The sequence below is a fragment of the Paroedura picta genome, chromosome 9 (genome assembly GCF_049243985.1).
Source record: "Paroedura picta isolate Pp20150507F chromosome 9, Ppicta_v3.0, whole genome shotgun sequence".
NCBI lineage: Eukaryota > Metazoa > Chordata > Lepidosauria > Squamata > Gekkonidae > Paroedura > Paroedura picta.
Window position 1 is genome coordinate 81,627,764 of NC_135377.1, and position 143,147 is coordinate 81,770,910.

The window sequence follows — 143,147 nt, forward strand, 5'->3', positions numbered from 1 at the left end:
ACTGTGGCATTAAGTGGCATGATGGGAAAAAGTTTCAAGCAGGCACCATTTTGCAAAAAAAAAAATGAAAAGGGGAAGGGGGCAAAGCATGATGGGAGACTGCCTCCGTAGGATTCAGTGTGGAAAGTATAGTATGAATTTCAGCCTGGGAAATAAGGGGAGGAAATCCCAAATATAGAAAGGCTAGTGTCGACTCACAGCAGCATCCAAAGGAAATCCAAAGTGAGGCAAAATCAAAGTATGCCTCCTAGTGCAGAAACAGCCAGAGCTAACGATCTGCAGTCTTCTGTCAATTGCTGTTCTAGAAGCAAGCAGGGGGAAGGGAGCTCAAAAAACAGGAAGTCTCCTGTTGAGCCAAACAAGACACTGAAGGGGATAATTTGAAAAGCATCAGCAAATTCCTATCCCATTTATGCTGAATATACATCTCCTTCAATGCCCCCTGCAGGACACCCTTGATATTCTGCTCAATCGTGCCCACTGCAGACCTTGCGTATTCCAGCAGAGGCCAGTTCCCCTGAAGAAAATTGCAGCTATTTGAGGGTGGGCTGCATGTTAGCCCATGCCTGCTGAGCTCCTCCCGCCCCTCCCTACGTCCTGCCCTTCCCAGTCACTGCCAAGAAGTATCCAGGAATGTCCATGGCTGGAGTTAGAAGTTCTGCTAATAAAGAACTTTGGGTTTCTTGCTCATGTTAATCTATATGTCTAATATGAATACTTTCTTCTAGATTTTCCATATCCCCGATTTACTTTTCTGCCTTTTAATTTTTAAAGAGTGAAACACATTAATCATTTTGTTACGGAATGCTTTTGTTTATTCAGACGTAGAAATACAGATAAATGATGCAAGGAAATGCCTTTGTGTGCTTCCAAGAAATGTCACAATGTTCTCTCACAAACAATACTTGTTTATCGGTTTTCTTGAAAGATGGGGATAACATCCTAAAATTTTGAATTCTTGATTAAAATGAATTCAAAACTATGGCTGAAATGTGTTTGTGCTACTTTATTTATAACACACACGAATGAAACTCGTGGCTATTAATCAAAATCGAACACATTTATTTATGAAATATCAATTTTATTGGATTACCCCCAAACACAAATATTCCAGGTATTGTAGTGTAGTGAGGCAGTTACTAAAAAGTCACTAACGTTCTCTCAAAGAAGCTGGGATAAGTGAATTATTGTTAAAAGTTGCCCCTTTAATTACCATTAGGATTTGCCAGGCAACCAGTGAGAAAATGGGAGAAGCACATGGAGGGTGGCCATTGGCAATGACATGATGTCACTCCCAGGAAAACCCAGGCAATACTGGAAACTCTGTGGTAAAACCATAGAGTCTTTGGGAGTTCCTAGAAAGCTATGATGTCACTACTGAATTTTTCTAGGAAGTTACATCACACTGTAATCAATGGATTTTTTCAAAGTACATTTCTCCCACCAGCCACTTGAGTTCTGGCAGGTAATGCCTTCTGGAGATGGGACATCTCCTGCCTTCAGTAGGCAAATATGGTAACTCTGTTTATCAGCCACAATCTTATATTGTCATGCAGCTCATTCCTAAGCATGTCCTGTCAGAAGTATGTTTCATTTTCCATAGGGCTTATGCTCAAGTGTGTGTGAAGAAGATGGTATATAGCAGGGGTAGTCAAACTGCAGCCCTCCAGATGTCCATGGACCACAGTTCCCATGAGGCTCATGGGAATTGTAGTCTATGGACATCTGGAGGGCCGCAGTTTGACTACCTCTGGTATATAGGATTGGGTGTTTGACATACTTTACCGTTCTTAGTCTTTCTGGATGACTGTGAAAAGCAGGGCCTGTTTCTTTCCGGAGGGAAGATGGAATGATATGACCCAGTCTTATTGGATCTTGGAAGCTAAGAAGAGTAGATATTGAATGGGAGACCATCAAGGAAGACGTGGCAGAGGATGGCAATGGCCAACCACCTCTGTTTCTTACTTGCCTTGAAAGCCCTTTGTTGGGATCATAAGTGGGCTGCAATTTGACAACCTGTATGTGATGTATGCTTGCTTTTTTTCCCCAGAGCCAGCTGGTTTTTATTAGGCTATATAGAAAATTGTGTTTCAGCAAAGGATGAAGAAATAGCCACTGTAATAAGTCATGTCTCAGCCATTAACTGGAGCAGGTATTTGTGACAGGTGGAAAACAGGGATGAAACAAAGGACTCTGGGACCAGCATGGACCAGGCAGCTAATGATGTTTTCTGAGGCCCAGCTCCCTTCCTTCTGGCCAATGGCCAGCCACCAGGCTCCTAGAATTACAGACTATCTCCAGACTACAGCAATCAGTTCTCCTGGAGAAAGTGGATGGTGGGTGTACCCCACTGAGATCCCTAACCTCCTCCAGCTCCATCCCCAAATCTCCTATAGGTTCACAACAAGGATTTAGCAACCCTACCTCCCCATGCCCTGCTGGGGACCAGGGGGAACCTGGTAGCCATAAGCCAACCTTTCTTGACAGCACTGGAAGGGTTTCCCAAATGGGTGGGAGTTAATTATTTTTAATATATTTTAAAAATTTGTTAAATGTTTATTGTGTGATATGACATATATAGCCATGTTGATCCACCCACGCCTTGCAAAATGATTTGGAGGGGTTGGGAAAGGGAGGGGCCCCAGATGAACATGTACACAACTATGCTTCCCAACCATACTCTGCATGATCATGCCACTTCTGGGGTTCCCCAAGGCCTGAAGAATGCTTCAGAGGTTTCTCAACGGTAAAGAAGTTGAGAAAGCCTGCCTTAAACAGACCTGAAGGCTTTGTGGTTCTGATTTGTTCTACATCGCACATTTAAAAGAAGAGGTTGCAGCTAGGTAGGTATTCTTTGGGTAATCAGTTGCTGTTGTTGCTGCCATTCAATCATGCCCAACTCCATGGGACAGCTGGCCACCATGATCCATGATCCCACACCCCCTTCCTCAACCATGCAATGATCTGGCCAGTGTCCACTTTGATCACATCCAACAACCATGCCCTTTTCAGGCCTGCTTTTTTTCCCCCACTGACCAGTCCTAGCTTAATTGCTTTCTCCATTGAGTTGGATTGCGTGATATGGCCAAAGTATGTGAGCCGGAGTTTCGTGATTTTGCCTACCAGTGATAGATAACTGCATGCACTGTAGTATTTCCTTGTTTGTGACTTTTGCGGTCCATGGAACCCGCAGAAGCCTTCTCCAACACAAGAGTTCAAATGAATCGATTCTTCTCTTGCCTGATTTTTTCATTGTCTGATTTTCACAGCCAGAAGTGGCTACTGGAAATATGGCAGATCCAACAAATCTATATTTGGCAGTCAGGCTTATGTTCTTGCTTTTCACTGTTTCGTTAAAGCTCATCAATGCTGAGCAACTCAGAGTAATTCGACATTTTATTTCCGTACTGCAATCACTGCTCCTTAGGGTAACCCGAGGAGCTTATAATTGATAGGATTCTGGTTTATTTTTGCCTACTCCAGTGTGTCTGTGTCATCCATCTCTCCCTTATGTTTGGGCTGTTCCCCACTCCAGGCATGAATATAGCTTCTCCTGCATTTTATGTAAATCAGTGGCAAAGTTCAAAGCTTAAAGCTGTCCCTTAAGGAAGCAATGGCTGTTATTCTTCATCATAATTTCTTGTTCACCAAAGGAATGACATTAACCATCTTCAAGTGCTAGACCTCTGTAACTATTACAAGGAAAAGGGGGAGGGAAGTAATTTTGCAAACATATTTTTTCCTGTCCTGTCTTCGTGATTCCTGGATGGTTAATCGAAGCTGCACTTCATTTCGGGCTTAATAAACCTGCCCAGGAGCAGGATTTTGCCGGTGCAATTGTGCAACACTAAGAAGAGGAAAGGGTGATCAGCCACAAACTGCACACACTCTCGGGGACTCTGTTGACTATCTTTCTGGCACTGCGGTTCTTCACCACCCTCCTCGTCAATTTCCAGAGAAGTACTGTGGACGATATCATTCAGGGCCACATCTTCTGTCAATGTGATTCCGGTTAAGTCAGCCATCTTGGGATCCAACACTTGAGTCACAGCGAGAGCTTCCAAAAATTTGGCGGTTCGGATGCCCTTCTCCATCTTGATCTTGGGAATGGCCACTTCAACCTCTTCCAGTTTAAGCTGCTTTTGACAGGTCCACTCAGCAACCTTCTCATAGGTAAGTTTTGCCTCTAGCTAGGGGGCCAAGGAAGGAAGAATTAAAATTGTGGCAAGTTAGTAAAAATAATGTTATTCTTTCGCCAGCTATTTGGGAAAGAAAACTCATTCTGGTTTCAGTAATACCATTGCTGCCCAGAGCTCTTTCATTTTTATGGCAGTACCATTCTTCGTGTATATTACTGGATTTTATTTATTTATTTGTATGTATATATTACCTGCCCACCTTCTGGCGACTCAGGGTGGGTTACAATAAGACAAAATAAATAAACAGGATAAAATACATTATAAAATTGAACTAAATTAGTTAATTAAAAACATTAAACTATTATAAACTGTTGCCCAATTTTCACTCTCCTGCAAGAGTGAGCAGGGGGAAGGTCATAAGTCCTTTTTGTTTTATTTGGTGGACTTCTGGCACAGAGGCCAGCACTGCCAGGCAGGATTTTGGACCCAGCAAAACAGCTACATTTTATAAGCCTTCCCAAACTGATATGAATGCCCAATTACACAGTGAAAGCATGACAATTATACAGTAGATCAGGGGTAGTCAAACTGCGGCCCTCCAGATGTCCATGGACTACAATTCCCATGAAGCCCCTGCCAGCAGATGCTGGCAGGGGCTTCATGGGAATTGTAGTCTATGGACATCTGGAGGGCCGCAGTTTGACTACCCCTGCAGTAGATGATGGGAACGTAGCTTGAAATTAAATATCTTATTTTATATATTGAAAAATGAAAGCAACATTTTATGTCCAGTTCCCATTAGGGTTTTTCAGACATCACAACACATTTGTATTGGAGAGCTTACCAGCCATACATACCAGGAGTGAACATACTACTCATGATCCACACAACTATTACAAAGTTTGTGATAGTGTGAGTTCCCATTGCACACAATATGTGTGCTCCCAGGACATGTCTATACAACAGGATCTATACAACAGTCCAGTCTGTATAGCACAGACCTCTTTGCACAAAACAGGTTGTAATTCTCAGGAAATACAAGCAGAATTTGGAACACAGGTGGCCATCCTGAAAGCCAGCTTGGTATGGTGATTAGGAGTGTGGACTTCTAATCTGGCAAGCTGGGTTTGATTCCATACTCCCCCACATGCAGCCAGCTGGGTGACCTTGGGTTCCCCACGGCACTAATAAAACTGTTCTGACCGAGCAGTGATATCAGGGCTCTCTCAGGCTCACCCACCTCACAGGGTGTCTGTTGTGAGGAGAGGAAAGGGAAGGTGAATGTAAGCCGCTTTGAGACGCCTTTGGGTAGAGAAAAGCAGCAAATAAGAACCAACTCTTCCTCTTCAGTAATATCAGGGCTCTCTCAGCCTCACCTACCTCACAGGGTGTCTGTTGTGGGGAGAGGAAAGGGAAGGTGGATGTAAGCCGCTTTGAGACGCCTTTGGGTAGAGAAAAGTGGCATATGAGAACCAACTCTTCTTCTTCTTCAGGAAGCGGGTACGAGGGCAGGACATTGGAGGCGCAGGGAGCACTTCTTCGCCTTCATACATTTCTTTTGCTAGTGGCCTGCTGGTTGCTCTCCTATAGCTCACACTTTTTAGGTTGGGGAATCTACTTTCTGTGATTCCCCAACTGACACTTTAAAATCGAGGATGTAGTGAGCAGTTTGCTGCCTGGACACTAGATTTTGGCAACGTCATGCGGAGTGGCCAGAATATAACCACTACCTATGGTAAGCATTACACTACATTTAACAGGCATGGAATTGCCCCAACTTCTCCTCATCCTCCTCCTCTTCGTCTTCTTTGTCTTCTTCTTCTTTTCAGCACAAGCTTTCTGGGGATCTTTAAAACTAACAAAACAAATTTTCCTGCATAAGCTTTTGCGTATTACAGTTCACTTTCAGTATTGGAAAAAAATGAGCTTTAGTCTCCAAAATTGTATCCTGGAAAAAAATATTTTGTTAAAGTGCCACTGGCCTTCTTTCTGTCTCTCACTAGACGTAACCAAAGTTTAGAGTGGTTCATAAATCCAATAGATACACACAAAAAATATTCACATTGCAATGCATGATTCATTGACCAGATTTACTGTAATAAGATGTGGAGTTGGTCCGTAGTTGGCTTTGAGGAGGGTTGAGACAATTTAAAGGAAGACCATTACTTTTTGTTTTTGGCCATTAAGTCACAGATTATTTATGGCAACCTCATGGCAAGAGACAGAGATGGTTTGCCATGGCCTGCCTCCACATCATGACCCTGGTTGTGCCTTCGTAATCTCCCATCAATTTACTAGACAAAGCTGACCTTGCTTAGCATATATGAGGTCTGACAAGGTTGAACTGGCCTGGGCTACTCTGATCAGGTCATTGGCCATGATATCTAAATAAAAATGCTGTGTTCAGAAGCCATGTTCAACTAAATAGACTAGGCTTTCTCAACCAGGGTGTCATGAAACCCTGGGGCTTCTTGACAGCCCTGGAAGAATTTCCTGAATGGGTGGAAGTTAATTTTTTATATATTTTAAAAATTTGTTAAACATTTATCAGGTAACATGACCATATATGGTCATGTTGACCGGTGTGCTCCTCTCCAAATGGCCTGGAGGGGGTGGGAAGGGGAGGGGCCCCAAGTGGGCGGGTACACAGCTAATGCTTCCCAACCATATTCTGCATGATCTCAAAGCCTGAAGAATATTTCAGGGGTTTCTCAACAGTAAAAAAGTCAAAAAAGGCTGAAATAGACTCTAAAGCAGGGATTGGCAGTCAGGGCTCTCTATGGCCCTGGGTCTCCATGAGAGCTCCCCAGGGGTGCCCTGGCCTTTCTCCTATCCTGTGTTAAAAGGCTTTATCACAAGCGCTTCCCACCATTGCCACAAACACAGGGAACCAACCACTTCCCTTGACCTATTGTTGTGTGGGTACCATGCCAAGGAAAAGGGACCCCTATGACTGCCTCAATGCGCCTCTTTTCTCTCCACTGGTCAGTCCTTGGGCATGGCAGGGAGGCATGGCCAGCTGACACCACTTCTGGCCTGATTCCACAGTCAAAAGGTTGCAAAAAGGTGCACTAAAGACTTGGAAGAAACTGAGAGGAACTGTTGATGTACTGCTTGTGGCATCTGGCTGGCTAGTGTTGAAACAGTATAGTGCAGGGGTGGGCAAACTGTGGCCCTCCAGATGTCCATGGACTACATTTCCCATGAGCCCCTGCCAGCAAATGCTGGCAGGGGCTCATGGGAATTGCAGTCAATGGACATCTGAAGGGCCACAGTTTGCCTACCCCGGGTATAGTGAGTTACATGAACCTTTGGGCTCTTTTTGTGTTCTTAGGAATGTGTGGGAATATGTCCAGAATCATATCACTGAGGAGCAAGGATCACACAGCACCTTTTTACCTGTTGAAGGCATTCTGAACTGCAGTCGTCCGGTAAGAATATGAACATGGTCAGTTCATTGTCTTTGTAGGGGATTTCAAGCACCTGAACGTGCATGTCACACAATTCAATGGTGCCTGTCTTATACTGGCCTTTGCGGTACATCAAATCCACAAGATTATAGGTCATCTGTAACAAACAGCAAGTCAGAGTTCAAGGACTGGCCGAGATTCTATTGTTTAGCAGCCAGAGGAAGTAATAACAAAGAAGGAATCTGATGTGAAAGAAATTGAAATGCAAATGACTATTGACCTCCTGCATTCATGCATGACTTCCATGTTATTTCAACAACTGCTGACAGCCCTGTTCAGAGCTACTTGAAATGGAGAAGCAACCAGAGGAAAACTTATGATCTCCATGTAAGTATGTGATACATTCACCAACAGATCATACTTTTGAGGGTCTAAATATGGGAATGCTATGGCTGGGCATGTGGCTCATGTGCCCACCCTATGGGTGCCAGCCTCCAGGTGGGGCCTGGTGATGCCCTGAAATCATAGATCATCTTCAGACTACAGAGATTAGTTCTCCTGGGCTGAACCTGCACAGAGCTTTTTTTTTTCTGCTTTTGATCCTGCTGAATTCAGATCGATTTGAACCCAAGTCTTTGTGCTCCCTCCCCAACTTGAAACAGAAACCCATCTGCACAAGGCTGCCTGCGAGGGGGAGAGGGCAAGACAAGTGGAGCCGAGGACGCAGAATTAAGAGAACTGCCCCTGATCTCTCAGCCTCTCCTACCTCAGAGCAACTGAATCTGCAAGTTGGGGTGGGGGAGCCGAGATGAGCAGAGATAGCAGCAGCCTCTCACAGAATGAGGCAAATCTCTGCTGCGAGAAGTGTGGATTGTGGAGCACAGTTTAAAAAAAAAACCTTGCAACCAGGAAGCAGGAATTCTTTGAACTGGCACCTAGCCAATTAGGGACAGACTTCCTTGTTACATCATTGGAGCCATGAGGCAGCAACAAGTTATTTCAGGGAAAGCAGACAGCTGCACCTTTACTAATGCCGATTTTTCAAATATCAAGGGTTAAAACCACTCCATGATATTGCGGGGGAAAGGTGGGGTCACTCCGGATCAATCATGCTTGTTGCAGATGAAAAATTTAAATCGCCCGAAATCAAAAGAGAAATTGCATTCTGTGTAGATGGCAGGGACTGAAATGACCTGGGATTGCAATAAAAGCTCTGTGAAGATTCAGCCCTGGATTTAAATGGGTGTTTAGAAGGAGGGACTCTATGGCATTGTACCCCACTGAGGTCCCTGTCCTCTCCAGGCCCCATCCCAAAATTTCCAGGAGTTTCCTAGTATGGATCTGGCAACTCTGCCCCTCTCATCCTTCACTGGTGGCTGGAGGGGGGCTGTCAACTCATGGGGCAAATTAGCAGCACTCTGGCCACCTAATTGCTCTTCTCAGTCTGAAGGGCCCCAACTGGAAGGAAAGACAGGATAAAAATGTTTTAAATAAATAAACAGGTATGTGTTGTCAAAGACTGGTGAATCCAGCTTATACTTACACCAGTTTTAGTGCACCGAGGTAGAGTATATTTAGAATAAACTTAACATTAGCAGCATGCCGATGAGTGGGAATTAAATATTACAAACTGGCCTAGCCCTAATCTCCTTCTCTAGGCATTGGGTTATGGCTATCCAAGACCAGCTAACCAAGAATATGAAGACCAGCAGGGGATGAGGGTCAGCAGACAATCCCATGATCCTTTCCCTCTTGGGTTAATGATTAATGATTCTTCTGTTACTCTGCTGCACAAGGTTAATAACAGTAACAGCTGTATGAGGAAGCCCATGATTCTAAGAAGTAGTTCAGAATATCCTGAGAAGATGCAAGCTAGTTTTTTAAAAAAAATAATTTATATAGAATTCAATTTATACACTGCCCCTCCCCAGAAACGGACGCAGGGCCGTTTACAACAATAAAATATAAAACACCATTAAAACTGTTTAAAACACAGTATGGTTTAGCTAGATCTCCCCACTGCCTTTCTGTTGTATATCATGGGGGACAAGGAGATGAAGGAGGTCCATATGATTTCTGGCCACCATAGGCCTGGTGGAAGAGTGCTGCCTTGCAGGCCCTATGGAACTTTGACAGCTGTGTTTTGATTGGTAACTCATGCCAACAGGTTGAAGCCAGGGCTTTTTCAGCCTTTTGGGGACCTTGGTCAAAGTCAGGTGGATAACTTTGGGGTCAGGGACCACTGGCAAGTTGACATTTGCAAAACTCAATGCTTTGTGGGGAACATATTGGGGAAGGCAGTCCCTCAGTTGTCTACTAGAGTCGAAAAGGTCACTCTGATTAGTGACTTGGCTTCCTATCTAGGGAGGATCTGCTTCATCACATTATTAAGTCTAATGACTCCTTGTGGTCAACTAATGCTTCCACTGCATTTGGCAGTGCTCATCAAGAGGCGACATGGTTTGAAATTGACTTATTTATTTATACCCACCTTTCTCACTAACACTGAGGGCACTAACACTGAGAGTAAAAATCAGTCCAATTGTACTGTATAAGACAGGCTTTTTCAAATAGGGTTTCATGAAACCCTGAGGTTTCTTGAGGGCCCTGGGTGGAAGTTAATTAATTTTAATATATTTTTAAACTTGTTAAACATTCATTGGGTGATATAACCATATACGATCATGTCAACTTCCCCCCCCCTTCGCAAAATGGCCAGTGATGGGACTGGAAGGGGTAGGAAGGCGGGGGGCCAGGGTGGGCATGTATACATATACTTCCCAACCATATTCTGCACGATGGCACCACTTCTGGGGTTTCTCAAAGCCTGAAGAATGTTTCAGGGGTTTTTCGAAGGTAAAAAAGTTGAGAAAGGCTGGTATAAGACATCCAATGGATAATGCTGTCTGAGGACCTGGCATTTCCCAGACTCCATCACACACTCCGAAGAGCCACACCACCACAATGGAAGGAACCCAAGATGGGCACAGCTGATGGGAAGGAGCATAGCCTACTTGCTAGCTGCCACATAGTCTCAAAGAGAAGCAGGTAGCAGTCTAATGCTGTGTTTTGGCCACAGAAGAAGGTAGCTCCTGCAGCACGACAGCAAGAAGGCTGGTTGGCACAAAGTCCAGGGTCAGCTGGCTGCTGACCTGGTATGAGGACAGGGCCATAGTTCAGAGGGAAAAAAGGAGTGGGTGTGGTCTGATGGAGGACTTGCTCAGCCCCATCCCAGGTGATGGGGGAAGTGCTTGGAATGCTGGAAGTCAGGAGCTGAACGGTGGCTGGGTGGCAGCAGGATTTAGTCACTTGACAACACACAGGGTGATGTTTTAAGCCTGGAGGCCCCTCATCATACCTGATTGGCTGGTTGTCAGTAGATAGGGGAGGTGACTGGGCATGGGAGAATCAGAGGGGTCAAGCCCAGCCCTTTTAAGGGGACGTTCTCCTATCAGCCAGGGATAAAGTGGATAGAAGTGATTTCCTGTGTGGGGAGGAGCATTCTGGTTTAAGTGACATAGGACAAGGGAAACTGAACTCCCTCCTTGACCCATTCTGAGGCCTTGGGGTGGCCTCGCCTAACAAGGTGATGTGATAACAGGAGTCCAGCCGAAGGGACTTGTGCCAAATGACCCTCTCAGATGCTGTAGAATTGGGAAACCTGCTCACAGTGTGAAGGGCCCCTTTCACATAGCAGATGGAAATGTAATATGCAAATATATTAATTGAACCTACCTCATTCACATGAAAGAGACTTTTTCTGGTGAGCCCCTTGTCAAACTGCACATCCCACTGGCCTTTGAAGTACAGGGCATTCACGTGGAGCAGCTGAGTTAGGGAAGTGATGCTTTTCTTGCGTAAGAGATTCTGAATTTTGCCTTTAAAAAAATGTATGTTCATTCTGTTTTGCTTTAATCTCCAGCCAACTTAGGTGAAATGATCAGAGGAGAAGAAGAAGAAGAAGCTGGACTCTTATACTCTGCTTTTCACTATCCCAAGAAGTCCCGGAGTGGCTTACAAACACCTTTCCCTTCCTCTCCCCATTACAAATACCCTGTGAGGTAGGGGGGACTGAGAGAGCTCTAAGAGAACTGTGACTAGCCCAAAGTCACCCAGCAGGCTGCATGTGGAGGAGCGGGGCATCGAACCTGGTTCTCCAAATTTGAGTCCACCATGCGTAACCATTACATCATGCGAGCTCTCGAAAACATCAGGCTTTGCATCTCGAGGAGACATTTGATGAGTTTGTGTATCTCATTGTACATGATGTAAAAAGAGAAAGCACAGCTTACTGGAGTGTCCTCTGTCACCATTTGTGTGTGTTATACAAACCTGAAGGGTGAACTGGCAAGCTGTTTAGGAAGTTTATTGTGTGTCCCAGCTTTTTGATCATGGAGGAGCCCCTGAAATAATTTTTCAGACTTTAAGGAGCCCCGGAAGAGGTCAGCTGACCACGTCCCTGGAAGTCACAACACTTCCCTCATCCTTAGCCCACCTTTTACTCCCTCCCCCCCCCCCCCACCTTTACTACTACTATGATGTAGGCTGGAACAAAGAGTAGAGGCTAAATAGATAGCCCAAACCCTAAATACCACACCACTTTAGAGATCCTACAGACCCCCTACAGAACTCCCATGGGCTCCTGGTTAGGAATCCCTCGTGTATCCATTAAAAAATACAGAACAGATTTGGTCATAGCAAAGATTTCTCAAAATCACTGTGTGTGTTTTTTTTTAAACACTCAGGGATAAGCAGCATTTGTTCATACCATGTGTTTGGACTTCAACCCATGTGTTTATGATCTTCCTGAATTCTTCTGGAGCATTTTGGAAGTCAACACTGCTAACTTGGGTCAGGTACAACTTCAGGGCACAGAAGACAAATTGCTGCGTGGGCAAGGATAAGATGACATTGAGATGATATATTGATGAATCAAAGCATTTCTCTTGGCATACAATGCAGGTGTGTTCTCCTCTATTCAAGAACACCTGAAACTTTTAGCTGTATGGCTAAGGTTAGTTCTAAATCATCAAAATCAAGTCATCCTATCACCGGGTCCGTTATGCAACGTCAAGTGAGGCCACATTAAGACACGCTGAAGCCCTACAGTGTCAAGATTATATCCCAATATAAAGCTCCAAAAATTGCTTGGGTTATGGATACTTATACTGTCCAGGCTCCTGTAGGATAAGGGGGTTGCTATGCTGTTTCATCTGAAAATCAGATTCTTTCACTAACTTACTTGCAACATATTTGGAAAGGATCATTATCGAAATGCCACCTACCTGGTTGAAAGCGATTGAGTCATCTCCATAGAGACTGTTGGCAAAGCTTAGCTCGTAGTTTGTGGTGGCCTTGTTGAGATTGGCCAGGATTTTATGGAATTTAGTATGGTTACCTTCAGGCTTCTCACATTGATACTCTGGAACATTCTAATGATAAAACAATAAATTCAGTTCTGGAAACCATGATTTTGTTTGTTTGCTTGCTTAGTTGAAACAAAATTATATGAATTGTGTTGCGGTTCTTGGCCAACCACCTGTGATGGGAGGATTCTGTGCTGAAGCTACTAAAATGCCCTAGCAGCCAAAAGTCAGTTGAATATCTAAATCTTCAAAGCTTTGAACCCTCAGAAAAGTCATCATTTGTTACTTGAGTTTTATAATCTAAATAAGATAATTACATTTGCCCTTCTCCACAATAGACTTGTAGAAAGGAAGTGCTACTATATAGTCATTTATGAGTAAACTCTTTCCATTGGAAGACTGCTACTACTTCTAACATCACTTACACTAGTACCGCTATTCTATTACTTTATCCGTGTCAATGTTTGATGTGTACATTCCTCTTCCTAACACATTCCTCCTTAGCCACAGAGCTGTCCTTTCCTGGTGATACTGTGCGGTTAGCATTGTCTGAAACACAGATTCTAAACCATACATGTTGAACACCTCCTTACTTATCATCTGCAGTTTGTATTTAGGGTGCCCTGTGGGATGAAGTGATGGACATTGGCTTGGAAGTGTATTATAAAGGAATTAGACAAATCCATGGGGGAAAGCTTCATCAACGGTTATAAGCTACAATGCCTACTCAGAATACCAATTGCCAGCAACAAGGGAAGGCTTTTGCCTGTCTCATACTGTGATCATTTCAGGGATCTGCTGAACCACTGCTGGAAACAGGACGCTGGACTAGACAGGCTACCAATCTGACATGGGGGGCGGGGGGGGGATCCTATGTTCATACCTGCTGAGGGCATGGTGAAGATGAAGGTTCAGAACATGGTGCCAGCTGGGTATCAGGATGTGGAGATAAGCTATGGTTTTCTTTTCTGCTTCCTTTCTGTGTCTCCCAGTAAAGAATCTAAGCATGGAATTTTGGAGAGTTTTCATTAACAAATAATATAGCCCTATTATGGAAGATGGTTGCATATCAATCTGTAATAGTGCTTGTCATGAAGCCACTATCATGAAGCCATATTTCCCTTGATTAAAGTCCTATCAACCCTTCTGACCTATAGTTGTCCTGACTTCCCCCTCTCCCCTTTTTTCAGGTGCGGAAGCCATCTGGCCCCCAATTTCACATGGTGGAATGTTGAGTCTAATTCTCCTGGCCCTGAGGGGTCAAGCTGTCAAATGTACTGCCTTTGATGATAAGGAATGTTTTGTGTGATCCTGTACTATATATACAAATGCCGCCCAAACAAGGGTGTCATGCCCGCACTGGCGCCACAACCAGAAGACCTGCCCACACCTGTGCAGCTGCCACCGGAGAAGGGTAGGGTGGCGAGGATCCGGGGCACAATCAGTAGGATTTAGGCCAAGATCAGGAAGAGCAGCCAGGCTGACACCCTGCATTTCATGCCAGCATCACACCTGACAGCTCCTGACCCCCAATTCAGCTGGAGAGTTCACTGAAACGCAGAAAGCAGGGTCAATTTGGGAGAGTACCAGAGAAGTGCATGGATTATGGCAACCCGTCAAGGTAGATGGGGGGCCAGGTGAAGGCACTTCCTGGGAGGCAGCCCAGGTCACAGCTGGTGGGTGGTTAGGCACCAGTTAGAGCTCACACTTAAGGAAGGGCAGAGCAATGGCCTCCCGATGGGTGCAAACATTACGCTGAAGCAGCCTGTTGCTTCGGACGTCTGTTCCTGCTTGGTGCTCTGCTGCCCTGTCCCGACTCCTGCCCCTATTTCTCAACTTCAGCTTGGCTTACTGGACTTCAGACTCAGCTTCCTGGACTCCTGACCTGGCTCTGGTGCCTTGACTTCGGCTTCAGTAACTTGGACTGGATCCCTGGCAACCTTTGTTTTTAATTTGTTAAACATTTATCAGGTGCTATGACCATATACGTTCATGTCGACCCCCCCCCCAAGAAAATGGCCAGTGAGGGGCCTGGAGGGCGTGGAAATGGGAGGGGCTTCTTAACCATATTCGGCATGAACATTCCACTTCTGGGGTTTCTTGAAGCCTGAAGAATGTTTCAGGGATCTCTCAATGGTAAAAAATTTCAGAAAGACTGCTCTAGTCAAATGAAAGACTAGGTGCAGTGGAGGATCTTCCACACTACATTTTAACTTGCCCTCTGTATCAAGGAACAAGGGGCATATTTCTGGCTCATTTTCTAAATGTAAAATTAACTCTTGTTGTCAGGTACTAATTCATTTGTTACCAACAGAGTGTCATTGTTTGCCCATGCGGCCAAGAAAATAAGGACGAAAGAGGTTCTAAAGAAAGCAAATACCTAGAATAACTGCAAGTTGGACATATACTCTCTGGAAATGTTTTAACTTGATTGGTTGATTTATTGTTTATTTTTTTTTAATTCGAAATGTTTTAAAATGTTCATCTATTTTGTAATGGCCTATGGCTACATGCAAATAAACTGACTGGGACCATGACCAGATGTGTGTCATAATGCAGAACTATTGTGCTCACTGGAAATAGGGTTGGGCTACAGTAAATATGGAGCTCAAACATAACTTCAAAAGCAGGATAGTAATTGAATCTATTCCAATTTGCACCCATCTGGTGGGGGCCTTCCTCTGTAGGAGCCTTTCTCAACTTTTATTACTGTTGAGAAACCACTAAAACATTCTTCAAACTTCAAGAAGTAAATTCTATGTAAATGTTCCAAAATGTTGTGTGTAAGCCGCCCAGAGCTGAAGGGAAGGGCGGTATAAAAATCTAAATAAATAAGTAAAATAAATAAATAAGAAACCCCAGAAGTGGCACGATTGTGCAGAATATGGTTGGGAAGCTGAGCAGTGGACATGCCCACCCAGGGCCCCTCCCCACCCCCTCCAGCCCCATCATTGGCTATTTTGGGAGGGGGAGCGGGTCAACATGACTGTATATGGTCATATCACCCAATAAATGTTTAACAATTTTTTTAAAATATATTAAAAATTAACTCCCACCCATTCAGGATACCCTTTAGGGACATCAGGAAACCCCAGGGGTTTATGAAACCCTGGTTGAGAAAGCCTGCTCTATAGCTTCATTGTTTTCTATTAGAATCTATGTAGATTGTATTAGATTGTATGTAGGGCTCTCCCTATATACAAATATCACATGTTTAAAGCATTTAGAGCCATGAAAAGGGATTTATGCTGCCCCAATTTAAATGTAATAAGGATTTCCTTTTACTTGTTTTTTTTCCCAGCTTGGTAATATCATCTCCAATTCAGCCACTGGAGATTTACACTGTCATCCTAAACAGAGTTACACCCTGTTAAGCCTGTTGACTACGATGAATTTAGAAGGCACTGAAGTTAATAATTTTTATTTTATATCTAAAAGGGAGGAAAAAACTTCAGCGTGTGTTTCTTATCTGGGCTTAAATTAAGATGGGTAGCCATGTTGGTCTGCAGCAGTAGAAACAACCAAGAATCTAGTGCCCTTAAAGACTAACAACATTGATTGCAGTATAGGAGCATTTATGAGTCACTGGTCACTTAAGCAATGACTCACAAAAGCTACTGCTCTGCCACAATTGTTGTTAGTCTTTAACATGCTCCTGGACTCTTGCTTGTTTCTACTGCCACAAACAGACTAACAAGGCCACCCATCTTGATCTGTCTCCATGGGAGGCACCACATTTAGCCATACAGAATGAAAATCCACCAGCCTTGTGAAGAAATTTGCACAGGAACAACAAGGCATCATCTTTCTCAAAGACGTGACATAATATCCAAGCTTAACAATGCTTACCTTTTCGATTTCATGTGCTGTGCTGCCCCTAGCTCCATAAAGGAGAAGACTCAAGGCAGCCTCAAGACTGAGTGGAGAAAACAAGAGGTTTTCATAGGGTTTGGCCCTGCTCAGCTTCCGGTAAAAGCGAAAGGCGAATTTCGCACTTGACTCAGTGATGGACGAGGCCATTTGGAAATCCAAAAATATCTAAAATAAGAACACAATGTAAATATTCAATATTAATGCCCTGTATTTATGATAACCCCCTTATAACAAAGGTCATGGGACACCCAGATTAATGGTACCAGAAGGAGGAGGAGCTGGGGGTTTTATACCCTACTTTTCAATACTCAAAGGAGTCCCAAAGCAGCTTGCAAAGACCTTTCTCTTTCTCTCCCCACAACAAACACCCTTTGAGGCAGGTGGGGCTGAGGGTTTCCTAGGAGAACTGTTATATAAGAACAGCTCTTCTAAGAACTGTGACTAGCTCAAGGTCACCCAGCTGGCTGCATGTTTATTATTTTTGTAACCTGCCACGAGCCTCTTGGGAGTAGTGAGCAACAAACTGAAGACGAAGAAGAAGAAGAAGAAGTTCATTAAAGGAGGAAGAGTAGGAAATCAAACCTGGTTCTCCAGATTAGATTCTACCACTCTCAACCACTGCACCAAGCTAAGTCTCTAGATTGGAGTAGTCAACCTGTGGTTCTCCAGATGTCCATGGACTACAAGTCCCATGAGCCCCTGCCAGCAAACACTGGCAGGGACTCATGGAAATTGTAGTCCATGAACATCTGGAGGACCACAGGTTGACTATCTCTGCTCTGGATAGCATATGACTCACTTCAAAGTGAAAATCTTTTGTGTGTCCACCCTTACTACATAGGCCTTGGGCCAAATTACAGTGAGTCATCTCAATTCATACTCAGAATAGTCCCCTGAAGTATATTGGGCAGACCAGGGACAAGTGACTGCTTGGGTTGCCAGGCAAGGACATTAACCCTCTGTTCTGGCTCAGCAAGCGATGGGGCAGGAGGCAATGACAGTCAAGGCTGCCCTCTGGGACTTATGCTGACAGTAAACAGGTCCAAAGTGATCCCCTGGGGCAGTAATATGACCCTTCAGAATACTCTAAGGATACCCTAAGAGTCAATAGTTAGAGAAGCACCCAGGGCCCAACCCTCAGAGGCTGGCTGTTCCCCAGTTGTGGTGGAAAAAAAATACCTTAAGGGGCTGAGTATGGAATTATGGAATTGCCCAAGTTTCCAAAATGATGCCCACCAATGGATTTCCTGACTCCCATTGTTTTGACAAAGCATCTCTTCCTCAGTGTACACCAGCCCTGGTCCTCTTCCTCCTCACTGCAGTAGGAGACATTTCAGAAGAACCCAAGCAGCATCTCCTTGTTTCTGCAGGGTCCTTCCATGGACACACTGCTTCCTCCATCTCAGAAGGATGCTCGCTTTGCACCCTCCTGGCATGTGATTGGCCCAGGCACTCTGTGGTAGCCATTTTGAAATTCCCTCCCATTGCAGCCCAAAGACTCAAAAAGATAGGGGCAACTGACTAGCTCGGAGGATTGGAAACTAGGTCCACTGAGATGCTCAACACTCCGCTGCTCCATGCCACGCTGAGGTTCGGAGGAACATTCCAAATAAATTAGCATCGTACGTGTCACTAAAAGGCATAGATAAAACCATTTCCTTTCTCAATTAAACAGTGAAATGTTAAGTTCTGTCTTTCTTCATGGTTGCCCCTTGCGATATTTGTTGAGCTACATTTCTGTTGGATATGAGATTAGCATTTGCTGGCAGGGGCTCATGGGAATTGTAGTCCATGAACATCTGGAGGGCCACAGTTTGCCCACCCCTGACTTAAGATGCAGCCATGGATGGGTCCAAGCAATAGGATCACCTTGTTCTGCTGTTGCAACCACTCTCTCATCTGGGTCTCAGCCACCATATCACAGCAAGGAAATATCCCTCTGCCAGCACAATGGGGCCATCCGACCATAAAGGGGTTTTTGAGACTACATACTAAAAAGTCTATGACCTCATATGAGAAAAGAGGTCCAGTCCCCATTAAGAATACCACCACAATAGCAATATTTGACAGATTGTCCAGTGTGATCAGTACAAATGAATCTAACACTAAAAAATGTACATCCCTTAGAAATTTGGCAGATCAGGTAATGAGATGAAAGGGAAAAACAACTGGATACAAGCCTATCAACAGAAGCAACGCTAATTTACCAGTTCCACTCTAAAAAAGAATTCCTTTACCTTGTTTTCCAATGTGCAGTTTAGACCGGCAGGATGAGGCTTGTGTGTTCCTCACTGAAGGATATATATGTGTGTGTTTGTGTGTGCATTTTCCACTCCTACCTTGTTTCCTTTTGCATCTGTTACGTACTGATGACTAAACCCAATTTACCTAATGTAGTCTTAGTACTGCTGATAAAATGGGCCTTTTTTTGGGGGGGGGAATCACAGTGAAGGGACATTTAGCATATCCCACAGGCAGCAGAACTGTGATTTATACACTGATCCAGAAGTGACGGTATTGGACTCTTTGCAGCAGAGGGAGGGCGAGGGAGGGAGGGAGGGCCTCAGACACCTTGCTGCAAGAAAATTAGGCGACAGCTTTTTCTCAATGCTCCTGCAATTGCATTTGGAAAAACCTGTGGTCTAATTTTCCTCCTACAAGAAGTGTGTGGTCTATCCTTTCTGAGGCCCCACTAAGCACGATAAAGTTGAAGAAGAAGAAAAAGGAGAGTTGGTTTTTATACCCATTTTTCACTACCCAAAGGAGTCTCAAAGCAGCTTACAATCACCTTCCCTTCCTCTCCGCACAACAGAAGCCCTGTGAGAGAGGTGAGGCTGGGAGAGCTCTGAGAGAACTGTGACTATCCCACGGTCACCCAGCTGGTTGCATGTGGAGGAGGCCACCACTCTTGATCACTACACTATGCTGGCTCTCCGGAACAAGACTTACTTCCAAGTGAGTATTCTTAGGAATACTTACAGTACAATCCCAAACAGTTGCCCCCTTCTAAGTCCATTGGAATCAGGACTTAGAAGGGTGAAACTCAGTTTAGGATTGCTGTATAAATGTGCCCTACTCTCAGAGAGTTATTATACTGAAGTCCCCAAAAGCATTTTTACCTTTGAGAAACTCCTGAAATACTCTTCAGGCTTCGAGAAACCCCAGAAGTAGCGATATTGTGCAGAACATGGCTGGGAAGCATAGCTGGATACACACCCACCCGGGGCCCCTCCCCTCCCACCACCTCCAGGCCCATCATGGGCTATTGGGGGGGGGGCTGGTGGGTCAACATGACTGTATACGGTCATATCTTTACACCGCTCCACAGGAGCAGTATAAATAAAAGGCTAAGGGGTGTGGGGGTGAGCTCAGTCTGGGATGGGGAACAGAGCCCATTGGCCTTTGGCCCCAAACTGACAAGCGGAGGGACCAATTGGGAGGCATGAAGTGCCTCCCGATTGGTCCCTCCGATTGTCAGTCCAGGGCCAAGGAGCTAATTGGGAGGCGTGCAATTGACCACTTGCCCCCGGAGTCAGGAGGCATGCAGCACCTCCTGACCCAACCACACCCCGCCGGACGCACGGGTAAGCCCGGCGAACGGCAGGGGACTAAGCTACAGTGGGGGAGCCAGCCATTCCTGGATGCTTGGAAAACGCCGATGCAACCTCGAAGAAGTGGCATCTGCACTTGCCAGGCTCACGGGAAAGGATTCAGCTGTGGGGCGGGGGGGGGAGAGCCAGCCCTTCCCGAGGGCCTGGCAAATGCAGACGCTGCCTTGAGGAGGCGGGGTCTGCGCTTGCCAGGCTCCTGGGAAGGGATTCAACTGTGGGGTGGGGGGGAACGCCAGACCTTCTCGGGGGCCTGGCAAACGCAGACGCCACCTCCAAGAGCTGGCATCTGTGCTTGCCAGCCTCCCGAGAATGGCTCCAGCTGCGGGGGGAGGGGGGGGAAATTACAAAGCCCATTTATTATAAACTAGAGCCAAAGCCCGTAGTATCCAGGAATACAGCAGGCAGAGCTTGACAGTGGGAAGAGGAAGGGGAGGAGTTGTCCAGTCTGTAAGGGCATGGGGTTGAATGTGTGTGTTGTGTGGGAGGTTGTGGTGGCGTGGTGGCAAATGAGGCCATGGGTGTGGAGATATGGGTGTCAAGAACCTGTGGTCTGGAACGTTAGATGAGTGTGGGAGAGGACTGACCTGTGGGAATTTTGGCATAGTGGTGACAGATGAGTTTTCCAGAGCCATGTCCTCAGATATGTGAAGCGAAAATCAGACTGGAGACTCTTCTTAGGGGAAGATTACATGACAACCAATTCCTCCCAGTTCTGCATTCAACATCATTTCCCTTCTTGTCCCCCTGCCCTAATACACATGGGGTAGTCACAGTACACATGTGTCTACCCTGCTTCTTCTATCTCCATTTTTTTACTGTTGATAAAATGTTATCTGGCCAAATGCTTCTTTCATGGTTGCTCCGTAGAAGAAGAAGAGCTGGATTTTTGTACCCTGCTGTTTACTACCCAAACGAGTCTCAAAGTGGTTTACAAACACCTTTTCCCTTCGTCTCCTCACAATAGACAACTTGTGAGGGATGTGGGACTGTGAGAGGTCTGAGAGAACTGGGAATGGGCCGCAGTGACCCAGCAGGCTTCAGGTGTCTCAAAGCAGTTTCCAATCGCCTTCCCTTCCTCTCCCCATAGCAGACTCTCCATGGAAGCTGGCAACCCTAAGAGAGGTCCCTCTGTGCACAGCAGTTTTGACCTTTGTCAGGTTTATGCACACCTAGGGAGTGTGGAACTCCAGAAGATGAATATAAACCAATCTGGTAACCTTACCTCCTCTCTGCAATGTTTTCTTGACCTAAATTAGGTCAGGGGAGTGCTAGGTAGCTTTGGGGGATTACACATTTTGAGGCCCCACTTTCAGACTTCAAGGAATATGCTCAGACCAGGGACAGCCAACCTCCAGGTGGGGCATGGAATTGCTGCTCATCTCCAGATTATAAAGATCAGCTATCCATGCAAAAATGACTGCTTTGGAGGGGTGACTGTAGCATCCTATCCCACTGAGGTTTAGGGATGCCAGCCTCTAGGTGGGGTCTGAGAATCCCCTGGAAGTACAGCTCATCTCTAGACAGTTAGGCTGAAGGGAAATCCCTCACTTGTATCCCTTTAAAAGGAATGCACATGGCCGCAGAATCCACTTGGTTGCTTGGCTGGTGATTTTGTCCTTTTGAAGCCTGAGGCCTACTGCTGGCAACTGCAGTCCTGTCGTTGTCTGCAAGACCAAGTCGTTGCCTAATAAAAGTGGATCACCTAGTTCCCCCCAAAGTCTCACTGTCTACTTTCCTGTAAAGCTAAATACACTTGAAATTCTGGGCCACCTATGTCTTTGAGTTCATAGGAGTTTTTATTTTATTTTATTTATTCAGGCCAAGCTTGAAAACAGTCACTTTAGAGAAGGGGCTTTTCTGTGGCCCCCCTGTCAGCCAGCTGTTTGGCAGGAGGGGAAAGTCCCCCCCCCCTCAAAAGGAAGGCCCTCAGTCTCCCCTGCGTTGCTCTTGGAAACGCCTCCCTCCCCTCAGGGGCTGTCAGAGGCTCCTTCGCAGCAGGCCTGAAAAGGGGGGGGGGTGGAACCTCCTGCCAGCTCTGTCAGGGTTCTGAGGCAAAGTGACAGTTGGACATGACAGTTGGGACAGCCTTGGGGCAAAAAGGGCTGGCACAGCCTGTCCAAGCCTCTGTTCTCACCCCCCTTGGCAGCTCTTCTGACCTCCTCTCCCTGTGGTGGTCAGGAGCAGACTGGCAGCCATGTCTACAGATTGCCCCTGGCTGGGCTGGGTGGGTGGGTCAGGAGGCTGAAGGGACGGGTGGTTTTGGCTGAGGTAAACTGCTGTGAGCTGAAGCGATGGAGGAGAGGGACTGGGCTTAGGAAGAACTGCATATCTTGGCTTGCTCATGTTTGTGGGCATCCAAAAGAAATCCCAAGCAAGGCTAAAACAAGTCATGTCTCCTAAAACAAGTCATGTCTGTGTGTTCCCATGTGGGGATATGCCTTACATCTCTGTGAAAGGAGAACCTAGAGACCTCCGTACATCCTAAACCTATTTTTACAATGCTCCAGGGATATAGCAAGATTTTGGTTCCTAAAGGCCATGGCTTTGTTTTTAGGATGGAGGAGAGGAGATGGAATGACTTGACGGGGACAGTTCAGTCATCAAATGGTGGGAACAGGAGGGACAAAAACAAGAGGCAGAAGCATTACCCAGGAGAAAAAAGCCAACTCAGAATTGGCATCCAGGAAAACCTCAGGGTGAAAATGGTCTCAAATGAACCAGGGGGGAACAGGGTGGTGGTGGTGGAAATATGAAGTGAATTTGAAGTGCTCAAAATGTGATCAGAAATCAGTTGATAAGCTGAAGCATTATAAAGCCAGAATTGATGGGGCAGGGGCCATGTGGAAAAGCCCCCAGACAAACTGGAACACTGGAACAAATTTAGAGTCCAGGGGCACCTTTAACAAAGTTTTATTGAAGGTATGAGCTTTTGTGTGCATACACCCTTCCTCAGATACCTTGAATAAAATTGTTCTGCTGCTTAAGGCCAACATGGTACCCCACTTGAATCTTCTAAATGAATATTCTTTGGCTTCTTTTGGAGTGAAGAGTCAATTTCTCTCCTCACAAGGGTGTCTCCAGCAGCACATTTCCCCAAGAGGAAGTCATTTACATGGGAAAAGTTTTTAAAAACTATTGCACTTACAGTCACCCTATTAGAAGGGGAAACTTCCAGGAAATAAGAACCAAGTCTTCTCCTCTCTGCATAGCCCCACCCCTTCATCTTCATTGCCTCATCCTAGGCTCTACAGTGTGGGGAAATACTATGTTTCAATATGTATCCAAGTCCATCCTTAGTTAATGCAAGAAGGTAATAGATGCATTTTTAAATGAATAAATATTTATGGCTCATTCCCAGAAGCAGGTGGATGTTTAACCTGTTGGAATAGGCATAATTTGTGGTATGCATGATTCAGAAACATATGACAATTGTCCTGCAGGGGGCATCAGTGGAGATAGATATTTAACACAGTTAGCTTAGAAACATCCTGACTGCACAGGTTGACTGCACAGGACTGCACATCCTGACTAAAGAGGGTGGAGCTATTGCTGTTTCTATGCCTAATGTTTACGCTTGCACATAGATATACCGATAAATGTAAGCTATACATAAATGTACTGCCTTGTAGGTGGAACACATATACACAGAAAGTTTGCATGTGCATCACATCCTGGAACAGCATCCCTTGCACTTCTTCCTTCTCCCTCTGACTTCCTGTTTCTCAACCCCTGCTGTGGTCATTCTAGATTATCCCAAGCAGGCTCCAGTTTTCAAGTGTCAGAGCTGATTTCAGCCAAGTCAGCCAAGCACAGGAAAGCAACGGCGCAAAAGGTTACCTTGACAAACATGATACCTTGCTAATTTGAAGGCATGAGGATCACTTAAAAGTACAGCTGGTTTAAAAGGGCATCCTCTAAAGCAGTGGTCCCCAACTTTTTATCACCGGGGACCACTCAACGCTGGGGACCACTCACCGGGGACCACTCAAAGCCTTTTACTGAGGGGGGGGTAGTTTACTCCTCTACTCTCAACCACTGCCCTAACGCTCTCTGGTCGCTACGGTAATGTTTAAACATCCCTTCAAAATAAGATACAGACACGCCACAACAATGAACATAGGGAACATTTTATTTTCATGGAAATTTTAACTCATGACAATAACAAATCAATGCGAACCCTGAGCTTGTTTCTCTGCAACGAGATAGTCCCATCTGGGAGTGATGGGAGACAATGACACCCAAAGTGTGTTGTAAAGGGTCGGGAGGGGTGAAGTAAAGGGCCGGGGGGGGGGGAGAAGGCATCCTTCGGGGCCCACCTCCAATTAGTCGAAGGACCACATGTGGTCCACGGCCCACAGGTTGGGGATTGCTACTCTAAAGCAGATTTTCTCAACCAGGATTTTGTGAAACCCTGGAGTTTCTTGATGGCCCTTGAAGGTTTCCTGAATGCTTGGGAGTTAATTTTAATTTTGAAAAAAAATTGTTAAACATTTATCAGGTGGTAGAGTCACATATGGTTGTCAGCCTGCCCACCCCCTCCCAAAATGACCAACGAAATGCCTGGAGAGGTGGAAAGGAAAAGGGCCCTGGGTGTACACAGCTATGCTTCCCAACCATAATGTAGATAAAAATCTGTCCTGGTTACTATTTATTTATCGAGCAGCTTGTGTGGCGTGTAGCCAGAAGATCCTAGGATGATCTGGAAAGAGACATTCAGAGGTGGTTTGCCAGTGCCTGCCTATGCATCATGACCCCTAGCATTCCTTGGAGGTCTCCCATCCAAATACTAGCCATGGTTGATGCTCCTTAGCTTCTGATATCTGATGAAAGCCAGCCTGCATGTATCTGGAATGGTACTCTAGTAGTATACCTGCCTATTCTGGTCCAAGGAATTACAGTGCAGATAAAATACTGAGCCAATATTTGTAGTAGTTGTATATCAAGATACAGTAATACAGGGCCTTTGCATTTGGATTTCTTTAGGCCATTTCCGCACAGAGGACAAAATAGTGAGATGTCTCCTGCATGCAATTCTGGGATAGTATATAGCACCTCTTCGCCCTTCCACACTGTTAAGCCTTCTCGCTTTTTTCAGCCACCATGTCACGTGTTTTTTTCCTCACTAGTGTGTGGAAAAGCTAGAAGAGAGAGTAAAGCGCTTTTTGCTTGCTGCTCCTCAACCTGTCAATCTTTTGAGGCAACCAATCCCCTGTCAGCGGTGGTTTGGGTTTTTTTTTAAGTGCCCTTGATCTCCAATTTATTTTAATGGGAATTTACATGTTGCAATGCATAAACACGGCAACATAGAGACATTGCTTTCTGTATAAAAATTGTATTTTTCCTTTTTCGGCTCGCTGTTTTGTCAAGCTCACATCCACGCCCATGACACACCCACATGATACCTGCATAAGCCCACCAAGCATCACACCTTACAGCTATTTCCTTTGTTTGCTTCTGGAGAGTGGCCATTTAAGGAGCACGTTAGCAATGGAGAATCTCCTGATTGCAGTGCTGACTCATATGACATGGTTCGTGCAAAGATTTTTTGCCACCATTCTTCAGATCAGAGTACACAGCTTTGTTCTATGAGAGGATGCTCATGATTAGGTGAAAGTGGAACCATTGGAGACCCATCCCCAGCTGTGCCCTGCAAAGCTAGTCCTTGAAGGTTTCACAAAGGTCTCAGAGAGCAGCAAGTATCCCTTGCCCTGCCCTCCATCACAACCACTATTCTCTCCACAAAGTCCTCCATCCTGCCACTCCTCACTGACTGCTCACCCAGAGGCTGCTCAAGTTCCCTCTCAGCCGCCTCGCCTGCCTCCTCCTCTCCAGAGACCGCACCTGGGAAACAAAGAGAAAAAAATCTTGTGGGTTGAAGGGGGGGTTGCCATTGGAACTCTCCCCAACAACGGTCTGTGTGGCAGAAGCAGCCCCTCCTCATCAGTTGGATTCTTTCCGCTGGAGAGGGTATCCCCTCTATGGGAGGGAAGCCTCAGAGCCTGTGGTCGCCACAAGGGTGACTCTGGGCAGAGTCCTGTGGAAGGAATACTGCTGCTTAGCATTGTGATGAGTTTGGAATGCTTCCCTCCAGGCATATCTTGGCATTCTGGGGCAATCTGCCTCCTTGGCCCATCTCCAGACTGCACCCTCGCAGGTGCTGGTGCAATGTAGTCTGTTGAGAAAAGGTAGGTCAGACCTAGGAGGCAGTTCTTAGCATGAAGTGAGCAGCACAGTGAAGGGTGTTTGGAGACTACATATGGAGAGGAAGACTTCTTTTCACACGGAAGCCTTCTCTTCAAATGCAGGCCTTCTCCTGGACAGAGAAACCTCCCTGAGGAGCTTACAGGAGAACAAACAGCTCCCTTCCCCCCCAAGAATGATATCCTGCTGACAAGAGCACCTACCGATCTCTGTTGCAGAGCAGTCACTGCTCTGGGATTCCTCTCCCTGGGTCTCTGGCAGGGCTGGCTCAGGAACTGGATGCCCAGTGAAAACAAAAAGCCTATCTTGTTGCCAGCTGCCCAGTTAAGTTCCCTGGGCTGCCATTGAGACACACAGAGTATAGGAGGGCTAGGCAACAGTTGCAGGAAAGGAACCAGCAACAAAACAGGAGACAGGAGATGGAAGGGCAACTGAGGGACAGACACTTTTCACTCAGATTGCAGCCTACACAGAGCAATGTGTCAGTGTAGGGATGCCTGGCACACATCAAAGGGTCCAGCAACTGAAATCCCAACCCTTATCTGTGGAGAGGGGAGTCGAGCATTGGCGGCCAACTAGTTCCCCTGGCTGAATGGGGACGAGGTCCAGGGTCACATACTCAGTCCCAGGATCCCTCTCCAGGCTGGCTTTCCTCCGAGGCTGCTCCCGGGAACTGGATGGTCCCTCACCCAGATCCTCCAGCTGCTGCAGGCTTCTGTGTCTTTAGCTTTAGGTTTTGAGCCTCCTGTTTGGGATGTCTGATAGGTCTCCCAAATAAAGTGACCATTTGTGACCAACCATGAACTCACAACGTGGAATAAAATGATAAATTTGTTAATGTGGTTGTCGCCACCTGCCACCAACATATGAAAGTTGCGACAAACTATTCATTTATTTATACGTAAACTTATATACCGCTACTCTCGGCCCAGGCAGCTCGTGGGGGCTCACTTTAAAAGATAAAAACATATAAAACGCATTCCTATCAATATAAACAAGGAAACAAAGGCAGCATAATTATCAACCTAGCACACATGCAGGCCCTCAGCTCTACTGCTCACAGTCCTTGTCACTGCTCCGAATAGATGAATCTGGCGATGTTGGCCAGAGGGAGGCCAGATTGCCAAAGAGTGGAGGGACCCGATCTCAGTCTCTGACCTGGTCTCAGCTTAATGCCTGGTAGAAGAGCTCTGAAAGGTCAGAACAAGACCTTGAACTTAATCTGGAAGCCAATCAGTAACCTATGCAACTGCAGCAGCACTGGCTAAATATGGGCCTTCCACAATGACCTACTGATGACCCTTGCAGCCACATTTTGTACCAGCTGCAATTTCCAGGTCAAGAACAAGGGTAGGCCCGTGAAGAGCGAGATAACCAAAGTCTAGTCTAGAAGTGACCATTGCATGGATCACTGTGGCCAAGTGTTCCGGGCTACTTTCGTAATCTGGTGGCTGGTATAGGTATAAATTGTACCCCGTCCAGGCAGGTAGACGTGCTTCCTGATCCTGCCCCTTTCTATCCAATCACAGGACCTCCATCTTGGAGAGGTTGAGTTTCAGGCGACTCTGCCTGAGCCATCCAGCCACTGCTTTCAAACAACTTGCAAATGTTTCCGGGGGGAGTCCGGCCAGTCATCAACCAGGAGGTAGAGCTGGGTGTCATCCACATACTGGTGACATCCCAGCCCAAAGCCCTGGATCAGCTGGGCTAGAGGGGACATATAGATGTTAAAAATCATACCAGGAAGATCCCAGAAAAGCGACAAGACTTTATCTGCGAAAAAGCTCACTAATGCCTCACAGCATAATGCCAATTTACTACAATTTTGGTGCCCTTCCTCGATAGCGATAATTACCCTAAATAATTGTGCTGAGAGTTCACAGATGCGATTTCTGCAGCAAAGAAATCATGCTTTGCCACTTTCACCAACATCTCATACGCCATCTCATCTTATGTTCCATAAATAAATTTATTTTGTTAACAATGAACAGCACAGACACTCTCTTTGTTGTGGAATGATTTTCCATTTTTGAAGACTCGCCCACACGCCAATGCACATACATGTTGCTGCACGTGCCACACCATTTTTAAAAAACAAAAATTTTCCATGCCTGAGACAGAGAGGCGGGCTCAAGGGCAGGACTTGGCAGACCATCATGCGTTTCCCCCTCCATACGGTCTTTTCCCTGGTTGCTCACTGGTTGCTTACCAGTGGCTTGCACGTTTTAGGGTGGTAAATCCACTTTTCTCAATTCTAGAAATCACGAGTTAAATACAGGGAAATTGTGAAGCGGCTACAGGACAGCTTCCAGATGTTGGCAACATCATGTGGAGGGGGTTCTATATGTCACCAACATCTGGAGGCTATCCAGCTACATTTTTCTCATATGGAAATGGTCTTAATCTTCTGGTCCTTAATTTAATACTTGGGTTAATTTTTTTCTCTCCCCTACCTTTGTCTTCTGTAGAGGAGGAAAAACTCTTCCGCTTCCCTGAAATTCAAGGCAGAAGCTCTCATGAGTAAGGGAAATCTCTGGGAATTTCATGGGTGGAAAATGAGTTTCTCCTTGAAATCATTGGGAATTACTCCTGAATTGATTAACTAATCTGAATAGTGCCACTGTAATATTACAAAATCTGAACAGATGAACAAAAGTAATGGGATTTGAACCCTTCCCCCCCTCATAACATTATTTTTATTCCAAGGAATCTTTCCAAGAAAGAACACAATGAAAGTTCAGAGAGCGATTGGCCTGTTCCTGTATGAGATGCACACTTCGGGTGTCCCTGAGTCATCTTGCAAGTCAGCGTATGCTAATTATTCCGTGTGCCACAATTTATCATTAAGATCAGTACAGCAACAGTCTTGTCTATGAGTTGTTGGCACAACAGTATCTAGAAATGGAAGCCAGAAGTGCTATTCATAGCAATAGGTTGCCCTGAGGGAGGAAATCCAGCCCATGCTATCTTCATTCTCATCTGCTGCACTACCTAGTCGTTGATTTATGGGCAGGCTGAGTGAAGGGCCATCAAAGAGACAGATCTGATAGTTTGATCTGATTGCGGTTCTAGAACGATGACAACAGAATTCCTAGAGGGCTTTTTAAAAACCCTTCCTCACTTACCCGATGTCTGAAAACTCTTGACAAAACTTGTTCACTCAATATTTTGTAAATCCAGAGCAAATTTTGAGTCCAGTGGCACCTTTAAGACCAACAAAGTTTTATTCTAGGTGTGACCTTTCATGTGTATGCTCACTTCCCCAGACAATGAACTAGGAACACAGTGCAGAAATAAGGACAGATCAAATAGCAAGCAGAACAAAATTTGAGTCCAACGGCATTTTTAAGACCAGGGGTGGACAAACTGTGGCCCTCCAGATGTCCATGGACCACAATTCCCATGAGCCCCTGCCAGCAAATGCACTCAAGCTGCAGCTCCATTAAAATAGCCATCAGATGAAGGCCATTCTACTAATTATGGTTAGCTGGGATTTGTCAAACCAGGATATTTATTGTATTTTATTTGGCAAGGTTTTTACCCCCACCAGTTTGCCCTTGTAGGCTCACCAAGGCAGGTAAAGAATTAAAAGATACAACTGAAAATCTCACCTTAAAAGCTATTAAAATCAACCCATCATGAAAAGGATTTTAAACCAGAGCTCAAAATGAATGCAAAATATGAAACTAACAATTAAAGCATTAGGAAGGATGGAGGGGACCACTGCAGTAACACAAAACAAAACCAAAGTCAGGCCAATCTTCCTGGGGAGAGAGTTCCAGAGTGTTAGTGCTACTGCTCAGAAGTCCACCCCAGGTTGCCACCTACCAAATATCAGAAGATGGGGCCCCCAAAGAGGAGCCTCCAAAGATACAGGTATTTAAGGGGAGATTTTAATTCATATAGTTGGGTAGGTTCATAAGAGTGTAGGTAGTCCTTCAGGAATATTGGTCCCAAACCATATAGGACTTGGAAGGTCAAGAGCAGCCCCTTGAATTGTGCTCAGAAATACATTGTATCCCAGTGTAGATGGGCCAACACTGGAGTGAAATGGTCCCTATGATCCACTCCAGGTAAAATCCTGGCTGCCTAGGGATGCCAGCCTCCAGGTGGGCCCTGGGGATCCCCTGGATTTACAGCTCATTACCCGAATAAAGAGATCAGTGCCCATGGAGAACATGGATGTTTAGGAGGGCAAAACTAGGGATGGCAGTCTCCAGGTGGGATCTGGGGATCCCCTGGAATGATAGCTCATCTCTATGATGGCCCTGCAGCCTGATCAGGGTCCTTTTACCCAGTGCTTCCCAAGTATCACACTGAATATGAAAACCTTTTTTGATTTTTCTACTGCAGCAAGAAAAATAGACACAAGGAATTTCTCTAGATCTGTGTATCTCACCAGAGTTACACAGAATTTTATATGGCCACATCATGCCTACCTCATAAGACTGGCCCAGAGACTTAAGCCAGTTCCATAATGCAACATTTAGAGAGTAATTTCCAGGATCCCCTCCCCAAGAACTGCTGATACATTGTTTACAGCAGGGGTGGGCAAACTGCGGCCCTCCAGATGTCCATGGACTACAATTCCCAAGAGCCCCTGCCAGTATTCGCAGTTTGCCCACCCCTGGTTTACAGAATAGAATGTACATTACTTTATCTTGGACCTTGATGCACAGGTTGGTTGACCCGATCTTTTATATAAACCTGCATTATCTCTAAACTCGCTGAGTAATTTTGAAGGGAAGCAGCGGGCAGAGACAGGCCCTCCCTCTTTTGAGGATCCAAAATGCAATTTCATAGATACTTTTCGAATAGGTGTTCCATCAATAAGAAGGCTGTAATTTCTTTAAATGCCATTCCATCATCAAGGCAACTGGAGAAAATAGCTGCTTTGGAGATTGGACCCCATAGCATTAGACTCCACTGAGCTCCCTCCCCACAGCCAACCCCCACTGCCTCTTGACCCCATCCCTAAAGTCCCCAGGTATTGCCCAACCCACACCTGGAAGTCCTGTATCTGTACCTGTTTACATTTCTGAACACTTTTCAAGGGCAGCCCCACATGGAGTTTATTGTGGTAATCTAATTGATATGCATGTACGCCAGTGCTCAGATCTTTCCCAACCAGAGGAAGCCAGATCACATTTTCCATCTGTTTATCCAGCAGTAGGCCTGGATCCAAGAGCACTCCCAGACGTGGAGTCACCCATATCCAGAACGGGTGACACCTTAAATCCCGGGACAGTCCTTTTGCTTACCAGTAGCACTTCTGCCTCATCAGGATTGAGCTTCAGTGTATTAGTCCACAGTGTATTAGTCTCCTCTGTACCCTTTCAATTTTATCTATGTCCTTCTTGAAGTGAGGCCTCCAGAACTGCACACAGTACTCCAGGTGTGGTCTGACCAGTGCCGTATACAATGGGACTATGACATCTTGTGATTTTGATGTGATGCCCCTGTTGATACAGCCCAAAATGGCATTTGCCTTTTTTACCGCTGCATCACACTGCCTGCTCATGTTTAGTTTACAATCCACAAGTACCCCAAGGTCTCGTTCACACACAGTGTTACCTAGAAGCGTATCCCCCATCCAGTAGGCATGCTTTTCATTTTTCTGACCCAGATGCAAAACTTTACACTTATCTTTATTAAATTGCATCTTGTTCTCATTTGCCCATTTTTCCATTGTGTTCAGATCTTGTTGAACTCTGTCTCTACCTTCCGGGGAATTTGCCAGTCCTCCCAATTTGGTGTCATCTGCAAACCTGATGAGTAGTCCCTCCACCCCTTCATCTAGATCATTAATAAATATGTTAAAAAGTACCGGGCCGAGCACCGAGCCCTGAGGTACCCCGCTACTCATCTCTCTCCAGTCTGATGAAACACCATTGACAACAACTCTTTGAGTGCGGTTCTCTAACCAATTCCCTATCCACTTAACTATCTGAAAATCCAGATTGCAGTCCTTCAACTTATCCATCAGAACATCATGGGGAACCTTGTCAAAAGCTTTACTAAAATCCAAATAAACGACATCAACCGAATTTCCCCGATCCAACAAACCTGTTACTTGGTCAAAAAAGGAAACCAAGTCGGTCTGGCAGGACCTGTTGGAGACAAATCCATGCTGACTTCCTTGGATCACCAAATTGTCCTCCAGGTGTTTGCAGATCGCTCCCTTTAATATCTGCTCCATTATCTTCCCCACAACAGAGGTCAGACTCACTGGTCTGTAGTTTCCCGGGTCATCCTTCCTCCCTTTGTTGAAGATCAGAATAACGTTTGCTCTCTTCCAGTCCTCCGGGACATCTCCAGGTCTTAAAGAGGTCCTGAAGATGATGGACAAGGGCTGTGCAAGTTCTCTGGAAAGTTCTTTGAGCACTCTCGGGTGCATTTCATCCCGCCCAGGGGATTTGAACTCATCCAGTGCAGATAAATGCCTCTCGACAACCTCTCTATCCATGTTAACCTGCCATCCAGACACTATCCATTGGCTACTGCCATCTCTAGATGTGCCTAAACCCTTTGACCTGTGGGGAAAAACAGATGTAAAATAGGCACTAAGCCTTTCTGCTTTCTAAAAAGTGACCTGACAGTTAAAACTCACCTATCAGATACTCATAATATCAGAGAACAATCATAAATCACGGACCTCTTATTGGGCATTCCCTGGGGCTGGCCCGGAAATTCCAATATCAAGCCTTGTGCACACTCCAAGTGTGTGTGTGGGTGTGTGTTGTCCCTCCACACCCGGCACCCTGTCCATCCTAAGATGTTGTCAACCCTGTGTCTTGGCTGCTTGGATCCAAGAAAAGTGCAGTATCTTGAACTTGTCCCACTGTAGGATTTAGCGGAACTTGTCCCCCTGTAGAACTTAGTGTATGTATGTTTTTGCTTATGTGTTTGTTTTGAGTGTACTCCAATATTTTCCCCAAATAAATCCCCTGAGTGTAAGCTTAATTGTCTTCTTCATTTAAGAAGGGTTTCTTTCAGGAAAAGGACCCCGTAAAAATGTATAGCAATCCAGCAATCTGGGTAACACGGGAGGTGGTGGGTTCTCCATCTTTGGAAATTTTTCAACAGAGGCTGGATAGCCATCTGACAGAGAGGCTGATTCTGTGAAGGTTCAAGGGAATGGCAGGTGACAGTAGATGAGCGATAGGGTTTTGAGTGTCCTGCATAGTGCAGGGGGTTGGACTAGATGACCCATGAGGTCCCTTCCAATTCTATGATTCTATGATTCTGCCCTGCAGGCGCCCCCCTCCCAGCCACACTGCTTACCCTGCAGCAACCTCTGTGAAAGGGTCGTTAGCCCCCCCCCAATTGGTCCCGACCCCCAGGTTGAGAACCATTGCTGTAAGGAGCTCCATGGGGCTCTTCCTAGTGGCTGACATGGGTGTGACATATTGGTGTACCCGGGACTGCATGAACTTCTGCTGCCAATCTCGCTGTGACAGCTGAAATAATGTATTCATTGTGGTGCAGGCCATCTGTTCCACTTGTCCACACCTCATTCCTACATGTTACTTAGAGTTCATAGGAGTATTTGCTGATATGGAGAATGGATTTTCTACCCTCTTCTAGATTTGTGTTGCTCTCCTCAACAACAAGGAGCAATAATTTGGTAATTGATATTCAGAGATTAATGGCCATATGGTCTTTACAACAGCAGTAACACCTTAGGCCAGACTGCATATGAGACAGGTGCAGCTATGGTACACTGCTTGGACCTTTCAGCCAGTGGCGATTGGTCCAAGTTTGAAACTAGACATTAAAATTCTAGAAGGAAGGCTCTTCTTTCCTGTTCAGACATTCTAAAAGGAAAATGTGTGAACATTATTTCAGACAACGTAACTGCAGGATATCACGCAAGGGAACATGGAGGCACAAGGTCCACCATATGGTGTTGGGAAGCTACCAGAATTGGGAAGTAGGCTATTACTAATGGGGCTCAATTATCCGAAATTAACATTGCAGGAAAACCAAACACCAATCCATATTGCATACTAATAATGCCCTTTTGGACCCCAAAAACTTGGTTCCCATCCTTTTTCGCCTTGCTCGAGGAAGGTCCAGCAAGAGGACCTCCTCCATTGGGAGGGTCACCTGTCCCCCAACCCCATCTCCTCCACCTCACAGCCTGGCAAATAGGCCACTAGATGCAGATAGGGTCGGTCAGATTTTGGAGGCTGCAAGGCATCCTGCTAAAAGACCCTCGTATGAAGCAAACTGGCAAATGTAGGCGGAGTGGTCAGGAACATCTGGCGTCACTCTGGAATCCTGCTCACTTCATTAGATATTCACTTGACTGCCTTAACTCCTCTCTGACTCCTGACTCCTCTCTTAAAGTACACCTGGCAGCAATATCAGCCTCACACGAGCCTGTAGAGGGTAAACTAGTTTTCTCACATAGTTTGACTGTTATGTTTCTCAAGGGATGAGAGTGTAAGCTGCACGGAGCTTTTATTGCACTTCCAGGTCGATTCAGTCCCTGCCTTCTACACGGAATGTGATTTCCGTTTTGAATTGGGGCGATTTAAATATTCCCTCTGCAACAGAAATGATTGATCCGGAGTGACCCTACCTTTTCTTCACGATTTTCTGGAGTGCTTTTAACCCTGGATAAATTAAAAATCGCATTCCTAAAACGTGCCGCTGTTTGCGTTTCCCCGAACTAAAAGCTGCCGAGCCTCCAATTGGTAAGGGAGTCCGTTCAAATACTTTTACGAAACTTTCCTCCCAAGATGTATTGTTTCTCTTTGTTTCCCTCTGGAATTTGTTTCCCTCTTCTCTGAGAAGCTGCTGGCTAGCTGGCTTTCGTTTTTCTTTTTTAATGAACGTTATTGCAAACTCGGGGAGGGAATGGGAGGAGAAGGGAGGGGGTGGCGTTTACCTTCCAGTATCTGCAATTTAGACAAGCCTCCTATTTCAAAAGGATGGCTGCAAGCTTTCCCTGTGAGATGGATCAAATACCCTGTAAGTCCCAGAGTGAGAGGCTGGTATTAGCATGAGAAAGAAAGCACAAGGAGCCGGCTCCCCCCCCCCCCCCTGCGGAGCCTCCGCTGATTCTCCACCGGCAGGCAAACAGAGGAGAAATCCTCCGCCCACCCCAAATCAAGTGCAGAGCACTTTCTGTTTTAAATCGGGGGGAAATAATCAGGAAGACCCGAGCTCAAATCGATCTGAATTCAACAGGACTAAATAAAGTAAGTGCAGATTCAGCCCAGGACATTTATTTCTGCCTGTTTCACCTGGGATTCCCCAGTGGAGCCTCTCACTTGTACTGCCTTCCTTTCAAACAGCTATCTTGTGTGGATTTGCCTTTCTTGTCATATAAAACAGCTTTTCCAATAGGAATAACATCAGTGCGTAGGGTGGGTAAACTGGCTGCCCTTCCTCAGGACCTCCCTCCCTCCAGATCTCCAGAGAAAAATTCATTCTATGTCCCAGCATACAGTTCCTGCCTAAGACGGTTTCAAAGTTTCATTTGGGACAGGGTCTGGCCTTCCCTGTGATTTTTCCCAATCCAGAATCATATTTCGAAAAACAGATCCACACATTAGACCATCATAGAATGGGTTTTTTTATATAGGGCTTCAGAAAAAACAAGGCATTCTTTGACTGTTCCAGAGGTGCAAAGAAGGGCAAGGCTGCATCATCACAATCCACTTCAAGATGGTTTCCACAGTTTACTAATTTAACAGGATTAACTTTTGCCTTATTTTCCCACTGTCGTGATGGTAGTTCATAGTCTGAGGAAGAGTGCTTGGTCTCGAAAGCTCACGCCTTGAATAAATCTTTGTTGGTCTTAAAGGTGCTCCTGGAGTCTGACTATGTTGTGCATTTCCAGATGGGTGATTCAAGCCATTCCACGTGCCTGCAAAGGTCCACACTTGACGGTCCCTTATGTGTGATGGTGCACTGTGCTAGGTTTAACATGCAGCAGGACTTCCAAAGTCTGACATCTGTAGAACAGCTCCTTGCCTAATCCTGGCACCTTCATCTGTCATTATTCACTTCCCGTAGGCTCTGTAAAAGAGAGGGCAGTGGGGAAAGTGGTTTTATAATCCTCCAGAGGTCACATCAGTCCTGAGCCCTATGACAGGAATGCACACATTTGGGTTGATGGCAAAAGACCACTTCCGGCTTAGGACATGAAAGAAGAAGTGCTGAAAACCCATCCCTAGGAGAAAAAGGAGGCTGCTTGGGCCCACCAGCACCATCTGCCGTGGCAAAGGGCTCTTTAAGATGCCACACGTGGGACAGAAACCGGACTGGGCTAAGGACGGGTGACTTGGCCACTGCCCCACCCCCAGCTCTTCCCATGTTGCCCACTCCGGTCCCGACCACCCACCCTCCCAGCTGAAAGTACTTACCTCCGCCCGCCTAGCACCTTCTTTGCCTCCCCGGAAGCGGAGCTCCCTGACGCGGCTGGAGGGGGCCGCTCTTCCCCCGCAGATCCTGGTGTCATTACACCAGGCAGATGTTCTTTCCTGGGGGAAGAGCGGAGGTCTTGCCTTCCCTTCTTGGTCTTCCTGGGTGCCTCTGGAAATTAAAAACAAGAACAGGGTCACTGGGGGGAAAGGAGCCTCCCAAGCTCTCCCAGGGGCTCTTCTTTTGGGCACAGTCAGAATCCCCGAGCGGCCTCAACCCTCTGCCTTTCGGGTGCGGAAATGTCAGCAGTCCCTATGGGGCCTTGTCAGAGTCCTCCTCCCGCCTATTGCTAAGCTCCCGTGGAGCAGCAGGAGGACCTCAGGCTGAATTAAGGCCTTGGAGTGAACTTGTGGCTCTGGCCAGCTGAAAGTACTTACCTCCTCCCGCCTACCTCCTCTCTTTCCTCCCCGGAAGCGGAGCTCCCTGCCGCGGATGGAGGGTGCCGCTCTTCCCCCTCAGGCCCTGGTGTCATCACATTAGGGGGATGTTCTTTCCTGGGGGAAGAGCTGAGGTCTTGCCTTCCCTTCTTGGTGTTCCTGGGTGCCTCTGGAAATGAAAAACAAGAACAGGGTCACTGGGGGGAAAGGAGCCTCCCAAGCTCTCCCAGGGGCTCTTCTCTTGGGCACAGTCGGAATCCCCGAGCGGCCTCAACCCTCTGCCTTTCGGATGCTGAAATCTCAGCAGTCCCTATGGGGCCTTGTCACAGTCCGTTCCTATTGCGAAGCCCCCGTGGAGCAGCAGGAGGACCTCAGGCTGGATTAAGGCCTTGGAGGGAACTGGTGGCTCTGGGCAGGTCTGAGCCCCAGATGTGTTACAATCCTTCAGAGGTCATGTCAATCCTGAGCCGTATTTCAGGGGTGCACAAGGTCGGGTTGATGGCAAAAGACCAAATCTGGCTTAGGACATGAAAGAAGAAGTTCTGAAAACCCATCCCTAGGAGAGAAGGGAGGCTGCTTGGTTCCACTGGGGCCATCTGCCATGGAAAAGGGCTCTTTAAGATGCCACACGTGGGACAGAACCCGGACTGGGCAAAGCAAATTCCTTGATGGAGTAGTTCCAACAAAATGTAGTACCTCCCCAGGAGGGCCCCCACCCGCTCCCGTTGAAGCCTGACTGTCCTAATGTCTTCTAGGTGCTAAGGCAAAAACTCTGGGTTTCCTTTCTATCCTTTGTTCTTGGTCTGGCCTTCTGGACCTGCTGCCCCCTGAATGGAAGGACTGCCCCACCCCCAGCTCTTCCCATGTTGCCCACACCTCTCCCCACCACCCACTCTCCCAGCTGAAAGTACTTACCTCCTCCCGCCTACCTCCTCTCTTTCCTCCCCGGAAGCGGAGCTCCCTGCCGCGGATGGAGGGTGCCGCTCTTCCCCCTCAGGCCCTGGTGTCGAGCCACCAGGGCGGTGTTGTCCAGTGGGGGGAAGAGCGGAGGTCTTCCTTGGGGTGTGGCTGCTGCTCGAGGGGGGGCGGGGGGCCCTGGCTCGCGGTCGAGTTGTGGAAAACAGACCCACTTTGAGCCAGGGCCCGCCTTCCCGGCCCCCGCCAGCTTCGTGCAGCCCACACCCCAATCCTCCATCCGCGGGGTGTTGTTCTTCCTGGCTGCCACTGGAAATAAAAACAAGAACAGCAAAATGAGCGGGGTCACTGGAGAAAATGAGCCTCCCAAGCTCTTCCAAGGGCTCTTCCCTTGGGCACAGTCAAGAAACCCAGAGTGGCCCCAACCCTCTGCCTTTTGCAATGCAGAAATCTCAGCAGTCCATACAGGTCCTTGTTACATCCCGTTCTTGTTGCTAAGCCCCTGTGGGGCAGCAGGACCTCAGGCTAAGTTAGGGCCTCAGAGGGAGCTTGTGGCTCTGGCCAGCTCCATACCCCAGATGTCCTTTCTTCTGGGGCACACCCCCTCCTTGGTGTCCTCCTCACGTGGTGGGTGGAAAGAGAACCCTTTGCGGTCTCCTGGGGACACTCTGTGCTCTCCCCCTCCCCCTCCCCTCCAGGGGAATGCTGGCTCCTTTTCCAGAGCCGAACACCATGAAGAGAGAAGGCAGAGGGGAAAGTGGTGTTAGGATCCTTCAGAGGTCATGTCAATCCTCAGCCGTATTTCAGGAATGCACAAAGTCGGGTTGATGGCAAAAGACCAAATCTGGCGTAGGACATGAAAGAAGAAGTTCTGAAAACCCATCCCTAGGAGAGAAGGGAGGCTGCTTGGTTCCACTGGGGCCATCTGCCATGGAAAAGGGCTCTTTAAGACGCCACGCATGGGACAGAAACCGGACTGGGCAAAGCAAGCTCCTTGCTGGAGTAGTTCCAACAAAATGTAGCACCTCCCCACCCCCTCCCAAGGAAGCCCAAAAGTCCTTATGTCTTCCAGATGCTAAGGCAAAACCTCTGGGTTCCCTTTCCGTCCGTTGTTCTTGGTCCGGCCTTCTGGGACTGCTGAACCCCTGAATGGAAGAATGGGTGACTTGTCCACTGCCCCACCCCCAGCTCTTCCCATGTTGCCCACTCCCGTCCCCACCATCCACTCTCCCAGCTGAAAGTACTTATCTCTGCCCGCCTATCACCTTCTCCTCCCCGGAAGCGGAGCTCCCTGACGCGGCTGGAGGGGGCCGCTCTTCCCCCGCAGGCCCAGGTGTCAAGACACCAGGGCGGTGTTGTCCAATGGGGGGAAGAGGGCAGGTCTTCTCTGGGGTGTGGCTGCTGCTGGGGGGGATGCGGGGGGCCCCGGCTCACAGATGGAATGTGGATAGGAGACTCGCTTTGACCCAGGGCCTGCCTTCCCCGCCCCCACCAGCTTCATGCAGCTCACACCCTGAACCTCCAGCCGTGCAGGACTGCTCTTACTGGCCATCTCTGGAAAATAAAAACAAGAACAGCAAAATGAGCGGGGTCACTGGAGAAAATGTGCCCCCCAAGCTCTTCCAAGGGCTCTTCCCTTGGGCACAGTCAAGAAACCCAGAGTGGCCCCAACCCTCTGCCTTTTGCAACGCAGAAATCTCAGCAGCCCCTGCAGGTCCTTGTTACATCCTCTTCTTGTTGCTAAGCCCCTGTGGGCAGCGGGAGGACCTCAGGCTGAGTTAGGGCCTCAGAGGGAGCTTGTGGCTCTGGCCAGCTCCCTACCTCAGATGTCCTTTCTTCTGGGGCACACCCCCTCCCTGGTATCCTGCTCATGTGGGGGGTGGAAAGAGAACCCTTTGGGGTTTCCTGGGGGCACTCTGTGCTCTCCCTCTCCCCCTCCCCTCCAGGGGATGTGCTGGCCCCTTTCCTGGGTGGGCTCTTGAGAGGTCATCTCTACAGGGAGACCATGTGGGTCTTTGGCTGCAGGTGTCTATTGGCTCTAAGCATGTCAAGCTAAGCCAGTCTGCTCTTTCAGTCCTCAGCTGACCCCCCTCCCCCTTTCTTAGGGATCCATCCTCAGTCACAATCCATCCTGGGCCCATTTGGGGGGGTTCTTGTGCTGGGGCAGGTGCTCTGAAAACTTCACTCTCCAGGGCATGGGGTTCCTGGTGTGTCTATGGCAGCTGGAAACTCTTACCGTTGTTGTTAAAGATGGGGGCCAGGCGGCCAGTTGATGCTTCCGGGGAAGTAGAGATGCCATTTATCAGTATCTTATGTCCTCTCAACAGCAATTGGACATTTTCTGGAAAAAGAGTGGAATTGGAGGTTGCTAATGATGCAAGATCCCACACCGGCTAGGGGGAGACCTCCCTCTCGGAGTCCACCTTCTTCCTCAGCTAGAGAGTTCCCTTGTTCCTTCCAGTCCCTCAACCTCCCCTGCAACTGACGGCCAAGGAGCTTGCTTATTTTCCCAGGAGGCTTATCAGGGGAGTCTCCCAACTGAGACCTGGAAGTTGGCTGTGAGGTCAGGAGGAGGATGACGAGGAGGAGGAAGAGGATAATGCACCCTCTCCTCTCAGCACGGGTTTCGCAAGAATAAGTCATGTTAGACCAACCTTATTTCTGTTTTTGAGAAAGTAACTACCTGGCTGGATCAGGGGAATGCTGTAGACATCGTTTATCTGGATTTGGTTCCTTTGGTTCCAGTGGAACCTTTTGATAAGGTTCCACCTGATATACTTATTGATTAGCTGGTAAAATGTGGTACGGATCCTAATTCTGTCAGGTGGATCAGTAACTGGTTAACAGATTGGACCCAAAGGGACCATGTTCAGCATCCTCTTGGAGAAGAGTGACAAGTGGAGTGTCTCAGGGATCAGTCCTCGGGCCTGTGTTGTTCAACGTATTTATAAATTATTTGGATGAGGGCTTAGAGAGGATACTTATTAAGTTTACAGATGATACTAAACTGGGAGGGGTAACAAATATAACAGAAGATAGACTCAGAATGCAGGATGATCTTGATAGGCTTGAGAAGTAGGCTAAGCTGAATAAAATGAAGTTCTATAGGGGCAAATGTAAAGTTCTGCATTGAGGTAGGAAAAACCATCTACACCAGGGGTAGTCAAACTGGCAGGGGCTCATGGCAATTGTAGTCCATGGACATCTGGAGGGCCGCAGTTTGACTACCCTGATCTACACCAATATATGATGGGGGAGGTGATGGTACTGCTTTATTCTGCTCTGGTTCAGCCACCCTTGGTGGCAACAAAGATGGTGAGAGGTTTGGAGACCAAGACATATGAGGAAAGGTTGGGGGAGCTTGGCCTGTTTAGCCTCGAGGAGACGAATGAGAGGGGATCTGATAACCATCTTCAAGTATTTAAAAGGGTGCCATATAGAGGATGGAACAGAGTTGTTCTCTCTTGCCCCAGGGCAACGTACCAGAACCAAAGGGATGACATTAATTCAAAAGAAATTCCGTATAAACATCCGGAAGAAGTTCCTGAAAGAGCAGTTTTTCAGTGGAATAGGCTTCCTCGGGAGGTGGTGGGTTCTCCATCTTTGGAAATTTTTAAACAGAGGCTGGATAGCCATCTGATAGAGAGGCTGATTCTGTGAAGGTTTGAGGGGGTGGCAGGTGACAGTGGATGAGCAAAAGGGTTGTGAGTGTCCTGCATAGTGCAGGGGGTTGGACTAGATGTCCAAGGAGGTCCCTTCTAACTCTCTGATTCTATAATTCTATGATTCTTTGATTCAGAAATCTTCCAAATTGGACTCACCGTTTGCTTTTAGGATGCGCATTGTTGATGCTCCAGGCTACTGGTGCAAGTGCCCCCACCAGTGTTGGGAGGAAGGATGTCCCACTAGGCGGATTGTGATGCAGGGCTGGTTCGGGCCATCCCCATGGCAACCTGCAGCCAATCAAGCAGAGGCAGGAAGGAGCCTTGGAGAGGCCTATGCTGAGGACAGGAGAAGTCCTCAGGGCAGGCAGAAGGCCTGAGATAGAAGAGGGGTGGGGGGAGAAGAAGTTAGAGGGTGAGTTAGTGGAATTCAGCAGGGATTTGTTCCCTCTGCCTGGGAGACACTTCTTGGTTGCCAGCCTCCGTGGGCAGCCTGGAGAACTCCTAGCATTCCAACTCCTCTCATTCTTCAGAGACCAGTGCACCTGGAGAACCAAGCCGTTTTGAAGGGCAGGCCCTGTGGCATCGTCCCGAGCATCAGGGTTCCAGCATGCCAGCCCCCTCTCCCTGGTCGGGCCTGCCAGTTCCCCAGGTCCTGATCCTGCATCCCCTCGAGAGCTCTCTCCTGCAGTCCAGGAGGCTCTGGCTTCATGGCATGACGGAGGGGATAGCGGCATAGCCAGGGTTCTTCTCCCATTCCCTCTTCACACCCTGCAATGAGTCCAGAGAGAATAGTTATCTGCAACTCATCCTTCCTGCGGTGCCTGACACTCCATGGGGGACGGGAATGGTGGCCTAGGATCACTGTTGGAGCAGTCCACAAACACCTAGTTTCTTTAAATGAAACAAAGTCCAAGGGTACTAAAAGAATTTGCAGATGTAATCTCTGAACCTCTGTCCATTAGTTTTGACACTTCTTGGAGAACAGGTGAGGTGCCAGACGATTGGAGGGGGGCAAATGTTGTCCTCATCTTCAAGAAGCGGAAAAAGGAGGATCCGGGTAATTATCGACCCATCAGCTTGACATGTGTAGCTGTCAAAATTTTGGACCAAATAATCAAATATTCAGTCCTTGAGCAGGTGGAACTGAGAGCTGTGATTTCTAAGATTCAGCATGGGTTTCGCAATAACAAGTCATGTCAGACCAACCTTGGTGTAAACTGCACAGAGCTTTTATTCCAACCCCAGGTCGATTCAGTCCCTGCCCTGTACACAAAATGCGATTTCCGTTTGGATTTGGGGCGATTTAAATTTTCCTTCTGCAGCAAGAAGGATTGATCCGGAGTGACCCTACCTTTATTGTGCGATATCGTAGAGTGCTTTTAATGCTCAATATTTTTCAAATCCAGATTGCGGCCGATTTGCTTGCGGCTTGGGAAGTTTCTTACTGCGGGTGGGGGCGGGGAGAGGGAGCCGCAGCCCAGTGGTTGGGGACCACCGATATAGAGGATGGAGCAGAATTGATTTCTCTTTCCCCGGAAAGATGGAACATAACTGATGAGGAAGAAGTTCCTGACAGAGCGGTTTCTCAGTGGAACAGGCTTCCTCAGGTGTTACCTTATGTGTGACGGTGCACTGTGCTAGGTTCAACATGCAGCAGGACTTCCAAAGTCTGACATCTGTAGAACAGCTCCTTGCCTAATCCTGGCACCTTCATCTGTCATTATTCACTTCCCGTAGGCTCTGTAAAAGAGAGGGCAGTGGGGAAAGTGGTTTTATAATCCTCCAGAGGTCACATCAGTCCTGAGCCCTATGACAGGAATGCACACATTTGGGTTGATGGCAAAAGACCACTTCCGGCTTAGGACATGAAAGAAGAAGTGCTGAAAACCCATCCCTAGGAGAAAAAGGAGGCTGCTTGGGCCCACCAGCACCATCTGCCGTGGCAAAGGGCTCTTTAAGATGCCACACGTGGGACAGAAACCGGACTGGGCTAAGGACGGGTGACTTGGCCACTGCCCCACCCCCAGCTCTTCCCATGTTGCCCACTCCGGTCCCGACCACCCACCCTCCCAGCTGAAAGTACTTACCTCCGCCCGCCTAGCACCTTCTTTGCCTCCCCGGAAGCGGAGCTCCCTGACGCGGCTGGAGGGGGCCGCTCTTCCCCCGCAGATCCTGGTGTCATCACACCAGGGGGATGTTCTTTCCTGGGGGAAGAGCGGAGGTCTTGCCTTCCCTTCTTGGTCTTCCTGGGTGCCTCTGGAAATTAAAAACAAGAACAGGGTCACTGGGGGGAAAGGAGCCTCCCAAGCTCTCCCAGGGGCTCTTCTTTTGGGCACAGTCAGAATCCCCGAGCGGCCTCAACCCTCTGCCTTTCGGGTGCGGAAATGTCAGCAGTCCCTATGGGGCCTTGTCAGAGTCCGTTCCTATTGCGAAGCCCCTGTGGAGCAGCAGGAGGACCTCAGGCTGGATTAAGGCCTTGGAGGGAACTGGTGGCTCTGGCCAGGTCTGAACCCCAGATGTCCTCTCAGATGGACCGCACCATCTCCCTGGTGTCCTCCTCACGTGGTGGGTGGAAAGTGAACACTTTGGGGTGTCCTGGGGACACTATGTGCTCTCACCCACCCCCTCCCCTCCAGGGGAATGCTGGCTCCTTTTCTAGAGCCAAACCCTAGGAAGAGAGAAGGCAGAGGGGAAAGTGGTGTTAGGATCCTTCAGAGGTCATGTCAATCCTGAGCCGTATTACAGGGATGCACAAAGTCGGGTTGATGGCAAAAGACCACTTCCGGCTTAGGACATGAAAGAAGAAGTGGTGAAAACCCATCCCTAGGAGAGAAGGGAGGCTGCTTGGTTCCACTGGTGCCATCTCCCGTGGCAAAGGGCTCTTTAAGATGCCACGCGTGGGACAGAACCCGGACTGGGCAAAGCAAATTCCTTGATGGAGTAGTTCCAACAAAATGTAGTACCTCCCCAGGAGGGCCCCCACCCGCTCCCGTTGAAGCCTGACTGTCCTAATGTCTTCTAGGTGCTAAGGCAAAAACTCTGGGTTTCCTTTCTATCCTTTGTTCTTGGTCCGGCCTTCTGGACCTGCTGCCCCCTGAATGGAAGGACTGCCCCACCCCCAGCTCTTCCCATGTTGCCCACACCTCTCCCCACCACCCACTCTCCCAGCTGAAAGAACTTACCTCCTCCCGCCTACCACCTCTTTTTCCTCCCCGGAAGCGGAGCGCCCTGACGCGAATGGAGGGAGCCGCTCTTCCCCCTCAGGCCCTGGTGTCGAGCCACCAGGGCGGTGTTGTCCAGTGGGGGGAAGAGCGGAGGTCTTCCTTGGGGTGTGGCTGCTGCTGGAGGGGGGGCAGGGGGCCCTGACTCGCGGTCGAGTTGTGGAAAACAGACCCACTTTGAGCCAGGGCCCGCCTTCCCGGCCCCCGCCAGCTTCGTGCAGTCCACACCCCGATCCTCCATCCGCGGGGTGTTGTTCTTCCTGGCCGCCACTGGAAATTAAAAACAAGAACAGCCAAATGAGCGGGGTCACTGGAGAAAATGAGCCTTCCAAGTTCTTCCAAGGGCTCTTCCATTGGGCATAGTCAAGAAACCCAGAGTGGCTCCAACCCTCTGCCTTTTGGAATGCAGAAATCTCAGCAGCCCCTACAGGTCCTTGTTACATCCCGTTCTTGTTGCTAAGCCCCTGTGGGGCAGCAGGAGGACCTCAGGCTGAGTTAGGGCCTCAGAGGGAGCTTGTGGCTCTGGCCAGCTCCAGACCCCAGATGTCCTTTCATTTGGGGCACACCCCCTCCCTGGTCTCCTGCTCATGTGGGGGGTGGAAAGAGAACCCTTTGGGGTTTCCTGGGGGCACTCTGAGCTCTCCTTCTCCCCCTCCCCTCCAGGGGAAGTGCTGCCTCGTTTCCTAGGGCCTGGCCGGGTGGGCTCTTGAGAGGTCATCTCTACAGGGAGACCATGTGGGTCTTTGACTGCTGGTGTCTATTGGCTCTAAGCATGTCAAGCTAAGCCTGTCTGCTCTTTCAGTCCTCAGCTGAACTCCCCCTTCCTGACCCCCCCCTTCAGTCACAATCCATCCTGGGCCCATTCGGGGGGGGGGGTTCTTGTGCTGGGGCAGGTGCTCTGAAAACTTCACTCCCCAGGGCATGGGGTTCCCGGTGTGTCTATGGCAGCTGGAAACGCTTACCGTTGTTCTTCAAAATTGGGGGCAGGCGGCCAGGTGCTCCGTCCAGGGGGGTATTCACTCCATAAATGTAAACTCTTTTTCCTTCAACGAGGAATTGGACATTTTCTGGAAAAAGAGTGGAATCGGAGGTTGTTAATGATGCAAGATCACACAGGGCTAGGGTGAGACCTCCCTCTCGGAGTTCACCTTCTTCCTCAGCTAGAGAGTTCCCTTGTTCCTTCCAGTCCCTCAACCTCCCCTGCATCTGCCGGCCAAGGAGCTTGCTTATCTCTCGGGCACCTTTAGGCTCCCATGTGGAGTCCCTCAGGGCTCAGGGCTCTCCCCCACACTATTCAACATCCTTATGTGCCCTCTGGCCCAGCTGGGACCGAGTTTGGGGCTGGGTTGCCATCCCTACGCTGATGATACCCAGCTCTATCTCCTCATGGACGGCCGCCCGGTCTCCCCACGCCCCCAGATCCATTTGCCAGATGTTTGAAAGCCGTGGCAGAATGGCTTGAGCAGAGTCTCCTGAAACTCAACCCCTCCAAGACGGAGGTCCTGTGGTTCAGCCGTAGGGGGCCAGGAGAGGAAGCGTGCTTACCCTCCCTGGCAGGGATGCAACTTAAAACTGCATCCCAAGCCAGGAATTTGGGGGTGACTCTTGATGCCTCCTTAACAGTGGAGGCTCAGGTCAAGCAGGTAGCCAGCCAGGCATTTCTCCATCTGTGGCAAGCTCGGCTACTACCGCCCTACCTGTCCACTGAACACCTGGCCACAGTGATCCATGTGACGGTCCCTCCAGAATAGATTTCTGTAACTCGCTCTAGTCTGGCCTGCCTATGGGCCTGATCCGGAACTTCCACTGGTACAGAATGCAGCTGCTAGGGTCCTCATGGGCACATCTTGGGGGTCCCATATCCAGCCAGTGCTGAGGCAGCTGCACTGGTTGCCAGTTAGTTTCCGGATCTGGTTCAAGGCTTTGGTTCTGACCTTTAAGGCCTTACGCTGTCTGGGCCCAGTGTCCCTGAGGGACTGCCTGTCACCCTTTGCCCCCCGCAGGGCTTGACCCTCTGCGGACTCAAACTTAATGGTCATTCCCGGCCCCAGAGAAGTGTGCCAAGCCTCGAGCAGGGCCAGGGCCTTTTAGGTCCTGGCCCCCACCTGGTGGAATGAGCTCCCGGAGGAGCTACGGGCTTTGCGGGAGCTGTCAGCGTTCAGCAGGGCCTGTAAAACGGAGCTCTTCCGCCAGGTCGTTGGATGAGGCTGGGCCGCAAGGAAGATCGCCCCCCCCCCAAAAAACAGCGTGGCAGCAGAAACATAATGTAATCAGCACCCTCTGTTTCCCATCACCCACCACCCCTCTAGAATGGGGAAACTTACATAGATATTATTGTTTTTGCTGCATCTGTCTTATTATTTTACTCTGTGTATTACTGTGCATTGCGGTTTTACAGATTTTATTGTATGGTTTTATTCGGGGTTAGGGTTCCCTTTGACCCAGGCAACCCTCTCATCTTCAGAGGACCACTCCAACTCATGCTAATTGGAGGAAACTCCTAACAGCATCCAGGAGGAAGTTGTGGGGGGTGACAGGAATTCTAACCCAAAAAGACCTGCAGGAAACTCTGACCTGAAAAATCAACACTTAGACCTCCGTAGCCCAGAGGTTAGTGGAGACCTGGGGGAGAAATGGGCGGGGCTAACTGCCCAAACTCCCTCCATCTCTTGGTTCTGCAGAAGAAAGCCAGGCTAATCTCAGGAAGCCCTTCGGATGGGTGGCCTTGAGCTACTGCTGGAAACCCTCCCTTGTCAGCCTCCCTCCCCGGTTGAGCTGCTCCTTCCTCCAGGCCTCAGTCAGAGGAGAAACCTGCCCCTCAACGTCTGGCCTCCCCAGGAATGGAGCTTGTCCATGGCAGAGTACACAACACAAGGCTGTCCGTTCCTGAGCAGCTTACTCAGAAGGAGAGACATCTTCCCAGACCTGACCTCCACAGACCCCTTCGCAGAACGACTCAGATTCTGAAAGACTGCAGTGGAACAGGCTTCCTCGGGAGGTGGTGGGTTCTCCATCTCTGGAAATTTTTAAACAGAGGCTGGACAGCCATCTGACGGAGAGGCTGATTCTGTGAAAGTTTGAGGGGTGGCAGGTGACAGTGGATGAGCGAGAGGGTTGTGAGTGTCCTGCATAGTGCAGGAGGTTGGACTAGATGACCCAGGAGGTCCCTTCCAACACTCTGATTCTACAATTCTACAATTATGTGATTCGGAAATCTTCCAAGCTGGACTCACCATTCGTCTGAAATCTCCACATCGCTGCAGAATACTGGTGCAAATGCCCACACCAGTTTTGGGAGGCAGGATGTCCCTCCTGATGGATTGTGATGCGAGGCTGGTTCGGGCCATCCCCATGGCAACCCTACAGCCAATAAGGCAGAGGCAGGAAGGAGCCTTGGAGAGGCCTGTGCTGAGGACAAGGAGAGGTCCTCAGGGCAGGCAGAAGGAGTGACCAACCAAGAAGGGGAAAGAGGAGGATCCGGGTAATTATCGACCTGTCAGCTTGACATCTGTTGTTACCCAAATTGCGTGGACACATGTCCTAAAACACGTATCTTTGAGCTTGTGGGGAAGATCAGCCCAAATGCTGCAAGAGGGGGGTAACAGCGTTTATGGATCGAAATGCCTACATATACGAGGGCTGATTACACCCGTAGGAACTCAAGGCAAACACAGATGTAAATGGTAAAACAGTAATATAAGCTTTATTGTAAAGAAAATAACAACAAAAAAGACACACAAATAGCTAACATAGAGAAGGGGGAGGAAGAGTGGAAGGCTTGATAGTTACTTGTTTGAGGAATGTTACGTGACAGAGGAAAAAGCATGAACCAGCGTGGGAGGTCTCCAAAGGTCCCGGGTTGGAAGACAGAGTGGCTGTGTGAAGCCCCAGTTTTTATGGGGTTTTGGGAAGGGGGCTATGTGACAAGGCTCAGGTGAGCATGTGCTGGAAGTTTCCAGGGTCTCCGGAGGGTAGGACAATGCCTGGCCAAGTGGGAGGGGGGGCGGGGATGGCCGTTAATGGATTTGGATAAAGGTTTTAATGGCTCTGAGGAAGAGAGCCATCAGTTCTAGCTGGCAGGATGTGGGGAGGAGATTTCCCCTGGCAGAGGGGCCAAGTGTGAAAAATGTTGCAAGACAAAGGATTCTCTGGGCAAAGACAAAGGATTCTCTGGACAAAGGATTCCCTGGGCAAACAAGAGGAAGCCAGTCCACTCGCTTAGAAATACTATGGGGGGGGGGGGTTACGATGTCAGCTTTTGCGAGCTTGAGTCCGGAGTCACCTCTGGGTCAGGCAAAGGCTGTCATTCCAAACCTAAGGCAGAGATGGAGTCTGGCCTGGCTTGGCCGACCCTAGCAGTGTCGTCTTGGCTTTAGCTTAAGCCTAGACTATTGTGGGGTGCCACTGGTTATAGAAGACAGTGTGCCTGTCAGTGAGGCAGGGGGCCTGCCACGCCTTAACAATCCCCCCCTCTGGAGAAAATTTTATTTTCATTCATTCACTCCAGACCAATGTATACTGCATTAGTGGCGGCAAAGATTGAAATTCAGACTAGAAATTCAGAGAGAAAAGAGGGGTCATCTTCTGCCACTACAAAAACTACAAAAACAAGCCAAATCAAAAGCAAAACACATTTAGGAGGGGTTTGGGTGACTTAAGGAAAGTTATGAATTTGCCATTCCTCTTTACCGCAACCACTCAAAACTAAATGTAACATACATGAACAATGAACTAGCTAAGCCTGAGGTCTCCACCATATGAATAAAGCAATGAACCAATGCAAACTAATACGTTGAGCAAGGCAATCTATCAAACCAAATTCTATGCAGGCAGGAAACTGTGGGCAATACCTGAGCAATATTTTAGAATGCGAGCAATCCTAAAAATGCTGGCAATGAATATCAAGCAATTACTATGAAGCAGGCAGAAAGTGGCAGAAACTAAAAAAGTTAGACAATCAACTAAGCAATGACTTCTAATAAGCAATGCAATAAGAACAAGGTAAAGCTAAGCAGTTTAGCAAAACTTATATACATAAACTAGCAAACTATTTACTATATTTAACTATCAAGGGCTAACTAAAATTATGGGGAAAACTGATACAGGCACAATGCAATAGACAGTGAGTTGAAATACATGACACAATACTATACAGACAATACAGTTTGAAAAACTTCCTCCCCCCCTTGTCCCATTGGTAAAGGTGGGAGTGAAGCTGGAGATTCCTTGAATAGTTGAACATGAGGATTGATGAAGATGAGCAACTGGTCCAGCAGCTGAAGATGTTGATATATATATAAGATGTCTTATATATATGGTGATGTTTGCAAACACACAGAAAGGTAAAGGAGGTTCCTCCATGGGGGTGAAAAAAGAAGAAGAAGAAGCTTGGTAGAAGGATCCTTTTTGAGAGAGAGAGAGAGAGAGAGAGAGAGAGAGAGAGAGAGAGAGAGAGAGAGAGAGAGAGAGAGAGAGAGAGAGAGCCATTAGCAAGTGGTTGTGGAAACAAGTCAATAGCTGGAGATGTGTGCAGGTCCAGGTTCAGCATACAAGTGACTGAAATGGCAGGGGAAGAGGCAGTGAAGGCACTAATCCAGGGTGTCAGAGCGTACGCAGGGTCAGAGATAGCATACAGAAGAAGAAGCAGGCCGGCTGGGCAGTGAGGCTTCATAGAGCAGGAGCTGGGGTAAACAGCAAGCATCAGAAGTTCACCAGCAGGTGGGCTGGGGCAGAAAGTGCAGAACAGCAGGTCACAGGACACATCCAGAGCAAATGCAGGATCGCTGTCATCTTGACCAGGTCAGGTCTGGAGATTGGCGCGCAGGATACAGGTGAAGAGTGCACAGGCAGGACTATCAGGAGCTGGCCTGGCGATTTGAGGTTTGTGATGCACATGCCTGGAGCCTCACGAGGGCAGGCTTGGCAGACGTGGATTGCAAGAATGTTTGAGTGGCCCGGGGCATCAACAGCACAGTGGAGCTGAAGAGCTCAAGGGGGAGACACCCAATTGAGAGAGAAGGCAAGAAGGATGAAGCTCAGTGGAGAAGTGTGTGCAGCTTCAAAGAGTGATGCTGCAAAGTCTGTTGAGGCTGGCCTCAAGTGAGCACGCAGCCTGATGGCCATACAGACAGGGAACTCAAATGAAAGATTGGGGCAGAAGGGTGTTCCCCATACGTGACTATCAAGATCTACTGTGGTGGCTGCCCACCATGACCTTACAGAGACTGAAAAATAGGATTTCTTGCAAGTTAATCTTGCAAGTGGATCTATATAGCATGTAAGAGGAGCTAGATGCCATCTCCAGGGTGGGAGATGGGATTACAGTGCAGGATAAGGGAAGAAGGATGCCAAACCCCTGGTGAGAAATGTTCTTTTCCAGAGAGCAAAAGTGAGAAAATCTTTCTCCAAGATATGTTCCAAGGTGAACATTACAGAACTGATAACATGATCCATTTGAGGAAGAGTAGACAAAGATCACTGAATAGGTTTCCCTAGCTAAAATGTGTGGTGCGGAAAAAAAGCCAATAGACAAAAGACAAGCATGAGGATGCACAGGGTGCTCAGAAAAGGTCTACATTCACTGAGTCCTTACCCATACAGCAAACAAAGTGACAAGACAGCGCTCAAACTAGCGTTGGAAACAGGATAGAGCAGATACTCATTTGGAAGGAGACCTGGAGGCTTAGAGCTTGCATAGGGCTCAAGAACCAATTCAAAGAAAGGGGGACTCCAAGAGTGGCCGTCCCAATTTCCTGTTGAGGGGGAGGGGCTGGAGCAGGAGCTCCAAGAGAGAGGAAACAAGGAGAGCTAGAAGGAAAGTCATACTTACCTTGGTCTAGTCCCCGTGCTTTTCCAGTGGCAAAACCAAACAATCAACCTGTGATGGAGTGGGGGCTGGCTGGTAAGGGTCAGGCTGAGAGGCCTGAGTCAAAAACAAAATGGCAAACTAGGTTGTCCTTCAAACAGACAAACAAAAAAACTGACAAAAAGAAAATATTTTTAAAAAGACTGAAGATGCAACAGAGAAGGAAAAACTGTGGACACATTTCCCAAAGAGGATCTGTGCCTTGTTTTTACCAAAAAAGGTAGCAAAACACACACAAAAAACCAAAAAAAAAAACCCAAAAGAGTTTGTCTCAAAACAAAACAAACATAAAAGAAAAATGCTTACTACCAGAGCAGGCAGGCATGTCTCTCCACCTAGGCATTTTCCTGACATGTAAATGTTACGCAGATAGACAGCTCTGACTGAGCAAGCTCTATTGAGGCATAGCAGCTTTTCAGTGGGCACACTCCCAAACTGCGAACCAGAAGGTTTTGAGACAGAATCTGCCCCCTCATTTCCCTGAGGTGGGGGTCAGTAAACAAAAGCAAAGGTTCTCCCTGGGCTGGAAACAAAGGATCATTCCTATGCTGTGGAAATCCTTTTAGTTATTGTAGATTAGCGGGTGATTGGGGAGAGAGCAAGACATGACTCACTGGGCTGTTCAAATTTCCAACTGAGTTCCTAGCATAGGAACTGGAAAGAGAGAGTTTGATTCCAAATTGCTAAACAGCACTCCTGCTGCTGCAGCTGGAAGCTCCATCAATTGCAGCCAAATTTAAAATTTGAAAATTTAAATGCAAAAACTGGATGTACCATGTTGGGGAATCATTCTGTTAGCTCCCTGGCACTGGAGCAATTTTTGAAAACTGAGGTGCAAAGCATTTTCCCAGAAATGACACCAAACATTCTGGCCACGTCTTTAGCAGAAAAGGGATGTGTAGGGCCTGCTGCCAGCAGCTGTTTGGCCTGGAGTCATCACTAATGGGGCTTTCATTTGGGGCCTGCACCAGACCGAGTTGTTGTGCTTTGGCCCCGCTCTTCTCTATCCCACTCTGGGTTTGCCTGCTCTTAGGCAGACATCTTAGGGGTCACCTAAGACCCCCCTCCCTTTTCTTTTTTAACCAGGGGAAGGGTTTCCTGGTAACCATTTTTGCCTGGAGTGGGGGATTCCCCCCCCCCCATTTCAGTTTCTACTATTCTGGAGCTTGCCTTCCATGATGGGGGCTCAAGGCAAGAAGGCATGTGGATAAGTCAGCTCACACCAGGGGACTGTAGTAGCATTTTAGGTTGGGTTGTCCTGGGCACAGATTATGGGCCTGGGCATTGGTGATCATGCCATACCAGTGTTTAACCTTTGGCTTGTTCTAGGTCTGGTGTTACCCATGCTACTGGTGCTGATTGACAGACATAGTTCTGTGTCTTTGGCAAGCTGCTACATCACCATGCTAGTTGGGAGATCAGCGTTTTCGCACGGACTGCATCACCAAAATGTGGTATGGGGCTGGAAGGATGGTCAGCGCTCCTGGACACATGTCACCAGTGAGGCTTTTGGGGCCAGAGCTCTGGATGGAATCATCATGCCCCTGATGAGGAGTTAACCACCCATGGCCAGAGGGCAGCACCTGACAAAGCTGATCTGAAAGGAGTTGGAACTATGGTGCTAAAGCTTCCTCATTCACAGTTCTTCCAGGCCAGGCTGGTTTAATGGCGGGCCTGGCAGAGTGCAAGGTGCTGGAAAAAAGCTAAAGTGACTGTGAGGAAGAACAACGGGCAATGCCTTGGCCAATTGAAGGCTACAGCGGACTGTTGACCGAGCATTCTGCTATTGTTCGGGATTTTGGGGCACCGGGGCCCATCTCCCAAATGGTGGGCAGGGCTTCTGGAGAAAATAGGCCACCTGGAGTGAAAGGCATGGGCGATAGGAGTGTTGGCGGGAACGAGGCCAGGTGGGCCTTGTTCTGGTGGCGGTTTCAGCATGGGATGGAGCCTGTTTTGGGGGGAGTTTGGTCGGGGGTATCGAACTCCCCATGATTAGGGGCCCCCATAAGGGGCGGCTGGCTGCAAGAAGGGCCAACCCAGCGGGGGAAGGTAAATAGGCTTGCAGGGCCAGGTGGCCTGGGGTGGGTCCACTGGAGGTTTGCACCTCTCTTTGGCACCCCAGGTGGGTACACCTCCCTCAGATGGGACCCAGTGGCAAGGGACCCGTGTTCCCAGGGGTGGAACCGGGTGGCTCCCAGGGCGCCAATGTGGTCAGTGTTCTCATGGTCAGTCGGTCACATATGCAGTCGGTCACATACTCTATCTCCCATGCCCGGCCAACACTCTGATATGCCAATAAAGCTGTGGTCTTGTTATAAGCCAACCAAAGTGTGTGCGTGTCGTACTTAGCCCAATATGCCCTCCTGCAAGTCAACAACAATAAAAGCACCAACTGACTCATGCCAGTTATATCACATTCACCCTCCACTTAACCAAGCTACATTTAAGACCCTCCAAAACACACAAACATCTTGAATAGATCATTGCACCTAGAGTATGAAATCTGTTACTTAAAAATATCAAATGAGAATTAATTATATTACACTATTAAGATCAGTAAACTTGAACACTTTGAAAGACACAAGTCTCTTGCTAGGTAGGTTTTGTGTCTGTTTTAGAGCACACTTTCCTTTCCTCCTAATGTGTTTGTCAAATACTGAGGGGCTTTCCGCACTGGGATCCTTGTAGCAAATTGCTTGCTGAACGAAAAATCGCCATTTAAAATAGTGGAATTTATCATTATGCATACCTGACTTTGTAATGGAATCCAGTTGCGTTTCCATCGTTTCCCACAAGCTTCCGGTCTCAGCAAAAATCGCTAGAAAGGAAGCGCTGTTGCCGAGCTCGTCCCGCCCCTAGCCGTCAAGCAGCCAATGGGCGGCCGTTAGCATGCTCCCAAACAGCCCCTTTCCCTTTAAGAAAGGTTGTGTTTTTTTTAAAAACACACCCGTTGCAACAAATATGCGTTGATTCGTTGCAACGGAGAGACCCATCCAGCTGGCAGGTGTGTTTGAGCTGCCGTTTCATCATTGCCACGCTCCCCCAGAGTGAAAAAAAAAATCCCCCCCCCCACGGGCGCGATTTTCAGCCGAAAACAGTGTGAAAAATAAAGGGAAAATACATCAGCAAACGGGCTTCTCTGTTGTTTGTGCTTAGTGACTAAACAGCTCTGGGGAGGGACTGAAGCCGGGGAAGCCTCTAAACGGAGGCTCGCCGGTGCGTTGATCTCTGCTCACTCGGAGGAAAAAAAATAGCAATCGCTTCGTCGGAAGATCAGAGGAGAGAGCTAGGGGGAGGGACTTTGTAGAAACCACAACAATGGTAACGCACAGAACTTTCCCGCTAGTGTTGCAGATTGGTTGCAGGAGTGTAGCGCTTTCCGGAGGGTGAATCCACTTTTGGGGATTTCCCTGAAAGCGCTACAAGGAAGTGCTTTTTGCGGATCGGTTTCAGGTGTGTGGCAGATTCTCAACGACGTTGTGCATAATGGCAAAACTGTAGCGTTTTCAATTGGCAACCATTGTGCGATTTTGAAGGAGTGCGGAAAGCCCCTGAATACTATCAATATGAGGGGCTACTATCAGGAGTATTAAGAGCCTCTTGTGGTGCAGAGTGGTAAGGCAGCGACATGCTATCTGAATCTCTGCCCATGAGGCTGGGAGTTCAATCCCAGCAGCCGGCTCAAGGTTGACTCAGCCTTCCATCCTTCCGAGGTTGGTAAAATGAGGACCCAGCTTGCTGGGGGATAAATGGTAATGACTGGGGAAGGCACTGGCAAACCACTCCATATTGAGTCTGCCATGAAAACGCTGGAGGGCGTCACCCCAAGGGCCAGACATGACTCGGTGCTTGCACAGGGGATACCTTTACCTTTACCTTGTTACTATCAGGAGATGGTGTGCACCTCACAAGGGATGGAAAAAGGATTTTTGGAAGAACCCTTGCACACCTGGTGAAGAAGGTGTTAAACTAAATTCAAAGGGGGAGCGAGATGTAAATTCAGAACCTAGTATAATGGCAAGAACTGAAGATGGGAAGGTCGCAAAGCTACAGGAAATGGAACATAAGCAGGGAACTACTAACTTGCAAGGAAGTTCAAAAGCCAAAACCATGGGGGACACAAAGGATGGATTATGATTTCTCTACACTAATGCAGAGTATGGAAAACAAGCAGGAGGATCTAGTAGTCTTAATAAAGGAAGGGGAATATGACCTAATAATAATCACAGAAACTTGGTGGGATAATACAATTGGAACACTAGAATCAGGCGGGGGGGTACAATCTATTCAAAAGGGATAGACAAGAAAAGAGGGGGGGAGGTGTAGCAATATATTTTAAGAATCTTTATACTTGTGAATACAGGTACTTGAGCATGAAAGTTCAGTTGAGTGTATTTGAGTAAATATAATAGGAGTAGGAAAGGAGAATGGTATTATTGTGGGGGTCTGCTATAGGCCACCAATCCAGTCAGAGGACTTGGATGAGATACTCCTAGACCAAATTACATGATTCTCAAAGAGGGGGGAAACAATGGTCATGGGTGACTTCAATTACCCAAATATCTGTTGGAAGACCAACTCTGCTAAAAATACAAACTCCATTAATTTCTTAACTTGTCTTGCTGACAGTTTAATTTCCCAGAAAGTCGAAGGAAACCAGGGGGTCTGCTATTTTAGACTTGATTCTCATCTATACGGAAGTGGGCAGACTTGGTAGTAGCAACCATGTGATTTTGGAATTTTCAGTTGTGGGAAAGAAAACTTTTACATAATCGAACGTATAGAGTGGACTTCAGGAAAGCCGATTTTAACAGATTTAAAGGTATGTTGGGTAGAGTCACGTGGTCAGAAAGACTTAAAGAGATGGGAGTCCAAGAGGGCTGGGAGTTTCTTAAAAGTGAAATACTGAAGGCTCAATCACAAACCATTCCCTTAAGAAGAAAAGATGGAAGGAACCTAAGGAAGCCTAGGTGGCTCCATAAGGAGTTGTCAAAAGATTTGAGGAATAAAAAAGAGTCATTTAGGAAATGGAAAGAAGGTCTCATTACCAAGGATGAGTATAAACAAATAACCAATAATTGCAGGGAGAGTGTTAGAAAATATATGGCTCAATATGAGCTTAGGCTAGCAAGAAGTGCTAAACATAACAAATAAAAAGGGTTCTTTAGTTTTATTTCAAGTACGAAAAAGAGTAGGGATACTGTAGGACCACTGCGAGGACAAGAAAGTGAAATTATAACAGACTAGTAGTAGAGCCCGCTGAAACCAAAATTCAGCGGGCGCTAAGGGCCTGGGGAGCTTTTTTCTTTCCCCCCCGATCCTGCAAAAAACTTCCCAGGCCCCGGGGAAGGCGCTCCGCGGCTCCCCTGGAGCCTGGGGAGCTTTTTTCTCCCCCCCCCCCGATCCTGCAAAAAGCTCCCCAGGCCCCGGGGAAGGCGCTCCGCGGCTCTGTGAGCCGCGGATCGCCTTCCCTGGAGCCTGGGGAGCTTTTTTCTTTCCCCCCCCCGATCCTGCAAAAAGCTCCCCAGGCCCCGGGGAAGGGGCTGAGCAGCCCAGCGAGCCAGCCAGCAGCCTCCCCGGGATCTTGGGAGCCGTTGCTGTTTAGAAGTCGGGGGCCAGAGAGCATACCTTCGCTGTCGGCGGCCAGCAGAGCAATGGCCGCTGGAGCGAAGGTAAGCTCTGGTGGGGGGTAGGGCGGGTTGGGAGGCGCTTTGCGCTTCCCAATTGTTTGTAGTCTGGGAAAACAGCCAATCAGCAGCCGCGCTGTGTGCGGCTGCTGATTGGCAGTTTGGGGCTGGACTGACAAGCAGAGGGCCCAATCGGGAGGCGCGAAGCGCCTCCCGATTGGGCCCTCTGCTTGTCAGTCCAGGAGAAGGGGCCTATCGGCACCCTTCCTCATCCCGGACAGGGCCTGCCCTCGGGGCCCTTACTGTTTTATTTCTTCCGCTCCGCCAGGAGCGGTTAAAGATGATTAAGAGAGGGCCGAACTGCTTAACTCCTGTTTCTCCTCAGTCTTCTCTTGTGAGGGAAATAGTGCTCAATGTGGCAAAAACATAACACAACGGGGGAGATGGGAATGGTGGCCTAGTAACCCTGGGGGGCAGTCCATAAAAACCTAGTTTCTTTAAATGAAACAAAGTCTTCTGGGCCGGATGAACTGCATCCAAGGGTACTAAAAGAACTTGAAGATGTAATCTTCCATTATTTTTGACACTTCTTGGAGAACAGGTGAGTTGCCAGATGATTGGAGGCGGGCAAATGTTGTCCCCATCTTCAAGAAAGGGAAAAAGGAGGATCCGAATAACTATTGACCCATCAGCTTGACATCCGTAGCTGGCAACATTTTGGACCATATCATCCAACAGTCGGTCCTTGAGCAGCTGGAACACAGAGCTGTGATTTCGAAGACTCAGCACGGGTTGAATGCTGTGGACATAGTTTATCTGGATTTCAGTAAAGCTTTTGATAAGTTTCCACATGATATTCTTGTGGACAAGCTGGTAAAATGTGGTATGAATCCTAATTCTGTCAGGTGGATTGATAACTGCTTGACTGATCATACCCAAAGGGTACTTGGTAATGGTTCAGCATCCTCTTGGAGAAGAGTGACAAGTGGAGTGCCCCAGGAATCTGTCCTGGATAGGGTTGTGTGTGGCAGCATCCTAATTGGCCGTTCCAGGCTGACGCAGCCAGCGCTGTGCCACAAGGGGGGAGGGGAGGGGAGGCGCAGGCTTCAGTGTGTAACACACATGTGCTGAGTTATGCACCAGCACCCACGCCTCCCCTCCCCTCCTCTGCAGCATGGCGCTGGCTGCGTTGGCCTGGAACAGTCAATTTAGACGCTGCCGCACACAACCCAAGTCCCGGGGTCTGTGTTGTTCAACATATTTATAAATGATCTGGATGAGGGATTAGAGGAGATATTTATTACATTTGCAGATGATCCTAAACTGGGAGGGATAGCAAACACAATTGAAGACAAAATCAGGATACAGGATGATCTTGATAGGCTCGAGAACTGGTCTAAACTGAATAAAATGTAATTCAATAGGGACAAATGTAAACTTCTGCATTTAAATAGGAAAAACCATATACACCAATACAGAATGGGGGACACTTGTCTTGGCAGTAGCATGTGCGAAAAGGATCTAGGAGTCTTAGTAGACCAGACATTGAACATAAGTCAGCAGTGTAACTCAGTGGCTAAAAAGGCAAGTGGTGTTTTTGGCTGTATCAAATGGAGTTTTGTGTCCAGATAATGGGAGGTGATGATACCGTTTTACTTTGCTCTGGTTCGGACTCACTTGGAGTACTGTGTTCAGTTTTGGGCACCACAGTTGAAGATGGATGTAGACAAACTGGAGCGTGTCCAGAGAAGGGCAACACAGATGGTGAGGGGTTTGGAGACCAACATATATAAGGAAGGGTTTGGGGAGCTTGGTTTGTTTAGCCTGTTCTATCTTCCCCTGGAGGGATGGACCAGAACCAATGGGATGAAATTAATTCAAAAGAAATTCTGTCTAAACATCCGGAAGAAGTTCCTGATAGAGCAGTTTCTCAGTGGAACAGGCTTCCTTGGGAGGTGGTGGGTTCTCCATCTTTGGAGATTTTTAAACAGAGGCTGGGTGGCATCTGACAGAGAATCTGATTCTGTGAAGGTTCAAGGGGTTACTGTGGTTACTGTGGATGAGTGATAGGGTTGTGATTGCCCTAGATAGTGCAGGGAGTTGGACTAGATGACCCAGGACCCAACTCTATGATTCTAGGATTCTATGAATATCTTGCCATTTACCATTTGCTTTTCCTGTTGGCTTCATCCCCTTCCAAGTCTTTGTGCTTAGCCTCACATTCTTCAGACGCCCCAGTAACCCTCTGACAGTTCCCTGGGGTCAGATGCCACCTCATGGACATCCAGTCCATTTCCAACCTCACCGACAGCACAGGAGAATCCCAGAGAGAATTAAAATTCAAAAATAACATTTGGGCCTGACTATAAAAACCGTGACATAAGCCTGTGGACAGTGACTGACAAGAGGCAGAACACATTTCTTTTTATAAATAAACTAATAGGAAGTTTTCTATTTGTTTGTTTGTTTGTATTTTGACTTATAGGCTGCCCTTCTCCAACCGGTCTGGGGCGGCCTTGCTACAACTTTATCAAAAAGCCATCCTTAGGGCCAAGCCAGGCAGGCCTATGGTCCAAATGGGAACATGGCCTGGCATGCCTTACCTCCAATCAAGACACAATAGAGACATTTCATTTAGGCAGAGTGATACATTTATTGCAATAAGAGGTAACCCCCAGCCATCGTGCCAAGAGATCCACTCAAATCAACATGGCATCAGCCTTTATGGGAATATGCTAATTACTTTCTCAAGCATGCGTAAATCACCACTTGGTTATATAATCTGTGCACATGGGCACATATAACAGATGTCATGCGTCCCACGATAGCCAGCCACAGCCCACCCATTTCTCATACGGTAGCCTCGTTTTATGTCACCCAGTTCCCACATTCTGGTTGATCTTATCTTAAGTTTCCCTACTCCCATGATAGTCACAATTTTGGCTACCGTCAAGCAGATATTGTGACTTTGTTGCATCCTGCCTAGCAGAGAACAATGGTTTATATTCTTTTAACATACAAAATGATACTTTTTGTTACTGGGCGCTGATTTTAGCCAACCTGAATTCAAAATGGCTTCACTCTGGTTCATCAGGCCAACAACGAATGGAAGTACACATGGGAGGAAATATACAAACAGGAGGGGGGGGAGTGTGGCTTAATAAATCTTGCAGTTAACAGATAAAACTGTGGGTTCCAGCTAGAGGTTAAGATTAAACACAAAGAAAAGTTATTGTGTTCAAAGTCTGTAAGAATAATCATCAAAACAAAACTAGAATCCTAGGTGATGTCTAGTTTCATTGTAAGACTTCCTCAGGTTTGTAAGAATGATTGCCCACAACCAAAAAATTCAAACAGCACTCAATGTCTCTTGGGAACAGAATCTATTCTTCATGTTCAGTGTTAACCGCTAGTTGGAACACATGAATTCTTCTCTTATGCCAACAATAAGGCAAGCATAGGCAATTGCCTAGGGCAGTGGCCCCCAACCCCCAGTCCGGAGACTGGTATCAGTCTGTAGATCAGTTGGTACCGGGCCGCAGCTCTCCTCGTCCTCTTTCCCAGCTGCTGCCTCAGGGGCTGCCGTGCCACTCTGCTGCCGGCTCACCTTTGGTGCTCTCCAGTGGCTGCTATGGCTGGGGCTCCCCCTCGGCATGGCACTGTGCAGCTGCTGCTGGCAGCACCCCCCAGTGGGTGGTGGGAAGTCAGGGGCGCCGGCAGGAAAGCAAGTGGAGCAGGAGCTCAGGCAGAGGCGGCGACAACGTCCCTCAGCAAAAGACTACCCCCCCCTCCCCCGGGCATCAGTAAAATTGTCAGGCATTGACCGGTCCCTGGTGATAAAAAGGTTGGGGACCACTGGCCTAGGGCACCAAGATTTTGAGGAATGCCAGAAAGGCAAAAGGAACCTCCTCTACTGGAAGAGGGAAACTTGGCATTAACTGGCTCCCAAAACCACCATATCAGATGCCTCTGTTCTGTTACAGCTGCTATAATGGAACATGGAGAGCTTCTGAAGAGTGTATCTGTTTTTTTTTTCATATCATTGTTCATTTGGAATACCCAGTGAGTAAAGTATTTGTACCAGACCTCTCACTTTTTGTCTGAATGTAAAGAGGTACTAAATTCGTACTTCACCTGTGACAACAAAAAACTTTGGCCCAGGCCTGCACAAACTAAGGTAAATATCAATGGCTGCCATTACACTAAATCCACAGTACCCCTGGTGGAATTTAGCACTATCACAGAGCAATATTATGCAGAGTTACTCCCAACGAATTTAGCCTGGAGCAACACTATCAATTTCTGGACAGTTTCAGTTCTGGGAATCTGTCCCTAACTCACACTCATGTTACTCAGATCTTTTCAACGAACTCTCACACCACCAACGTCCATCCCTCAACTGACAAAACGCAAATGACAAAAGTCTTAACTGACTCCTGCTCTCCAACGCACAGCTGTTCATGAAGCTCTGCTCTCATTGGTTCCTCTGTTCCTTGGCATTCTTCTTCTTCTGTCCTGCCCTTGAAGGGGAAACAGCCATTCATTTGAGCCGATGGGAGTCCTCTTCCTATATCTAGTCCCCTCTCAGAAGGTGGATGGAAAGTTAGCAGGAGGCACAGTAAGGAGGAGGTCAGGTCAGGTCTGCTTCAGGGAGAGAGCTGAAAGAAATCAGGTCTGGCTGAGAAAAAGTCTTTTTATTTCTATATTTTCCTCTTTTTCTTTTTCTTCTTACTTTTTCTTTTGATCGTACTTAAAAATTTATAGTAAAATTTTACTGGCAAAAAAGAGAAAAGAAACAAAGAAAATAGACGTTATGCAAAAAAGTCCCCATTGCAAAAAACAAACCAAAACAAAAAAGGACAGACAATCCAAATCTCTCATTTGATCAGACAGCTTTTAAAAATAAGGTTAAGGTAGCCAATCTTGACCTTTAAGGACAGCAGAATTTGCCAAAGAAAAGGATGCTGTTGGTGGGATTGTGCCGGATACAGAAGAGAAATGGATGATTCGCCACAAATTGCTTATAAAGCACTAAGGATCTTTTGTTAACCACAGCGCCTGTGGCAGCTGCTGCTTCAGTGCCCACTTCGTTCACTTCCACAAAGGCTTTGTGGATCACTTTGGACAAGTAGAGCAGGTCTGAGGGAGACATTCTGGAGAGGTCAGCCTGGCCTCGGCTAAACACATCAACCATCCCCATCCTTTGCAAAGCCAAGTTGAGGTCAAACTCCTTTTCGAGCTTGAATCGGGGTATAAACATCTCCACACTGCACTCTTCCATGTTTTCCGGGGCAGTCCAGCAGGCTAAATTCTCATTGCTCATGGCTTGTTCAACCTGAATGGCCGGAGAGAATTCAGAATCAGTGATGGAAGAGAACACAGCATGCAAATTCAAAATTCTGGATCCAGATCAAGGTACTGGTTTTGACCTTTAAAACCTAATGCGGTTTGAGCCCTGCGTATCTGAGGAACCACCTCTCCCAATATGCCCTCAGAACACTAAAATTGTCAGAAGTTAAAATGCTGACAATCCCTGGTCCAAAAGAGGTGGGCATGGCCTTGATGGCCAGGGCCTTTTTAGTCCTGGCCCCAGCCTGGTGGAATATGATGCCTGTGGAGACCTGGGAGCTAACAGCACTACCCACGTTTCCATTGGGCCTGCAAAACAACACTACTCCAACGGGTATATGGTTGAGACCAGGGCAAACAAATAAAATCATTGGTCCTCCACCTCCAGAGTAGGGTTGTGTGCTTTGGCGGCCAAAGCATCCGAAGTGCACCAACCTACTCCAGGGTACACCCACTCAAGAGTATAACAATATAGATGGCCTAAAAACCAAGAAGATGAACGAGGCCTAAGAGGTGAGACAACCGGGGCACTCCGGTTCATAGTTTTATGTTTTTTACTGTTTTCATCATTTTATAAGAGTTTATATTGATGGAGAATTCTAAAATGTTGTACGCTGGGTAGTTTATGAATCTAACAAACAAACAAACAAACAAACAAATAAATAAATAATCTTAAAACAAAAATACTGAGATCTTGTGAACCTTTGCAATGCCTGTGCTTCCCCGTTGCTGCAGAACAGGGGTAGTCAACCTGTGGTCCTCCAGATGTCCATGGACTACAATTTCCATGAGCCCCTGCCAGCAAATGGAGGACCATAAGTTGACTACCCCTGCTGTAGAACACTTCTGACACGAGCTCTGTTCATCACATCCAAGGGTGCCAAGTGTTTTTCCCATGTCAATTATTTTGCATCTTTCCCCCCATTTGTTGTATTGCCAGTTCCCCTTGTAGTGTTTAACATACAAAGTGCTTTGCCACTGCAGCCTTACTTCAGAGGCAGCCAGTTCCCATTTGCCCTATTTGTTTTCTGCATTTCGTGTTGGGCTGTGAACGATTCCCCTTGAAGTAGGATCTGCTTCCACATTTCAAAATTGCATTATGCAAATGCAGACCTTGGGAGTGAGGGTTGGATCTGGAATCCTGAAAACCTAAGAATTGGTTTGAAGGAAGCAAGGCACTAGTCCCTGAGGAAGCAGCAAAAAGAGGTTCCAAAACAAGAGGGCCAAGCTAAGTAAAATCTCTGAAGCTGGAACCAGGGGAAGGAGCTGGGGGACATACGAAAGTATGGCTTCACGGCCTTTCACAATAACTTTGTTTCTGTCCATGCTTAGCGGAATGGGACCCAAAGTATTTTCCTCTCATCCATTTTATCCTCACAGAAATCTTTTTCTTATATAGTACACACACCAACTCTCCTCAGATTTCTGACCTGTTTCTTAAATAAGTTGCTAATTTTGCCATTACTGCATATTCAGCTAATTTATTTTCCCACCCTTCTAAGCACATACAGACACCTAGTTTCCGTTTTGCTGTGTAAATAATTCTAGTCATTGGTTAAACTGAGATTCAAGGATACTGGACATCATATTTAGAAAGGTCCCCTAACCTTCTATCATCAGACAAGTTTAGAGATATCCTGGCACCAGCAGTATATTTCCTAACTTTAGGGTTAAATAGAGCTTTCATGCTTGCCAGATGTTCTGCATGGCCATCAGCCATTCTTGAAGGCCGTTACCAAAATATCCCTCTCTCTGAAAGATTCTGTCCATGTGGAAATAGATAACTTGACACCACTGAACATGTTTTATTGCAGGGTTCTTTTTACAGTGCTATCCGTTTTAAATTAATAACTCCTGCGTTAAAAAGGTTTCCTGGCTGTTCTGACTCCGTACTGGTAAAATGTTATAGAACAGGGGTAATCAAACTGCAGCCCTCCAGATGTCCATGGACCACAATTCCCAGAAGCCCCTGCCAGCGAATGCTGGCAGGGGCTTCTGGGAATTGTGGTCCATGGACATCTGGAGGGCCGCAGTTTGACTACCCCTGTTATAGAAGGATGAGAACCATGAGTTGTCAGCTGTTAAGGCAAAATGTTGTGCTGCTGCCTGTAAAATTTGTCACCTCATGGTAGGGTAATTCTTCTGTGAAATTTGTATATTGGGATTGTCCTATTTTATTCTAATTTTATGGATAAGGGATTCCCCCCGCCCCCGTTTTATTTGATTTATTTCTATTTTTTGTTTTATTATTGCTCTGGTCTAAGACCATTTAAATAAAATTCTAAAACTAGTCGCTGTCACCATGTATTTGAAGATCTCTTCTAAAAATTTTGGTGCACTCCGCCATGGAAGCTTTCTGGGTGACCTTGAGCCAGTTCCATATTCTCAGCCTAACCTAGATTGCATTGTGGTTGAGCTGGCATTGCCACATTGGCATTGGGTTGTGCTGGGCTTGCAAGAATGCCCCGGGCCTTCAGTTCCTGCTGCAGAAATTCTCTGGGACTTTGTTTCTGTTCTGCTGTGCTTCTGTTGCTCTTGCTTCTTTCCCTGGTTTCTCCCCCTCCATTGGAAATGACGGAGGATGGGGGCACCTTCTTTGGGAGGCCATAACTCGGATCCCATAAATTCAATCCTCACCAAACTTGGAGGGTAGGTAGAGAAAAGTCAGCTGGAGATCCCCTGAGTCTGGTGTCTCTAGCACTTGGGGAAGCATTCTATCACTTATGGACTTCACGAACTAAACCAGTTTGTTTCACACTTAAAAGGTCATGACGTCCATGACTCATGAACCAAACACACCATGAACCATGAAGTGAAACAAACCACATTTTCTCATCCCTAGTCCTGGAGCACAGGAATCTTTTAGCTGATAACATGTCTAGTTATCAATATATTTTCTTGCCATTCCAGAATTATTTTCTCAGGATGCTGGGAATAGGGATGCTGGGAAATTCCTGGAGATTGGAGGGGTGGAGCCCAGAGACTCAAGGATCTGGGGAAGGGAGAGACCTTAATGGGATATAATGCTATAGAGTCCACCCTCTATGGCGCCATTTCAGGCTAACTGATCTTTGTATTCTGGAGATTTGCTATAATTCATGGAGATCTGTCTGGAGTTTAGTAGCCTAACTGGGAATGACTACTGGATCCATACTACCAAATGGCTGTTGGAGAAATGCTGCTAGAGCACGAGGAACATCCTCTGTGGTTTTGAGCCTATTTCTGACACCTCCCTAAGGACTAGAAACGTCATCTTCATCTTAGAAAAAGACCTGAACTTTTTCTAAAGGGCAAACAGATAGCGTCAGTGAACATAAGAACATAGACATATCCCATTTGTTCAATAATCTGTTTGTCACATTCCTCCCATTAACAAAGAATTATCTTTGCAACACGGAACAGTTGATATTAGTTTAAGGCAGGGGTAGTCAAACTGCGGCCCTCCAGATGTCCATGGACCACAATTCCCAGAAGCCCCTGCCAGCATTCGCTGGCAGGGGCTTCTGGGAATTGTGGTCCATGGACATCTGGAGGGCCGCAGTTTGACTACCCCTGGTTTAAGGTCTCCCTGATTTTTATCTGACACAAATCCTTGACAAATTGGGTATTTCATGAGAGAGCAGCTCCCTCTCATGGCTATAACTGTGCACAGCATTTACTGTTTCCATGCTGAACAGGGTGAGAAGTTTAAATCTGGTTTATTTAAAGAAGAACCAGCACAGGCCAATGACATGCAGTTCATTCCACTGAAACTAAGGAAAGGTTGGGTTTTTTCCTGTCTTTGCATAGATGAGATAAAGGTACATTTTAATTCAGACAGACCAGGTGGTATTTTGATTATGCATGGCTCTCACCCCTCATGGTTTTTTCTGTGTTGTTTCCTCGCAGTATTGTAACCTTGCTTTGCTATGATTTTTTCCCTTTAAACCGGTTCCAGGGATGCCTTTTATGGCATGAATAAACATTAATGTCCACACCAGAAGAGCGTTTGCCTAATTATATTTTCAAGTCAGTAACAAGAATGGACTCGTTTTTGCCACTGATGAAAGCACTGAAATCGTAAAACAATCTAGAGACTGTTTTGGCAGAGTCCGAGTAAAAAGAGATATAAAAGAGATAACAGAGACTCGTAAACTTTTGACCTTTAATTAAGCCATTGGACAGATTCTTTTTTTCCTTTGTTGTGTTTTTGGAATCGTCAACCTAAAGCCTGGCAGAAGAGCTCCATCTTACAGGCCCTGTGGAACCTTGATAGCTCCATCAGGGTCCATAGCTCTTCTGGGAGCTCATTCCACCAGGCTGGGGCCAGGACCGAAAAGGCCCTGGCCCTGGTCAAGGCTAGGCGAATATCCTGGAGGCCCAAGAGAACCAGCAGATTCGTATTTACAGAGTAAAGTGCTCTGTAGGGGTCATAAGCAGATAAGCAGTCCCGCAGATAGGAAGAACCCAGGCCACGTGTAGCCTTAATGGTTAGAACCAAAACCTTTGAACTTGATCCAGAAGCAAACTGGTAGCCGGTGCAGATGTAGCACCGGCTGAATATGGGTCCTCTGAGGTGTTCTAGTGAGGACCCTTGCAGCCGCATTTTGTACCAGCTGCAGTTTCCAGGTCAAGGTCAAGGGTAGGCCCGCATAGAGCGAGTTACAGAAGTCTAACCTGGAAGTGGCCATTGCATGGATCACCGTGGCCAAATGTTCTGAGGACAGGTAGGGCACTAGTAGCTGCACTGGGCGAAGATGGAAAAATGCCGTCCAGGCTACATTAGAGATCTGAGCCTCCAAGGAAAGGGAGGCATGAAAGATCACCCCCAAGTAGATGTTCTTCCACTGAACCACAGCCTCTCCACTGATTGGTCTCAATTTAAAAAAATGTTACATTTCTGTGGTTTATTTCCCATTACCTGTTTCAGACCACTGATGTCATTTGGTAGTAAAATGATCATAGACAAGACTTCACCGGAATATGGGAGGCAAAGAACCTGTGCATTCTGTCCTGCTGTGCGACCCAACTTAAATTTGCCTTTCTGATGCATCATTTGCACGGGTTTACTCTCATTCTGTTTTCAAAGACAACACAGAAAGAAATACAATGAGTACGTTCGCATTCACTTGGGCTATGATTCCACATGCAAGCAAAATCCATTATTTTGATAATGAAAACAGCGGGTTCTGGACCATTGTTCGGTAACATTGCTGGGTAGAGCGGTAGGGTCACCAGCTAGCATTGGGAGATTTGGGGGTCAAGGCCTGGAGAGATGGAGTTTGAGGAATTATGTCACTTTTTTCATGCTTCTTGAGGAATTCTCCCATTCTTATAAAGTCCTCAATTTAAGAGTTCAGGAGAGAGAGAGTTGCAATGGCATCTATTCTTTCCCCTGAATCATTCTGACCTAAATAAATAAGAAATAAACAAGTGTGGGGTTGCCAGACCCACTGCCTAGCCCACACGTAGGGTTCCCAGCCATATGAGTTGCCCCCATCTCGAGCCAGGCCAAATAGCGGAACATCACAAACTGTGGCTTATTAGGACATGATTTCAGGACAAAGCAGGAAATATTGTACTGATTTTAAGCATGAAATTGTGTTGGTTTATATGATTTTACCTATTTGTAAGCCACCCCGAGACCACTCTGGGGGGGGGGGACTAAAAATTACATACACACCCCTTAAAACATCCGTGTTCCTAAAAATATATGCAATACCTCATTCAGCATGAATTCTCTTTCTGTCGTGAGCTTTGGATCAAACTGGTGCTTCCAAGTAGCTTTAAAATAGACAGCATTGGCAAGCACCAAGACAGTGTTTTGCCCAAGAACACCCTGGGCAAAAAGTTCCTTGATTTTTCCTTTGAGAAGAAGAAAACGGAATTACTGTAGAACAATCTTTTAGAAATAATTTGCTATTATATATATACACTTTGAGTATTACCTTTAAAAAAAAATGTTGCTTCTCCATAATGGTAATGCAAAGGACAATGTGAAAAGAATGAACAAGTTGCTTAGATTACCTATTTTAGCAACCAGAAAATCCCAAGGGTCACTAACTATGATAACCTGGCAGACACCTTGGGAAGGCTCTCGCTGGATGATGTGCACAACTACAAAATGGCCGCTGCAGAAGGTCTTCTCCCATATGTTTTTGCCTGGGAATTTAAATCACTGAAGGGCACACAAGAGAGGCCCTTTTCAGTAGCAGCCACACAATTATAGAACAACCTCCTGAGAAGAAGAAGAGTTGGTTTTTATCCCCTGCTTTTCACTGTCCAAGGGAGTCTCAGAGCAGCTTACAATTGCCTTCCCTTCCTCTCCCCACAACAGACACCCTGTGTGGTAGGTGCGCTGAGAGAGCCCTGATCTTACTACTCCGTGAGAACAGCTCAGGATTGTGATTAGCCCAGGGTCAGCCAGCTGGCTGCATGTGGAGGAACAGGGAATCAAGCCTGGCTTGCCAGATTAGAACCCATCGCTCATTCAGCCCATTTGTGATTCCCAGATCCTATTTAGATCATCATCAGCATGGCTTACCTTGCGTCTGTTTGTCAATCACTGTGTTAATTGTCTGCCTGGCCTCCTCTGAGGCATTAAAGAAATCAACAGTTTGCAGTGTTGCTCCATAAATCTCCTTTGCATCCGTAAGATATTGCTGCAGAGCAGAAAAACAAAAAGAAAACCAAGAATGAATGAAAAGGATATTGGTGTATTTTATAAAGGTTCTCTCTTGGTTCTCTAACATATGAATTCAGTTGCAGGTTTGTAGGTACAGACGCAACATGGTGGTGGGGGAATCAACCACTAGATTTTATGTATTTCTTTTATTTATTTGGGGATTTATATACCGCCCCTCTCAGCGGTACTATCTGTGGGCAGTTTGCACGATATAAAATCTAATAAGCCAGTACAATTAACTATCAACATTAAAATACTGAAGTTGTTTAAAATAAATTAAAACCGCAATTATCGTTAGATATTGTGAGCTTCCTGTTTGCAGGGCCAGTGTAACAGTGACGTCTAGGGAGGGGGAGTTCGCTTACTTGGAAAAAGTCAAATCCTGTTTGTGCAAACAAACTGTTTGCCAGGCTCAGCTGATAGCCGTCTCCAAGGTTCTTCAGCTGAGAAAGGAGATTCTTGAACTGCAAGTTGATTCCTCCATCCTAAGCACGATAGCAAGGAAAAGGTTTAGAATACATCAAGGCTTCCCTAGATACAAAATCGTTTTGTCGCATAGTACATGGCCAGTGTCCATTCGCTCTTTGCCAACGACCACGGACATCTGTAGTTAGCCAACTCATGATCACAAATGGTTTTAAGTCCTTTAAAGGAAGAACAAAGAAGACCTTCAACAGCAACAACTTTCCTGTCAGGCCCCCCACAGCTAACTTTGAATATTGAGTGTTTCCATATCACAGTCCCTGGAGCACCAGTGCTGTTCCCAGTGCTGCCAACAACGTGTGGCCAACATTTTGGTGTTTCCCAGGGGGATACCAATGCTCAATTGGGTGCACACTAGAGAGGAGTGACACGGACCTCAAGTGGGCCCTCAATCACAAAATTACTTGTCCATCACTAAGGAATATCTCTAGAATACTTGTGACACTGCCAGTGTGTAAGAGTGCTCACTGGCATGAACAGGAAAACTTCTTTATAAGCAAGTTTCTTTATTCAGAGACGTAGACATCATTACAAAGGCATAGACAGGAATGGCAAAGCTTGGAAAGAATCCCCCTGATAAACACTAACACACCTCATTCCCCCCTCTCTTGGGAAGAAGAAGAAGAAGAAGAGTTAGTTCTTATTTGCTGCTTTTCTCTACCCAAAGGAGTCTCAAAGCGGCTTACAGTCGCCTTCCCTTTCCTCTCCCCACAACAGACACCCTGTGAGGTGGGTGAGGCTGAGAGAGCGCTGATATCACTGCTTGGTCAGAACAGCTTTATCAGTGCTGTGGCAAGCCCAAGGTCATCCAGCTGGTAGCATGTGGGGGAGCGCAGATTCAAACCCGGCTCACCAGATTAGAAGTCGGCACTCCTAAACACTACACCAAACTGGAAGGTGATGGCCTGCAGTGCAAAGGAGCCCAAACATTTGGTACAATCTAAACAGGGATGGACCTCCGTGGGGTATAGTGCAATAACATGCACTCTTCTTCAAGGCAACGGATCTCTGTAGTCTAGAGCAGGGGTAGTCAACCTGTGGTCCTCCAGATGGCAGGGGCTCATGGGAATTGTAGTCCATGAACATCTGGAGGACTCCAAGGAATGGTAGAGGACAGGAAGGCCTGATCATTGTCCATGGGGTCGCGATGGGTCGGACACGACTTCGCACCTAACAACAACAACAATACATACACACACACACACACACCAAGAAGTAAATCAAAGGGCCAGCAACTGTTCACATACGCCACACTTTGGCATGGAGAGATTCCCATCTTGCCATGTCCTACCCCTGAAGATGCCAGCCACAGTTACTGGGAAAACATCAGGGACTAAAGCTGCCAGGCCATGGCCACACCTGGAAAGCCCAGAACAACCAGGTGACCAGCTGTGAAAGCTTTTGACAATTACAAAGAGGAATATATAACATGAGATGGATTGACTCAGTAAAGGAAACCCTTTGTTTGCAAGACCTGAATGTGGCTGCTAATGAGACAACATATTGGAGATCATTAACTCATAGAGGAAGCAACTTGACTTGATAGGCCAACAAACAAGGGAGAGAAAAGTCAGCAACTCTGTCTAGATTGTACACAGCAAATGGCTCAATAAACTTACTCCTGTTAACTGGATTTTGGACATACCATGGGGCAGTGAGGGTCACTCTCTTTTTGGTGACCTGATCCAATGGCAGGTGGTCTTTTCTCAGAGGAAGCTGTTCTCATGCCTTCCTTGGACTGATCAAAGTGGAGCACCTGCACCAGAGAGCAATCATAAGCAATGTAAAACTTTGCCAGAATGGGAGAAACCCGTATGTATGACAAGAGATACAAAGAACATTCCTACCAAGGCTACCTGTGTTTTAGCTTTAATTACAAGCACTGGGATTTAATTTTTAAGGGCAGGATATAAATACAATAAGTGAATTACAAAAAATTAATTACAATGGCCTTTTTCAACGGAAGGCTGTCAAAGATGAGTTCACAGTAGCATTTGAAAGCATCATCAAGGGATGTCTTAATGAACAAGGAACACCTTTGATTTCAAATGTCAGGAATTGTCAGGAACCAAGTGGTTGAGACCCAGCAGATTCACGTGACAGACATCACTCTCAAGCTCCAGGTTGAAGCTTTAAGTAAAAGTCTTTATTTGGAAAATCAGGACAAAGATCAGCACATTGCGAAAGCTCTTAGACAGGAATCTTGACAGAGATGCGGGGAAGGGGGGCTTGCATGGAATATATACTTTGGCTCGGGGTGAGGGGACGTAGAGGAACATTTTGGCAGGAACAGGGATTCACACAGAAGAAGGCAATCCTATTCTATCTCAATTCTTTTTTTAAGTCTATGGGAAGAAATGTTGGTAGAGTGACTCTCTCCTCTAGGTCAGTGGTCCCCAACCCGCGGGCCGCGGCCTGGTGCCGGGCCGTGAAGGCCTTGGCGCCGGGCCGCGGCTCCTTCTTCCCTCCCCCCCGAAGCGAGAAGCTCGCCAGGCCACGAGCAAATCGGCCGCCAAAGCAGCCGATTAGCTCGCGGCCCAGCAAGCTTCTTGTTTCGGGAGGGGAGGGAAGAGAAGCTTGCCGAGCCACAAGCTTTAGCGGCCGATTTGCTGGTGGCCCGGAGGGGCCAGGAGGGGGAGCCGCGGCTGCCGGCATGGCGGCGGCGCAAACATGCATGTGCGGACTGCCGCACACGCGCGGTTGCGCCCCTGCCGGGCGCAAACGCGCATGCATGGCAGTCCGCACATGCGTGTTTGCGCTGGGGCTGCCGCGCGTGCACGGCCCCCCAGGCCGCCCTCCTCCCCCACTCTGCTGCAGCGGTCTGCAGCGGCCGAAAGCTTGCAGACTGCTGCTCTAGGTGGTCTATTCCCTGCACCAGCTTCATCCAAGTCATGAAGAAGCTTAAATGTCCTCATTCTCAGCTCTGATTTAGAGGAGATGGTACTCTGACCCATTACCATGTCTAATTTGGTCTTCCGTAATTTAAAAAAAAACATGATTTGGATTAGACTGTAATTTATTTTGTTTTCATTTTCAGAAGCTGCTATATTTTCAGACAGGTGAAAAATCCCAAAGCTGTGGGAAGAATTTCACTTTTCTTTATAAATTCTACATCACCTCGTTTACACTGAGCTAACGTGGATGATACAGAACACAACTACCTGAAAACATGCAATGGCATGTTTTCTTTAGCACTTACCTGTGCCATCTGTGCTTTAGTGTTTCCCTTGGCCCCCAGGAAGACCATGCTCAGGGCACAGGAGATACTCAAGGGAGAGCAGAAGATGTTTTGGGGAGTATCACTTTGGATCATTTCATTGTAAAGGTCAAGACTAAATGCTGTGATCGCTTTAGAAAGTGAATCCTGAGCAAAATCCATGACTGTGAACTGAAAAACATGAAAAACACAAAAAATATAATCGCAGAATATTTACATCACAATGTATACATCAGTTATGTCAATGTATGGGATATTAAAATAGTTATTGGTTAGAAATTACCATTAATTTTTAGTAATATATACCATTATCCCAATATATGTGACAGAGTATTATCTCCACTCTAGGAGAAGATATTAAATAAGGGCTTAAGTTTTGTGCCCACAAGTAAATTTAATGCTTTTCGAATTAGAATAGACATCTTTAAATTAAGTAGACAGCTCAAGCTTCAGTATTTTTTTTTTGAAAAAAATCCCTGTGCAACCCAGACTTCAGGCTTCAAAGTTACATCTGCATTTAACCCTCTTATAGAGGTTCCAGAAATTATCACTTTTGAAAGAGTGGTCCTAAGGGACATTGAAAAATTGGCTAATAAACCTGTTAAAATACCATTCAACCTACCCAAGGAGGAATTCCAATGTTTAAAAAGGTAAAGGTATACCCTGTGCAAGCACCAGGTCATGTCTGACCCTTGGGGTGACGCCCTCTAGCGTTTTCATGGCAGACTCAATACGGGGTGGTTTGGCATTCCCTTCCCCAGTCATTACCGTTTACTCCCCAGGAAGCTGGGTACTCATTTTACCAACCTATCAGCAGACAAGGGAGGTGGTATAGTTAAACTTAATTCAGAAGATTACAAAAATGAAGTTAGAAGGCAACTGGGGGATGAGAAATATTGTGGGAAATTGGTTTTGACCATATTGATGCCATTACATGGATGATTAGAATTGTCTCCAATGAAGATCTAGCAATGGGATATATCAAATAACTCCCCACTGATTTTCTATTAGATTTGCTGGACATGGTATTGGGAAACCCTTGTTTCATTTTTGATCATGAATTGTACCTCCAAATCCATGGAGTATCCATGGGGTCCTCCGTGGCACCCAGTATCGCCAATTTATTTATGTCTGATTTGGCTGTGTAACCAAGAAGTTAATCCTTTTTAGGATTATATTTTTATGATTTTCAGAGCACAGGAAGCATTAGGAGATTTCCTTAAGTGGCCTAACACTCAACATCCCACTATTAAATTTGAGGACAGTGTGAACAAAACACAATTGCCTCTTTTGGAAACATTGGTAAATGTGGCTCCTGAAGGTAATGTGGCAATTTCCTCTTTCAAGAAACCGACTGATAGAAATACCCTTTTGCATTATTTATTTGTTTGTTTATTTAGATTTTTATACCGCCCTTCCCTACAGCTCTGGGCATACATAAAACACTGAAGAACATTTACATAGAACAATTTTCATCCTATTCACCTGAAGAGCAACATTCTGTATGGTGAATTCCTCAGACATAGAAGGAATAATGCTATGCAGTTTACATGCACTAGGACTTTTGATGAATTAGAACAGGCATTAAAGGAACGGGGTTATCCCACTTCAATTATTCATAGAGCTAGAGCTAGAGCTGAGATCCCTGACAGACAGGAATTGTTGCAATATAAGGAGAAGAGTAAAATTACAAAGGTAACTTGTTCATTTGAATATTCTTATTTTGCCCACCCCATAAAACAGATTTTATTTAAACATTTAAACACCTGCAAGCTTAGAGAATCAGCCACAATCTAGGTGAATTAACCAGTAGGAACCACTTTGTAGAAGATGTCTCTTTAAGATCTTTACCAAAAGGTAATCACAGGTATGGTACTTGCAGCGTATGCACGAACTTGTTAACTGTGAAGGAGTTTACACACCCGGTGTATGGATTTCATTTCACTGTTAAGAGTTATATAAATTGTTTCACACAATATTGTGTATACTGCATTGTATGCCCCTTTGAAAAATTTTATATAGGAATCGGTACTAAATCTATTAGAGTCCATTTCCAAGAATACATGTCCCGAGTCAGACTCTCTAATCTTGATGCTCCAATGGTCAGCCACTGCCAAGAGTTACAATGTCGGGCGGGTGATCTACGTTTTTTTGGCATTGAACACATCACAATGACCACTCATCAGAAATCAGATGTACAGAAAAAGTTACTTCAAAGAGAGGCTTTCTACATCTTTGCCATGGACACTCTTCAGCCATGGGGACTCAATACATCGCTTGAACTATCTTGTTTTTTATTAGTTGTATAAGAATTTATAATTGGTTCTATATCAACTTTGTTTCTTTAGGGAAGGTCAGCCTTGAACTATAACAGTGCTTTAATGAGTTGCACCTGGATGTGTTCTTGATTGTATAAATTGGAGTGGCTAATTTAGCAGGTTGAAAATGGACACCACCTGGAGGTTGGAAAACCTAACTCTGGTATATCTGACATAATGATTTCAGTGTACCGGCATTGTTGTGTTGCAATGAAGTGACTTAAGTAAAAAGAGAAGTCTGGGGTCTCTTGGGAATTGTCTACAATTTTTCATGTGGCAACTTGTCAAATGCATCTGGGAAATCAATAAAGGACAGTTGTAGTACACCACCACAGCATTTAACATATTTTATTATTTATTATGTATTATTTTATTATTTATTATTATAATGTAACAATTAGCAATAGCTGAACTACCCTTTCTGAGTCCTGATTGCTCTCAATATATTAATGATAAAGATATCAGACGAGTCTGATAGAAGCCTTATAGTAGATTTAATGCATGAAGTTTCCCTATATTTTACAACAGATTTATGGGTCTATAATTGCTGGGATTGTCCTTGGAATCTGTTATTTTATATAGGAAAGACAATATAGTTGCTCCAGCAGTTAGCCACAGTTATGGGACAAATTCCCCCAGAAATTATCTTCTAATTTATATTCTGTTTTTCTGTGAATGTGTTCAGTGTGGCTTGCAGTTCCAAATGTAAAACAACGCAAAATGAAAAATGAACACAAGAACCCTCAGGTACCAACTCTGAAGGCTGAACTAGTGATATGGTGCCCCCGAGTCCATCCCACCACTATTTTGCCACAGTGAGTTCCCATCAGAGCATCCTTTTAACAGCACCTTTGGAGAGCAATTCTTGTTGAGACCATCATGGCATGAGGGGAGGAAGAACCCCTGTCTTCCCTCCCGTACCATTTTCCCAAACACAAAATGGAGCCCGAGGGGATGCATTCATTGGTGCCGCATTGTTTAATTTGGCCCTCAGACAACTTCTATAACAGTTCCATAAGGACCAGTTGGAATGTCTACGGTAGGAGGCAAGGTCTGGACGCAGAAGAGCCCCACAGCCGTTGGCCCAGAACTTGCCGCAGGCCTCACCCTCTTACCTTTGTGAATCCTTACTGCTTGCATGTGACAGATTGTGCCGCCATACTTTCAGTGCTATAAGTCATATGTCTTTACTGGCATTTTGCAACAATTGCTTAAATCATTCCAAACACTTCACAATATCTCAGCAATTACCCAGCCCTGACAGGTTCTTCTGGCCTATCTCCAAGAGAAAAAGTGAGTGGCTGCTGGCAAATGTACTTGGAAATGACAAGCCCGGATGGAAACAGTTTTGCTTCATCCAGGAGATCCTCCAAGCTTTCCTTTTAATGAGAAAACAGAGCACTGAAGCAAAATATTTCTGTGAAATATTTTTTTTCCTACTGAAACGACGCACACAGTTGCAAACAGGTATAAAAAAGCTTGTTTGGAGGTTCTAGCAGGGGAGCGCAGCTATCGTATGCCCTTGACCGAAGAACGGTACACTCCTTCTATCTGGGATGGTTGTCCTCTTCCACCGAGCGCGCAGCTTCGGGAGGGACGCACATGGAGCGGTGAGGGAGGTAGGGGACACCCGCCTAGCCAGCCAGATCAGCCAAATCAACCCTGGCGATCAATGGGGTGACAGATGTCGCAGCCAGATCGCCCTCACATCCGAGCAACTATTATAAAAGTAGCAAAGTTTTTACTGGCAATTTTAAATTAAAATCTTTTACGATAGATTTTACATCTGAAACTGTTTGAAATTTTCATTTTATGCTTTGCAATTTTATGCCAATAAAGGTATTCTGGTATAAAAAAGCCACAGTATTCAGGGGGGAAAAAACAATCTCAGGCTATCAGCTCAGTATATTTTGATCCCACCCTCTTCCTCCAAGACCTTAGAGGGGTGGACAGTGTTCTCCCGTCCTCATTTTACTGTAACCTCATTTGATCTTATTTTATTTTAGATTAATTTAAAGGAAATAAGAACAGCAGAATAATAGCATGGGATAGTCTGTGAGGTTCAGATGCAACCACATCTGGTTGTATTTTATTTTTCATATTATACTATTTTTCTAAGTCTAAGTGCTTGGAGATTTAAAAACATATATATGGGTCTGAAACCCATTGGGCTAACTATACAGATGGAATAAGAGTTGTGGCCAGTGTATTTTTTCTTCATCGATTTTGTTCATAGGGGTTTCTTTTGACCCAGGAATTCTTCTTAGCAATGTCCTGCACGCACAATCCCAGACAGATTTCTCTTCTCACCCTCTTTTTTGAAAAGTAGGTGCTCCAGTGGAGCTCCAGGAAAGCCTCTTCCATAAATCACTCCTTTTATGCTAATATGCTAGAATTAAACTGGGAGCATGTCTTGGATCTGCACCCTGACCGCTCCTCTGCAACCACATAGCCATCTCGGTTTCTCTTATTTTAAGGTTGATTTTAAAACTGACACGTTAATTCAGTATTTAAGCATGAGACCCATAATCTTATATTTAAACAAATCATATTTACCTCCTTGTTCCTGGGGTTTAAGCGATCAGCTTGGCTCGGTGCTCACTCTGCAACTTTCTGGGGAAGCTGGAGTTTAAGTGGAGCTGCCACACCTGCCAATTACTACTCCTACTTCCATGGAACTGATGACCTCATGCACTCCAAGTGCCACTCCAAGTGGAATTTCCCAACATCAATTTCTCCAAAACGAAACTCCTTTCATTTGGGCAAGTTTTCACTCAAGAGGGATTCATTAGAAAAGGAAATATCAGAATCTTGTGGAAATTGCTCACCGACCCAAGCCAGGATTGAAAACTTTGTATATGAGAAATTATATGCTTGACAACAACAATACACCATTGTTCGTTGACAGATTCCATTTGCATTCCATCTTTTCTCCAAAGACCTTCAAACGACATTGTGGTCTCAACAGACTTGTACAGTAAATGAAGGTTTAGAGCTAGTTCTTGACTTGAGCCCCCCCCCCCCCATGAGAGCCAAACTCCAGCAACAGGATAAATAGTGATACCAGAACCCATTGTAGCTAGGGGAAATGGTGAGGCTGGAGCCTCTCCTCCCTTGGAACCATGTTCTCTTGAAGAAGAGGAGAATCTTTGTCAAAAGATTTTAGTAAAGCTTTTGACAAAGTTCCCCATGATGTTCTGATGAATAAATTGAAGGATTGCAATCTGGATTTTCAGATAGTCAGGTGGATAGGGAATTGGTTAGAGAACCGCACTCAAAGAGTTGTTGTCAATGGTGTTTCATCAGACTGGAGGGAGGTGAGTAGCGGGGTACCTCAGGGCTCGGTGCTCTGCCCGGTACTTTTTAACATATTAATGATCTAGATGAGGGAGTGGAAGGACTACTCATCAAGTTTGCAGACGACACCAAATTGGGAGGACTGGCAAATACTGGCAAATTGGCTGCAGAGGAAAGGACATGCAGTAATGGGTTTAAACTTCAAGTACAACGATATAGGCTAGATATCAAGGGGGGAAATTTCACAGTCAGAGTAGTTCAGCAGTGGAATAGGCTGCCTAAGGAGGTGGTGAGCGCCCCCTCGCTGGCAGTCTTCAAGCAAAGGTTGGAGACACACTTTTCTTGGATGCTTTAAGATGCTTAGGGCTGATCCTGCGTTGAGCAGGGGGTTGGACTAGATGGCCTGTATGGCCCCTTCCCACTCTATGATTCTATGAGTCTAGAAAAAGAAGAGGGTTTTTTTATATCCCACTTTTCACTACCCAAAGGAGTCCCAAAAAGGCTTACCAACATCTTGGAGAACAGCGCTAAGAGTAGCATTATCAATTGTGGGTTGGAAAATATCTGAAGAATTTGGGGGTGGAGCTGGGAGTATGTGGGATTTGGGGGGAGGGACCTCAGTAGAATATAATGCTATGGAGACCACCCTCCAAAGCAGCTATTTTCTCTTCAGTCTGGAGATATGCTATAATTCCAGGGGATACGCATGTCCCACCTGGGGATTGGCATGCCTACCTAAGAGGACTGTAACTGACCCAAGGTTACCCATCAGGCTGCATGTGGAGAAGTGGAGAATAAAACCCACCACTCGTAAGCACTACACCACACTGGCTCTCTTGGTTGCCATGAGGCTGTGGGGCGAACATATTTGCTTTGAAACCCCATGACGTGACCCAACAATATCACACCCAAATGATGAGCTTGTAGCTCATCGTATCACTAAATTTGGCCCCGTGCTTCAACCCCAAGAAGGGGCCAGAACAAACCCACGACTCAGGCCAACACTCTACAGATTGCATGACCCTGGCCTCCTAAAGTTCCATTCAAATATTTCTCACTACTTTCTCTCTAGCTTCCAGCACTGGAGAAAGCCATTTCGTAAAACCATTTCACTCACAAGAACAGTGTGCCATCAAGTCAGTGCAAATTCATATAACCCCCAGGACCATGGGTCTTTCAAGTTTGGAGATGTTCAGAGGTGGTTTGCCGTGGCCTTCCTCTGCACAGCAACCTCAACCTTCCTTGGTGGTCTCCCATCCGAATACTAACCATGGCCAACCCAGCTTGGTTTGCAAGACCTAACATGATCAGGCTGCTGTCCTCAGATTATCTTGGAGGTATCAATCAATTTTATTTACAGTCATAGACCAACCAGTAAAAGACATAAAATTACAGCTATAAAACCAATTAAAGGTAAAGGTATCCCCTGTGCAAGCACCGAGTCATGTCTGACCCTTGGGGTGATGCCCTCTAGCATTTTCATGGCAGATTCAATACGGGGTGGTTTGCCAGTGCCTTCCCCAGTCATTACCGTTTACCCCCCAGCAAGCTGGGTACCCCAGTTTGGTGGAGTGGTTAGGAGAGCGGACTTCTAATCTGGCATGCCAGGTCCGATTCTGCGCTCCCCCACATGCAGCCAGCTGGGTGATCTTGGGCTTGCCACAGCACTGATAAAACTGTTCTGACCGAGCAGTGATATCAGGGCTCTCTCAGTCTCACCCACCCCACAGGGTGTCTGTTGTGGGGAGAGGAATGGGAAGGCGACTGTAAGCCGCTTTGAGCCTCCATCGGGTAGGGAAAAGCGGCATATAAGAACCAACTCTTCTTCTTCTTTTACCGACCTCAGAAGGATGGAAGGCTAAGTCAATCTTGAGCCGGCTGCTGGGATTGAACTCCCAGCCTCCTGGGCAGAGTTTTCAGACTGCATGTCTGCTGCCTTACCACTCTGCACCACAAGAGACTCTATTACCTTGCTCCATATGTTGGAGGTAAAATTGTCTAAATCATACAGACGTGTGTATGGCTTCTGTAAGTTTTATAAATTTATTTTAAAACTTTTATAAATTTATTTATTTATTATATTTATATACCGCCCTTCACGGGGGCTCGTGGCGGTTTACATAAGAACAAACAACAATACATAAAACTATCTATAAACATGTCAATAACTTTACAATAATAACTAATGGTTGTAACCGTATAACAATGTAACAGTATAAATAATATAGACAATACAACAGTGCAACAATATAATCAGGTCCAGAGCATCTTGGTGGAATTCTGAGGTGGGGGCATATTAAAAAATATCAAGTAACGACAGCCTGTTTTCTAACCTACACCATTTTAGGTTCTTCAACTCTCACTGTCTGGGGAAACAACAAACGCAGGAAACTACACTTCAAATTTTCCTATTGCCTGTGTGTCAAGCATACGAAGAAGAACCAATATCTTGATTAACCAGCGTTTCTAAGGAACACTCTATTTGCATAGTACTTCTCTGGCAGGAAACTGTTACTGCATGCCCTATAGCAGTGGTCCCCAACCTGCGGGCCGCGGCCCGGTGCCGGGCCGCGAAGGCCATGGCGCCGGGCCGCGGCTCCCTCTCCCTGCCCCCCCCGCGCAGTAAAAAACTTCCCAGGCCGCAAGCTTGCGGCCCGGGAAGCTTCTTACTGCGGGAGGGCGGGGAGAGCGAAGCAGGGCTGGCCGCGCCCATGTGGGCGCGGCCCGATGCGCGGGCATGGCCCGCGGGTGCGGCCCGATGCGCAGGCGCGACCCACGGGCGCGGCCCGATGTGCGGGCGCGGCCGATGCATGGCCATGGCCCGAGCGGGCTGCGGGCCGCGCCCCAATGCCCTGCTGGTCCCCAACCTCAAAAAGGTTGGGGACCACTGCCCTATAGGCTCTCTGCTAACTATCTAAAGAGCTTGTTTAGTATACAGCAGGAGCAGTTTAAGTCTTTCATGACTGAAGTTCCTGACACTTGCTATTCCAACAAATTACCTACCAGTAATTCTATAGATATCTGTGGCACTATTTAGGAGCAAATTATGATCCATCAATGGGGGATGGGGGGTAGGATTGCCAGATCCAGGTTGAAAAACTCTTGGTGATTTGGGATTGGAGCCTGGGAAGACAGGGACTTCAGTGAGGTTCAAAGCCATGGGGAATCTTGCGGCATTTGGAAGGTGAACTCATTCTCCAGAGCAGCCATATACTCCAGAAGAACCGATCTCTGTAGTCTGCTGATGATCTGTAATTCCATGGGATTCCCAGGCCCCACCTGGAGCCCACTAGATAGATAGATAGATAGATAGATAGATAGATAGATAGATAGATAGATAGATAGATAGATAGATAGATAGATAGATAGATAGATAGATAGATAGATAGATAGATAGATAGATAGATAGATAGATAGATAGATAGATAGATAGATAGATAGATAGATAGATAGATTCCCATTTGCTTTTTGTCACTAGTTATGGAAGGTAATTGGTGTGGAAACCAGCTACTCCCTGGTGTAAATAGAATTTTTACATAGTTCTATTTGTTTTTATTTCCATAATAAATCTGACAGATCTCATGAGGCAAACATCAGATGAAGAAAACGTTGAGAGATCTAATTGTAGGTTTCTTTCTTAAATGTCATGTTTGGTCCTGTTGACAGATCTTTTACAGATGAGTCCTCTGGTACTCCTTTTTTTGGTCTCATCTGTAATCGATTGAATCACCAAGAATATTTCCTGCTCCTCCCAACATTGAATTGTGATCTCCATACAATGATACTTAGTATAAATGGTGAAATCTTTTCTGCTAAGAAGGGATGTTGTAATTCTCAAAACTAATATTGTATTGACCTATTGAGTCTATAAGTGTAAACTGCCCTGAGACAGTTTTACTGAGAGGGCCGGTATATAAATACCAAAATATAAGTACCAAAATAAAAAACAAAACTACTCCCTGCCGTAAATAGAATGTTTACATAATTCTATTTGATTTTATTTCCATAAAAAAGCTGCCAGATTTCATGAGGCAAACATGGGATGAAGAAAAGGTTGAGAGAACTAATTGTAGATCTCTTTCTTAATGTCATGTTTGGTCCTGTTGACAGATTCTTTTACAAATGGACCCTCTGGTACTCCTTAGAATCATAGAATCATAGAGTTGGAAGGGGCCATACAGGCCATCTAGTCCAACCCCCTGCTCAACGCAGGATCAGCCCAAAGCATCCTAAAGCATCCAAGAAAAGTGTGTATCCAACCTTTGCTTGAAGACTTCCAGTGAGGGGGAGCTCACCACCTCCTTAGGCAGCCTATTCCACTGCTGAACTACTCTGACTGTGAAAAAATTTTTCCTGATATCTAGCCTATATCGTTGTACTTGAAGTTTAAACCCATTACTGAAACAGGAGGCAAAAGAACCACTGCAACAACGTACAGTTTAATCTTCACAACAACCTTGTGCAGTAGGCCTCAAATCTGCAGAGAGGCAAAAAGAAGAAATACACATGGCTTGGCTGTTTCTTCCCTCCAGCAGCGAGGCTGCCCACAGCAGTATTTTAGGTGAGAGGAGGCTTTTTTGTGGCCTCCCTTACAGCAAACCATTAGGCAGAAGGGGAAAGCTTTCCTCCCTCAAAAGGCATGCACATGCATGCCCACAGACTCCCCTGCATTGCTCTTCGGAATGCGTCCCTCACTTCAGTCTGGGGCTGTTAGAAGCTCCCTGCACAGCAGACCTGAAGGGAAGTGGGGTGCGGAATCCTGAGCAAGAACAGCAATTGGCCCTGAGAGGGGGAGATTCCACCAATAGAATGCTTCAGAACCTTTAGTATTTTGTCAGAGTGTATGGTCACGATTTAATGTATATAGACAAGGGGCAAAGCTCGTTGTATCCAGGAATACAACGGGCGCTAGAGCTTGGCAGTGGGAAGAGGAAGGGGAGGAGTTGTCCAGTCTGTAAGGGCATGGGGTTGAATGTGTGTGTTGTATGGGGGGGTTGTGGTGGCGTGGTGGCAAATGAGGGCATGGGTTTGGAGATATGGGTGTCAAGAACCTGTGGTGTGGAATGTTCGTTGAGTGTGGGAGAGGACTGACCTTTGGGAATTTTGGTTACAGATGAGCTTTCCAGAGCCATGTCCTCAGATATGTGAAGGGAAAATCAGACTGGAGACTCTTCTTAGGGGAAGATTACATGGCAACCAATTCCTCCCAGTTCTGCGTCATTTCCCTTCTTGTGTGAATTAGGCCACATTCACCGAAATGCCCCTCTGCCCTAATACACATGGGGTAGTCACAGTACACAGGTGTCCACCCTGTTCCTTCTGTCTCCCATGTTTTCACTGTTGGTAAAATGTTATGTGCCCACATGCTTCTTTCATGGTTGCTCCTTAGAAGAACGGATTTTTGTACCCTGTTGTTTACTACCCAAAGGAGTCTCAAAGCGGTTTACAAACATCTTTTCCCTTTGTCTCCCACAACAGACAACCTGTGATGGATGTGGGGCTGTGAGGGGTTTGAGAGAACTGGGAATGGGCCGCAGTGACCCAGCAGGCCTCAGGTGTCTCAAAGCAGTTTCCATTCGTCTTCCCTTCCTCTCCCCTATCAGAACTTTGGCCCAATGATTGGGCCTCCTGACTGGCTTCACGCCCCCCGACTGGCTAGAACTCTGGCCTGTCCTACTGCTTTGCGCCTTCCGATTAGGCCCTCACCCAGACCAGACCAGACCCGCCCACTCTTGGCCCACTTAGCCCTTAACCAAATATGATACCGCTCATTGAGCGGTTACAGATTTTTATGGCTTACAACAGAGTTAAAATGCACAAAAAAAAATGCACAACAATGAAGCATAATTTTATTTTTTAAATCTAGGGAAGCATTTCCAGTTAATTCCCAAGTTAACATAAAAGAAGGCACGTGGGTTTTGTAATGCTTTATTACTGATTACTTTATTACAGATTACCTTTAGGTAATCTGAATATCCAACAAGCGGCAGGGAGACAGCAAACACAAAAGAAAACTTCGTATAGTGCTACCACACTAAACTTGAATATTGATCTTTCAGCATTTCTGAAAAAGTCTTTCACACAACTGACAACTGAAGGGTCAAGCAAATGGGATTCTGACAGACATATATTTGCATCTTCTCAGTAATCTTAATTAGCTATTAATTATCCATTAAAATAGTGGCCCTCGATAATATGTAAGGAAAAATGGCACAATTCACAGTCTTCCCATTACTGGAGGTTGCCCTTGTTCATGAATCCTGCTCCAGTTCACACACACATCTGGATATCCAGACATGAGTATGGAAGTGGCAAAATATGTGTGTTGCCCTCTTTCTACAAAATAGGGACCGTGCATATCAGGAAGATATGGTAGTGCCATATTCTCCCATGCATGGCTTGAGCCCTAAAATTAGGACTGAAAGGAAAAAGCTGATTTAGAGTGAGGCCAGATTGGAAAGGAAAGATAATTCAATACCCTGCTTGTTGACCAAAATCCTTCTCTCTACCAAAAATAGGACAATTAAATTAATTAATTAAAACATGAAAACTGTTTTAAATATTGACAAATATTGCCCGATTTTCACTATCAGGAAGGGCAGGGACCTTTCAGCTGAAAGTAAATTTGGTGGATTTCTGGCAGGGAGTCCTGCACTTCCAGATGTCATTTTGGCCTCAATCATAGGCCTGTTGGAACAGCTCCATTTGACAAGCCTTTCAGAAGTAATTAAGGCCCTTGCATGGTTCTGATCACAATTGGTAGAGTATTTCTTTTGGTTGAGGTCAATGCAATCACCTTGGGGCCAGTGATCCAGCAGATTTTGGCCAGTCTACCATTAACACTGGATGAGGGAGAAAGCTGCATTGTTTTAAACGTCAAAATGCAAAACACAATTTTCACATTGCCTAGGAAAACTACATATATCTGTGCTGAATACCTAGGCCTTTTATGCACAGGTGGTTCCCTTTCGTTTTGCCCTGTGTTCCCCTCAGTTGTATTTTTCTCTTGTGCATGCAAACCCATTTTCATTTCACAGGAGTGTTGGGCTTTCTTTTTTCTTATGAATGAGTTTTGCTCCATTCAGAGCTCAGTTCATTTTTCATTCACTGTATCACCATTTTTTTTTACATTACCCTGGTTCTTCCCCTTTCCTGGCTTCCAAGGCAAAGTAAATTGACAATCAGATTTTCTCCCTCCCTATCAGGAGGCCACACTTCCACCACTGACATTGTGCTGCAATCTCAGTTCACTGATCAGTTTCAGGCAGGGGTGCCTTTTGTGATTACAAAGAGAGATTTAAAACTTCTTTCACTTCCTAGTTGCTATCTTAGTATAAAGCTTTCCTGCCTTGTCTAAGTTCAAGTACTGCTTAAACATTTACATGTTTAATAAGCCCTCCTTAAGTCTTGCAATCATAAGGATTAGAAACTGTACTGGAGCTTAAACAAGATGAAGGTGAGAAAATCTTCTACTAAAATGGCAGCCTGGAATTGAAAGAACTTTAAGAACCTCTCCTTGCAATTTCAAAAGGCACCCCCTGCCTGAACCAGACCAATGAGCAGAGACCAACTAGCAGCACGCAAAAAAGAATGAAAAAAATGGCAATCTGTTTTTTCTGATTAATCTGCAAAGTTATACACTGCAATTTGCAGAAGGGAAATTGGAGAAAGAGGAAATATGCAGAGTGCAGGAACAGGATGTGAACAGGATGTGAATTAAACGGATACCGGTTTCAATTCATTGATACTCAAAATTAAGCTGTGCATGCAGAAAGGGTCCTAGTCTGAATAAGAGCATCGTATGAAATCATACATTTTACTTGAACAAGGAAATCACTTGGAATATGTTTCAGAATTTAAACTTGGGTTTCAATGGTTCATAGAAAAAGGGAAGTAAATATATATATATATGTATATAAATTTGAATTTTCTCAAGTTTAAGGAGAACAGAATTTGCCAATAAAACAAATATTGCGGGTTTTGTTGTGCCTAAAGAAGTAGATAAAAGGATGGTTAGCATTAAATTCATCTTTGTGTTGTAGGATCCGGTGTCCCAGCATGTCTTGGGAGTCTGCCCCTTCTTCTACTACATCTAGTGAGACTCTGTGGAGGGCTTGTGAGAAAACCACCCCCTTGCTCTCTGACATTTCAGAGAAATCAGATGCATTCTCATCAAACAGGTGGGTCATGCCAAGGCTTTCCAAAACAGGCTTGAAATCATACTCCCCTTTGGCCTTGAATTTGGGAAGAAACACATTCACTTTGGTATTGGCCATCATACTGGGATTGGTCCATTGTATTAGCTTTTCTGGAGTGAGCTCCTTCTCGAGCTGAAAATGCAAGACAAGCTGATTAGGATATCAGTACGACTGGCCTTAAACTTGGCAAGACCTATTAGTTGTTTGGACAATTAAATGCAGTGTGGTTATCTAATAGCCTAATCTTGATTGTAAACTTAGCTATGACTGTGTACAACAGGAGTCTACAGCTGTGTCGATACTGTGGCCATGGTTAGAATTTTAAGAACTGTTCGTTGTCTGCCAGGGACAAAGTAAGCTTCAGTTTTTCCTGCCTACTGGGATGGCAAACATGGTAGAGTTGGCAAGCACCTGGCAAGCCATTATTCATACCTGATGACTGGATAGGTAAAAAATTGGGCAGGCATGATTGGTTGTGGTGCTATTATGCCCACCCCCTCATCTACCAAATACAGTTGTGGGGAGCCACTGCTAGAATGCGTTTGCGATGCCTGTGGTCGCCTGGTTGAAAAGCCACATGAGCCACATCTTTGCTGGTATAGAACCTCAAAGGATGTGATCCTCCTGGGATTTTTATGAGCATAAAAACCAGATGCAAAGAGGCGAATTGACATGAAGAAATGTGCTGACTTCTAAACAGAGTATTATTAAGTATATCAAGCATCAGGATGCAGGACTTACTCTTCTTTATCAAAGACATCTTTGATAAATGCTGGCAGGGGCTCATGGGAATTATAGTCCATGGACATCTGGAGGACCAAAGGTTGACTACCCCTGTTCTAAACGAGCAGAATGATTATACCTAAATCTGGAACTGATTGTACAGGCTTATAATTTCAGGTCAAGAAGCTTTCATGATCTGGGAGGAGCGCATCTGAGCATTTGAACTCACTTGCTCACTAATTTCTGGTCGTGGCTTCCATTTCAAAGAACCTTCCCACAGCCTCTTCATCTATAGATCCTATCCCAGGGGTAGTCAAACTGTGGCCCTCCAGATGTCCATGGACTACAATTCCCATGAGCCCCTGCCAGCAAACGCTGGCAGGGGCTCATGGGAATTGTAGTCCATGGGCATCTGGAGGGCTACAGTTTGACTACCCCTGTCCTATCCTTTGGAATTAGCTGCTAGGAAAAAAACTGACAAACTCATAAAACGTTTATTTTTCAGCTGTCTTTTAGCTGAAATTTGCTATTATACATCTCTCTCATGTGCTTCCTTTGTGCTGTGTGTGTATTTTAATTTCGAATAGTTTTTTTCATTTTTATTAGAATGAATGTTAAAGTCATTAATAATTGAATTAATCAATGGTGTTTTCTACCTGCTCCAAGCCAGTAGAATCATCCTCAATATCTTTAGGTAGTAAGATGACCATACTCATGTGCTTGTTATGACAGGGGAGTTCGAGAATCTTGGTTTTTAAATCATTTATGTAACCAAGGCAAAACGTAGCTTCCAAGTTCATCATCTCCACTGGTTTGGTTTCAGTCTGTTAAAAAACAAAGAATTTGCTTATGATTAATTCCCCAACCACCAGTATTTCCTCTTTCCCTTTCCTAAAAACCTTCATAACCTCTTCCTTTTCCTCCTTCCTTCTCTTCTTTCCACCCAACAGCCAGCCTACATTTACCTGCCTTGGTGTAGTGGTTAGGAGTGCGGACTTCTAATCTGGCGAGCCGGGTTTGATTTCCCGTTCCTCCCCCACATGCAGCCAGCTGGGTGACCTTGGCCTCTCCACGGCATTGCTCTTAACCACTGCACCATGCTGGCCTTCAGTATAACATTTCATTTATATTTTGGCTATCAAAATGGGGTGAAACCTTAGCTCCATATTTTAATATTTAAAGGCTACAGGCAGCAAATGTTAGCAAATTCCATTGTTTTTAGTGGGAGGGCTTGTATCCTTTCATACCTTGTTTATTCTAAAAGGACATTCCTTGATTTGCTCCTCAGGGAATTTCTTCATCCAGCTTGTTTTAAAATAGGCTGCATTTATCAGAAGGATCTTTGTCTGGTCATTGACAGAGCCCTCAACCAAAATGTTCTCAAATTTACCTGTAAACCCAATGAAAAGACAGATAACTGAAAGATTACCCCAATTACACTAAACAGAAGAAAAGGACAAAGTTTCAGTTCAGCACTAGTGCGTTTGGTCAAGGCTATGGTCTTCCCAGTTGCAATGTATGGCTGCGAAAGTTGGACCATAAGGAAGGCCGAGCGTCAAAGAATTGAGGCTTTTGAACTCTGGTGCTGGAGAAGACTCTTGCGAGTCCCTTGGACTGCAAGGCGAACAAACCGGTCAGTCCTAGAGGAGATCAGCCCAGACTGCTCCTTAGAAGGCCAGATCCTGAAGATGAAACTCAAATACTTTGGCCACCTCATGAGAAGGAAGGACTCCCCGGAGAAGAGCCTAATGCTGGGAGCGATCGAGGGCAAAAGAAGAAGGGGACGACAGAGAATGAGGTGGCTGGATGGAGTCACTGAAGCAGTTGATGTGAGCTTAAATGGACTCCGGGGAATGGTAGAGGACAGGAAGGCCTGGAGGATCATTGTCCATGGGGTCGCGATGGGTCGGACACGACTTCGCACCTAACAACAACATGACCATATATGGGAATGTCGACCAATCCTCCCCTCCCAAAATGGCCAATTATTTGAAACTGATTGCCTAGGTCAGCGTTCCCCAACTGCCAGGCAGCGTACCAGTTCCAGGCCATAGAGCCCTCAGTACCGGGCTGTGGCAGGGGGGAGGGAGGCACGGGCACCGCCATGCCAGTGGGCACGCCTCCCTCCCCCTGTGGCATGGCACGGCGCTTGCTGCGCCAGGAGTGATTGGCCGCTTCGGCGGCCAAATCACTCAAGCCTAGGCCCGTGATGCGCGGGGGGGGGGGGGAGTTCAGTTTGAAGTTGTTAGTTTCTCTGAGCTTTTTGGGTATGCAAGATACAGGCCTTTCAAAAAAGATACCACAATGCGGGAAGAATTCCTCTTAGGACACCATTAAGCAGACTGATTGATTGAGATGCACTTGCCGTCAGTTAAGTCGGAAACCGATTTGTTGATTTGTAGCCTGGTGTCTTCTGTTTTGTCTTTAAAATCGGCCAACTCCAATTCTGATGGGAAGGGTCTTTTGATAGAACTCATAAATTCCTGCAAAAATAGAGGGAGAGGCTTAGATCTTGGTGTATCTCAGGGAAATAAAATCCCAAGCACGGCACTGCAGCCTCCAGGCTTCAAGCTTACGCAGGTGACCTTTAGAATCATAGAGTTGGAAGGGACCTCCAGGGTCATCTAGTCCAACCCCCTGCACCATGCAGGAAACTCACAATGACCTGACCCCCAAAGGTGACCCCAATTCTATGCCCAGATGATGCCCCCCCCCAAAAAAAACCCACAGAATCCCTAGCCAAACTGGGCTGGAGGAAATTTGCCTCCCAACCCCAAAGTGGTGATTGGCATTGTTGTGTGACTGGGCACACAAGAAAACACCACAAGATCCCTTCTGCCCACCTACTTACACTGTATCTAAGTTTAATGAGACTGATCTCATTTAAAGAAGCTGGATTTATATAGCAATTTTTCTTCCACTATAAATTGAACTTTTTTTATCAGTCATGAGGTTTAATAAAGGGAAAACATGTTGGGCTTTGAATGGATCTTTCTTGGATTTTTTAAAAAAACTTTCATGATAGGAGCAAAATGGCTGTGTGATTCTAACCCTCAAGGAGGCAAAAGTAGACTCTATATCTTTATTTAAGCACTTTTGAGGTACCACCTCTTCAAATGCATCCTCGGAAGAGCTCTTTGCTCAGCAACGACCAACTTGCTGATGATCCGTGGCCCAGAGGGGTCCACTTGACCAGGATGGGGGCCTTTTCGGCCCTGGTTCCAGCCTGGTGGAATGAGCTGTTGGTTGACGTGCAAGGAGCCCTCACAGAGCTTTCTAAGTTTGGGAGGGCTTGCAAGATGGCCCTCTTCCACCAGGCATTTGGTTGGGCCAAGGACCACCATCACCATCAAGCTGGGTCCCCAGCCAGACCACCCACTATCCTCTGTCTTGTGCCTGCCTACTTGTAGCCATCTTACCTCCAGGCACAGAGAATAGGGGCAAGGTACAGATTGACTTAATGTATTTTAAAACGTAAATCCTTTGTATTGGTTTTTAACTTATCGTATAAGCTGCCCCAAGACCACAAGGGGAAGGGTGGCCTATAAATTGAAATATAATCTTCAAGTGGATCTGCACTCTATTTAAGAAACCATTGCTGGATCCATGGGACCCGGCCAACTACCACCCAGTCTCACATCTTGTGTTTCTGGGCAATGGTTGAAAGGGCTGCTGCGGACGAACTCCTAGAATTCTTGGAGGAAAATTAGGTGTTTGATCCATACTAGTTGGGCTTCCATCCTGGCCGTGGGGTGGAGATGTTGTTGGTCACCCTGATGAATGGCCTTTGATGCCAGCTTGAAAGAGGCGGTACAGCCATTCTTGTGATGTTAGTTCTGTCAGCCACATTTGATATGGTCAAGCACAAGATCTTGGGCCACCACCTCGCCAGGACGGGGATATGAGGGACAGCCCTTCAGTGGCTGCTCTCATTTCTTCAGAACTGGATACAGAGGGTTGCAGTGGGGGAGGAGCTTTCTGGCCCACTTTGACTCCCTTGCGGAGTGCGTCAGGGAGCTGTGCTCTCCCCTACACTTTTTAACATCTTTATGTGCCCTCTGCCTCAGCGGGTGCCAAATTTCGGGCTGGGTTGTCATCAACTAGCAGATGAGATGCAACTCTATCTCCTTATGGACGGCTGCACAGACTCTCCCCTGGAACCATTTGCCAGATGTTTCGAAGACATAGCTGGGTGGCTTGAGCAGAATCGTCTGAAACTCAACCCTTCCAAAACAGAGGTCCTATGGCTTGGGAGGAAGGGGGCAGGCCAGGAAACACATTTACCAACTTAACAATGCACCCCATGCCAGGAATTTGGGGCTGATTCTTGATGCTTCCCTTTCTATGGAGGTGCAGGTCACAAGTGTAGCCAGTCAGGCTATTTACTAGCTACGTCAGGCAAGGCTACTAGCACCCTACCTGTCCCCAGAGCACCTGGCCATGGTGATCCATCTGACAGTCACCTCCAGAATTGACTTCTATAACTCACTCTACGCTGGCCTACCCTTATCCCTGAGCTTGGAAATTGCAACTGGTACAAAATGCAGCTACTAGAGTCCTCACAGGAACATCTTGGAGGACTCATATCCAGCCAGTGCTGCAGTGGTTGCCAGTTGTGGCCCAGATCAGGTTTAAGATTTTGGTTTTGCCCATTAAGGCCTTATGCGGTCTTGGGACCCAAATATCTGAGATACCATCTGCTGCAATGTGCCCCCTGCAGAGTGTTATGCTCTGCGGGTTCCAACTTCCTGGTCATTCACAGTCCCTGGGAGATGCGCCTGGCCTCAACCAGGGTCAGGGCCTTTTCTGTCCCAGCCCCGACCTGGTGGAATGAGCTCCCAAAAGAGCTGAGGGCCCTGCAAGCACTTTCTATGTTCCACAGGGCCTGAAAGAAGGAGCTCTTCTACCAGGTCTTTGGGTGAGGTCAGAGCATGGGAGATCGGATGGGCCCCTTTAGACTAGGCCATCTGCAGTGGAGTCAGCATCCCTAAGTTATCCCTTGAGGAACAGGGAGGGGAAATTGTTGGTTGAGAGGGAGGGAAGAGTTTGTTTTAATGGGAGATTAAGGGTGTTTATGTACTTGTGGGGTATTATTTTATGTAACCGGCTGCGAGATGACTTGACTGATAGTGGTGGGTAATAAATCTAATTAATAATAATAATAATCCAATAATATCTGTGGTTCTTCTGCACTCTTATTTTTTCTGGCTTATGTGATCTTACTGCTTCAGTTTTCTCTTTCTTGCCTGCATATGTTTAGTTCCCTCTAGTGGTCAATTCTATATTAAATTTTTGTATGTCTAACCCTTTAAACTTGCAGGGCAGTGTGCTGGACATACATAGATGCAATATCAAATGGACCACTAGAGGGAATAAAGCACATGTGGAAAAGGAAGGGGGGAAGCAAAAGGAACCCAGAAGTGATGAGAATACGAGTGCAGAACAGCCCCTAGAGAAGAGCCAACTTCTTTTTACTGTTGTGGCAGCCTGGCAAAATATTGACTCTTCTCACTGATCACTTGTGAACCAACTAATGGTTGGAATATCTTCACAACCACCAAGATGAACGCAGCCCACTAGCAATATCTGAAAGCATGACACATCTCATGTGCCAGTATCCTGGTTCATCTCATACGTTCGTAGCCTGCCAGAAACTGTAAAAACATAGCATCTCTAACAGACCCAGTGCATGGTGGCTGAATTACAGCCTGCTTTGTAGATCCCATCTGGAGGCTCAGTATCTCAATATGTTGTATATGATATCAAAAAAAAAAAAAAGTATGTTCTTGCACCATCTCCTTTGAACTTAATTATCCATCCTCATTTGTCCTGGGACTCACAAACCTCCAGTCCAGAGAACAATGCCCAATTCATAATCCTTCCATGGTAGGAAAAAAATGGCATAATGGCACCACTGGTGTCAGAAACTTGAACTCTAGGGAATATGCATATTGTCAGGTTTCTTCAGTTGCCCAGAAAACACGGTCTTCGACTTGGTGCAAAAGATAGGTTTATTGTAAAGCAAGAAAGTGAACTCAACATATACTGTGTCGGAACTAGGGTTCAGGAAATTGAATACAGCATTTAACCCTTTCTACTCCCACCCCCACCCATGAGAACACAAATAATGCAGGGAGCTTCAAAGGGCAAACAAACCAGGCAGCTGGCAGATAACAGGGGAATGCAAGGAGGTAGTCTAAAGGCAGTGAGGATGGATGGGGAGGGGAAAATGTGAATGGGGAAAGGAAAGGAGGGAGCAATAAATTTTCTAGAGTCAGGGGCTTTCCGCATTCGTCCAAAATAGCACAATGGTTACTAATTGAAATCACTACAGTTTTGCCGTTATGCACAACGTCGTTGACAATCTGCAACACTCCTGAAACCGATCCGCAAAAAGCGCTTCGTTGTAGCGCTTTCCGGGAAATCCCAAAAAGTGGATTCACCCTCCAGACAGCACTACACTCCTGCAACCAATCTGCGACACTAGCGGGAAAGTTCTGTGCGTTACCATTGTTGCGGTTTCTGCAAAGTCCCTCCCCCTGGCTCTCTCCTCTGATCTTCCGGCTAAGCGATCGCCATTTTTTTTTCTCCGAGCGAGCGGAGATCAACGCACCGGCAAGCCTTCGTTTACCCAGTGAGGCTTCCCCAGCTGCAGTCCCTCTGTTTAAAGTCACCAAGCACAAGCCCGTTTGCTGGTTTATTTTCACTTTATTTTCACACTGTTTTTGGCCAAAAATTGCGCCCGTGAGGGGGGGGGATTTTTTTTTTCACTCGGGGGGAGCATGGCAACGATGAAACAGCAGCTCAAACATCACCTGCTAGCCGGATGGGTCTCTCCATTGCAACGAATCAACGCATATTCGTTGCAACGGGTGTGTTGTTTTTTTTTAAACCTTCCTTAAAGGGAAAGGGGCTGTTTGGGAGCATGCTAACGGCCGCCCATTGGCTGCTTGACAGCCAGGGGCGGGACACAGCTCAGCAATAGCGCTTCCTTTCTAGCGATTTTTGCAGAGACCGAAACAAAGGCAGGTATGCATAACGACGAGTTCCACTATTTAAAATGGCGATTTTTCGTTCAGCAAACAATTTGCTACATGGATCCCCGTGCAGAATGGCCCTCAATATAAACATCTAACAACAATAAACCAAATCGCATAGGCATGCTGAGGGAAAAGAACAGACATTCCAAATGTTTTGTGACAGTGTCTAGACTTGGGAATCTCCATCTGAGAACTTAGGGTCCAATGCATCAATGAATCCCGACAAGATTTACAATACAAAAGCAGTTCTCCACAGGAAGGCATTAACACATCAGTTAGTTACTCTTCAAAGAATATGCAGAATAAGGTGGGGGTGGATGTGGAAAGAAACACATTTGAACCACAACAATCTGACAGAACCAAACTGGTTCTGACACATACATTTGATTGCTGTGGTGGGCAAACTGGGGCCCTCCAGATGTCCATGGACTACAATTTCCATGAGCCCCTGCCAGCATTCGCTGGCAGGGGCTCATGGGAATTGTAGTCCACGAACATCTGGAGGGCCCCAGTTTGCCCACCCCTTGGTCTAGACCTTCAAAAACTGTGATCTGCTAAACTAACTGCATTCCACCCCCTGTCATGAATTGTTGCCATATCATGAGTATGAAAATCTCTTTAACTCTGCAATCCCAAGCAGTAACTTTCTGGGTGCTAGTGGTGGAGACAGCCATCAAAGGATGCAGCTTTGGCCTGTACTTTCTGTTGGTAGGCCATCAAGGAAAATCTGATTAGCTACTCTGTGAACCAAGAAGGATGCTGATCGAGACAGAATGGCAGCTGTTTTTAGGTTTTTTAAAATATTCAAGCAGACAGCTGAAGCGGAAAATTCATGGAGTCACTGAGGATGCTCTAAGTGGTAGGTGATCATTTATGAAGGCTGGTGGCCCACCTATCATGAAGGCCTTGATACGAATCTTGTGATCATAATTACGCCAACTTCACAAGGGTTACGCCAGACTTGCACTGCTTCATATCTAATTATATCCCCATACATCTTCCATGCACACATGTTCAACGCTAAAGCAGGAATATTCATTTATCTATTTGATTGTACTGTTTTTATAGCAAGCTGTCATCTGATTTAAATTAACCATGATATACAGTGCTAACCGATACACAGTGAACTCCGATTAATGTTCCGTGGAGCCAGGCTTCCTTTCTGTAGCGTTTAATTAAAGATGCTTCTTTATGGAGGCGGCTTGGCCTCTACATTCTAAGACTTTAATCAAGGACACAGTCAAATGGAATAAGAATTAAGAGGCTGAGATACGACCTTGTGAGCGTTCCGGCCAACTATGCACTATCTATACTATCACACCATGTCATGTAGATCAGGGGTAGTCAACCTGTGGTCCTCCAGATGTTCATGGACTACAATTCCTATGAGCCCCTGCCAGCGTTTGCTGGCAGGGGCTCATGGGAATTGTAGTCCATGAACATCTGGAGGACCACAGGTTGACTACCTCTGATGTAGATTATAAATACAACTTTGCATGCTTTTTGATGATATATTAAATTGTCAGTGAGCCACAAAGCTGTGGTGGATGTTTTTTTCGATTTGAAGATTACTGTTTCTACTTTAACACCTGCTCATTCTATTCCCCAGCAGCAGAGCCATAGGACAGCAAGGAATGGTGTTAGCATGTCAATCCTCGGCATTAATTTTTATTGAAAATTGTCTGATTGAGCAGTGAATCCTGCCAATTTCCAAAGAGGGATCTGTAATGATTAAAACCAAATCCTCTACTCCAATTTCCATTGGGCTACGGAATGCATAAAACACTCTTTTAAAAATCAGTAAAGGAAGGTTCCCAGGTGTGCAGCCACAAGAACTTCAAGGACCTGATGTGATTAGATACAAATACTTGAAATCCACCCACAAAACAAATAACCCATCAAATCCTTGTATATTCTCATGGATGATTATAAGATTTGAAGGAAGTGGGCAGTAATGGTTTGACTAGGCCATGTCTATGGATAGTTTAACTGCAGACCTTTTCAGACAACATTGCCTTCGTGTGTACCCAACTGTGTGGGTACCCAACAGCCACAATCCTCCTAATATATGCCATTTGTACAGAAACTATTACTGCATAGCCCTGACCTGGATGGCTTAGGCCAGGCTTTCCATTTTTTTACCACTGAGAAACTCCCGAAACATTCTTCAGGCTTCGAGAAACCCCAGAAGGGGCACAGTCATGCAGAATATGGATGGGAAGCAGAGCTGCATACACGCCCACCTGGGGCCCCTCCCCGTCCCACCCCCTCGAGGCCCATCATTGGCCATTTTGGGGAGATGGACATGACCATATATGATGATATCACCCAATAAATGTTAACTTCCACCCATTCAGGAAACCCTTCCAAGGCCATCAAGAAACCTCAGGATTTCACAAAAGCCTGGTTGAGAATGCCTGGCCTGGGCATTCCTGATCTTAACAGATCTTGGAAGCTAAGCAGGGTCGATTCTGGCTACTTTTTCGATGGGAGACCTCCAAGGAACATTAGGAAAGGTGGGTTGGCACCTGCATGCCAGTGGAGCTGATCCCCACTTACACATGACGCCGGCACTGTCCAGGCCCCCTCCTGGCCCTGGCCTGTGTTAGGGCCTCCGATGTCCCCGTACAAAAGGGAAGAACCAGGCCTTCGAGGCTCAGCTCCTTCCTACACAATATGCCCTGTTCGGCTTCGCAGTCCTACAAAGCCAAACAGGGCATTTTCACCCCCAGCCCCCAATGGTGAGAAAGCGTCAAAGGGTTCAGAAAACTGCTTTAATAAAGAGGAAGGGATTATGAACTATACATTTTTTTTGTATAGCATGTATTCTCTGTTTGGTGTATATATTATAACCTACTGTGTAATTTCTGTATCATTTCATTTCTGCAGGGATATATTAGAGACATAAAGCAGTGTAATATTGAATCAGCCACTAGAGGGAGCATACGTTTGCAGAACAAGGGAAGGAACCCAGAAGAAATAGGAACTTATGAGCAAGGAAAATGAGAATGTGGGAAAGGCCTTTGTTTCAAATTTCTGCAATCATTATCCTATTCCATTTCTTATTGGATGTCCTGTTCCGTTGACTACATTTATTTATACTACATAATGACCTCGAATCTCCAGCAGAAAGCCAGACTAAACATAACAAAAATGAATGAATAAGCATAAACCTGTATGACATGAAATTGTGACCACTTCTTTCAGGAAAGTTCTGGGTAGGACGCTTCGTCCCAGTACTCACAATACTTACCCTTAAAAGTAACATCTGAAAAGATCTAATGTGATTATAATTCTTAGCACTGAAATCACTACATCAGTGTTCAAAATTATTCACAAGCATTTTTGCACTGTAATCTTTTCAACAGCCCTGGAAGGTAGACCAGTATTGTGCCTGTAAATAGGAGCTTAAGGCTGGGAAAACAAGGCTTGCCTGAAGTCCCCTAGTCAGTTGATGGCAGAGGCTGCGAATGAGCAATTTTGCCTGAGGCCACCTAGTGAGCTAATGATGAAGACCAGGACTGAGCAGCATGTTTGAAGCCACCAAGTGAGTTCCTGGCAGACATCCAGAAGGAGCACCTTGCCCATGGTCATCTAGTGAATCACAATCTGAGAACTGTAGACCTTCTTGATTGCAACTCTCTTAGCCCAGCCTTTTTCAGCTTTTTGACCTGAAATATTGACCCCAGAAGCGTTGACATGCCCCTTCAGAGAAGCAGATGCTGAAGGAAGATGCAGGAGTCAGCCAATCAATTGATCCATCATTTACCACTTCCACTGTGGAGAAGAGACTAGGGCCTATTCCGCACACATAGGATAATGCACTTTCAATGCACTTTAGGAGTAGATTTTCCTGTTCTGCATAGGAAAATCCAGCTGCCAAAGCACATTGAAAGTATATTATCCAATGTGTGCAGAATAGGCCTAGGCCTGTAGAACAACAGGAGAAGTGGGCTCCAGGGACATCTAGTGAGGTCAGTAGCCATCCGAACCTCTGGGAAAAGCTGTATAACCCCTGGGGAGCTCTTGTATAACCCCAGGGTTCCCCAGAACTCTGGTTTGGACTCCCTGTCTTGGCCTGCTCTAAATTATCTGTCTTCATTATGCTTACATCATATTAGGGTAGAAATGAATAGTAATAACATACTACTTGCTTTCAGATGTGGATAGGAAGTGAATGTTGCTAGTAAATCTGTAATCTTTTGATGCAACTTTTGCACTAAATTGTAAAAAAAAAAGAAACTGTATTGTGATTTTATCCCTAATGCAGACAAAATATTATGTAACAGTAATAGAGAAAAAATATATGCACAATAAAGTTTAAGGTCACAGTTGTCAATAGGCTGCCTTTCATAAAAGTGTGAATCCTTAGTGGCTTACCGTCGTTGGGTTTAAGGACTTTTCCACATAAAGTCGCTTGACCATTTTCAGTGAATAAAAAGAACTAAGTTTGGAGGTATCTGCTGTTATTGTTTGGCAGCTAAAGGGAACGTCTTTGACATTTTCTAGATGAAGGCCCTGCAAAGCAAGAACATTTCAGATTAAACACAGCTTTCAGCATAGATTTCTGTAAGTGCAGCTTTCCCAGTACAGTCAAATTGCATAAAGGTGAACATGTTGTCATCTGTATACAATTAGCCATGTGTGGCCACCATCTGTGGATACTTAAATCTACAGATCACGGCCACGTGGGAGCTAAACAGAGATTCCAGTCTTGCCGTGTCCTACGTCTGAAGTTAGTGGCAAAATGTCTGGGACTAAAACTACCAAACCCTGGCCACACAGTCCAGATACCCAACAGCCACCAGCTGACTCCCCCCCCCCAAAAAAAAGTCTTTAACAATTCACAGTTTTTCTAGTTGCCCCTCCCAAATTCAAATCAAAACCCTTACCTGTTTCAATTGAGTTGCTGTGTCACCCTTTGCAGCTTTATATGCCAAAGCCAGAGAAGTCGAAGTGCAAAGGGGAGCAAAAACAAGATTGGCTGTTTTATCCTTTTCACTCAGTTTCTTGTAGACGTCAACTGCAAAAGCCGTGTTGGCAACCTGCATGGCTTCCATTGTGGTGGTTCTGGCACAGGGCAGAAGAGTGGATCAGCCAAGCAACCAAATAATCACTGAGCCTTACATACTAATTCAGACCACAATCCACTACAATTGAAGGTGTTTCAACAAATCGACTTTACTGGAACTGAGCACAGTAGGAAGGAAAGTCTAAAGACAGCCCCACCCTCCCCGCCACAGCAGTTGCAAACCATCATGCTAGGGATGCCAGCCTTCAGGTGGAGCCTGAGGACTTCCTGGAATCACAGATCATCTGCAGAGATCAGTTCCTCTGGAGAAAAGGGATGCTTTGGAGGGTAGACTCTCTGGCATTGAACCCTACTGAGGCCCCCTGTCCTCCCCAAGCTCCACCTCTGAACCTCCATGAGTTTCCTAACCAGGATATGGTCTTCCTGTTCCGCCATCTCCCACTGGTGGCCAGAGGGCAGCCCCACTCCAGGCAAGTTTCTGTGCTTTCCCGAGTCTCGGCATGAGGGGAAAAGAAGAGGAAGGCCCCCTTAGGTACTCCTCTTTTCCCCATCTCCTTTGAGCTCAGAATCAAGAGATTCTTCGTATCATCCTCCATCCTCCCAACTTACAAAGTAAGACCTGATGGATCACATAGGCTCCCTGCCACTCCCTGCCCACGAGGAGGCCAGAGGAGTAGCCATCTCCAGTCCTTGGCTGACAGGCCATGTTTCCCACGGACCCCATGTCATTGACAAGTTATGTACCCTCCAAGGGCCCACCCCTGAGCCCATCCATCAGCTTGGTAGAGCATTGAAGGGGCTTGCTTCTAAGTTGGGCAGCTGGATCACTACCAGCCTCTCCTTTTCCTTCTCCCACAGCAGTGGCTTGCCACAGAAAGGCAATTCTCTGCATCTCAACAGATTTATTTCAGTCTGCACTGGATTCCGGCCTTAATGACCAAGCCCATTCATTTCGAAGGCTGCAGCCATTTAATGGGTCGGTTGGTTTAAACCAATGTGAAAATCAGCACCTACTCCACACCCACGTACTTAATTCATTACATAGAACAGGGGTAGTCAAACTGCGGCCGTCCAGATGTCCATGGACTACAATTCCCAGGAGCCCCTGCCAGCGAATGCTGGCAGGGGCTCCTGGGAATTGTAGTCCATGGACATGTGGAGGGCCGCAGTTTGACTACCCCTGACATAGAATCTGTTTAAGGCTCTCCTCATCCCGTCTGGGTTGCCAGATCGCACTCGTTCCAGCGACAACAAAATACACAACCAGAATACTTTTTCTTCTATGGAATTCTGAAAGGTGGAGCCTCCTGTGGATCCCTGTGTCCTCTCGGCTCCTGACCCACATAGCTTCCTGAACGAGTGCTGTACTATAGGGACTAACAATGCAAACTCAGCAGAGTTACAACTAGGGGCGTGTGCTTTGGCTCAGTTCGGCCGCCTCAGCGATCACCGAAGCCCGAGGCAGCCAGCACCATGGCGCAGAGAGGCGGGGTGGCAGCGGCACACCAGCTGGCAGCTGCATGCAGGCACAGAGCTCTGTGCCTGCATGCAACCGCTGGCTGGCACGCCACTGCTGCCACCACCCTTCCTCTCCGCGCCATGATGCTGGCCTCCTCTGCGCCACTTCAGGCTTCAGTGATCCCTGAGGCGGCCGAACCAAGCCTAAGCACACAACCCTAGTTGCAACCTTTGTTGGAAGCCTACAGGGAGTGGGATGACACCAGTGATTTAAGGACATCACTGGTGATATGATGGTGTCACTTTCACCCTAACCAGAAGTGATGTCACTGCATCACCAGTAGGAGTCTAACATTTGGCCAAAGCTCTGTGGCTTACACACAGTTACAGAGTTGCTGGTGACATTGCTTGCAGTTACGGGGGAAGGGAGGTTATCAAGTCAGGATGCTACCAATCCCCCCCCCCCCCATTTTCCTCACTTTTCTCCTGCTTCCCAGCTGAGCAGCAGCAGGAAGAGTTACTGGAAGGCAGGAAGAGTAGTGGTTAAGAGCTGCAGCTTCTAATCTGGTGAGCTGGGCTTGTTTCTACACACTCCTCCTCATGCAGCCAGCTGGGTGGCTTTGGGATCACAATCTTGACAGTGGTGTTCTTACAGAGCTGTATTGCCAGAGCTCTCTCAGCCCTACCTACATCACGGAGTTTGTTGTGCAGAGCAGAAAGGAAGGAGATTGGAAGCCGCTTTGAGACTCCTTAGGATAGTGAACAAAAGCAACTTTTCTTCTTCTTCATGCCATCTTTAGAGCTCTGCACTCGGCCAATGCTAACCGGCTGGTGATCCCTGTCCCCAAGGAAGAATGCCTGGCCTCAGCCTGGGCCAGGTTGTTCTCTGTCCTGCCCCCCACTGGGTGAAATAGGCTCCCAGAAGAGACCCAGGCCCTGCCAGAGAGACCACAGTTCCCTAGGGCCTGCAAAATGAAGCTCCCCCGCCAGGCATTGGGTCGAGGTCAGTGTCAACATCTGTCGGGCTCCCAGCACCCCCTCCCATCCAGATGCACTCACCCTACAGGGGTGCGGCCGTAAGGTTACTGTAAACAAATGTTTTGTTTTTGCCTGTTATTTTATAATTACTGTTGACAATGCTGTATCACTGATGACACAGCTTATATTGTACCCTGTTACACAATTCGTGTTCTCTGTAAACTGCCCTGAGCTGCAAGGGAGGGCAGTATACAAATCCAAATAAATAATGGAAGACCAGGCAAATCTGTCCTAAGCTCATTGCCTTCAGCTGGTTTTAAAGGAAACAAGAGAAAAACAGAATCTATCCAGTGGCTTAATAAAGCTTGAAAAGATAAAGAGTCTTTTATGTTATTTATTCAGGCTTCGACTCTGCCAGCATGGTCTCTAGATTTGTTTTCCGTTTTCGATCTTTCGTCAGTGGCAGTGAGTCCGTCCTTGTTAATATTTGAGTATAATTAGGCAAACGCTCCTGTATCATGGAGAGTCAAGGCTGTGAGCTCTTGATCTCCTAATTCATGCTTCTTGGATGAACTGGCGAGTAGCCGTGGGCAAGCCACTCACCATCAGCTCTTCTGGGATAATCATAGCCACCTACCTTGTAATGTTGGAAGTGCTTACAACTCAATACTGTATGGAGCAATTGGAAATACAAGTGCTAAATCTATGTGTACATTTTTATTTTGGTCTAAATCAAGGGTAGTCAACCTGTGGTCCTCCAGATGTTCATGGACTACAATTCTCATGAGCCCCTGCCAGCGTATGCTGGCAGGGGCTCGTGGGAATTGTAGTCCATGAACATCTGGAGGACCACAGGTTGACTACCCCTGGTCTAAATGACTGTAAATAAAGATTGATTTATTGATGTGTACATTTTATGCTACATTTCCTCTTAAGAGCTCCAAGGGGCATCCATGGTCCTCCCCTGCATTGCCAGTGCCAAATTCATGGAGATTTGGTACCCGGGGGTGGGTCAGCTTGGGAGAGAGAGGGTTGTGAAACCATAGAGTCTGGCATCTGAAGTTTCCTTTTCCTCCAGGGGGACTGATCTCAGTAGTCTGCAAATCAATTCTACTTCCAAGAAAAGTCTACATTTCACCTCTTCTACTTAACCCATTCAACGCTCTTATGGAGGGCAGCCTCCACACTACTTCTGCCCATAGTTTGCAGCTCCTTCTTAACCTAAATACTGCAATTTTTAAAGTCTCATTGACCCCTGTTTCCTCAGTTCTTGGTCTCCTCTGCATTTTTCTTGAAGTCTCCTTCTCCATTTATCCCCCTTTCAGGTTCCTACTCTTCAGTGCATTGTCCATCTGCAGTTTCCTATCATGCCCTTTGTCTCTGAACTCCATGCCTCATATCTCCTGGATCTTTGTCCTCATCCTCAACTTGCTCTACAAAGCTATTCCATTTCCTAGAACTGCTTTCCTGATATTCATCCCAGCCAGCCATACAATGCTCCCTAGAGCTTTCACGAGAGATGAGTGTTCTTTTTTTTGTCTGCTTGGTTCTAATTGTACAATTAGACACTTTGTCCAGGTTTTAAACCCTACAAACACTTTCCCCAGGAAAGAAACTCACAGCATCTACCATGCTAAGAGAGACAGAGTTTCTACCGTGGGAATGGAACACCCAGCAGCAGACAGAATCCTGATTATAATATTGATATCCAATGAAGCAACAACACAAAATCACAATTGCTAGGCCATTAGTCACTGGGAAACCTTCAGCAGGGTGGAGTAGAGGGGAAACTGAGACATCAGCTAAGCAAACTGTGCCACAAGCTTTTGGCACATCCCTACAGCTTCTAAAAGCAGCATCTAAGCCAGGGGTAGTCAAACTGCGGCCCTCCAGATGTCCATGGACTACAATTCCCAGGAGCCCCTGCCAGCGAATGCTGGCAGGGGCTTCTGGGAATTGTAGTCCATGGACACCTGGAGGGCCGCAGTTTGACTACCCCTGATCTAAGCAATCAGGCAACACATAATTGCATCTTTGAGATATAATTAGCTAGTCCTCCCCCACATACACTCACACAGACCACTAAAGACGTCTAGATTGAGATATTATCCTCATTAAGTTCTCTTATTGGGATCTTTCTCAATAAATCCTCATTAAGTACTTTTTCATATACCGCTTTTGGTGTCATCACTACCAGCTGGTGCACCATCTTGAGTCATCATATATGGCCAAAAAAAAACCCTGAAATAACCTTATGAAGCCACCGATCCATGGTAGGCTCCCTATCCCATCCCATCCCATCTGGTGTGGGGCCCCAAATGACACTGCAGCATTGAGCAGCATCGTTTCTGCCTCTCCGTGCCCCCTCTCCATTATCTTGGTAAGCCTCCCCCCCCCCAGAACTATTATTAAATTTAAAATCTTCCAGAATTCTATATTTGCAAGACAATGTAAAAGTTGCCACTTCAGTTAAAGTAGCAAGCCTATTGGACAGTGTGAATATCTGTAAGTCTGGATAATGCGAAACACAGATTATGGAACACCACACCCTGGAGCTCACGTTTTTAATGTCAGTTTCAACGCCTTTCACATTTTAATTCAGACTTCAGCCATTGAACACCGCATGAGTTTAAGGTAAATAGAGAAATACTGCTTACATCTGATGTCACCACAGTTTGAAGGTAGACATAATTTTTCAATTTCTCACTTGTACACAGTGATGGAAAGTGCTATCAAGTCACAGCTGACTTTGCACAACCCCGTAGGGCAGGGGTGACCAAAATGTGGCTCTCCAGATGTCCATGGACTACAATTACTCTGCTACGCTGTAATGCTTTACGCTCTACATACTTGGAAGCAAAATATAATAGCTCCTTAGCAAAAGAGCATAATTATATCTATTAAAAAAGGTAAAGGTATCCCCTGTGCAAGCACCGGGTCATGTCTGACCCTTGGGGTGACGCCCTCCAGCGTTTTCATGGCAGACTCAATACGGCGTGGTTTGCCAGTGCCTTCCCCAGTCATTACCGTTTACCCCCCCCCAGCAAGCTGGGTACTCATTTTACTGACCTCGGAAGGATGGAAGGCTGAGTCAACCTTGAGCCGGCTGCTGGGATTGAACTCCCAGCCTCATGGGCAGAGCTTTCAGACTGCATGTCTGCCGCCTTACCGCTCTGTGCCACAAGAGGCTCTTATATCTGTAATGAAGCTCAAATAGTATCTTCTGAACACGTACGATTCGAGTGTAATTTGTACAATCACATTCGACTAGGACAGGGGTAGTCAAACTGCGGCCCTCCAGATGTCCATGGACTACAATTCCCAGGAGCCCTTGCCAGCATTCGCCAGCGAATGCTGGCAGGGGCTCCTGGGAATTGTAGTCCATGGACATCTGGAGGGCCGCAGTTTGACTACCCCTGGACTAGGACCATTAGATTCAATCCTTACTGAATGTTGGCGTGGCCAGAGAAAACGTCAATTAAAACTAATCTGGTCAGATACCAACAGTGAGTTAATAAGGAAGATTGCGAAGTATGCTTAGGTGGCAACTAGAATTAGGAAAAGTCATACTAACACTTAATAAAGTACTGGAACTGAATTAAGTATAGGAATGTCAATTTTGACCCTTTAATTATTTTTTTAAATTAGTGGCTAAGGGCTAATTTAAAACCATAAACAATTAATGTGATCTAATGGTTATTTTTGTATCATTTTACTTGCTCTTTCCTACTGTTGGTCAATGACTGTAATTAAAGATTTGATTTGGTCATTGTAGTCCATGGACACCTGGAGAGCCACAGTGTTCCCACCCCTGCCTTAGGGCTTCCAAAGGCAAGAGATGTTCAGAGGTGGTTGGCCATTGTTTGCCTCCACACTGTAGCCCTGGTGGTCTCCCATCTAGAGACTAACCAAGGTCAACCCTGCTTAGCTTCTAAAATCTGTTGAGGTCAGGCTTGCTTGAGCTATCCATGCCAGGGCCACTTATATATTGAAAAAACTAAGACCATGAGAGGTAGAACAATTGCATACATTGGTGGGACCTCAGAAAACTTTCTGCTGCATTGCATGTCAAAAACACAATGAAAAATAAAAATGGGACATGCCATTCCTTAAGAGAAGGTACCAGTAATTTAATTTTAACCTTAAACTTCATATTAATTATTTTAATTATGTAAACTATATTATGTTGCACATTTTATATTGTTGTCACCTGCCCTGAGTCTAATAGCCAGGGCAGGCTATAAAAATAAACATTATTATTATTATTGTTATGACCCATGAGAGATGGTTTTGGGGCTCAGGGCAACATTTGGGTGCAGAGTTTGGGAATTAGTATAGAGGTTAAGGCAGGGCTGGTTCCAGATTTGTGGGGGCCTCAGGCAGAAAGTCCCTGGGGCAGCCTTCCTCACCCACATGCCTTGCTTCCTCCCTGTGCACCCCTCCTTGCCCTGCTCACAGCCACCTGCACATCCTATAGCCCTTTCCTTAACTGCACCAGATGCCCAGGGGGTGAACACTCACAAATGTGCAGGAAGAGAAATGGCATGGTGCAGAAGTCACCCAGAGTGGCTTCTGCAGGAAGCCCTGAGCCCTGGAAGCTGCCTCACCTGAGGGTACGCTGATGTTGGGCCTGGACAGAGAGACTAGAATTGCACACAGCCCTCAGCTGTCGGCTGGATTTGGAAGAGGCCTCAATCAGTGCCTGATCTGCCTGCTGGGCAGGGCTGGCCTTCTCCCCATGGCAAAACAATAAAATACAGCGTCACAATATGGTGGCTGGGACTGGCCAAGATTGGCAGTATGCAAACTTAGTTGGGCAAAAGCAGTGCTGGGCACCTTTGTTTCTCGATGTGGAAGTTGTTAAAAGTTAGTGAGACCTTAAGAGGGTTTAAACCAGGGGTAGTCAAACTGCGGGCCTCCAGATGTCCATGGACTACAATTCCCAGGAGCCCTTGCCAGCATTCGCTGGCGAATGCTGGCAAGGGCTCCTGGGAATTGTAGTCCATGGACATCTGGAGGCCCGCAGTTTGACTACCCCTGGTTTAAAACAACACTCTTAGAGATAGAAGATAAAAGGAAATCCCTGTATAAAGCTTACATCACAAAGGCTGCATCCAGACATCGCGTTAAGTTCTGGTTTCATTGACCCCAGGTTACATAGTTCTGAGATAGCATGAGTGGTACAAGAAGGATATGTCAGGGACCACCCCAGGATTTGAAACTGCTGTTCAAGAGATCTGTTTCAAGGTGAATTATTGAGTCCTAAGAACATAAGCCGAGCTCAACTGGATCAGACCAATAGTCCATCTAGTCCAGCATCCCATCTCACACAGTGGCCAACCAGTTCCTCTGAACAGCTGAGGCCTTCCTCTGATGTTTCCTGGGATTTAGAAGTGTACTGCCCCTGAACATCCCCATGGCTAGCAGCCCCTGACAGACCAATCTAATCCCCTTTTAAAGCTGTTTATTCCTGTGACTATCACTGCATCCCCCAACCGTAAATTCCCCATTTTAATCACTTGCTATTTAAAGTAGTATTTCCCTTTGTCCGTCCTGAACCTACTGCCCACCAGCTTCCTTGGATGCCCTCAAGTACTAGTATCTTTTCCCAACTGAAAAATCCCAGACTCTTTGGCCTTTTCTCATAGGAAAGTGTCTCCAACCCCCTCATCATCTCAATGGCTCTCTTCTGTGTTTCTTATGACCTTCTTTGAAGATTTCAGACTGACAATCCTTGGTAGCAAATTAATACATAAATAAAAAGGACAAACTGGCAGAGACAGGTAGGGTAAAGAAACATATTTTTCTTTGTCAAGCTTTTAGCTTTACACTTCTTGCAATAGGTTCACTTTCACCTGAATCGGAACCCACAAGAAAGGATATGAGTTAGAAAAGGGGACTAAGAAGAGGAGAAAAATTGTCATTGTTTTCCTCCTGCCTTTCCCATTCAAGTTTCATTATATTTATTCACGAAGGACTATATTTCACTATATTTATTCAGCCCAGGGCGTAGACCCCTTCCTTATCTCTGGATCAGAATCTCTTTGGGGAAACCAGAGCAGGGCAGGGCAGAAGATCATAGGCATTGGGATGGTGGTCCTGGGATCTTGCCCCCCATAGCTCAACCTTCATCAGTATCCATTGGGTTCAACCGCAATGCGGAAGTAGCTATTTGTCCAGCACCGGTCCCATTAGTAACATTTCAGACAGAAACACGCTTCAACTTCCTGCCATGTTGAAAGTGAACGTTACATTCACCACCTTCCTAGGCCTGCAGAGCCCGTATTAGTCATTCGATTGTGAGCATGCAGAAGGCCAAGTTGACTCTACACACCCATGTGGGAAACTTTCCCTGGAACAGAGTCTTTCTAGACAACCTCACGATCAACATCATAAAAATATATTCATGCAGCAAGGCTCCATGCAAGGCTGTCAGTTCGTTCAGTCAAATTTGTGATCTGGGAAGACGAGCTTTTAAAATTATCGAGAAATCACCCAAACATTAAAAATCAAAAACAACTACTACTAAAGCACAAGGTCCCAGATTTTAGCTGGGTTTCTTACGCCGGGAGATGTTCACTGTTAAGCAAAATATCCTTGGAGAGGGGACAGGAATGGCAGTGATTTCCGAAAAGCCATTGGCTCTACGTGGGACTGAATGAAAGACACTTCCCACATTGAAAACCTTTCGTTTCTCCTGCTATCCGTGCCTTCTCTCTTCTTCCTTGGCACCTAGTATATGCAGAATGCTTGAAAATGGCTAGATAGGTATTTTTAAATATATCTCTGTCTCTCTATATTAAGCACTTACCTGTCTATGCAGTACCTTCAGTGACTGAACGGAGCAGAAGACGAAAAGGTGCAGCAAGGGAATTGGTGTCACTCGAGAAAGAAAGAATGCACTCGCTCACCTGAATCCAGATGCCACTCCCTCTCCTCTGGTTTCTCACTCTCTCCGTCTTAGTCATCCCTCCTGGCAATTTACACAGGATAGAAAAAGTGATTTGGACTGAAGTAAGACTCCAAGGAGCTACAACATGCTGTAGCAGGAAGGGGCAATGTTACAACGGTTCCTTTCTCAGGTGAAGTTTGCCAGTGAGAGAAGAAGAGCTGGTTTTTCTGTACCCCTCTTTTCCCCACCCAAAGGAGTCCCAAAGTCAGGCAGGAGTCATTGGTAGGCCCACGTCTGTGTGGATGTCTAACTGTTATCCAGGGCTGGTTTATCCATGTAGCATAGGTAGGTTCCAGTGACTCCACATGGTGCCTTACATCCCATGGATCAGGGCCATAGACTCACTCCTCTCCCCTTTCCCCTCTTTAAGGACACTCAGGGTGACACCACTTTCCATTGTGTGGGGCCACTTCCCCCCAGTCTGGCTGCTTCCACCACAACTGTACTCTGCTAGAGCCCCACAAATCCTTAAACTGGTTCTGGTGCTACAAGCCCTGCAGATCCTTAAACCACTCCTGTTGCTATCATTGGTAGAGAAGCTGTTGTTTCTTTGAACGAAAGCCAAACAGTCCAAAGAGAGAAGCAAAGAGAAAACAGCAGATCGTGAGCCTTTCAGTTATTGAGCCTTCGGAAGAGGGTTGCCAAGGCCAGGTTGGGAAATTCCTGGAGATTTGGGGTTGCGGGACCAGAGGACAGTAGGGTTTGGGGGATGAAGAGAACTCAGTAGGGATGCCAGCTTCCAGGTGGGACCGGGGGATCACCTGGAATTACAGTTCAACTCCAGATTATAGAGATCAGTTCCCCTAGAGAAAATGAAGGCTTAACTCTCTGGCACTGTACCCAGTTGAGGGCCATGTCCTCTCCAGGCTCCACCTAGAAATCTCCAGGAGTTCCCCAGCCTGAATCTGGCAACTGACCCCCCCCCCATCGGTGAGGGGGGGGAGGACTTGGTAACCCTAGGCCTCATCAGGGCACAATGCCATGGGCCAGGCTCCAAAGCAGCCATTTCCACCAGGAAAATAGATCTCTGGTGTAATTCCAGATCTCCAGCCCTAAACTGAAAACAATTCCATGATTGTTTAAGCAGCCTGAAGCTTCCTACTGTGGAGGGATTTTATTATCTTGGATTCATTCTGTTTTGAAATGGACCCTCAATCACGTGAAGGTCTCCTTAATCTAAATGGACTTTCAGGGTCCAGGAAACAGTTTTGCCAGGATGTGTGGTGTGAGGATTGCTTGGGTCTGGTCGTTATATTGTGAAGCTATTCCAAGATACTTACTGGCCCTTTAGTCTTTTATTAAATAACTACTGATAAACAAACGAAGCCTTTTGGCAAAACATGTTAGGAATTTTGGGAGACGAAACTGTGTAATAAAATATTTTTATCTCATTTTGCACCATTGATTTTGGCCTGGGTTTTTTTTTTAGGAGGGGGGGGATTTGTTTGTTTGTTTGTTTTTGTATTCTGGTCCATTTTAACAACTGAGAAAGCAACATTCCAAAATCTGCAGGACTTCAGAGAAGCAGCATCAAAGCAAATGAAAGAATGTTTTTTTTTTCCTAGCAGCGACTTTGACTAGACTCAAAAATGCACATAATGAAAAGGTAGATTGAAGATCTGGCATCGCATATAAACTGAAGCGCTATAATCATTTTGCTCTCTTAGCTTTCAGGCCAGGTATTATCCCGCCACTCCCTCTGAAGAATTTGACGGAGATCTGCTCAAACACGTCGTGTCCCAATCATTCTCATTTCTCAATATTTCCTTGAGCAAAGTCATCAGCATATTTTGAATATGCTCAAATTGTACGCATTGATTGGCAAGAGCAAGTTTTGGATTGGAGGGGTTGATGCTATTGGGCCCTACTTTCAAAATTAAATTATGATTGCTGCTGGGTTTTAGTTTAATTTTAATTTTTAATGTTGCCCCCTTAGATTTCATGACTCTTGGCAGATTTGGAGTGTTCTTCCTTACCATGGGGGGTGGCTTTTTGAAACTCTCTTTGCTCAAATATGCAAAGTCATCTAAATGCACAGAACTGTCTAAATGACTGGCATGCAATATGCAACTCATCCTTGGACAGCTGTTGTACTAGCCCAGGGGTAGTCAAACTGCGGCCCTCCAGATGTCCATGGACTACAATTCCCATGAGCCCCTGCCAGCGAATGCTGGCAGGGGCTCCTGGGAATTGTAGTCCATAGACATCTGGAGGGCCGCAGTTTGACTACCCCTGTACTAGCCCCTCACACTCACACTCACTCACACACACACACACATGACAATGGCTATGGAGCCATGCCCAGGCAAGCCAGATCTTGACAGATCTCAGTAGCTAAGCAAGCTCAGCCCTGGCTAGTATTTGGATGGGAGATCTCCAAGGAATATCAAAGTTGCAGTGCAGAGACAGGAAATGGAAACCATCTCTTGACTCGAAAACCCCAGCTGTGACTTGATAACACTTTCCTTCAACCATCATGGAGCTATGGATTGGTTCCGTCACAAAAGCTCTCAGCTTGTTGGCTATAAGATCCAGTGGCTCACTTGTACTGGGAGGGAGATATTGCAGATCAGTCACTACTAGGCATGTGCAACTTGATTCAGTCTGGCCAAAAAAGTAACCAAATGAACCACAATTCAAGCACCAATCGGCCAGATCTGGTCTCAATCACCATTTCCCGATAAGCTTAATTGGCCAAAGCAACCTTGCCCTAATTGCAGTTGGACGAGTCAAGCAAGTGGCCCCTTTAAATTTTAAAGTGAAAGGGGGAAAAGTTCCCCTAAAGTGAAAGGGGGGAAAGTTTCCCTTTCTTTGTCTTTCCTGAGCTCTGGAGTGGGGGCTCTGGAGGGGCATTGGAGGGTTGAGGTAGACACCAAACTTGCAGCATAGCTTCAGGCGTCTCTCCTCAAAAGAACCAACATGTTAAAAAACAAAAATCTGTTTGTTTCTCACCATAGGAAATAATGGAGATCAGATGAGGTACCCACTTTGGGTGCCCCTAGAATTGGACCCCCTTTACAAACTTTTTGCAACTTGGGGGTTTTTTTTTTTTTTTGGAGAGGCTCCCGCAGCTCTGCTGCATGTTTGGTGACTCTTCCTCAAATCCCCCCCCCCCCCCAGAGCCCAGAAAAGACAAAAGGGGGGAAATCCCCATAGACTTGAATGGTGCCATTGGTTTCAATAGCGCCAAATCGATTTGGCTGTATCTAAATCGATTTGGCCGAATCAAAACTACACTATAGCTGATTCAAATGAATTGATTCAGTCTGAATTCATTTGGACCTCATTGAAAATGGTCCGGATTTTCTTCTCCTTGAACATGCCCAAATTACTTACAGAAACAACTTACGTGTTAGCCCAATGTCAACTCAAACAAAATGCTTTTGCAAAATTCAAGTCTAGGGGCACCTTTAAGACCAACCTCGTTTATACCCAGATTATCCCCGGAATAAAACTTGATCTTCAAGGTGCCCCTGAACTCGAACTTTGTTCTGCTGCTTCAGACCGACACGGCAACACCCCTGAAAATATCTTTACAATTCCTACAATCAGCTGAGAGTCGTTTTGGGCAATCAAGTGAAGCACATGCATGTATGAATGCACCTAATGGTCCGATAAGGTCTGAGATATATTTGCTTGGTAGCAGCGCTCCCAGAACCAGACCCTAATTCAGGGGTAGTCAAACTGCGGCCCTCCAGATGTCCATGGACTACAATTCCCCTGAGCCCCTGCCAGCATTTGCTGGCAGGGGCTCATGGGAATTGTAGTCCATTGACATCTGGAGGGCCGCAGTTTGACTACCCCTGCCCTAATTCCTTTAACCATCCATCCCTATGGAATACCCCTGTGCTCACTGAAACCTATTGGTATAAGTATACCAAACTCTGTAAAACTTGACTGTAAGCAGTCCTGGAGATATGTGGAAACTTCCCTCTTTCTATTTCTATGTGAGTATTCCTATGACCCCGATGGACTCTATGATTGGTTGGGACTTGGGTGTAATATATAGGGAGGAGATACAATAGGTAGGGTTGTCAAATCCAGGCTGAGAAACTCCCTCTTAAGTACGGCCGGACCCCTGCCTCACAGACTGGGGCACTGTCTTCTATAAGCAGTGGCATCCCTCAATAGTCTAGGCTTGAGCCAAAGCCCACTCCACTGTATTGCTCATCAAGTGGTTTGGCTCAAACCTGTTTGCTCAGGGACTCCTAGGCAAACGTCTTTGTCTTACACGTCATTCATCCTTGGGCCCTCTGCAAGGGGAAATCTCTTCCCCAAATACCAGCAGCTAGACCTATTAAGACATGATGGCTCTCTTTTCTTAGACCCATTAATGCCTTTGTCTAAGCCCATCAATGGCCATTTCTGGACCTGGCCAGGGAATTGCCCAACATCCTGACCCATGAAAAATCCCATAATGTGCTCAACTAAGGCCACCTCACACCCCACTCCCCAAAACCCCATATAAATCATGGCTTCACACAGAGTGCCTTCCAACTTAGGACCCATTGGAACCTCCCTTCACGCTGGCTTGTGTTGCTTACCTCTGACTCTCCACTCTTCAGGAACCATAATTATACTGAACCTTCTTTTTCCCACCCGGATTTCTTCTCTATATGAGTGCTTGATAGGTGTGTTAGGTATATTCATGCTTTTATTGTTTTCTTCTATAATAAAGACTGTTATTATTTTTGCAATTTAACAACGTTGTCTGCCTTGAGTTCTTAAGGGTTGAATTACCTCATAAACACAGGCAAAATCAATGCTTTACCCCCACCTCTCGCTGCTCAGCTAATTCCCCAAGGCTTAATGCAAATGTCTCAGGGCACGTGTAAGTGCGATTCGGATAACATCCTAGAGATTTGGAGATCAAGCCTGGGAATGACAAGGATCTCAGTGAGGTACAATGTCATAGAGGCCATCCCACAAAGCATCCATTTTTTGCAGAGCAACTGATGTCTGTAGATAGGCTCTAATTTTAGGGGATCCCAGTTGGACTATGCCAGATCTGTAGTGTGCATGATTCAAGAGCATATGAGGAATATTCTACAGAGGGCATCAGATGGTTATATGTTAATTTGTCTTTGAAATGCCAACTCTACTTGCAAAAGAGACTCTTTGGCATTAAAATGGAATTTGCATGACCACTTAGACAAAATGCTTAGTGTAATTGAATAGCTCAGCAGAGCTGGAATGAAATTTCAGAACAGGACCTAATTGTGTTAATTTTCATAAGTTTGCCAAAGACTTATGAAAATACTATCTCAAATTGAGGCAAAAGGCAAAGTATCTCTAACCAGCATTGAGACCTAGAAGCATAAACAATTTGAGGACTGCAATAATAAAACTTGAACAAATATAGAACAAGTAGCTTTAAATATAAGCAACAAAAGCAAGGTGATTTGCCACTCATGTGGAAAACAATGACACTTTAAAAGGGACTATAATGCTTGATGCAGAGGAGTGGCTTTCTAAAACATACAAAAGGGAGGATTTAAAATAACTATCCTTTAAGAAGTGCTTTATATTGACTCAAAGTACAACCAAACGTAAGACATGTTATTTGGACAGAGAATGTACAAAGCACATGTGTTTGCACAGAAACTTCTTTGAAACATTAAATAAATATAGAAAAGAGACTCATAAATGTGCCAGAGGGAAGGTCTGTGGCTGTAGAAGAGGTAGGCTTGGGAGTTGTAAAATGCAAGCTCCCAGATGGCCAAATTTGAGAAGTTCTCATTAAAGATTGCTTATATGTGTCATAACTTGCAAACAATCTGATTTCATTAAGAGTACTTGCTAAAAGAGAGATGGTGGCATCATTTGGAGAAAAATACTTCATCAAATAAAGGGAGAAATTGATTTCACCTGGGACAGTGTGATAGGTTTTTTATGTTTTATACCAGCCTTTTTCAACCTTTTGACCATGGAGGAGCCTCTGATATAAATGTTCAGGCTGAGGACCCTCTCTAGAGCTCCTGCAGACTCCCAGTGGTCCATGGATTATTTCCTGGATATGGCATAGATGTCTTGGTCACAGAGATGATAATGCTGTTGCCCAGCTTGAGTGCCAGACCCTAAGCAAGTTGATACAGATAATCAAATATAATATTGAAAGAGTCTGCATGTAGTGCATGCAGGACTCTGGTTGTAGAAGAGGTAGGCTTGGGAGTAAAGGGATAAGACTTAGCTTCAGTATCAGCCCTGAGACAAGCCAGACACAGTGCCTCTAGAGCAAATTCATAATGATGTATGTGGCCCATTAAAGACAGAAACCTCTTGTGGGAACAAATATATTCTAACCTTTATTGACAATTTATCAAAGTATGCAGTTAGCTACTTAATCAAGGAGAATAGCCAAGTACTAGAGAAGCACAAGGTGTATGATGCAATGGTAAGTAACAGGTTCCTGATAAAACCATTGCCCATTCACACAGACAATGGAGGAGAATATGTGAGATGTGACATGAAGGACTATTTGGCTAAAGAAGGAATGGAATATCAGCTCACTTATCAGTTCACTGTTCCATATACTCCAAAACAAAATGGCATGGCAGAAAGAATTCCCCCCCCCCCAACTGAGATGTGCAGGTGAATGCTCCTAGAAGCAGAGATACCTGAAAAATAGATAAGGGATTAACACTGCTATCTACCTACAAAACAGGTTGCCTCAAAAGGTGCCAGAACTATGATATGGGCACAAACTGAATGGTTGAGGCCAGGGCAGGTTCCAGTTATTCAATCTGGGATCCCCCATCTCCATTGTGTCCATCTGTCCCCACTCTCATCGGTAGGGTAGCAAGACTGTGGCCTGGTTGGTCAAGGGGATAAATTGATTTATTAGTTGCCACCATCATTTAGTCTTAATTTTAACAATGTAATGGGGGATTTAATGAGTTTTACTGTATATTTTTATTCTTTTATTGTGTAAACTGCCGTGAGCCTGAATGGGAATGGTGGTATATACATTCAAGTAAGTAAGTAAGTAAGTAAGTAAGTAAGTAAGTAAGTAAGGAAGGAAGGAAGGAAGGAAGGAAGGAAGGAAGGAAGGAAGGAAGGAAGGAAGGAAGGAAGGAAGGAAGGAAGGAAGGAAGGAACAAACAAACAAACAAACAAACAAACAAACAGGAACCATCTGAAGGTGTTGGGTCAGAAGCCTACAACTATATTCTCAAGGAGAAACAAAGCAAGATGGACATAAGTCAGTGGTTCTCAATCTTCCTAATGCCACGACCCCTTAATACAGTTCCTCATGTTGTGGTGACCCTGAACCATAAAATTATGCTAGTGTTCTTTCACAGAAATTAAACCAAAACTGACCAATGGTGTGAAGATTCATTGTTCATGATTGTATGAATGTGAAGATCCATTATTCATGATTGGTTTTTTCCTGGGGTTTCTCAGTTCGGCTCTGCCTCTTGTCCCACCATGCCAATCTCGCTCTTTTCCACTGCTCCAGACAGACGGAAGCTCAATCTTGATCTATCCTGCAAAGCAGTTGCGTGGATGGCGCCCCCCCCCCCAGCCAAGCTGCTTACCCTGCCACAACCCCAGTGAAAGGGTTGTTCAACCCCCAAAGGGATCCTCACCCCCAGGTTGAGAACCACTGACTTTTTGTACAATATGCCTTAATTTGTAAAGGATACAGGATCCTTAATCTAAGAACTGGAACTATAAATGATGAGAAGGAAAAACCTACAAATATCAAAGAATCCATGCTGATGGAAGAAAACAGGGAACAGCAGCCAGAAGCAGTGCAACTGAGCACTATGATCTTTGCAGATGAAGCACCAGCAGAACTCTAAGAATCATAAGGGGGTTCAGAAGGTTAGAAGATTAATTACAGCAAGGAAGTGCCTCCAAGAAGACACCCCTAGCTAACCAAATGAGAGTCTGTGGCAGAACCTTCCACTTGGCCCCCGAGTGGCACTCGGAGGGGCCCAATCAGAAGCCACTTCACGGCTCCTGATGGGTCCCCTCCGAGTTTTTATCCCAGACAGGTCCCGCCCTAAACTCCTCCCCATGAGTCCTTAGCCTTTTATTTAATCCGCTCCATATATATATGGAGAAAAAGAAAAGAAGAATTGCTGGATATAATCTGGTCAATTGTTTACCAATTAATAAGCCCAAAAAGAAACAGAAGCTCCGTTATGCAGTAGGTTAAAAGCATAAGCAGAAAACCTACTATAGATTTTTCTCTATAAGGAACATAAGATAAATCAAAAGACACAAAGAAGCTTCAAAAGCAAAACTTGGATTGTGATCCCTTTCTTGCTATAGACAGCAGATGGGAGGACTCAAAACTTGGCAAAAGAATTTGTAAAATATTGTGGATTGACATTAAAAGAATTTGGAAATAAACATAAACAATCTAGAAAGTTAGAGTACATAAGCACAAATCTAGAAGCCAAGGTTTTCTTATAAAATGAATAAAACAAATAACTTTAAAGAAAATTTAAGGGTTGAGGTCTAGAAACTTGTTTTTCAGATTGAGATCTTCCTGCTGGTAGGCCAGACTGACAAGATGCCAACTGCATCTTTTAAAAGTTACGTCTATTGGAATACTGCTGAGGATATGAGTGGGAAGGCAGGAATGAGGAGAACATGAAGATGAAGTCAGAGTCCCATTACACAATATTGTGTTAACAGAATGGTGTTCTTAAGGAGGAAATACGGTTCCTCTGTACATGCACAGAGTGTCTTTTCATAGAAGTCAGGCTGAATGGAAGCCTGAGTACCAAAATGTAAGTTCTGTATGAAGCTGTTTAAACATATTCAAAATAAAATTGCAAAAACACATTTTTAAACAAAATAGTCTTATGAAAAAAGAAAAAAAGTGTTAAATTCCAATTAAAATTTAAAATAGGAAGTAAAAATGCCAGAGGGAAGGAGAAGCTATGGAGGAAATGCCTTTTCTCAAAGAGGAAATATTTCAAATACTAAAAGTGGTAAACATTGTCTTAAAATAAAAACTAAAACAAAACATATTTTAAAAGAACCATTTTACTGAACTCTATGCGGGGAGAGGGAGCCGCGAAGGCCCTGGCACCCGGCTGCGGCTCCCTCTCCCCGCCCCCACCCACAGTAAGAAACTTCCCAAGCCGCAAGCAAATTGGCCGCAATCTGGATTTGAAAAATATTGAGCATTAAAAGCACTCTAAGATATCGCACAATAAAGGTAGGGTCACTCTGGATCAATCCTTCTTGCTGCAGAAGGAAATTTTAAATCACCCCAAATCTGATGGAAAGGTATGATCTAGTAGGCACTGATGGAAAGGTATGATCTAGTAGGCATCTCAGAAACTTGGTGGAATGATTCTCATGACTGGAATGTAATGGTGGATGGATATGAACTGTTCAGAAAAAACAGAATAGATCGAAGAGGTGGAGGAGTGGCACTGTATGTGAAGAAAGGGCTTACCTGTCAGGAAATTCTAGTGAAGGAGAGCATATCTACAGTGGAAAGCATCTGGGTGAAAATAAGCGAGGGGAAAACAAACAGTGTGGTGGTTGGTGTCTGCTACCGACTGCCTGACCAACGAGAGGATGTGGATGCTGCACTTTGTGAGCAGCTTGAGAAAATATCCAAGCGGCAGGACCTTGTCATCATGGGTGACTTCAATTTCCCAGATGTGTGCTGGGAAACAAACTCTGCGAAGCGTCCTCAGTCATGCAAGTTTCTGACCTGCCTGGCTGACAATTTCATTTATCAAATGGTAGATGAACCCACAAGAGGTTCAGCCATACTGGACTTAATACTGACCAACAGGCAAGAGTTGGTGGATGAGGTGAAGGAGGTGGGGACCCTAGGGGGAAGTGACCATGTCCTCATAGAATTCCTTTTGAGATGGGGAGCCAAGGAAGCTTGTAGCCAGACATGGATGTTGGATTTTCGTAGGGCAAACTTTAATAAACTCAGAGACATGATGAGTGTCATACCATGGACGAGAATGCTGGAAGGGAAGGGAGCATGTGAAGGGTGGGCGCTACTCAAACAAGAGCTATTGCATGCTCAATCAATGACTATTCCAGAAATACGAAAACACTGCAGGAGCTCTAAGAAGCCTATTTGGATGAACAGAGAACTTCAAGAGGAACTAAGAAAGAAAAGGAAAATGTTCAGGAAATGGAGGGAAGGACAGAGCTCTAAAGAAGAGTACCTACAGGTTACTAGGCACTGTAGATCAATCATCAGAAAGGCCAAAGCTGAGAGTGAGCTAAGATTGGCCAGGGAAGCCCATTGTAACAAGAAAAGAGTTTTCAGTTACGTGAGGAGCAAACGTAAAGTAAAGGAGGCAATAGGCCCGCTGTTGGGTGCGGATGGACAAACTCTAACGAAAGATGCAGAGAAAGCAGAAAGGCTTAGTGCCTATTTTACATCTGTTTTTTCCCACAGGTCAAAGTGTTTAGGCACATCTAGAGATGGCTATAGCCAAAGGATAGGGGCTTTTGCATGGCTTCAAAATCGCACAATGGTTGCCAATTGGTAACGCTATTGATTTGCCATAACGCACGACGTCGTAGACAATCTGGAACACTCCTGAAACCCATCTGCAAAAAGCGCTTCGTTGTAGCGCTTTTAGGGAATCCCGAAAAGTGGATTCACCCTCCGGAAAGCGCTACACTCTTGCAAACAATCTGCAACACTAGCGATAAAGACCTGTGCGTTAACATTGTTGCGGTTTCTTCAAAGTCCCTCCTCCTGAGCCTGTCCTCCAAACTTCCGGCGAACTGTTCGCCATTTTTTTTTCTCGGACCGAGCACAGATCAACGAGGCAACGAGACATCGCCTGGCTTTCCAGCACGATCACTTTCGGAAATTGTGCCCGAACAGCACAATAGTATTTCAAAAGCACAGTAGCACACACCGTCACGCAAAACATGCCCAAAGCTTAAAACCCCGTCTACCATCGGCCAGACCTAGCGGAGTAAACGTACAGGGAGCATTTTAAAAAACTTTCCCCTGAGCGTTGCAACGAACATTCGCCGAACGCAGTCTCCTGTACAGCTTTGAGGGGTTCAATAGATATCATGCGATGTGATATCATGAGGGGCGGTTTATGTGTAGTGGGTGTTTGTGTGGTTCCGGGTGCGTGGTTGTGCTGGGGTGCGGACAACCCCTTCCATCGGCGGCTAGACCTCCGGCTAGCGGAGTCGCCGTCCCATGTTCATTTTAAAAAACTTTCCCCTGAGCATGCCAACGAATATTCGCCAGTCAAATGTCATGTTTGGTTGATTTAAGCTTTGGCTGGTGAATATTATTGGGGAACTGTCGAGTACTGTTGAACTTGCTCTGGGTGGACACCGGCATGCGTTTGTGTAATGGCGGCCGGCTAGCGGAGTCGCCGTCCCACGTTCATTTTAAAAAACTTTCCCCTGAGCATGCCAACGAATATTCGCCAGTCAAATGTCATGTTTGGTTGATTTAAGCTTTGGCTGGCGAATATTATTGGGGAACTGTCGAGTACTGTTGAACTTGCTCTGGGTGGACACCGGCATGCGTTTGTGTAATGGCGGACATTTCAGTAAAATGGCTCCTGCTGCATGTCCATGCTGCTCTTCTCGTGTGTAATTTCATCAGCGCATGCGAGAAGTCAAACAATAAGAGCGCCAATCTGGCCATTAGGGGCAGATCCTGTTCCCGCCCGAGGAGCTTTGAACGTGACATGTGACCTCGTTTGGCCAATGAACGTGTCCCCGACTGCCCACCACCAATCAGGAGCCGGCTAGTCCTTTTGTCTTTGTGTGCGGGAAGGTATATGATCCGTTGCACCCTGCACCTCGCACCTCCATTTTGCTTAGCCACTAGCGAAGGCAATATGGAATCCGGTTCACAGTCGTCGTCCGTCCAAGCAACCGGCAGGGGACCAACGTGGAAGGACGCGGAGATACGGGACCTGATGGCGATTTTCACCGAGGAGAAAATCCAGGACGCCTTACAATCCTCACATCGGAACCGGGAGGTGTTCGAACAGGTGGCCATTAGGATGCGTGCCCTGGGCCACCACAGGACCGGCCTTGAATGCCGGTCCAAAACAAAAACAATGCGGGCAGAATACATGCGGGCCGTAAACCACAACAAGGGTTCCGGCAACGACAAAGTAACCTGCCCGTATTTCGAGCAGCAGCGGGCACTGTACGGCGAGGGGGACGGAGACGGCCGGCCAAAGCGCGTGGGGAGGAGCCTGAAGGTCGTCCGTAAGCCGGCTGCTCCAGTGGAAGAACCACCCGCTGCGGAGGATCCCGGAGAGGGCACCTCAACCACCGTCCGGCCTCCACCCCAGGTCCAGCAACGCGGTGCGGACCTCGTAACGCTGGACCTAATTGCCCTCGCTCATGGGGAGCCAGACGACATGTCGCCGCAGACGCCCCTTGCCTCTGGTAAGCACTTTTAATTTTGTACAAATGTGTGTTCTGACGGTTAGGAATCGTTTTCTCGTGTATTCGTTGCAACGCATAATATGCTAGCCTGTTTGTAGACTGCTTGCTATGGTAGCTATTTGAAACGGTTATGTTTAACCAACAACCCCAAAAGTTTTGCAGCATGCCTCAGCCATAGGCCTTCTGCAGTACTTTAGTCACTAGTTTGGGAGCATGCTGTGTGGTTCAGGTTGTATGCTTGCTCCTTTTTCACTATTGCCTGCTGTGTATTCGTTGCAACGCATAATATGCCAGCCTTTTTGTACACTGCTTGCTATGGTAGCTATTTGAAACGGTTATGTTTAACCAACAACCCCAAAGGTTTTGCAGCATGCCTCAGCCATAGGCCTTCTGCAGTACTTTAGTCACTAGTTTGGGAGCATGCTGTATGGTTCAGGTTGTATGCTTGCTCCTTTTTCACTATTGTCTGCTGTTGTCCACAGAGACACAGATGCCAGTGACGGAGCCCCGCGAGTCTCCAGCAGCAGTGGATGTGGATAGCGATTCGGGGGCATCCACAAACCTTGGAAAGTATTTGTGACAATAATGAGGGGGGGGGGTGCTGTGTGAACTGCTTTGTGCTTTTCTGTTTGTGCAGGGGGCAGCAGCCCTACTTGGAGAAAGAAGAGAGTCCCTCAACGTTGCTGGTGTAGGTTTTGAAGCTTGCTTTGACACCATTCGGTCCTAAATCTTGTTTTTTTCTTTTTTGCAGATTTCATACCCGGCACGCAGGAGGAGGAACAGTGTGGGGTGCTTGGACCTCCTGCCCAACGCAGGCGGCTACAGATCCAAGATGGTGAGCGTGCATGAACTGTTTATTTCGAGCCATAACTGCAGGACAATGTAGCAAACCACTAACCATGTGCTCCCTTTGCATTGTTGTGAGTCTTGCTGTTAAAATAGGCAAACAGAAAAGCCCACCATGGGCTGACAAACACTAACCATGTGCTCCCTAGCCATTGTTCAGAGTCTTGCTGTGAAAACAGGCAAACAAAAAAGCCCACCATGGGCACCATGGTCGGTGTTGGTTGTATCAATGGTACTAACAGTTCTGTTTCTCATTTTTACCAACAGAGGTTCTTTCGGATGATGAGGAACCACCCCCGGGTCCTGCCAGCCCACCACCTAGAGGTGCGCTCCCGGCAGAGGAGAGGCTCATGAGGGAACGCGCCAGGCTGAGGCGCGTCTCCCTCTTGACGAACGTGGGACAGAGCCTCCTGGAACACTGCCAGGAGGAGACACGGCGTGCTGCAGCCGCCGACCAAGCCATGCTGACCCTCCAGGCCCAGGAGGGGAAAAAATTGAGGGCACTCATCAGGGATTCCAATCAATCCCTATGGGAAAGCGTGGAGGAGGTCCGTCAGATTAGGAGACTGATGGAGAGGGCGGTCGTGGTCATGGAGACGGCCAACCCGCCTCAAATAACCGTCAACGTCCCCCCCCTACCCACACCAACACCACCACCTCCAGCACCCACCCCACCAACCCCGTCTCAGAATGCCGCCACACAAACGAGGAGGAGGACTGTTCTCGGCAAGAGAATAATAAAACCAGCAGACAAGTTCTCCCCCTCCTAGTTTGGGCCAGTTTTTCTTCGTAATTTTATCTGTGTTTGTTGTTGTTCAAAAAATAAAGTTTATATTTTTGACTCTGTCTCTGTGTACCCTACTGTAGAATTTGGAAGGCCGAAAGCGGCCTCTCTAGTTATTGTGTTTATTCTGGATCTGTTGTGTGGGTTGGAGGTTGGAGGGGTGTCAGTTCAAGGAGTTTTTGGAGTGTGGGGTGAAAGGTGTGCGAGTGTAAGGAGTCACACTGGAGTCTTTTTCAGAAAAGTAGTAATAACATTTTATTTTCAAAAAACTTTTAACAGGGGAAAAACAGTAGGGAATGTAACTTAGAGCCCCACCCCCACCCCCCCACCCCAAGAAATCCAATTTTGTTTTTAAAAATAGATATATTTAACAGGGGGAAAACAGCTGGGAATGTAACTTGGAGCCCCACCACCACCCCCACACACACACACAAAACAAAACTCAAGTCCCACTGCTCCCCTCACCAGCACCTTTCCCTCCGCCCTCTGTAATCTCCCTCAGCCTTTTGCCCAACCGGGTCACTGTGCCCCTGACTTTTCGTTTGAAGAGGTCTTCCTCCTCCTTCTTCTTCACTGTGTGGGGAGGAAAAACAGGTACACATTAGTGCCACAGATATTTTTTAATCTGGAGTTTACATGGATACAGTTTTTAGTGACCTTAGCCACAGTTGGGCGGTGGGGAACATAACCTACGTTCTTCCTCCTCCCTCTGCTGCCTCTGCCTCTCCAGCTCCCCTCTAAGGTCATCCACTTCTGCCTGCCCTGCAAATGGGTTAAAAACAAATGGTAAGCCATATATATAGGCTAAAGTGACACAACCCACACCCAAGCACAGGTGCAGTACTTACAGTCCCTGCGCTGTTGCTCTACGAGCCCCTCCAAGGATGCCAGCCTGGCCTCCATGCTACGCATCCTGGCCTCCATTGTTTCTGCTATAGAAATCAAATAAAATGAATTCAATCACACTTCTAATAAAAGCATCACAGCAGGCTCCCTTATGGCTTCATGGGGGTACACACACATGGGTCTCCCTTAAAGAATTATAACTCTCACCTGCAGCCTGTGCTGAGGTGGAAGGCCCCTCTTCCTCCTCTTCCTCACGCTCAACTGCTTTGGCCACTGCGAGCTTGACAGGAGATTGTGTGGCTGGGCAAAGTCAAAGAGAATTCATAAGTAAAAGCACGCAAACCAAACATAATACACAGCTGATGGCCACACCACAATCAGAGCCAAAGTGCATTGCCAAAGTGGTTTGACAGTACTGGCTGGCTATGTCAGCAGGAGTTGACAGCATCTTAATGCTTTCTCCAATATAACGGAAACAGTAGGGAAAGAGGCATCTAGACATTCAATGCATGCTTTAGGGTAAAACATAATGAGGGCAGCACTCACCCATATGTCGCCTCATCTCCAGGGGTGGCTTCCCAGCCTTCTCCCAGATCTGGACCATCAGATCGTGGAATACCGTTCTCCCACTGGGCTGCGGAAACCCCCCCCCCCCACTGCTCTATGCTGTTCAGGAAGTCGAGCTTTATCCGCTTGAATTTTGTCCGGACCTGCTCCCAGGTCCGGACGTAGCCCCTCTCCTTCATCCTGGATGCCAACACCAGGTAAGCACCCTTGGTGTGGCAGTGGGTGCTGGCCATAAGGCGGCCAACGCTTTTGGACTGGAGAACCAGCTCCAAAAGTGCCTCAGCCTCGGCGCGCTGCCAGAAGGAGCCCTTCCGTGGCTTCGGCATCTTTGGAATGACGGTTGGGCAACGACTCTGCGTTGCTCCGATCGGCCACCCCAATTTTAAATGTATCAAAGGTGCCCACCAATGAAATTAGTCCTTGGAACATAAGTGGATTGATCCTCCAGTTTGACAGGGGTCGCCAATACTTCCTGGCTACCCGCCTCCCCAACCTTTCCCTGTTCAGCGCTTCCGCATTGTGTTTGTCAATTTCAGCGGGGAGTTAGCATTTTGGTCTGTCAAAGTGCTTTTGTACCAGAGAATCCCCGTTTTTTTGCTGGCTAAAAAGACAAACCGCACAAGACAAGGTTAAACAAAGAACATAAAACTTTATTTAACACCAGAGTAGAAAACACGATCAAACACGTCTCCTATTTCTGTATAGGTGAGTGGCTATAGCGTCCCGAACCTTGCACCCCTCCGCATAGATCCTTTTTTTCCTGGCTTCAGGGATGTCTGGTGTATCCTCAAGGACTAGAGGTTCTGGTTCAGCCACAGGGAAGGGGATGTTATGTCCCTTGTCCTCGCAGATGTTGTGCAAAATGACACATGCGATGACCAACGGAGTCACATTGTCTATATGCACATGGAGTCGTGACATCAAGCAACGGAACCGAGACTTCAAACGTCCAAAGGCACGCTCCACGACATTCCTTGCCCGGGAGTGACTGAGGTTGTAGTAGCTCTGCACGTCTGTCCTTGGCCGCTTATAGGGAGTCATGAGCCAGCGGCGTAATGGGTAGGCTCCATCCCCGAGCACCAACGCCGGTACACGCACGCCCTCAATGGTGGCGGTGGGGTTTCCTGGAACAAAGACCCCTTCGTCCATGGTTTTCCTGAGGTTCGATTCCCTTAAAACAAGGGCACCTTAAAACAAGGGAGTGCCTCCTCCCACTCCACCCCACCTCGGCATCTATAAACCGTCCGGAGAAGTCCACAGTTCCTTGCAGGAGAACAGAACAGAAGTCCTTCCTGTTCCCGTACTCCTTTATGCTTCCCCCGGGTGCACAGATAGGGATGTGGCTTCCATCGACGGCTGCAAAACAATGCGGGAATCCAAGCCTGGCAAACCCGTCCATACTCTGGAATAAGGGAAATAAAAGAATAGAAACCATGGCATGTTAGCGTGCGGTGCATCGCGTATTCGTTGCTCACCTGTCAAACAAGAAAAAAAATTTAAAGGGCAAAGGGCATAGAATGACACTCACCGCTCCAAGCCGGTCTCCGAGGCACACCACTTTGCTGTACAATTCAGCCTCCATGGCGAGGCAGAACTCCAGCAGGATCCCTCCAACCGTTGTGACTCCTAATCCGAATTGCTGGGCTACTGTCCGGAAGTACTGCGGGGTGGCCAAGTACCACAAGGCGGCTGCCACCCTTTATCCACTGGAACAGGGCGCCGCATGCCAGTTACTTGCCTTTCCATGCGGCCACGGAGAGCCTCCACGAGTTCAAAAAATGTTCCCCTCGACATTCTGAAGTTGGCAATCCAGTGGTCATCATCCCAGCGAGACCACACAAAATTTTCCCACCAGTCAGAGGATCTTTCGTCCACCCAGAACTGTCTGGGGAACCGGACCTCTGCCAGAGCTTGCCAGCTTTTCTTAGCCGCCATGGTTGCCCTTAGAGAACGTCTTCTACTGGTGGTCGTCATTCTGGCCATACGTTGTCGGTAGTCCTCGATAGCAGCCCTCCTATGCGACACGGTGGTATGGATACGCTGGACTACCACAAGCATCTGAGCCAACAATTTAAAAATAATCCTCTCCATTGCAACGTTAACCTGTGCTGCGGCCAGTAGGCTATGCAAACAAAAGCGTGAGGCCGATCACGTGTCTGCCTAGGTGCATATAAACAGGTAATCTGTGGGCGTGTACTGTGGGTGGGGATTAACCAACCAAACATATCAATGCATCAACCTCTAGTTCATAGAAAACAATAGAAAACCCTTTCCAACTGTGCCAATGATTTAACGATGATGCGTTACTACGGGGTTTTCGGGGTTTTTTTTAAAAAAAGGGGAACCCCACCAATTTTGGCTTCTGGGTGGAGGTCAAAGGTGTCCCTGCAGTTTGATTGACGGCCACGGGAGGCCAGAAGCGCTAAAAAGGGACCTCCTTTGTAGCGATAAGACGGAGACCGGAAGCCTGTGGGTTACGAAACTGACGAGAAGTGAAAGTGCCAAATTCCGCAAAAACCGCAGCTGTGCGTTACGGGCACAGCTAGTTACATTTCGCTAGTTAAAGTAGCGATTTCACAAACAGCAACCAAATAGCCACTTTGAGCTCTGTGCGAAATGGCCCATAGTGTCTGGGTGGCAGGTTAACATGGATAGAGAGGTTGTCGAGAGGCATTTAGCTGCACTGGATGAGTTCAAATCCCCTGGTCCAGATGAAATGCACCTGAGAGTGCTCAAAGAACTTTCCAGAGAACCTGCACAGCCCTTGTCCATCATCTTCGGAACCTCTTTAAGGACTGGAGATGTCCCGGAGGACTGGAAAAGAGCAAACGTTATTCCGATCTTCAAAAAAGGGAGGAAGGATGACCCGGGAAACTACAGACCAGTGAGTCTGACCTCTGTTGTGGGGAAGGTAATGGAGCAGATATTAAAGGGAGCGATCTGCAAACATCTGGAGGACAATTTGGTGATCCAAGGAAGTCAGCATGGATTTGTCTCCAACAGGTCCTGCCAGACCAACCTAGTTTCCTTTTTTGACCAAGTAACAGGTTTGCTGGATCGGGGAAATTTGGTTGATGTCATTTACTTGGATTTTAGTAAAGCTTTTGACAAGGTTCCCCATGATGTTCTGATGGATAAGTTGAAGGACTGCAATCTGGATTTTCAGATCGTTAGGTGGATAGGGAATTGGTTAGAGAACCGCACTCAAAGAGTTGTTGTCAATGGTGTTTCATCAGACTGGAGAGAGGTGAGTAGCGGGGTACCTCAGGGTTCGGTGCTCGGCCCGGTACTTTTTAACATATTTATTAATGATCTAGATGAGGGGGTGGAGGGACTACTCATCAAGTTTGCAGATGACACCAAATTGGGAGGACTGGCAAATACTCCGGAAGATAGAGACAGAGTTCAACGAGATCTGAACACAATGGAAAAATGGGCAAATGAGAACAAGATGCAATTTAATAAAGATAAGTGTAAAGTTCTGCATCTGGGTCAGAAAAATGAAAAGCATGCCTACTGGATGGGGGATACGCTTCTAGGTAGCACTGTGTGTGAACGAGACCTTGGGGTACTTGTGGATTGTAAACTAAACATGAGCAGGCAGTGTGATGCAGCGGTAAAAAAGGCAAATGCCATTTTGGGCTGTATCAACAGAGGCATCACATCAAAATCACAAGATGTCATAGTCCCATTGTATACGGCACTGGTCAGACCACACCTGGAGTACTGTGTGCAGTTCTGGAGGCCTCACTTCAAGAAGGACATTGATAAAATTGAAAGGGTACAGAGGAGAGCGACGAAGATGATCTGGGGCCAAGGGACCAAGCCCTATGAAGATAGGTTGAGGGACTTGGGAATGTTCAGCTTGGAGAAAAGGAGGTTGAGAGGGGACATGATAGCCCTCTTTAAGTATTTGAAAGGTTGTCACTTGGAGGAGGGCAGGATGCTGTTTCTGCTGGCTGCAGAGGAGAGGACACGCAGTAATGGGTTTAAACTTCAAGTACAACGATATAGGCTAGATATCAGGAAAGTTTTTCACAGTCAGAGTAGTTCAGCAGTGGAATAGGCTGCCTAAGTAGGTGGTGAGCCCCCCCTCACTGGAAGTCTTCAAGCAAAGGTTGGATACACACTTTTCTTGGATGCTTTAGGATGCTTAGGGCTAATCCTGCGTTGAGCAGGGGGTTGGACTAGATGGCCTGTATGGCCCCTTCCAACTCTATGATTCTATGATTCTATGATTCTATGATTCTATGATTCTATGAAATCCAAACGGAAATCGCATTCTGTGTAGAGGGCAGGGACTGAATCGGCCTGGGGTTGGAATAAAAGCTCTGTGCAGTTTACACCAAGGTTGGTCTGACATGACTTGTTATTGCGAAACCCATGCTGAATCTTAGAAATCACAGCTCTCAGTTCCACCTGCTCAAGGACTGAATATTTGATTATTTGGTCCAAAATTTTGCCAGCTACACATGTCAAGCTGACGGGTCGATAATTACCCGGATCCTCCTTTTTCCCCTTCTTGAAGATGAGGACAACATTTGCCCCCCCTCCAATCGTCTGGCACCTCACCTGTTCTCCAAGATGTGTCAAAACTAATGGACAGAGGTTCAGAGATTACATCTGCAAATTCTTTTAGTACCCTTGGATGCAGTTCATCTGGTCCAGAAGACTTTGTTTCATTTAAAGAAACTAGGTGTTTGTGGACTGCTCCAACAGTGATCCTAGGCCACCATTCCCGTCCCCCATGGAGTGTCAGGCACCGCAGGAAGGATGAGTTGCAGATAACTATTCTCTCTGGACTCATTGCAGGGTGTGAAGAGGGAATGGGAGAAACCCCCTGGCTGTGCCGCTATCCCCTCCGTCATGCCATGAAGCCAGAGCCTCCTGGACTGCAGGAGAGAGCTCTCGAGGGGATGCAGGATCAGGACTTGGGGAACTGGCAGGCCCATCCGGGGAGACAGGGCTGGCATGCTGGAACCCTGATGCTCGGGACCGTGCCACAGGGCCTGCCCTTCAAAACGGCTTGGTTCTCCAGGGGCACTGGTCTCTGAAGCCTGAGAGCAATTGGAATTCAAGGAGTTCTCCAGGCTGCCCACGGAGGCCGGCAACCAAGAAGTGTCTCCCAGACAGGGGGAATAAATCCCTGCCAAATTCCCCTAACTCACCCCTACCTTCTTCTCCCCCCCCCACCCCTCTTCCATCTCAGGCCAACAGCTCCTAGTTGGTCACTCCTTCTGCCTGCCCTGAGGACTTCTCCTGTCCTCAGCACAGGCCTCTCCAAGGCTCCTTCCTTCCTCTGCTTGATTGGCTGCAGGTTGCCATGGGGATGGCCAAAACCAGCCCTGCATCACAATCCATCTAGTGGGACATCCTTCCTCCCAACACTGGTGGGGGCATTTGCACCACTACACTGGGGCAGCAAGCATGCGCATCCTACAAGCAAACGGTGAGTCCAGGTTGGAAGATTTCTGAATCAAAGAATCATAGAATTATAGAATCAGAGAGTTAGAAGGGACCTCCTTGGACATCTAGTCCAACCCCCTGCACTATGCAGGACACTCACAACCCTCTCGCTCATCCACTGTCACCTGCCACCCCCTCAAACCTTCACAGAATCAGCCTCTCTGTCAGATGGCTGTCCATCCTCTGTTTAAACATTTCCAAAGATGGAGAACCCACCACCTCCCGAGAAAGCCTGTTCCACTGAGAAACCGCTCTAACTGTCAGGAACTTCTTCTGGATGTTTAGACGGAATTTCTTTTGAATTAATGTCATCCTTTTGGTTCTGGTACGTTGCCCTGGGGCAAGAGAGAACAACTCTGTTCCATCCTCTATATGGCACCCTTTTAAATACTTGATGGTTATCAGATCCCCTCTCATTCGTCTCCTCTTGAGGCTAAACAGGCCAAGCTCCCCCAACCTTTCCTCATTTGTCTTGGTCTCCAAACCTCTCACCATCTTTGTTGCCTCCAAGTGTGGCTGAACCAGAGCAGAATAAAGCGGTACCATCACCTCCCCCATCATATATTGGTGTAGATCAGGGGTAGTCAAACTGCGGCCCTCCAGATGTCCATGGACTACAATTCCCATGAGCCCCTGCCAGCATTCGCTGGCAGGGACTCATTGGAATTGTAGTCCATGGACATCTGGAGGGCCGCAGTTTGACTACCCCTGGTGTAGATGGTTTTTCCTACCTAAATGCAGAACTTTACATTTGCCCCTATAGAACTTCATTTTATTCAGCTTAGCCCACTTCTCAAGCCTATCAAGATCATCCTGCATTCTGAGTCTATCTTCTGTTCTATTTGTTACCCCTCCCAGTTTAGTATCATCTGTAAACTTAATAAGTATCCTCTCTAAACCCCCATCCAAATCATTTATAAATACGTTGAACAACACAGGCCCGAGGACTGATCCCTGAGGCACTCCACTTGTCACTCTTCTCCAAGAGGATGCTGAGCATGTTCCCTTTGGGTCCAATCTGTTAACCAGTGACTGATCCACCTGACAGAATTAGGATCCATACCAGCTTGTCAATAAGTGTATCAGGTGGAACCTTATCAAAAGCTTTACTGAAAAACAGATAAATATGTCTACAACATCCCCCTGATCCAGCAAGTTAGTTACTTCCTCAAAAACAGAAATAAGGTTGGTCTGACATGACTTATTTTTGCGAACCCCGTGCTGTGCCATAGAAATCACAGCTCTCTGTTCCAGCTGTTCAAGGGCCGAGGGAGCCCTGTGGGTTTGAAGTTTTCTCCCTTGTGAGGAAATAAAAATGTGAGTCCCACAGCACCTTGAATCCCAACAAAGTTTTATTCCAGGTGTAAGATTTTGTGATATCTTGCATCATTAGCAACCTCCAATTCCACTCTTTTTCCAGATAATATCCAATTCCTTCTAAAAGGAAACAAAATACTGATAAATGGCATCTACAACTCCCCGGGAGCAGCAACTGGCCGCCTGCCCCCCATCTTCAAGAACAACGGTAAGAGTTTCCAGCTGCCATAGACACACCAGGAACCCCATGCCCTGGGGAGTGAATGAGCAGGACACCAGGGAGGGAGTGTGCCCCAGAAGAAAGGACATCTGGGGTCTGGAGCTGGCCAGAGCCACAAGCTCCCTCTGAGGCCCTAACTCAGCCTGAGGTCCTCCCGCTGCTCACAGGGGCTCAGCAACAAGAACGGGATGTCACAAGGACCTGCAGGGGCTGCTGAGATTTCCGCAGTGCAAAAGGCAGAGGGTTGGGGCCACTCTGGGTTTCTTGACTGTGCCCAAGGGAAGAGCCCTTGGAAGAGCTTGGGGGGCACATTTTCTCCAGTGACCCCGCTCATTTTGCTGTTCTTGTTTTTATTTTCCAGAGGCGGCCAGTAAGAGCAGCCCTGCACGGCTGGAGGTTCGGGGTGTGAGCTGCATGAAGCTGGTGGGGGCGGGGAAGGCGGGCCCTGGCTCAAAGCGGGTCTCCTATCCGCATTCCATCCGTGAGCCGGGGCCCCCCGCCTCCCCCCCAGCAGCAGCCACACCCGCTTACCACCCTGCCGCTTACCACCCTCCAAACACCCCCCCCCCCAGCCATCCGGACGTGTCACAGACCATTTTCAACATGTTTACAGGAACCTTTAACTTTGGCTTTTGGAATCTTTTTCTGAATGCTTCTTTTTACACAACAGTGCAGCAGGCATGCACATGGCCAGTAGACCTAGCCTCCAATAACTATCTTCTTACAGGACTTATAGGACTTTCTCTCCTCTTGTGTATTTCTATAAAGCATCCTGCTTCAGTCATCTGTAGTAATCCTCCAGTTTTTTTTCTCTCAAATTCCCAAACTCTCCCCAGGAGTTTGGCATCCTCCTTCCCTTGTCTTATAATTGCACTCTAATCTCCCCCTCCCTCCCTGGAGATGGCATCTAGCTCCTCTTGAATTCTATTTTCAGTCCCTATAAGGTCATGGTGGGCACCCACCACAGTAGATGTTTTTGACAGTCACTTATGGGGGCACCCCTCTGCCCCAATCTTTCATTTGAGTTCATTGGCTTCAAAACTAAATCTTTGAACATTTTTCCTAATCTCTATATCCATCAGACTGTGTGCCTACTTGGGCCCAGCCTCAACAGATTTTGCAGGATCACTCTTTGCAGCTGCACACACTTCACAAGTGAGTTATAGTAAGATAATCTAGTGGAGTGCTTTGTCAAATGAAATCAGAGGTCTGCAGGATCTTAAATTGTTCTGCAGGGTTTGCAAGATAGAGCTGTCCCACCAGGCCTATAGCTGAAGCAGGCTGTAGGCTTCCCTAACCAAGATCCCGCCCATTTCAAATACCACCGGAAAAGTATGCACACACCATCTTCCACACGTGAAGCAGTGTTGAAGTGTGAAGCTAATGTTGTGTATCTTTGTGATTTTAATGTAAAATGTTCATTGCATTTTAATAATTGTACTAATGGCCATGTGTCCTATACTGTTTTTAACTGTGTAAGCTGCCTTGAGCCTTTGGGAAGGTCGGCATATAAACTGAATAAATAAATATAAATAAATAAAATATTTAAAGGAGGATCTCTCCCAGTATGGTTCATACAACTTCATTATTCCTATTAACAGTGCTTGCTGAATGTACCCTTCCTCAGCATTGTGAGATCTATCTGGTTGTTTTTTTTTCTAGTAACCCTTGTGGTCTTCCAGAAAAGACAGGAAATCCTGCTGCCCTCTAGAAGGCTGTAGAAGTCAGTGCGATCTAGCAGAGCTTTTTGCTGATGGTATAATTAGTAGGTGACCTGTTAAGATTCACAAGTGGGTCATCTTTATTCATCTCCTTCTTCCTCTTCCTGTCCCCTTTTCCCCCTTCCATCTCCCTTTCTCTCTCCTGCTGATCAATATTCTCACTGTCGTCCATCTCCTCTGCCTCCGGCTGTTATGGGGAGAAGCTGTAGTGTCTGGTCTGGTTGCTACAGCAAACCAGAATGGCAACAGATGTCCTGCAAGCAGAATGTATGAGACTTCAGATATGATCTGGAGGTGCCAAAACAATGCAGCAGCTGCAGAGAGATGAAGAGCCTGTTGTGTCACGAGTTGCAGAACTAGAGTCTTCAACCAAACATTGAGAGCCCTACCTAACACTCAGCCTTTGGCTGAAGGCACTGGGCAATGCAAGAAGGCAATGGCAGGACAAGGGAAACCTCACATTTTTGGCCCCTTACATGTTTCTCCAGTAACCCAGAATAGCTCCCAGCACCTCACAAGAATCCAGGCACTATTTTCATGGCCAGTCTGCAATATATTGCAATATATGAGCTGACCACAGGAAGTCCTTGAGGGTTGAGTTGCATCAGTTTGGGGATTAAAAGTAGAATCATAGATTTGCAAGGGACCTCCCACGTCATCTAGTCCAGTGGTCCCCAACCTGCGGCCCGCGGCCCGAAGGCCATGGCGCCGGGCCGCGGCTCCCTCTCCCCGCCCCCCCACAGTAAAAAACTTCCCAGGCTGCCAGCTTGCGGCCCGGGAAGCTACTTACTGCGGGAGGGCGGGGAGAGGGAATCAGGGCCGCGCATGGCGCATGCGTGGGCAGGGCAGTTGCCCTGCCGGTCCCCAGCCTCAGAAAGGTTGGGGACCACTGATCTAGTCCAACCCCCTGCACTATGCAGGACAATCACAACCCTATTGCTCATCCATTGTAACCTGCCACCCCCTTGGGAAAACCGATTTCTTCCAGATATGCAGGATCTTTTTCCCACGTTATGTCAGACCCCATTACATGGATTTAGCTATCCAGGCCAGGCCTAAGACTTCAAAATTAGATATAGTGATAGCGGGCTTGGTTGTTTGTATGTTTGTTGTCTTTTTTAAAAAGAAAATTATTCATGCACTTTGTTTTAAATTGTACCAAGTTATTGTTCTTCATATCCTGGGTTGAGAGTATATGTGTAAACTGCCTGGAGCTCCTCATGAGGGGCACATGCAGAATACATATAGATTCAAATGGGTAGCCGTGTTGGTCTGAAGTAGCACAATAAAATCAGAGTCCAGTGCCACCTTTAAGACCAACTAAGGTTGAGCTTTCGAGTGACAAAGAGTGCTTGCACTCGAAAGCTCACGCCTTGAATAAATCGTTGTTGGTCTTAAAGGTGCTACTGGACTCTGGTTTTATTGTGCAGAATACACATGTTTTCATAAATAAACGAAAGCTAAGGCTGATTTTCTGTTCCAAAAGCAAAGTGTGGGCTACAGTTCCAGCCCAGCATCTGTACACAGCCCGTGGCGCCACGGGCGCCACGGACTGTATAAAGGAGTAAGGGGTAGTGGGGAGGAGTTAGGGCGGGACCGGTCCGGGATAAAAACTCGGAGGGGCCAATCAGGAGCCGCGAAGCGGCTCCTGATTGGCCCCTCCAAGTGTCCATCCCGCCCGAAGCAGGCAATGGGGAGCCGCGCGAAGCGCGGCTCCCCATTCCCTGCTTCACCCGCACAGCGACAGGTAAGCGCTTCGGGGGCCGTTCGCCGCTGGGGGAGGGTGGGGGTGGTGGGAGCCGGCCTTCTCTGGGCGTCCGGAGCGCCCTCGCGGTAGCGAGGGCGCTCCGGAGGCCCAGAGAACGCCGTTCCCGGCTGGGGGAGGGTGGGGGTGGTGAGAGCCGGCCTTCTCTGGGCGTCCGGAGCGCCCTCGCGGTAGCGAGGGCGCTCCGGAGGCCCAGAGAACGCCGTTCCCGGCTGGGGGAGGGTGGGGGTGGTGAGAGCCGGCCTTCTCTGGGCGTCCGGAGCGCCCTCGCGGTAGCGAGGGCGCTCCGCAGGCCCAGAGAACGCCGTTCCCGGCTGGGGGAGGGTGGGGGTGGTGAGAGCCGGCCTTCTCTGGGCGTCCGGAGCGCCCTCGCGGTAGCGAGGGCGCTCCGGAGGCCCAGAGAACGCCGTTCCCGGCTGGGGGAGGGTGGGGGTGGTGAGAGCCGGCCTTCTCTGGGCGTCCGGAGCGCCCTCGCGGTAGCGAGGGCGCTCCGGAGGCCCAGAGAACGCCGTTCCCGGCTGGGGGAGGGTGGGGGTGGTGAGAGCCGGCCTTCTCTGGGCGTCCGGAGCGCCCTCGCGGTAGCGAGGGCGCTCCGGAGGCCCAGAGAACGCCGTTCCCGGCTGGGGGAGGGTGGGGGTGGTGAGAGCCGGCCTTCTCTGGGCGTCCGGAGCGCCCTCGCGGTAGCGAGGGCGCTCCGGAGGCCCAGAGAACGCCGTTCCCGGCTGGGGGAGGGTGGGGGTGGTGAGAGCCGGCCTTCTCTGGGCGTCCGGAGCGCCCTCGCGGTAGCGAGGGCGCTCCGGAGGCCCAGAGAACGCCGTTCCCGGCTGGGGGAGGGTGGGGGTGGTGAGAGCCGGCCTTCTCTGGGCGTCCAGAGCGCCCTCGCGGTAGCGAGGGCGCTCCGGAGGCCCAGAGAACGCCGTTCGCCGCTGGGGGAGGGTGGGGGTGGTGGGAGCCGGCCTTCTGTCGGCCCCGGCTGCGGCCTCGCCCGGCGAGCCCGCTCCCGGGGCCGACAGGACGCCGTGGGAGCCTTTGGGGAGGGTGGGGGGGCGGGAGCCTCCCTTCCCAGCCCACCTTTTCCCTCCGGCTTCTGCCGGGGCTGAGCTCTCCCTCGCACCCGCGAGGGAGATCTCCGCCCCGACAGAAGCCCCCTTTCCCAGCCCCCCTTTTCCCTCCGGCTTCTGCCGGGGCTGAGCTCTCCCTCGCACCCGCGAGGGAGATCTCCGCCCCGACAGAAGCCCCCTTTCCCAGCCCCCCTTTTCCCTCCGGCTTCTGCCGGGGCTGAGCTCTCCCTCGCACCCGCGAGGGAGATCTCCGCCCCGACAGAAGCCCCCTTTCCCAGCCCCCCTTTTCCCTCCGGCTTCTGCCGGGGCTGAGCTCTCCCTCGCACCCGCGAGGGAGATCTCCGCCCTGACAGAAGCCTCCTTTCCCAGCCCCCCTTTTCCCTCCGGCTTCTGCGGGGGACGGGCTCTCCCCCCCAGCCCATCTAGCGCCCATTTTATTTAAATTTAAAATGGGCTTGAAATCTAGTCTTTGACATATTTTCTGTGAACATTCTGACTGTTCTCTAGAGAGAGAGAGAGAGAGAGATTGAGTTGGATTTATTATTGTTGTTGTTATTTGTTGAATTTGTATACTGAGCAAGTCATCAAATGCATTTCAGAGGTCCTTTGCACCCTCCAATTATCAGTACTTCATCTAGAAAAACTAAATTTAGAACCAAAACAATATTATCTCTCAGTTTTTGTTTGCTTCAGCTGTAAACGATCAGAAGGAAATCTGTACAAGTTACTGCATTTGTTCCTCTTTTCTTTTACCGTGTCTCCCTCGCTGCATCCTGCGTTAGATACTTAGGCCCATTATGCACACGCTGGTTAATTTTCACAACAGTCATATCATGAAACCTGGATTTGGGTCCTGTTTTGCATTTCGCACCATTCTTTTCCCTCCAGATGGTTAATATATTTTTCTTCACATTTATCCAAAGAATCACATTTCCCTAAGTGGGGTGCGGACTTCTGATATGGTTGTAGGTAGCAACAAAGGGCTGTGGGGTGATTTTTGCTGCTATCCCAGCACAGTTGTGCAGTAATGCTAATTTCTTGCCCTCTCTTGCAAATTTACGAGGAATTTATAATTCTCTAATTTGATCCTGTGCACTGGTCATCATCTTGGAAGCTTTTTAAAGCCTCTCATGTGGCGATTGCATTCTTTCCTCCAAATGGATCGATCCTGAGGGATGCTTAAATTCAGTGGCTTGCTGAAGGTACACGTTGTTCAACAGCCATTTTAATGGTAGGTTCTGGAGACTACAAAAATGGTCCCCTACCTCCAGCTAGTACACTTATGCATTAAAGGGAGACATCTCTTTAAAGGTCAAGACATCCAGTGGTAAACCTTGATTAATACCTTAGAGGGAAAACAGGGTTTATAGCAGAACAAAGATAAATTGTGAATGGCCATATTTCAATAAAGGAGATGGTCGAGGTCATTTGAAAAAGTTAAATTAGGAAAGGTGCCTGGTCCAGGTAGATTATCATGTCTGTGTTATAAATGTTTTGAAGATGAAAATTTTCAGCCTTTACAAATAACCATGAACGCAATTTTACAAAGAGGAAAAATGCCAGAGTCTTGGAAAGAAGAACCTTAATGCCGAAAGACGTTTCAGACTTGGCACAGGTGAAGACCTACAGACCAATTCTATGGTTAAATAATGGCTAAAAGTTGTTCACCACAATTTTATCAGATTGAAAAAGGTCTTGCAAGACTTTATTCATGAAGCTCAAAGAGGCAGTTAAGTGACAGGACTTTTCTGCACGCCATAAATTTAGTGTCATGCTTACCTGGTGAAGACGCTATATTCCAGCTGCTCCGCATGACATTGTCACCTCCCGCATCTGGCCAGCAAACTGCTCCCTACATCCGCCGTTTTAAAGCGCGAGGTGGTGAACCCCAAAACAGGATTCACCAACCTAAAAAGCCCTAACTCCCAGCAGACAACCAGCAGGTCACCAGGAAGAGAAATGTATGGAGGTGAAGAAGCGCTACCTCCATCTCCAACGTCCTACCCTCGCACCTGCCTCCTTTTCCCCTCTTCCCAGGATGGGAAGTCCTTTTTAAAAATGGAGAACCGCCTGGAGCAGGGGTAGTCAAACTGTGCCCCTCCAGATGTCCATGAACTACAATTCCCAGAAGCTTCTGGGAATTGTAGTTCATGGACATCTGGAGGGCCGCAGTTTGACTACCCCTGGCCTGGAGCAACGAATAGGTGGACACATGACTTGGCTGTGATTGTCTGGGCCTCTATGAAGATTCGGATAGGCATTTAAACAAATAAGTCTATTTTGTTTTATGTTGCCAGTCGCCGGAAGATCATGTGTTAATCAGCCATGCTGGGAGGGGATTGGTTGGTGACAGTGGTAGGCAGGCCAAAGAGCAAAGCCCCTTGCTCTCTCTTTTTGCTTTTCTGGCAGCAAGCGAGGAGCACAAGACTCACGAAAGGCACCCAGAAACATTCAAGACAGATCGAGAGGTGTGGACTTCTGGTAAGTCATGATTATTCCCCATGCTTTGCCATTCAGCAGGCTTCACGCGATAATGCCCAATGTGCAGAAAGTACCACGATGTTAGAAATGTGTGGAATATTTAGGAATATTTAGACAGAACATGAATTGTGTAACATAAGAAAATATAAGATTGGTAACTGTATTAACAACAATGGCATCATCAACAACAACCATAATATAACAGGAAAACATTTTTCTCTCGGGTAACATTCCAACCACAACCCTGGGCATATCCAAATGGGAGGGGGTTCTGGGGGCCCAGTAGAGGTTGCCACTGACCTCAACCACATGCCTGATGGAAAAGCTCCATTTTGCAGGCCCTGCGGTACTCTGTTAGCTCCCAGATCTCTTCTGGGAGCTCATTTCACTTAATTTTTATTTTTTTTAAAAAACACCAGTAATATTTGTAGTTTCTCCATATCTAATTGAGCAGTACTTGAGAGCCAGTTTGGTGTAGTGGTTAGGAGTGCGGAATTCTAATCTGGCATGCCAGGTTCGATTCTGCGCTCCCCCACATGCAGCCAGCTGGGTGACCTTGGGCTCGCCACGGCACTGATAAAACTGTTCTGACTGAGCAGGAATCTTAGGGCTCTCTCTGCCTCACCCACTTCACAGGGTGTCTGTTGTGGGGAGAAGAAAGAGAAGGCCACTGCAAGACACTTTGAGACTCCTTCGAGTAGAGAAAAGCGGCATATAAGAACCAACTCTTCTTCTTCAGTAATCTCAGGGCTCTCTCAGCCTCACCCACCTCACAGGGTGTCTGTTTTGGGGAAGGGAAAGGGAAGGTGACTGTAAGCCGCTTTGAGCCTCCTTCAGGTAGAGAAAAGCAGCCTATAAAAACCAACTCTTCTTCTTCTTCTTCTTCTTCTTCTTCTTCTTCTTCTTCTTCTTCTTCTTCTTCTTGGATGGATTGACAACTTCGGCCACACCAGCAAAGACTCATTCTCCATCACATCTTCTCATGCAATCCACATTATCATATATCAGCGATGCCTTTCCAGTGTTCAGACAGGCGAAACCCACACCCCACCTCCAAAAGCAAGGGATGCAATCTACATAAATTAAGTGTTAAAAGTGGTAAACACTTGCACACCCGCGTGGAAGCCTTTCCATCTCCCTGGGTATTCTGTAACACCCAAAGAGGTTTTAAAAGGGAGACTCCGGCATAAAACTGCTGAGCTGAGATTTATTTGCAGGTCTGACGCTGTCGGCTTTGGATACAATAGGAGCTGGGTGTGGCTGCCTCCCTACAGGGAATAATCGCCCTTTTTTACATGCATGTATTCATCCTGGCTTATTAATTCATCACCTCTTGGGAGTGCAGCTCTGATTGGATCTCTCACTCTTTTTTACTGCACCTAGTTTTTGATGTCTGCTTTGCATAATAATCTCTTTTCGTCTCCATTTTCAAAACACACTCACTCACAAACTTTCTTCTTTCTGTGCTTAGATGTAAACATGCAGGCACCATATCTATTGAGGTCATCACTGATTTATTTATTTATTTTAACTTTTAGACCACCCTACCCAAGGTCAGCCAACCTCCAGGTGAGGCCTGGAGATCTCCTGGAATTGCTGCTCATCTCCAGACTATAAAGGTCAGCTCCCCAGGCAGAAATGGCTGCATTGGAGGGGTGACTTTAGCATTGTATCCCACTGAGGTTTAGGGATGCAAGCCTCCAGGTGGGGTCTGAGAATCCCCTGGAAGTACAGCTCATCTCCAGGCAGTTCTGAAGCCTGAGGCCTACTGCTGGCAACTGCAGTCCCTGTTGTTGGCCACAAGGCCAAGACATTGCCTCACAAGAGTGGATCACCTAGTTCCCCCAAAAGCCTCATTGTCTACTTTCCTATAAAGCTAACTCCAATTAAAATTCTGGGCCACATACCTTTGATTTTATAGGACCTTCCTTGCAAATACTGATTTTTATTTACCAGGCCAAGCTTGAGAAAAGTCACTTCAGTTCCTATATCTCTCCAGCCATTTACTTGTTCACCATTGACCGTTTCAGGCAGTAAATATTATTTATTTAGATCTTCCTGCACTTTCAGACTCGTAGGATCCATGCTGGTCTGCCTGTCTTCACCCTAAAATACAAACAGTTGCTGGTAAGGGCTGGCCAAAGCCTGCACCATTCCACTCCACCCTAACCTCAGTCTGCAAGCCTCTATGATCGTCTTTAGTATCGCTGTATATATTATAATGATCAGCTCTGCAGCCAAAAATGGCTACTTTGGAGGGTGGACTGTGAAGCATTGTACCATTTTAAGTCCTTCCTCCAAACCTCCAGGAATATTTCCAACCCAGGGGTAGCCAACCTCCAGGTGGGGCCTGGAGAGCTCCTGGAATTACAGCATCTGCAGAGTATAAAGATCAGCTCCCCAGGCAGAAAGGGCTGCTTTGGACAGGGTTGTTGTGGAGAAGAAACATTTAAGGTAAAGTGACCAGATTTTAACATTGGTAAAGTGGGACATCATTGACTGGGGGGGGGGGGTTCTTGATTAAAAATTTGGTCTATATGGAACAACAAAAAGTTTCATAGAACACAAAAATAGTATTGTAATATATATATATATTTAATTTCAACATAAGTACAATTTGCCAGGTGCTCCAGATGTCCCTCCAAAAGTGGGACAATCTGGTCACCTTAATTTAAGGCCCCTCACACAGGCTGTTATTGAATTGAAAGATTTGAGGCCTACTGCACAGGGTTGTTGTGCAGATGAAACAGGAGACAAAACAACCTCCATAACAGCATCCAGTTCTGTCTACACCCTGTGCAGTAGGCCTCAAATCTGCTGAGAGGCACAAAGAAAAAATACACATGGCTTGGCTGTTTCTTCCCTCCAATAGTGAGGCCGGCCAGAGTAGTATTTTAAGTGAGAAGGGGCTTTTCTGTCAGTCAACCGTTTGGCAGAAGGGAAAAGCTTTCCTCCCTCAAAAGAAAGCACACCCATGCACACAGACGCCTCTGCGTTGGTCTCAAAAACGCCTCCCTCCCATCACTCAGGAGCTGTTAGAGCAGGGGTAGTCAAACTGCGGCCCTCCAGATGTCCGTGGACTACAATTCCCAGGAGCCCCCTGCCAGCATTCGCTGGCAAGGGCTCCTGGGAATTGTAGTCCATGGACATCTGGAGGGCCACAGTTTGACTACCCCTGCCTTAAGGCCTGTTGTTAAGGAAGCCTCTGACAGGCCGTGACTGAGGGGAGGGAGGCCTTTCCAAGAGCAACGCAGGGGAGCCTGACGGCCTTCCTTTTGAGGGGGGGGGGAACTTTCCCCTTCTGCCAAACAGCTGGCTGACAGGGAGGCCACAGAAAAGCCCCTTCTCGCTTAAAATACTGCTCAGGCCAGCCTCGCTTCTGGAAGGAAGATGCAGCCAAGCTATGCATGTCTCTTCTCTGCCACTCTCTGAATATTTGAGGCCTACTGCACAGGGTTGTTGTGCAGATAAAGCTGGATGCTGTTGCAGGGGTTCTTTTGCCTCCAAATTCATCTTCACAACAACCCTGTGCAACAGGCCTCAAGTGTTTCAACTCCACAACAACCTGTATGAGAGGCCTTAAATATTTCTGTGTGGGACACCTCAAATGTTTCTTTTGCACAGCAGCTCTGTCCACCCACCAAAGCAGTCATTTCTGCCTGGAGAGCTGATCTTTATAGACTGGAGATGAGGAGCAATTCCAGGAGCTCTCCAGGTCCCACCTGAAGGTTGGCTACTCCAGGGTTGGAAATATTCCTCGAGGTTTGAAAGTGGGGCCTGAAAAGGGTATAATGCTTCCTCAGCCACTCAACCAGCCACATAGTATCCCCAGCCTATTTCAGGTCAATACAACATTGCAGAGAGGAGTTAAGGTTGCCAGATTGGTGATGGTTCATGTTCTGGAATTCCAGGTGTGCATAAACCTGACTAGGGTCAAGACTGCTGTGAGAGAGATCTCCTCTTAGGGTTGCCAGCTTCCAAGTGAGGCACTAAACTCAAACCAAACCATGAGCTAGCGCCCGTTGCAATACAGAACACAATGGGCTTTACTACTAGGGTCATCTAGTCCAATCCCTTGCAGAATGCAGGAAATTCACAACTCCCTGCCCACCCACAGTGAACCCAATTCCATGCCCAGATGATGCCCCCCCCCGCAAAACATAATTTTTAAAAATAGGTGCTGCATCCCAATCTCATCCCATCCACTTTCCAACAGGTGGAGAAATCTATAGGAATGGGCTCCAATTAAACATGGACGCTATTTGGGAGCATTCCA

General features: G+C 46.7%; 3 protein-coding genes and 3 long non-coding RNA genes across 6 annotated transcripts; all 6 read right to left on the reverse strand.

The window, feature by feature from the left end:
* Nucleotides 1-3,330: 3,330 nt before the first annotated feature.
* LOC143844301 (leukocyte elastase inhibitor-like) lies at nucleotides 3,331-19,467 on the reverse strand. Its single transcript, XM_077351217.1, has 8 exons — nucleotides 19,026-19,467; nucleotides 16,765-16,953; nucleotides 13,799-13,915; nucleotides 12,835-12,981; nucleotides 12,318-12,435; nucleotides 11,285-11,427; nucleotides 7,539-7,706; nucleotides 3,331-4,190 (listed from the first exon to the last, which is right to left on the reverse strand). Exons 2-8 carry the CDS (start codon nucleotides 16,933-16,935, stop codon nucleotides 3,771-3,773), a joined length of 1,284 nt encoding a protein of 427 aa, XP_077207332.1. The 5' UTR covers nucleotides 16,936-16,953; nucleotides 19,026-19,467; the 3' UTR covers nucleotides 3,331-3,770.
* Nucleotides 19,468-36,187: 16,720 nt separating this feature from the next.
* On the reverse strand, nucleotides 36,188-39,780 carry LOC143844302 (uncharacterized). Its single transcript, XR_013233940.1, has 4 exons — nucleotides 38,330-39,780; nucleotides 37,415-37,583; nucleotides 36,980-37,148; nucleotides 36,188-36,632 (listed from the first exon to the last, which is right to left on the reverse strand). It is a non-coding gene; the product is annotated as an uncharacterized LOC143844302 (long non-coding RNA).
* A 797-nt stretch (nucleotides 39,781-40,577) lies between these two features.
* LOC143845206 (uncharacterized) lies at nucleotides 40,578-45,358 on the reverse strand. The gene is made up of 4 exons (XR_013234314.1): nucleotides 45,177-45,358; nucleotides 44,082-44,250; nucleotides 42,151-43,734; nucleotides 40,578-40,670 (listed from the first exon to the last, which is right to left on the reverse strand). It is a non-coding gene; the product is annotated as an uncharacterized LOC143845206 (long non-coding RNA).
* Nucleotides 45,359-45,455: 97 nt separating this feature from the next.
* LOC143845207 (uncharacterized) lies at nucleotides 45,456-52,514 on the reverse strand. Its single transcript, XR_013234315.1, has 3 exons — nucleotides 52,390-52,514; nucleotides 46,178-46,282; nucleotides 45,456-45,485 (listed from the first exon to the last, which is right to left on the reverse strand). It is a non-coding gene; the product is annotated as an uncharacterized LOC143845207 (long non-coding RNA).
* A 7,832-nt stretch (nucleotides 52,515-60,346) lies between these two features.
* Nucleotides 60,347-78,584, reverse strand: LOC143845208 (leukocyte elastase inhibitor-like). The gene is made up of 8 exons (XM_077353409.1): nucleotides 78,295-78,584; nucleotides 73,403-73,591; nucleotides 71,849-71,959; nucleotides 70,086-70,205; nucleotides 69,580-69,697; nucleotides 68,758-68,900; nucleotides 67,957-68,112; nucleotides 60,347-63,042 (listed from the first exon to the last, which is right to left on the reverse strand). The coding sequence occupies exons 2-8, from the start codon at nucleotides 73,580-73,582 to the stop codon at nucleotides 62,638-62,640; spliced, it is 1,233 nt and encodes a 410-aa protein (XP_077209524.1). The 5' UTR covers nucleotides 73,583-73,591; nucleotides 78,295-78,584; the 3' UTR covers nucleotides 60,347-62,637.
* A 6,283-nt stretch (nucleotides 78,585-84,867) lies between these two features.
* Nucleotides 84,868-109,360, reverse strand: SERPINB5 (serpin family B member 5). Its single transcript, XM_077353411.1, has 7 exons — nucleotides 109,276-109,360; nucleotides 99,889-100,066; nucleotides 99,377-99,514; nucleotides 90,322-90,439; nucleotides 89,204-89,346; nucleotides 88,613-88,780; nucleotides 84,868-87,365 (listed from the first exon to the last, which is right to left on the reverse strand). The coding sequence occupies exons 2-7, from the start codon at nucleotides 100,054-100,056 to the stop codon at nucleotides 86,973-86,975; spliced, it is 1,128 nt and encodes a 375-aa protein (XP_077209526.1). The 5' UTR covers nucleotides 100,057-100,066; nucleotides 109,276-109,360; the 3' UTR covers nucleotides 84,868-86,972.
* Between the last annotated feature and the right edge of the window lie 33,787 nt (nucleotides 109,361-143,147).

Bases quoted from the DNA above. Each gene is read 5' to 3' on its own strand.
- LOC143844301 (XM_077351217.1), bottom strand. From the start codon at position 16,935: ATGGCCTCGTCCATCACTGAGTCAAGTGCGAAATTCGCCTTTCGCTTT. The intron at 12,982-13,798 runs GTATGAACATAG...TTTTATCATTAG, and splicing joins CTTCACCATGCCCTCAGCAG to AATGTTCCAGAGTATCAATG. The intron at 11,428-12,317 runs GTATGAACAAAT...ATTTTTTTAAAG, and splicing joins GGTTGAAGTCCAAACACATG to GCAAAATTCAGAATCTCTTA.
- LOC143845208 (XM_077353409.1), bottom strand. From the start codon at position 73,582: ATGGATTTTGCTCAGGATTCACTTTCTAAAGCGATCACAGCATTTAGT. The intron at 71,960-73,402 runs GTAAGTGCTAAA...TCTCTGGTGCAG, and splicing joins CTAAAGCACAGATGGCACAG to GTGCTCCACTTTGATCAGTC. The intron at 63,043-67,956 runs GTAATGGGAAAT...CCGGCCATTCAG, and splicing joins ACATCAGTGGTCTGAAACAG to GTTGAACAAGCCATGAGCAA.
- SERPINB5 (XM_077353411.1), bottom strand. From the start codon at position 100,056: ATGGAAGCCATGCAGGTTGCCAACACGGCTTTTGCAGTTGACGTCTAC. The intron at 89,347-90,321 runs GCAAGTGCATCT...TTGGGTTTACAG, and splicing joins GGTTTCCGACTTAACTGACG to GTAAATTTGAGAACATTTTG. The intron at 87,366-88,612 runs GTAGAAAACACC...TTGCATTTTCAG, and splicing joins ATTCTACTGGCTTGGAGCAG to CTCGAGAAGGAGCTCACTCC.